The following is a 144,179-nucleotide window of genomic DNA, read 5'->3' as shown; positions in this document are numbered from 1 at the left end:
ACAAGATGCATGCCTTGACAAGTTTTGAAGGAGTTCAAAATAGATCAGCAAAGAAGGAGTTCTTGGTTGCGTTGTAAGGTGTGAATTTGAGTAAGACTCAAAACCCGACCACGGCAGAATAAAGAGAATAGACGAAGGTCGTCTTCTATGCCTTAGCCGTAGACTCTAGAGTATGCCATGCTGAGTACCGCACCTGATGTGTGTCTTGCAGCAAGTCTATTGAGAGGTACAAAGAGTGACCCATGACTGAATCACTAGCAGCGGTCAAAATTTATCCTTAGTAACTGATGGACTAAGGAATTTTTTCTCAATTATGGAGGTGTTTAAAGAGTTCGTCGTAAAGGGTTACGTCGATGTAAGCTTTGACACTAATCCGAATAACTATGAGTAGTGAAACGGATTCGTATAGTATAGTAGATATTTGGAGTATTTCCGAATAGCACATAGTAGCAGCATCTATAAGATGACATAAAGATTTGTAAAGATCACATGGATCTAAAAATTTCAGAACCGTTGACTAAAACCTCTCTCATGAGCAAGACGTGATCAGACCCCATAACTATATGGGTGTTGGATTCGTTGGAATCACATGGTGATGTGAACTAGATTATTGACTCTAGTGCAAGTGGGAGACTATTGGAAATATGCCCTAGTGGCAATAATAAATTAGTTATTATTATATTTCTTTGTTCATGACAATCGTTTATTATCCATGCTATAATTGTATTGATTGGAAACACAATACTTGTGTGGATACATAGACAAAACACTGTCCCTAGTAAGCCTCTAGTTGACTAGCTCGTTGATCAAAGATGGCCAAGGTTTCCTGGCCATAGGCAAGTGTTGTTACTTGATAACGTGATCACATTATTAGGAGAATCATGTGATGGACTAGAACCAAACTAATAGACGTAGCATGTTGATCGTGTCATTTTGTTGCTACTGTTTTCCGCGTGTCAAGTATTTGTTCCTATGACCATGAGATCATATAACTCACTGACACCGGAAGAATGCTTTGTGTGTATCAAACGTCGCAACGTAACTGGGTGACTATAAAGATGCTCTACAGGTATCTCCGAAGGTGTTAGTTGAGTTAGTATGGATCGAGACTGGGATTTGTCACTCCGTGTGACGGAGAGGTATCTCGGGGCCCACTCGGTAATACAACATCACACACAAGCCTTGCAAGCAATGTGACTTAGTGTAAGTTGCAGGATCTTGTATTACGGAACGAGTAAAGAGACTTGCCGGTAAACGAGATTGAAATAGGTATGCGGATACTAACGATCGAATCTCGGGCAAGTAACATACCGAAGGACAAAGGGAATGACATACGGGATTATATGAATCCTTGGCACTGAGGTTCAAACGATAAGATATTCATAGAATATGTAGGATCCAATATGGGCATCCAGGTCCCGCTATTGGATATTGACCGAGGAGTCTCTCGGGTCATGTCTACATAGTTCTCGAACCCGCAGGGTCTGCACACTTAAGGTTCGACGTTGTTTTGTGCGTATTTGAGTTATATGGTTGGTTACCGAATGTTGTTCGGAGTCCCGGATGACATCACGGATGTCACAAGGGTTTCCGGAATGGTCCGTAAACGAAGATTGATATATAGGATGACCTCATTTGATTACCGGAATGTTTTCGGAGTTACCGGGAATGTACCGGGAATGACGAATGGGTTCCGGGAGTTCGCCGGGGGGGTGTGGCAACCCACCCCGGGGAAGCCCATAGGCCTTGGGGGTGGCACACCAGCCCTTAGTGGGCTGGTGGGACAGCCCAAGAAGGTCCTATGCGCCATAGGAAGAAAATCAAAGAGAAAAAAAAGGAGGAGGTGGGAAAGGAAAGAAGGACTCCACCCACCAAACCAAGTAGGACTCGGTTTGGGGGGGGAGACCTTCCCCCCTTGGCTCGGCCGACCCCCTTGGGGCTCCTTGAGCCCCAAGGCAAGGCTCCCCCTCTCCCACCTATATATACAGAGGTTTTAGGGCTGATTTGAGACAACTTTTGCCACGGCAGCCCGACCACATACCTCCACGGTTTTTCCTCTAGATCGCGTTTCTGCGGAGCTCGGGCGAAGCCCTGTTGAGATAAGATCACCACCAGCCTCCGGAGCGCCGTCACGCTGCCGGAGAACTCATCTACCTCTCCGTCCGTGTGCTGAACGCGGAGGTGCCGTCCGTTCGGCACTAGATCGTGAGACTGATCGTGGGACGGTTCGCGGGGCGGATCGAGGGACGTGAGGACGTTCCACTACATCAACCGCGTTCACTAACGCTTCTGCTGTACAGTCTACAAGGGTACGTAGATCACACATTCCCTCTCGTAGATGGACAGCACCATGATAGGTCTTCGTGTGCGTAGGAAAATTTTTGTTTCCCATGCGACGTTCCCCAACAGTTCTCCGGGTACACATCCTCTCTCCTTATTGCCGAGACGTGTATCAGGAGAACAGCGGGGAGGTGCTGCCGAAATTCTGCGTCGCATTTGGAGCAGAGCATGGGAAAACGAACCCAATCTACACATACTCGGGTGGTATTAGGACATATCTTTACCTATTAGCGTATAGGTTGCATGGACGTAATAAAACTAACAAACTTGATTAGCGTATGAATATAGATGATAAATTATATATTTATTCTTGTGCTCCCATAGGTATCTAGGCAACATGAGTGATCGTGCTTGGATGTACACTGGTCACCCTAGTTAGAAAGACATGACCCATGAATGGTTAACAAAAACCAGGGGGTTTGTGAGAGCCGCATTTGCAAATGGCCAGCAAAAAACATGGTGCCCCTGTCCCAACTGTGACAACTGGAAAAAGCAGACAGAGTTTGAAATGGGTAAACACCTGCAGAAGTGGGGTTTTACGCCTAATTATAGGGTGTGGACTTTTCATGGTGAGTCTGACCAACGTGCCAGAGCTGAGGTGATTCATCGTCGCACCGACGAGCATGGTACCGGGATTGAAGACATGGTGCAAGACTTTGATGATGCTCGGGATTCGGACGATGAGATGGAGGAATCTGCAAAGGCCTTCTATGAAATGTTGGAGTCTTCAAAACATCCCCTCCACAAGCAGACTGAGCTTTGTCAGCTGGATGCCATCGCGCAAGTAATGGCTCTGAAGGATCAATTCAACCTAGGCAGAGAATGCAACGATGTGATGATGACGATATTTGGACGATTTCTACCCAAAGGCCATGTACTGCCTGCAAACCTGTACCAGTCAGAGAAAATCCTCTGTGTACTTAAGATGCCCTATGAGAAGATACATGCCTGTGAGAATGGATGTGCCTTATTTAGGCTTGAATATGCGGCCTTGAAGTATTGCCCCATTTGCAATTCTTCCACGTATATTGTGGTAGACAACGGTATGGGTGAGAAGAATCAGTCCAAAATCCCCATTAGTGTTCTTCGGTATTTGCCAATCGTACCAAGACTTCAACGTCTTTTCATGGTCGAAGAGACGGCCAGACAGATGACATGGCACAGATTGGGCAAAAGAACCGAACTAGATGCAGATAGGAACAAGATGCTGGTACACACTTCATATGGTTTTGCGTGGAGGCACTTCGATGCATTACATATGGGTAAATCGGAAGATCCAAGGCAACCTAGAGTTGCCATCAGCACGGATGGGTTCAATGTGTATGGTATGACGGCAGCACAATACAGTTGTTGGCCTGTATTTTTCATTCCACTCAATTTGCCACCCGGAGAGATTATGAAAAGAAAGAATATTTTCCTGACATTGATAATTCCAGGGCCCAACTATCCGGGGAATAATATGAATGTGTACATGCAGCCGCTTAAGGATGAGTTGCAAGAAGCCTGGGATAATGGGATCAAGACCTACGACGCGGCTACCAAAACAAATTTCAAAATGCATGTGTGGTACATGTACTCGATGCATGATTATCCGGCGTTTGCGCTATTCGTTGGCTGGTGTGTGCATGGAAGGTTCCCGTGCACCACATGCAAGGCAGCTCTTCAGTTCCGTTGGCTGCAGGGTGGTCGCAAGTATTCTTGCTTCGACATGCATAGACAATTCCTGGATCCTGACCATAAGTTCAGAAAAGACAAGAAGAATTTCATCAAAGGTAGAGTTGTCAAAAACACTGCACCAGCTGCGTTGACAGGCCAACAGACCCTCGATCAGTTAAACGTTCTCGAGCCTGATCCTTTGCATCCAGGATACTTCAAAGGGTATAATATGGAACACGCCTGGACTCACTAGTCATGCTTATGGGATCTGCCTTACTTCAAAGACCTCCTTTGCCCACACAACATCAACGTGATGCACACTGAAAAGAATATCGCAGAGGCCATTTTTAGTACATAGTTCGGCATAGAGGGGAAGTCAAAAGATAATCCTAAGGCTAGAATCGACCTGGAGGCTCTATGTGATAGACCGTTGCAAAACTTGCGACAACGGAAAGGAAAGAAAAGCATAGCGAAGCCAAAGGCATGGTTCAATCTTGAAAGGCCAGCTATGAGGGAATTGCTATTGTGGGTGAAAATGCGGTTGATGTTCCCCGATGGGTATGCTGCGAATCTAAAGAGGGGAGCGAGTCTTGAGAAATTGAAAATATTTGGTCTCAAGAGTAATGATTGGCACATCTGGATTGAGCGGGTAATGTCAGTGATGTTGCGTGGCTTTATCCCTGAGGATGAATGGCTAGTACTGGCAGAGCTGAGCTATTCCTTTCGTTCTCTTTGTGTGAAAGAACTATCGCCTGGTGTGCTAGATGAAATGGAAGAGTTGGCGGCGGAGTTGATCTACAAATTAGAAAAGATCTTTCCACCGGGCTTCTTTAATCCAATGCAACATTTGATTTTGCATCTCCCGACCGAGGCAAGAATGGGGGGGGGCGTTCAAAATCAATGGTGCTACTCAACTGATAGGATGCAGAAGATGCTTTGAGCTAAGTGTAAAAATAAACGTAGAATTGAAGCATCGATGGCCGAGGCATTCATTACTGAGGAGGCGACAAACTTCGTGACAGCACACTATGAAGCCAAAAATCATCATTTGCATAACCCGAAGCCTCGGTACAATGATGGCGATCCAAAAAAAGTTCGATCCAACCTTAGCCTATTCAAAGGTAAGCTCGCACCATCCGGTGCTTAGAAAGGGAAATCGTTGGATGTCGAAGAATGGCGGACCATTTCATTGTATATCTTCACCAACCTAACAGAACTGCGGCCATACATCAAGTAAGTTCTCTGTAAATTATTGTTCCGCAACTTATAATTGCTTTGAACTACTGTTATTCCCGGATATTTGATATAGTTGATACGTCGCTGAATTTTCGGATGGAGCGGTCATCGAAAACGATTCCGTCGAAGAGTATGAGCTTCAGGCAAAGCATGGAGGCGACTATCCCGGTTTCATCTCTTGGTTCAAACAAAGGGTAATTAATTACCATTAAGGGCCCATTTGATTTCTTCGTCTAATTTGCGGCTAATGCATCCATTCTTTCATATTAAACTTGTAGGCTGATGCAGAGTCTATGGACGCCCAGTTGAGACAAGTCGCTAATGGTTTTGACTATAAGGTCCGTTCATTTGACAAATACAACATCAACGGTATCACTTTCGTGCCTTTGGCAAAGAGCTATCTATGCCCGACCTAAATACTACAAATTGTTCTGTCTCTGCTATCGGCGAAGGAGGCACCGAGTATTATGGAAGAGTTGAAGCAATTTATGAACTTCTATTCTATGGTGAAAACCCACCGACCGTCGTAGTCGTCAAATGTTATTGGTTTGAGTCGAGGGAGACTAGAAGGACCCATGAACATATAGGACTAGTCGAAATCAACCAAAACACCCACTTAGATGTTTCCGATGTCTATATTACGGCTCAACAGGCGACACAAGTTTTCTATCTACCGTGGGCCTGCCAAACAAATCCAAATCTCAAAGGTTGGGATGTCGTTTATGAAGTGCCACCACATTTTAGACCACCTACCCTCAATGAAGAGGATTAGGAACCTCACATTAACCCAGACACATATGAAGGAGAATTCTTCCAAGAAACACGTATGTCCAAGAAACGTTTCAAGAACCACTCTACTTCACCCCAGAACATTGAAGTAGACAGCGATAGTGAATCCGTCATAACCCCTAAGCCCGAACAGGAAGAGCTGGAAGAAGAAGAGGTTACTGCTGCGGATGACCTGTCACTTCTTGACCGATTACATAATGATGGCCTTCCCCATGTTCTTCCTGATAGTGATGATGATGATGCATTTATTGATGATAGTGATGATCATGATGCATTTATTGACCCCGAAGCATATATAGACGAGCACGATTGTTATTAGTTCATGTCAGGTATTCAACTATTATACTATATATAAATTTTGAGTTCATGTTAGGTATTCAATTTTTATTAGTCATGTTGGTATTTATGACGATGATACACTTAAATTATATACATTTTATTACTCATGTTGGTATTTACGTTGTACTAATTTCATGTACTCTTTGTCATGACAGGTGTTGAAAGATGGTGGGAAAGGGTCGAAAGCACTCCGCGGCTCCTTCTTCGTCGGCGGGTGATGGGATGGGTACTTCCATTCCTGCCTCGCCTCTTCGGAGAGCGTTGCTCTCTACTCTGCAAGGAGCGCCCCCCGTGAGAGGAGGTCGACCCCCCGCGAATCCGAGAGGTACTAAAGGTACACTTGTATTCATGTTGGTATTTATGTTGTACTCATGTTGTATGCATATTGGTATTTATATACATTTTATTACTCGTGTTGGTATTTATGTTGTACTAAAGGTACACGTGGCCGCGGGAGAGGTAGGGCAGTGGCTGCCACGCCTTTTGAGGTGGAGGCTACACGGTCTCCGCCACCACCCCAAGCTGATTCACCTGAGCACATGACTTCTAGGGTGGATTCGTCTGAGGTGGAGGCTACACGGTCTCCGGTTTACGAGCCTCGGGTCAACGAGCCTCAGGTCGACAAGCCTTCGACCCACGAGACTCATGTCCGAAAGGCTTCATTCTAGGCGACTCCGGAGCAAAGCAGGGATGAGGGTACGTCCCTAGAGAACAAGTGGGATACCCGGGCTGAGCCAAGTGGCCATGCTGGTAGCGATGAGGAGCTGGGTGAGGGGGCTACCGTCTACCAGCGTGGTAGTTCGGGGCTCCCGCTCGTGCCGGCGACCCCCGAGTAGAGGTGGTCGATTAGGCCAAATGGGGACAAGTAAGTTAATTTACTCTTATTTAACCTTTTGCCTTCATGTTTTCTCAAATATCTAATGTTTTGGCTTTAATTTGTCATACCGTAGGGGTTGGATTGTTGCCAAGGGTGTCCGCAAGCCCAACAACGTCCTTGGTGTGCTTTGCCGTAAAAACTTCCCAGGGTTTGTTACGTTGCCCGGTCGGGAGCGAGAGGTAGGAATGACCTGGGAGCACTAATTGGGTGCCCTGGCCCCACCGTAGGTGAAGATCGATGGTGTTTTGTGCCACACGAGGGCCGACATGGTGATCCGACAGTTCTGGGTAATTTCTCCTTCACACAATTATAAATCAACCATAGCTAGTTATTGTACTAATCGGTGTTGTCTCGTTTTCAGACCTACTACAGGTGTGAGGAGGGATACGAGGAGGACGCGACAAAGTTTATCGAAACCGAATGTCGCTGCCTACTTCAAAACCTTAGGCACGAGGCTCGGGTGCAGGCTGTTCGAGACTACCATGCCACGCGGCGTATTAGGAAGGACAAGGCGAAGTGACGAGATTCTAAGATGGAGAAGGAGCATTACATGAAGGTAATTACATATTATTAAGGCTTTGTAGTTAGTTTCCTTGATTTGGTTCTTACGCGCTCAAATTTCTCTTTATTAACTTAGGTGCCCCCGAGATGGTGTGTGGATAAGAAGGATTGTTGGGAGGCCTTGGTGGATCAGTGGTGCTCCGAAATGTGGGAGGCCAGCCACAACAACGCCAAGGAGAGGTGTGGCAAAATGGTTGGTGTGCCACAACATCAAGGGAGCGTCAACTTAATCCAATTTGGCGAGAACTGGGTATGTGGTTTCCTTCATGCCTCATGCAATTCATTCTTAATGCTATCTTGAGCCCTTTACTAATACAATTTTCCTCTCTCTCTCTCTTTTAGGCGCGTCAAAATAAGACGGAGGTGCCACAGATGTACGACCTGTATGCGATGGCCCATACTGCCTCGTACAAGAAGGTCAAGGCATTCTCTGAGTCTGACCTCAAGCATCCAGAAAACTTCACCAACATCTCCTCCCACCACAAGCTCGTGAAGTACAGAGATCACGGGAAGGCGAGGAAAGGGGAGGACTTTAACCCGAGTGAGGGGCCTATTGATCCAGAGCTGGTGATGATAGCTGGCAACGGGAGGCCCCATGGCTCGATCGCCATTGGAGACGGCCTTATACGTTGTCCTAGCACTCTCCGGCAGATAAAGGCACGCCAAATGAGCTCCTGTCCAGAGATAACACCTCTTCCACGGCCAGTCGAGCTCGCCATCGAGGTTAGTTTAATGGACTCAACTATCTTTCCGCATTATGTTGTGCGTTGGGACCAATATGATTACAATGCTAACAATGAGTTGTGATGCAGGCTGCTATTCTGAAAGAGAGAGAGGCAATGCAGGCGGCTATGGCGGAGAAGGCTAAGGAGATGAGGGAGCTGGAGGAGAGGACGACTGCATTGGTGGAGTCGGAGAGGGCACGGAATGATGCGTCTAACACGGCCATATACGAGCTCTTCGTGGTAAGTTTCTTCTTCATATTATTTCAAATCTTGTATTTTAATGTCCGTTTCATTAATAAATAAAAAGTTTGACTTGTCGAAACCAAATGTACAGTCTATGTGCGAGATGACCGACCAAGTCCCTCCGCTGATGCCAGTCATTAACATGGCGGGGACGGTGAGTTTCATTTCAGTGCAGTGATCTTAAGAGTGTCCTCATGCTAACGACACATTGCAAACGATGTTTGGTGCAGAATATCTCCCGAAACGCATCGCACGACCCTTCTACAGTGGAGCCTTCTCGAGGTGAAACAAGCCAGAGCCACCGTGCTTCAGTGCTGTGATGACGATAATGGTATGTTATTTCTAGTGTTTTAATAAAAATTACATATACTTAGCTAAGTTCTCTCCTAAATGACACAATAAGGCTTAGGTGCCTCGAAGATGACCTATTCCACCTAACTTAGGTATTAAATGGTCTATAATTAGCTTAGCTAGATCCAAAATGGCTTAATAAGCATAATTTGCTCCAGAATGACCTATTTTACCCAAGTTAGCTCCGAAATGACCTATAGTTAGCTAGGCTTCCACCTAAATGACATAATTAGCTTAGTTAGCTCCAAAATGGTCTATTTAATCAAAATGACATATACTTAGCTAATTATCCTCGAAATGACATAATTAGCTCCAAAATGACATATACTTAGCTAAATATCCTCCAACATGACATATTTAACCCAGGTTAGCTCCAAAACGACATATAGTTAGCTACGCTTCCACCTAAATGACATAATTAGCTTAGTTAGCTCCAAAATGACCTATTTAATAAAAAATGACCTATAGTTAGCTAAGTTCTCTCCTAAATGACATAATAAGGCTAACTTAGCTCCAAGATGACCTATTCCCCCTAACGTAGGTATTAAATGGCCTATAATTAGCTTAGCTAGATCCAAAATGGCTTAATAAGCATAGTTTGCTCCGGAATGACACATTTTACCCAAGTTAGGTCCGAAATGACCTATAATTAGCTAGGCTTCCACCTAAATGACATAATTAGCTTAGTTTGCTCCAAAATGGTCTATTTAATAAAACATGACCTATACTTTGCTAATTATTCTCGAAATGACATAATTAGCTCCAAAAAGGCATTCTTAGCTAATTTAGCCCGAAGAAGGGGACAAGAGGAGAAGAAAGAGGAAAAATGAAAAGAAGGAAGAAGAAGAAGAAGAAGAGAAGAAGAAGAAGAGAAGAAGAAGGACAAGAAGAAGGAGAAGAAGGACAAGGAGCTCCTTGTTCTCCTTCTTCTTCCTCCTTCTCCTTCTCCTTCTTCTTTTCTTCTTCTTCTCCTCTTCCTTCTCCTTCTCTTCCTCCTCCTCCTCCTCCTCCTCCTTCTTCTTTTACTTCTTCTTCTCTTCTTGCTTCTTCTCTTTCTCTTCTTCTACGTAGCTTAGACTCATCCAACAAAGACTAAATTGGCTAATTATCCTACAAAATGACATAATTAGCTTAGTTAGGTGAAAACACCATAAGAACCTTTGTTAGCTCATTAAAATGACCAATTTAGCTAAAAATGAAATAATAAGCTCAAAATGGCGTAAGAACCTTGGTTAGCTAATTAATATTATATACTTAGCTTGACTTCCACCTAAATGATATAATTAGCCAATTTAGCTACAATATGGCTTAATAAGCGTAGTTAGCTCCAAAATGACATATTTAACCCAAGTGAGCTCCGAAACGACCTATAGTTAGCTAGGCTCCCACCTAAATGACATAATTAGCTTAGTTAGCTCCAAAATGACCTATTTAATAAAAACTGACCCATAGTTAGCTAAGTTCTCTCCTAAATGACATAATAAGGCTTACGTAGCTCCAAGATGATCTATTCCCCCTAACTTAGGTATTAAATGGCCCATAATTAGCTTAACTAGATCCAAAATGGCTTAATAAGCATAGTTTGCTATGGAATGACATATTTTACCCAAGTAGCTCCGAAATGACCTATAGTTAGCTAGGCTTCCACCTAAATGACATAATTAGCTTAGTTAGCTCCAAAATGGTCTATTTAATAAAAGATGACCTATACTTAGCTAATTATCCTAGAAGTGACATAATTAGCTCCAAAAAGGCATTGTTAGCTAATTTAGCCCGAAGAAGGGGAAAAGAGGAGAAGAAAGAGGAAAAATGAAAAGAAGGAAGAAGAAGAAGAAGAGAAGAATAAGAAGAGAAGAAGAAGGACAAGAAGAAGGAGAAGAAGGAGGAGAAGAAGGACAAGGAGCTCCTCGTTCTCCTTCTTCTTCCTCCTTCTCCTTCTCCTTCTTCTTTTCTTCTTCTTCTCCTCTTCCTTCTCCTCCTCCTCTTCCTCCTCCTCCTTCTTCTTTTACTTCTTCTTCTCTTCTTGCTTCTTCTCTTTCTCTTCTTCTACGTAGCTTAGGCTCATCCAACAAAGACTAAATTGGCTAATTATCCTAAAAAATGACATAATTAGCTTAGTTAGGTGAAAACATCATAAGAACCTTGGTTAGCTCATTAAAATGACCAATTTAGCCAAAATGAAATAATAAATCAACATGGCATAAGAACCTTGGTTACCTCATGAATATTATATACTTAGCTTGGCTTCCACCTAAATGATATAATTAGCCAATTTAGCTCCAATATGGCTTAATAAGCGTAGTTAGCTCCAAAATGACATATTTAACCCAAGTGAGCTCCGAAATGACCTATAGTTAGCTAGGCTTCCACCTAAATGACATAATTAGCTTAGTTAGCTCCAAGATGACCTATTTAATAAAAATGACCTATAGTTAGCTATGTTCTCTCCTAAATGACATAATAAGGCTTACGTAGCTCCAAGATGACCTATTCCCCCTAACTTAGGTATTAAATGGCCTATAATTAGCTTAGTTAGATCCAAAATGGCTTAATAAGCATAGTTTTCTCCGGAATGACATATTTTAGCCAAGTAGGTCCGAAATGACCTATAGTTAGCTAGGATTCCACCTAAATGACATAATTAGCTTAGTTAGCTCCAAAATTGTCTATTTAATAAAACATGAACTATACTTAGCTAATTATCCTCGGAATGACATAATTAGCTCCAAAAAGGCATTGTTTGCTAATTTAGCCCGGAGAAGGGGACAAGAGGAGAAGAAAGAGGAAATATGAAAAGGAGGAAGAAGAAGAAGAAGAGAAGAAGAAGAAGAGAAGAAGAAGGATAAGAAGAAGGAGAAGAAAGAGGAGAAGAAGGACAAGGAGCTCCTCGTTCTCGTTCTTCTTCCTACTTCTCCTTCTCCTTCGTCTTTTCTTCTTCTCCTCCTCTTCCTTCTCCTTCTCCTCCTCCTTTTACTTCTTCTTCTCTTCTTGCTTCTTCTCTTTCTCTTCTTCTACGTAGCTTAGACTCATCCAACAAAGACTAAATTAGCTAATTATCCGACAAAATGACATAATTAGCTTAGTTAGGTGAAAACATCATAAGAACCTTGGTTTGCTCATTAAAATGACCAATTTAGCTAAAAATGATATAATAAGCTCAAAATGGCATAAGAACCTTGGTTAGCTCATGAATATTATATACTTAGCTTGGCTTCCACCTAAATGATATAATTAGCCAATTTAGCTCCAATATGGCTTAATAAGCGTAGTTAGCTCCAAAATGACATATTTAACCCAAGTGAGCTCCGAAATGACCTATAGTTAGCTAGGCTTCCACCTAAATGACATAATTAGCTTAGTTAGCTCCAAAATGACCTATTTAATAAAAATGACCTATAGTTAGCTAAGTTCTCTCCTAAATGACATAATAAGGCTTACGTAGCTCCAAGATGACCTATTCCCCCTAACTTAGGTATTAAATGGCCTATAATTTTCTTAGCTAGATCCAAAATGGCTTAATAAGCATAGTTTGCTCCGGAATGACATATTTTACCCAAGTTAGGTCCGAAATGACCTATAGTTAGCTAGGCTTCCACCTAAATGACATAATTAGCTTAGTTTGCTCCAAAATGGTCTATTTAATAAAACATGACCTATACTTAGCTAATTATCCTAGAAATGACACAATTATCTCCAAAAAGGCATTCTTATCTAATTTAGCCCGAAGAAGGGGACAAGAGGAGAAGAAAGAGGAAAAATGAAAAGAAGGAAGAAGAAGAAGAAGAAGAGAAGAAGAAGAAGAGAAGAAGAAGAAGAGAAGAAGAAGAAGAGAAGAAGTAAGAAGGAGGAGAAGAAGGACAAGGAGCTCCTCCTTCTCCTTCTTCTTCCTCCTTCTCCTTCTCCTTCTTCTTTTCTTCTTCTTCTCCTCTTCCTTCTCCTTCTACTCCTCCTCCTCCTCCTCCTCCTTCTTCTTCTACTTCTTCTTCTCTTCTTGCTTCTTCTCTTTCTCTTCTTCTACGTAGCTTAGACGCATCCAACAAAGACTAAATTGGCTAATTATCCTACAAAATGACATAAATAGCTTAGTTAGGTGAAAACAACATAAGAACTTTGGTTAGCTCATTAAAATGACCAATTTAGCTAAAAATGAAATAATAAGCTCAAAATGGCATAAGAACCTTGGTTAGCTCATGAATATTATATACTTAGCTTGGCTTCCACCTAAATGATATAATTATCCAATTTAGCTCCAATATGGCTTAATAAGCGTAGTTAGCTCCAAAATGACATATTTAACCCAAGTGAGCTCCGAAATGACCTATAGTTAGCTAGGCTTCCACCTAAATGACTTAATTAGCTTAGTTAGCTCCAAAATGACCTATTTAATAAAAATGAACTATAGTTAGCTAAGTTCTCTCCTAGATGACATAATAAGGCTTACGTAGCTCCAAGATGGCCTATTCCCCCTAACTTAGGTATTAAATGGCCTATAATTAGCTTAGCTAGATCCAAAATGGCTTAATAAGCATAGTTCGCTCCGGAATGAGATATTTTACCCAAGTATCTCCGAAATGACCTATAGTTAGCTAGGCTTCCACCTAAATGACATAATTAGCTTAGTTAGCTCCAAAATGGTCTATTTAATAAAACATGACCTATACTTAGCGAATTATCGTAGAAATGACATAATTACCTCCAAAAAGGCATTCTTAGCTAATTTAGCCTGAAGAAGGGGACAAGAGGAGAAGAAAGAGGAAAAATGAAAAGAAGGAAGAACAAGAAGAAGAGAAGAACAAGAAGAGAAGAAGAAGGAGAAGGAGCTCCTCCTTCTCCTTCCTCCTTCTCCTTCTCCTTTTTTCTGTTCTTCTTCTTCTCCTCTTCCTTCTCCTTCTCCTCCTCTTTCTTCTTTTTTGTTTTCTTCTTCTTCTCCTCTTCCTTCTCCTTCTCCTCCTCCTCCTCCTTCTCCTTCTCCTTTTTTCTTTTCTTCTTCTTCTCCTCTTCCTTCTCCTTCTCCTCCTCCTCCTCCTCCTCCTCGTTCTTCTTCTTCTTCTTCTCTTCTTGCTTCTTTTCTTTCTCTTCTTCTACGTAGCTTAGACTCATCCAACAAAGACTAAATTGGCTAATTATTCTACAAAGTGACATAATTAGCTTAGTTAGGTGAAAACATCATAAGAATGTTGGTTAGCTCATTAAAATGACAAATTTAGCTAAAAATGAAATAATAAGCTCAAAATGGCATAACAACCTTGGTTAGCTCATGAATATTATATACTTAGCTTGGCTTCCACCTAAATGATATAATTAGCCAATTTAGCTCCAATATGGCTTAATAAGCATAGTTAGCTCCAAAATGACATATTTAACCCAAGTGACCTCCGAAACGACCTATAGTTAGCTAGGCTTCCACCTAAATGACATAATTAGCTTAGTTAGCTCCAAAATGACCTATTTAATAAAATATGACCCATAGTTAGCTAAGTTCTCTCCTAAATAACATAATAAGGCTTACGTAGCTCCAAGATGACCTATTCCCCCTAACTTAGGTATTAAATGGCCTATAATTAGCTTAGCTAGATCCAAAATGGCTTAATAAGCATATTTTGCTCTCGAATGACATATTTTACCCAAGTAGCTCCGAAATGACATATAGTTAGCTAGGCTTCCACCAAAATGACATAATTAGCTTAGTTAGCGCCAAAATGGTCTATTTAATAAAACATGACCTATACTTAGCTAATTATCCTCGAAATGACATAATTAGCTCCAAAAAGGCATTGTTAGCTAATTTAGCCCGAAGAAGGGGACAAGAGGAGAAGAAAGAGGAAAAATGAAAAGAAGGAAGAAGAAGAAGAAGAGAAGAAGAAGAAGAGAAGAAGAAGGACAAGAAGAAGGAGAAGAAGGAGGAGAAGAAGGACAAGGAGCTCCTCGTTCTCCTTTTTCTTCCTCCTTCTCCTTCTCCTTCTTCTTTTCTTCTTCTTCTCCTCTTCCTTCTCCTTCTCCTCCTCCTCCTCCTCCTTCTTCTTTTACTTCTTCTTCTCTTCTTGCTTCTTCTCTTTCTCTTCTTCTACATAGCTTAGACTCATCCAACAAAGACTAAATTGGCTAATTATCCTACAAAATGACATAATTAGCTTAGTTCGGTGAAAACATCATAAGAACCTTGGTTAGCTCATTAAAATGACCAATTTAGCTAAAAATGAAATAATAAGCTCAAAATGGCATAATAACCTTGGTTAGCTCATTAAAATGACCAATTTAGCTAAAAATGAAATAATAAGCTCAAAATGGCATAAGAACCTTGGTTAGCTCATGAATATTATATACTTAGCTTGGCTTCAACCTAAATGATATATTTAGCCAATTTAGCTCCAATATGTCTTAATAAGCGTAATCAGCTCCAAAATGACATATTTAACCCAAGTGAGCTCCAAAATGACCTATAGTTAGCTAGGCTTCCACCTAAATAACATAATTAGCTTAGTTAGCTCCAAAATGACCTATTTAATAAAAATGACCTATAGTTAGCTAAGTTCTCTCCTAAATGACATAATAAGGCTTACGTAGCTACAAGATGACCTATTCCCCCTAACTTAGGTATTAAATGGCCTATAATTAGCTTAGCTAGATCCAAAATGGCTTAATAAGCATAGTTTGCTCTGGAATGACATATTTTACCCAAGTAGCTCCGAAATGACCTATAGTTAGCTAGGCTTCCACCTAAATGACATAATTAGCTTAGTTAGCTCCAAAATGGTCTATTTAATAAAACATGACCTATACTTAGCTAATTATCCTAGAAATGACATAATTAGCTCCAAAAAGGCATTCTTAGCTAATTTAGCCCGAAGAAGGGGACAAGAGGAGAAGAAAGAGGAAAAATGAAAAGAAGGAAGAAGAAGAAGAAGAGAAGAACAGGAAGAGAAGAAGAAGGAGAAGAAGGAGGAGGCTCCTCCTTCTCCTTCTTCTTCCTCCTTCTCCTCCTCCTTTTTTCTTTTCTTCTTTTTCTCCTCTTCCTTCTCCTTGTCCTCCTCCTCCTCCTCCTCCTCCTTCTTTTACTTCTTCTTCTCTTCTTGCTTCTTCTCTTTCTCTTCTTCTACGTAGCTTAGACTCATCCGACAAAGACTAAATTGGCTAATTATCCTACCAAGTGACATAATTAGCTTATTTAGGTAAAAACATCATAAGAACGTTGGTTAGCTCATTAAAATGACAAATTTAGCTAAAAACTGAAATAATAAGCTCAAAATGGCATAACAACCTTGGTTAGCTCACGAATATTATATACTTACCTTGGCTTCCACCTAAATGATATAATTAGCCAATCTAGCTCCAATATGGCTTAATAAGCATAGTTAGCTCCAAAATGACATATTTAACCCAAGTGACCTCCGAAACGACCTATAGTTAGCTAGGCTTCCACCTAAATGACATAATTAGCTTAGTTAGCTCCAAAATGACCTATTTAATAAAAAATGACCCATAGTTAGATAAGTTCTTTCCTAAATGACATAATAAGGCTTACGTAGCTCCAAGATGACCTATTCCTCCTAACTTAGGTATTAAATGGCCTATAATTAGCTTAGCTAGATCCAAAATGGCATAATAAGCATATTTTGCTCCGGAATGACATATTTTACCCAAGTAGCTCCGAAATGACCTATAGTTAGCTAGGCTTCCACCTAAATGACATAATTACCTTAGTTAGCTCCAAAATGGTCTATTTAATAAAACATGACCTATACTTAGCTAATTATCCTCGAAATGACATAATTAGCTCCAAAAAGGCAATCTTAGCTAATTTAGCCCGAAGAAGGGGACAAGAGGAGAAGAAAGAGGAAAAATGAGAAGAAGGAAGAAGAAGAAGAAGAGAAGAAAAAGAAGAGAAGAAGAAGGACAAGAAGGAGAAGGAGCTCCTCCTTCTCCTTCTTCTTCCTCCTTCTCCTTCTATTCTTCTTCGCCTCTTCCTTCTCCTTCTCCTCCTCCTCCTCCTCCACGTTCTTCTTTTACTTCTTCTTCTCTTCTTGCTTCTTCTCTTTCTCTTCTTCTGCATAGCTTAGACTCATCCAACAAAGGCTAAATTGGCTAATTATCCTACAAAATGACATAATTAGCTTAGTTAGGTGAAAACAACATAAGAACCTTGCTTAGCTCATTAAAATGACCAATTTAGCTAAAAAATGAAATAATAAGCTCAAAATGGCATAAGAACCCTGGTTAGCTCATGAATATTCTATACTTAGCTTGGCTTCCACCTAAATGATATAATTAGCCAATTTAGCTCCAATATGGCTTAATAAGCATAGTTAGCTTGAAAATGACATATTTAACCCAAGTGAGCTCCGAAAAGACCAATAGTTAGCTAGGCTTCCACCTAAATGACATAATTAGCTTAGTTAGCTCCAAAATGACCTATTTAATGAAAAATGACCTATAGTTAGCTAAGTTCTCTCCTAAGTGACATAATAAGGCTTACGTAGCTCCAAGATGACCTATTCCCCCTAACTTAGATATTAAATGGCATATAATTAGCTTAGCTAGAGCCAAAATGGCTTAATAAGCATAGTTTGCTCCGGAATGACATATTTTACCCAAGTAGCTCCGAAATGACCTATAGTTAGCTAGGCTTCCACCTAAATGACATAATTACCTTAGTTAGCTCCAAAATGGTCTATTTTATAAAACATGACCTATACTTAGCTAATTATCCTCGAAATGACATAATTAGCTCCGAAAAGGCATTCTTAGCTAATTTAGCTCGAAGAATAGGACAAGAGGAGAAGAAAGAGGAAAAAATGAAAAGAAGGAAGAAGAAGAAGAAGAGAAGAACAAGGAGAAGGAGGAATAAGAAGGAGAAGAAGAAGGAGGAGCTCCTTCTTCTCCTTCTTCTTGTCCTTCTTCTTTTCTTCTTCTTCTCCTCTTCCTTCTCCTTCTCCTCCTCCTTCTCCTCCTCCTCCTTCTTCTTCTTTTTATTCTCCTTCTTCTTCTCTTCTTGCTTCTTCTCTTTCTTCTTCTACGTAGGTTATTTTCTGCAACGAAGACATACTTAGCTAATTATCCTCCAAAATGACATAATTAGCATAGTTAGGTAAAAACATCATAAGAACCTTGGTTAGCTGATTAAAATGACTAATTTAGCTCCAAAATGACATAATAAGGTCAAAATGTATTAATAATCATAGTTGGCTACAAAATGACATATTTTATCCAAGTTAGCTCTAGAATGACCTATACTTAGCTAAGTCCTCTCCTAATTGACATAATAAGGCTATGTAGCTCCAAGATGACCTATTCCACCTAACTTAGCTATTAAATGGCCTATACTTAGCTATGTTCTCTCCGAAATAACCTATATACTTCTTCATCTAGTATTATTCTTCTGACTTTCTTATTTGTCATTTTGCAGATTACATTCACTTCACGGGAAGCTTGGATTATATTGATAGAATGCTTGAAGATGATTTCTTGTACCATGGCTTCACGGAAGGTTGTATTGAAACTATTGTAGTATATGGATATATATGAAACTTTATATGCATGTGGATGAATCTGGTGTAATATATGGTTTGGTACGGATGGAACTTGCATAATATGTATGTACTATGGATGAAAGTTATTTTAATATGGTTATGAGTATGGAAACAAATTTATTTTTGTCAAATATATATATATATCCTGATTATTGTGAAAAATGCTGGATATAATAAGAAATAAAATAAAAAGGGGTTGGTTCCCCCCTTTGCCGTCTGCCCCCACATGGCAAAGGGGGATGGCATACGGCAAAGAGGGGAGAGAGAGGGGCTTGGTTCCCCCCTTTGCCGTCTACCCCAACATGACAAAGGGGGGATGGCAGACGGCAAAGAGAGGAGAGAGAGGGGCTTGGTTCCCCCTTTTGCCGTCTGCCCCCACATAGCAAAGGGGGATGGTAGACGACAAAGAGGGGAGAGAGCGGGGCTTGATTCCCCCCCTTTCCGTCTACCCCCACATGGCAAAGGGGGGATGGCAAACGGCAAAGAGGGGAGAGAGAGGGGCTTAGTTCCCCCCTTTTCCGTCAGCCCCCACATGGCAAAGGGGGGAGGGAAGACGGTAAAGAGAGGAGGCCTGCCGTTAAAACTTAACGGGACCGTTGGTGTATCTGCCATCCCATTTAATATGCCGTCTGCCCCCTCATGGCAAAGATTCATTGCCGTCCGCTTTAAAAAAGCAGACATCAAAGAACCTCTTCACTGGATTTTTTTTGCCGTCTACATTGTCGTCTGCTGACCGACGGCAAAGCCTTTGCCGTTCGTGGTTCCCCCCTTTGCCGTCAGCCATGGCAAACGGCAAAATTATAAATTCCAGTAGTGATAGGCATAACGTCCGAGACAAGTAGACCGATACTTTCTGCATCTACTACTATTACTCCACACATCGACCGCTATCCAGCATGCATCTAGTGTATTCAGTTCATGACGAACAGAGTAACGCATTAAGCAAGATGACATGATGTAGAGGGATAAACTCAAACCAATGATGTAAACCCCATCTTTTTACCCTTGATGGCAACAACACGATGCGTGCCTCGCTACCCCTTCTATCACTGGGTGAGGTCACCGCACAGTATGAACCCAAAACCAAGCACTTCTCCCATTGCAAGAATCATAGATCAAGTTGGCCAAACAAAACCAACAACTCGAAGAGAATTACAAGGATATGAAATCATGCATATAAGAGACACGAAGAAACTCAAATAAGATTCATAGATAATCTGATCATAAATCCACAATTCATCAGATCTCGACAAACACACTGCAAAATAAGATTACGTCGGATAGATCTCCATGAAGATCATGGAGAACTTTATATTGAAGATCCAAGAGAGAGAAGAAGCCATCTAGCTACTAGTTATGGACCTGAAGGTCTATGGTGAACTACTCACGCATCATCGGAGAGGTCATGGTGTTGATGAAGAAGCCCTCCGTATACGAATCCCCCCTCCGGCAGGGCACCAAAACGTGCCCGAGATGGGATCTTGCGGAGATAGAAGCTTGCAGCGGCTAAAAAGTATTTTCGTGGATCTCTTCCGCAATTTTGGATTTTTCCTGAATTTATAGGCAGAAGAGGTAGGGTAGACGAGCCACAAGGGGCCCACAAGCCTGCTAGGCGCCCCTTGGCCACGCCTAGGGGGCTTGTGGCGTCCCCTGGTGGCTTCTGCCTTGGTTCTCACGTCCCATGCGTATCTTCTGTTTCGGAAAAAAATCTTTTCGTAAGTTTTATTCCGTTTGGACACCGTTTAAAATCCTCCTATGAAAAGGGTCAAAAACACGGAAAAAACAGGAACTGGCACTTGGGATTGAATTAATAAGTTAGTCCCAAAAAAGATATAAAATGCATACAATACATCCAAAGTTTGACAAGATAATAGCATGGAACCATCAAAAATTATAGATACGTTGGAGACGTATCAAGCATCCCCAAGCTTAACTCCTGCTCGTCCTCGAGTAGGGAAGTGATAAAGACTGAATTTTTGATGTGGAATGCTACCTAGCATAGTTGTCCTTTGTAACTTCTTTCGTGTGACATGAATGTTCAGATCCGTAAGATTCAAAACAATAGTTTGCTATTGACATGTAAACAATAATACTTTAAGCAAACTAGCAAGGTAGTCATGAACTTTCGAAATAGCAAGGCCAAAGAAAGTTATCCCTACAAAATCATATAGTCTGGCTATGCTCCATCATCCCCACACAACTAATTTAAATCATGCACAACCCCAGTATTGGCCAAGTAATTATTTTCGCACTCTTACTTTCTCAAAGCTTTTTCGACTCTCACGCAATACATGAGCGTGAGCCATGGATATAACACTATGGTGGAATAGAGTGTGGTGGAGGTTGTGAGACAAAAAGGAGGAGATGGTCACATTGACTCGGCGTATCAAAGGGCTATGGAGATGCCCATTAATAGATATCAATGTGAAAGAGTAGGGATTGCCATACAACGGATGCACTAGAGCTATAAGTATGTGAAACCTCAAAAGGAGAACTAGTGGGTGTGCATCCAATTTGCTTGCTCACGAAGACCTAGGGCAATTTTGAGGAAGCCCGTCATTGGAATACACAAGCCAAGTTATATAATGAAAATTCCCACTAGCATATGGTGGTGACAAAACAAGATACTCTCAATCATGAAGAACATGGTGCTATTATGAAGCACAAGTGTGGAAAGATAGTAGCATTGCCCCTTCTCTTTTGTTGTCTTTTTTTTTGTTTGGGCTCTTTGGCCTCTTTTTTTTCTTTTCTCTTTTTTTGTGGGCAACTTTGGCCTCTTTTTTTATTTCCTCACATGGGACAATTCTCTAATAATGATGATCATCACACTTTTACTTACTCACGACTCAAAGCTTAGAACGATGATGACGTCGAAACATCTCGCTAGCTATCTTACGATCATGCAATGGCAATATGAGAGTGACGACACAAGTCATGAGACGGAATGGTGGGAGTTGCATGGCAATATATGTCGGAATGGCTATGAAAATGCCATATTAGGTAGGTATGGTGGCTGTTTTGAGGAAGGCATATGGTGTGTTTGTGCACCGGCGAAAATTGCGCTGTACTAGAGACGTTAGCAATGGTGGAAGGTGAAAGTGCATCTATACCATGGACTCACATTAGTCATGGAGAACTCACATACTTCTTGCGAAAGTTTTTATTAGTAATCGAAACAAAGTGCTAAACGCATACTCCTAGGGGAAGGGTTGGTAGGTGTAAACCATCACGCGATCCCGACCGCAACACAAAGGATGGCAATCAATAGATCAATTATGCTCCGACTTCCTAACATAGCGGTTCACCATACGTCCATGTTACGGGAATCACTAACTTCAACACAAGTATTTCTAGATTCAGAACACCCTACTAACATAACTCTTAATATTACCAAATCTACATCTCAAAACTAATTGAGAGGAATCAAACTTCTCTTTCTACTCAATGCACATGAAGGTGGAAGTTTTATTGTATCCTCTTTTGGTACCTATCACCTTTGGGACTAGTTTCATAGCACAAGCCAACTACCAAGTTACGCACCGCCGTGCTCTAAAAGATCTAAGTGAAGCACATAGAGCAACATTGCCTAGCTCAAAAGATATAAGTGAAGCACAAAGAGTATTCTAACAAATTCACGATGAGTGCGTGTCTCTCTCAAAAGGTGTGAAGCAAGGATGATTGTGACACAACAAAAAGAAAAGACTCCTACGATACAAGACTCTCCAAGCAAAACACATATCATGTGGTGAATAAAAATATAGCTCCAAGTAATGTTACCGATGGTTGAAGACGAAAGAGGGGATGCCTTCCCGGGGCATCCCCAAGCATAGGCTTTTTGGTGTCGTTGAATTTGGCTTGGGATGCCTTGGGCATACCCAATCTTGAGATATTTCCATTCTTTATCCCTTTATCCATGAGAACATCACCCAAAACTTGAAAACTTCACAACACAAAGCTTAAACAGAAACTCGTGATATCATTAGCACAGGAAAACAAACTACCACCTCTTTAGGTACTGGAGCAATCTTGATTTCTATTAATATTGGTGTTAGGTTACTGTATTCTCACTTTTCCATGGCTAGTACCCCCCCCCCCCTGATACTATCCATAGTTTCGTCAAAACAAGCAACCAACACAACAAAAACAGAATCTGTCAAAAACAGACTAGTCTATAGCAATCTGTATACATCGTGTACTTCTGGTACCTCAAAAATTCTGAAAAGTTACGACAGGTTGGGGAAAAGGCATATCAGCTAGAAGCAAAAAGAATCAACTCAAATCCTCTTTCTGAATAAACATTAAACATAATTTCGTGAGCGAAAAGTTTCTGTCTTTTTCCAGGAGGATCAAACAACCATCACCAAAACTAGTCATAAAGGTTTTGCTTGGCTCAAACACAAAAAGAAACACAAAAATCACAATCATAACAGAATTATGATGGTGTGGACGCAACAAAACAGAAAGAAAAAGATCAATTCATTGGGTTGCCTCCCAACAAGCGCTATTGTTTAACGCCCTTAGCTAGGCATAAGATGATAGAATCACGTATCGTCGTCTTTGGTGCTCAAACCTTAAGTATCCCTCATCATGGACTCATAAGGCAATCTTATTTTCTTTCTAGAAAATGCTCCATGCTCTTCTTTAAAGGAAATTGAAATGTAATATTCCCTTCCTTCATATCGATGATAGCACCAATAGTCCTTAGGAAAGGTCTACCAAGAATGATAGGGCATGTAGGATTGCAATCAATATCAAGCACAATGAAATCCACGGGTACATAGTTCCTATTTGCAATAATAAGTACATCATTGATCCTTCCCATGGGTTTTGTGACAGTAGAATCCGCAAGATGCAAATTAAGAGAACACTCCTCAATCTCATTAAAGCCTAGAACATCACATAAAGACTTTGGAATTGCGGAAACACTAGCACCCAAATCACACAAAGCATTGCATTCATAGTTTTTTTATTTTGATTTTGATAGTAGGTTCCCACTCATCATGAAGCTTTCTAAGGATAGAAACTTCTAACTCAAGTTTCTCTTCAATATATTGTATCATAGCATCGACGATATGACCGGTAAAGACCTTGTTTTGGCTATAAGCGTGTGGAGAGTTTAGCATGGATTGCATCAAGGAAATGCATTCAATCAAGGAGCAACTATCATAATTGAATTCCTTGAAATCCAAAGTAGTAGTTTCATCACTACTCAAAGTTCTGATTTCTTCTACTCCACTTTCAATGCTTTTAGCATCAAGATAGATGGACATTGGTGCGTTTTTCAACCAAAGTGGATTCATATCCAGCCCCATCATCATTAGATTTGGCGCTAGAAAACAAGCACTCAATGTGAGTCACACCAAGCACTTTAAGATCTTCGTGATTCTTATCACGAGAACACGCCTTTTTAGGCCATTCATGTCTGGCACGAATTTGGGCGGTTCTTTCTATGCTCTCATTCATGAAAACACGCATAGCTTTCAAAGTTTCATCCATATTGATCTTGGGAGGAGCACATCTAACTTTCAAAGCATGAATATCAATAGACATTCTATCAACGCTCCTAGCCAAATCATCAATTTTGAGTAGTTTTTCCTCTATGGACACATTCAAAATCTTTTGCGAGTTGATAAACTCTTTGATATTACTCTCTAGATCAGAGGGTAATTTATTGTAATTTCCACGAGTATTGTTGTAGGTGTTGCCAAAGTTATTAGAGGGGTTACTAGGAAAAGGCCTAGGAACATAGTTTCCTCTAAAAGCATTGTTGTTGCCAAAATTATTCCTACCAACAAAATTAACGTCCAAGCTCGCATTACTAATCTCAATCAAGGAAGACAAGGGCATATCATTTGGATCTAAAGGAGCACTTCTACTAGCAACCAAATTCATTAACTCATCCATCTTAGCACTCAACGAGTTAATTTCTTCTATAGCGTGTACCTTTTTACTAGTAGGTGACCTTTCAGTGTGCCACTGAGAGTAGTTTGTCATGATATTGTCTAGGAGTTTCGTGGCTTCTCCTAATGTGATTTCCATGCGCGTCCCAACTAAGGCGGAGTCCAAGATATTTCTAGAAGCGAAATTCAAACCAGCGTAGAAGAATTGTATAATCATCCAAAGATTCAAGCCATGAGCGGGACAATTTCTAATCATCAATTTCATTCTCTCCCAAGATTGTGCAACATGTTCATGATCAAGTTGCTTAAAATTCATGATATCATTACAGAGAGAGATAATCTTAGCCGACGAAAAATACTTGGATATATAAGCATCTTTGCACTTGTTCCAAGAATCAATACTATTTTTGGGCAAAGATGAAAATCAATTTTTTGCTCGATCTCGCAACGAGAAAGGAAAAAGCTTCAATTTAATCACATCATTATCCACATCTTTCTTCTTTTGCATATCGCAAAGCTCAATGAAGGTATTAAGATGGGATGTGACATCTTCACTAGGAAGGCCGGAGAATTTCTCTTTCATAACAAGATTCAGCAAAGCAGCATTGATTTCGTATGATTCCGCACTAGTGGCGGGAGCAATCGTAGTACTAATAAAATCATTATTATTAGTATTCGAGAAGTCATAAAGTTTGGTGTTTTCACTCATGGTGACTTCAGCAAGCAAACAAGCACAGAAGCGAACAGAAAGCAAGCGAGAGAAAAGGGCGAACGAAAAAGGCAAATGAAAAAGGCAAATATTTTTGTAGATTTTTGTTTTTCAGAAGTGGGGGAGAGGAAAACAAGAGGCAAAAAAGTAAATGCAAGAGATGAGTTTGCGATACTTCCTTGGATGAGCTACACTTAGAACTTGATCCTCCCCGGCAACGGCGCCAGAAATCCTTCTGCTACGGCGCGAGAAATCCCTGGCGGCCTCTTGAGCTTGCGTTGGTTTTTCCCTTGAAGAGGAAAGGATGATGCAGCACAGGAGCAGTAAGTATTTCCCTCAGTTTGAGAACCAAGGTATCAATCTAGTAGGAGAACCAAGCAAAGTGTCCAGAGTACCTGCGCAAACACAAACGAGCTTGCACCCAACCCTATAAATGGGTTGTCAATCCCTTCAAGATTGATTGCAAAGTGAGATCTGAAGGCGGAAAGTGCAACGATGTAAAAGTGTAAGGCTGAAAATATGAAGTGAAGTAGACCCGGGGGCCATAGTGCACACTAGAGGCTTTTCTCAAAATAGCAAATATTACGGTGGGTGAACAAATTATTGTTGAGCAATTGATAGAACCGCGCAAAGTCATGACGATATCTAAGGCAATGACCATACATATAGGCATCACGTCCGAGACAAGTAGACTGATACTTTCTGCATCTACTACTATTACTCCACACATCGACCGCTATCCAGCATGCATCTAGTGTATTCAGTTCATGACGAACAGAGTAACTCCTTAAGCAAGATGACATGATGTAGAGGGATAAACTCAAACCAATGATGTAAACCCCATCTTTTTACCCTTGATGGCAACAACACGATGCGTGCCTCTCTACCACTTCTGTCACTGGGTGAGGTCACCGCACGGTATGAACCCAAAACCAAGCACTTCTCCCATTGCAAGAATCATAGATCAAGTTGGCCAAACAAAACCCACAACTCGAAGAGAATTACAAGGATATGAAATCATGCATATAAGAGATCAGAAGAAACTCAAATAAGATTCATAGATAATCTGATCATAAATACACAATTCATCGGATCTCGACAAACACACCGCAAAAGAAGATTACATCGGATAGATCTCCATGAAGATCATAGAGAACTTTGTATTGAAGATCCAAGAGAGAGAAGAAGCCATCTAGCTACTAGCTATGGACCCGAAGGTCTATGGTGAACTACTCACGCATCATCGAAGAGGTCATGGTGTTGATGAAGAAGCCATCTGTATCCGAATCCCCCTCCGGCAAGGCACCAGAACGTGCCCCAGATGGTATCTTGCGGAGACAGAAGCTTGCGGCGGCGGAAAAGTATTTTCGTGGATCTCTTCTGCAGTTTTGGATTTTTCCTGAATTTATAGGCGGAAGAGGTAGGGCAGACGAGCCACAGGGGGCCCACAAGCCTGCTAGGCGCGCACCCGTGGCTGCGCCTAGGGGGCTTGTGGCGTCCCCTGGTGGCTTCTTCCTTGGTTCTCACATCCCGTGCGTATCTTCTGTTCCGGAAAAAATCTTTTCGGAAGTTTTATTCTGTTTGGACACCGTTTAAAATCCTCCTCTCAAAAGGGTCAAAAACACGGGAAAAAAAGGAACTGGCAGTTGGCACTGAGTTAATAAGTTAGTCCCAAAAAAGATATAAAAGGCATACAAAACATTCAAAGTTTGACAAGATAATAGCATGGAACCATAAAAAATTATAGATACGTTGGAGACGTATCAGTCACCCTTTGAGCTGAAGCCTTATGTGCCATGGATAATGAAATTCATCGGGGCCACATCCTCAATTCCTTACAAAGCTGATTTTCAGAATCACTTCAGCTATTTTCCCCCAGTTGAAGTCATCAAGAAATCTTTCGAGCTGATTGAAGGCAAGGGCAAAACAAATATTGATGAGGGATCTCGTCCCCTTGATGGACAAATTGGCAAGGCTACATCCTACTCAATCAATGATTACACTGCACTGCAAGACTCTACTGCAAAAGCCTCATCTGAAGTTCCTTGTGAGTCTTCCCCGCACATGATGACTCACCGTGAGCTCCTGCTAAGTCTTCATCAAAAGGTCAATCACAACAAGTGGGTAAAGCGTCAGTTTGGTGCCATTGTCCGTGATATGAATGTGACGCATAACGCCGTGAAGAAGAATCACTACTATCTTCACAAAATCTTCGATCGTACATGGGCCATCCCGTCTCACCTCAAGACTCATGAAGAACTCACTGAAACGACATTTTATCAAGACTTTGATTGGTCCTGGCTTCCCAAGAAGAAATTCACGAAACTTCAAGTTCCTCACCTAGTGTCTAGTTCATTTTCTTCATCACACAAAACTGATGAAGCTGAGGATCTTGACGACACTGTTGTCGGCCCAATCATGACACACGACACCGACATTGCTGGCGCTCCTCCTCCACCAACAACTTGAAATTCTTGACGGGCGTTAGTCCTCAGTTTCATCCCTTTTCATACTTGATGACAAAGGGGGAGAAATATGAGTTAGTCTTCAAGTGGGTCTACCTTATGGGATTCTGAACTATTTTTTTAAGTTGCAACTCTCGTTCTTCTGAAGTGTTTTGGTTGTGTGAGTTGTAAAGTTATGCTCAATGGTGGTCTGACACTATTGAATCGTTTTCTTCGCATGCTTATTCCTCATGTTGATTAATGGATGCATGCTGAAATTCGTTAGACACCACTTTCCATCATGCATTTCAATTTCCTCATGACATATGTTAAATGCTTGCATGGATTACAAGATATAGGGAGAGATCTCCATGGTATAAACCTACAATGTGCATTTGCAGCCCAAAGAAAATTCCTCAAATATGCACATCTTCAAGGGGAGTTTCTCTATATCTTGTAATCAAATTCCTCAAACACTATACTTACACTTCACATTATTACACCCGTTGAAAACTTGACCTATTTGTCATCAATCACCAAAAAGGGGAAGATTGTCAGTGCATCTAGGTGCCCCTTAGTGATTTTGGTGTATTGAAGACTTACAACTTAAGGGAATAATGTGTTTGTGAGTGTACACAGGCTCAATAAGTTCCTGAGGAGTTTGACTTATTTGAAGCATATCGACCCCTAAAAATAAATGTCTTCAACTGAAGACTTTGGTAATTCCGAAGACTTTGAAAACGAGGAAATTGGTTTGTCCTTGAAGAAATTGATGCGAGGACTTTGAAGCGTGAAGACTTTTGTTTTAGTTTTATTTCCTTTCTTTTGATTCATCGGAACAATATACTGTTAAAGGGGATCGAGGAAAAACTAAGGAAAAGGTTACATGTGATGCTCATCTCAAAGCCTACACATACCCAATCCTTCGAGTGAAGCCTTTGGAAATCTTTTACAGTTCAACAAATTTTTAGTGACAGAGACGAAGATCTTCTGGTCTCTGAGGAAATTTCTCTAACTCAGGAGTTAGGCTTTCTCGAGTGAGAATTATCTACAAGTGAGGAATATGAGAGACAAGAGGACGTTCACACCTTGAAAGTTCCAACTGTTGATGCGGTGCGCGCGAGCTGTCCCTAACCTTATCCACATAACGATCATATCATTGGGGCATTTCTGTCAAATCATGCCAGGATTGCTCCCAGGCCATAAATACCCCCCCCCAATAACCATTAGTTGGTTGTCTTCTTTGCAAGAGAAACTAACACCTGTCATTTGAGAGAAACCCATTCCTCAAAGACTTTGAGAGAAAATCATCAGTGAGGTAAAACCCCAAACACCCAAACCAAAACCCAAAACCCAAAGTAATTGAGCATCTCTAAAGATATTGTTCCTGTGTGGAACCTACGCTTGTTACCTTTGAGGATTGTGCATCCTCAAGACGGTTAAGTGTCATGGTCTAGAGCATTCTAGAAGTCAATTGTGGATCGTTGGGTGACCAAGTTTCTGAGCGTTTGGAAGTCTGCCCTAAAGACTTACCATGAGTGTTGGGTGAGGACTGTGTGTCCTTAGCTCAAGGAGAATACGGTAAGGACTATGTGTCCTTTTGTTTAAATACCAATACGCTCCAAACCAGACGTACGACTGTGACAATAGTTGGAACTGGGTCATCAAATCATTGTCTTCACTGAGTACCTAGTTCTGTTTCCTCAACCCTTCTATTTCGTCATTTATATGTTGATGAAATTGATCATTACTGTTTGAAGAATTTTACTAAATACTTTCACAATTTCCTCACCCCAAAGTCTTCAATTCACATGTTCTTCATCTGCGCATCCTTAACATGCTACTTGTGTGAATCATATGTTTCATTTCATCATGAAGACTATGTTGTTGTTGTGTTGCATGTTCACCTAAGTACTTAATCCATTGCTCGTTGTTCATGACTGAGCAATTTCCTCACAAGGAAATTCCTCAGTGATGAATTCATAAAAATCGCCTATTCACCCCTTCTAGTCGATATAAAACACTTTCAATACACTTATAGCTCTAGTGTATCTGTTCAATGGCAGTCCCTACTCCTCGCATTGATATCGATTGAAAGGCATATCCATAGCCCGTCGGTCTTCCTAGTTTATTCGAGACTTTATTCTCCACTTTTACTCCTTTTATACCTACCACCATATTCCATTCCACCTATATGCTATTTTCATGGTTCACGCTCATGTATTGAGCGAGGTATCAAATGCCGATGCGCATTAAAAAGTACGATCCAATTGCTTGGCTTAACATTGTGGTGCTTGACATTTGTATTTATGTGGTGAAGACGGAGCCATGTCATGCTAATATGATAAAATGGATGGGGAGTAAACATTCTTTAGGGATCATATATGTTGAAAGTTAATGATTATGTTACTTATGTTTATGGGTATTACGATGTTGCTGTTTATTAATTCATCATTCCTCAATGATCATACCTGAAAGGGATTACATGTTAGGTAGCATGTCACATAAAAATTCTGTTTTATCATTTGCCTACTCGAGGACGAGCAGGAATTAAGCTTGGGGATGATGATACGTCTCGAACATACCTACAATTTTTGATAGTTTCATGCTATTGTATAATCAATCATGGATGCTTTATATGCATTTATTTGTTGTTTTATATCATTTTTGTGCACTAACCTATTAACCCATTGCCGAGTACCAGTTATTGTTTTCTGCATGCTTTTGGCTTTTCAGAAAATCGGTACCAAATGGAGTCCAAACGCAATGAAACTTTTTGATGTTTTTGAAAAAAAAATAAGACCTGGAAGCTATGGAGGAAGATTGGTGGGCACGCAAGGCGCCCCCAAGCTAACAAGGCGCACCCAAGGGGTGGCTGCGCCTTGATGGCTTAGGGCCACCTCCCAGCTCCGCGTGACCTAACTTCGCCTCTATAAATCATATATCATGGGGAAAACACCAGAGAGACACCCGAAATACTTTTGGTGAAAAATGAAATGAAATGGAACAAATTTAGGAACTTTTGGTGAAAAATGAAATGGGACAAATTTCAAAACTATTTGAGGCACTTGCTTCACAAAAAAGTCATTTGTAGGACTTGGAAAATGGATAATTTGCTTTTCATTACTAAATAATTATAGATTCCTATGGAAACATTGTCCACAATGGTAACACAAGTAGTTGTGCTAAATTTGGACAAGTAATCCTGGATTATGCCATGTATTTGTCCATTTCCATGACCATAATGGGGTCAAAGTTGAAGTGTTGGCACTAATTTTGTTTGAAACTTGGTACTTTATTACTCCCAAGTTCATCCACCAAACCATTATATTGAAGACTAAACTAATTTGGTTCACTCAAGTGCTTCCACCAAACCAATATATTCAGGACCAACTGGTTTTAACAAAAGGGAAACAATTCGCACCGTAGATGGTGTAATACATAAAGTGGCTGAACAGTGGGTCCATCCTTCGCTTCCTTTTGTAAATAAAAACGCGAGCAATGTTCCAAAAGACACATACATAGATTTAGCCGGTTGGATCTTGTGCCTATCTTTGAGTTTCTGGTCTCCGTTCTGAGTACTTATCCTTGCTTAATAAGCTCCCTCTTGTTTTTACCAAATCTACCACAAACCACCACACACACGCTGGCAGATGGGCCCACCTTTGGTGTAGGTGCCCTACGCATCACACCAAACCGCCAACCATCTACTAGTGCGCCCCACTGACACAGGTGTCCCTCCACTACTGTACGAAGGTCCTAAGACGACACATGCATTTTAGACCCTTCGGCCAAACTATGTGTGATCCATCAATCACAAATGGGATAATTCAAGCTCCATCGCCAATACAACAAATTGTGTGCAATGCTTGGTCCATCAGGCATGATTCAGATGTGACTTGTGTGGGTGATTCTTCTGAACTATTTGCGATTAGGCAAGATAACACAACCAGTTAACAAACTACATATGTGTGCGAAGTACGACATACGGTTCACTCAGATAAACTATTTGCATTGATCCAACAGAACACAAACGAGTTAGCATAAGAATGTGTGTGTGATACTAGACAAACATTTCATTCATCAGAATTGTGTGGGGAGACCAATAATGCCCCAAATGATGCATCCTGACAAGCTGTGTGTGTTGTGGGCAGACGGTTGCTACTAAAAAATTGTCAACGATTCATGAAATCATTACCAATGCTACGTAGGGAAGCATCGTTTGCTTGTATAAACGGAGACATTTTATTATTTTTACTCGACTGCCTGCACATCACACCGTCCTCCTCTCTCACGTCTTGTCACCATGTTTCCGCCCGAGGATTCTAGTACACACTTCGGCACCACACATGCATTTCTTTTGTACACACGTCAGCTTGATGATCAGGTTCCCATGTACAACCATGCAGATCCCCGCACACAAAACTACGATATAGCTCTAGCTTCTCACCTGGCTCGGTGAAATCCCCCAAAAACCCAATGCTTGTCGGCCGACTATGTAAACCATCACGTCCGACGACTCCACATTCCCTTCATTCCCTCCGTCCGTGTAGCTTATCTAGTTTTGTTCTCCCCAAATCGCCAATGGAATCGGCCCGTCGTCATCGCCTAGCCCGTCCACCAGAGGACAACTCCAGTTGGGAGGATTCATTGCGTCGGTGCGGTAGTCCTCTGAAGCGTGTACTACACGTGGCTTCCCTGGTGGGTGTGTGCACAACACCCACTACACACTTTGCCACCGCTTGCCCGAAGGCAGCTGCTGCTGGTGGCTGTCGTGGCCGCCACCCCACCGGCAGCCGCCGGGGCTGCCACCCTAGCGGCGGTCGCCTTGGCGGCCACCAAACCATCATCCGCCTTCGCCACAACCCTGCTGATATGTCCCAAATGTATCTACTTTTCCAAACACATTGGTCTTGTTTTGGACTCTAATTTGCATGATTTGTATGAAACTAACGAGGACTGACATTCTTTTCAGCACAAGCACCTTGGTGTTATTTTTGCGCACAAATAAAAGTTCTCGTAATTGTATGAAACTTTTTGTGGATTTTTTAGAATATATGAAGAATTATGGAGTGAAGACCTGCCGGAGGGGGCTTTTTGTGGGTCACAAGCCAACAGGGCGCACCCACCCCCCATGGACGTGCCATGTTAGCTTGTGGGTCCCACCTGGCTCCCCCGATGATAATTCTAGTCCTATAAATTCACAACTATAGAGAGAAAAATCAGAGAGAAGTTTTCATCGTGTTTTACGATACAGAGCTGCCGCCACGTCCTGTTCTTCCCGAGGAGGGCTAATCTAAAGTCCATTTGTGGCTCCGGGGAGGGGGTTTCGTCGCCGTCGTCATCACAAACCCTTCTTCATCAACAATTCCATGATGCTCACCATCGAGATTGAGTAATTCCTTTGTAGTCTTGGTGGACGGCGATGGGATTGGATGATATTGATCAGGTAATCGACTTATTTTGATAGGGCTTGATCCCTCGTATCCACTATGTTATGAATTTTCTATGCTTAAGCTTGTCACTAGGCCCGAGTGCCAAGATTCCATATCTCAACCTATTATGTTTTCTCTGAATATGAAAATGTTTAGATCCTATCTTGCAAGTTGTATGCACTTATTACGTGTTATGATCCTCATCCACCAAGGTGACAAAAATTGGGGATTTTTCGGTGATTGGAGTAGTTTGAGGAGTTCATGTATTCACCATGTGTTAATGCTTTGTTTCGGTTCTCTATTAAAAGGAGCCCTTAATGAAAGAACATATGCTCCCTTGGTGATTTTGATAATTCATGACAACATACATTGTCTCTTGGACTAACACTTTTACCTAGATATTTCAGGAATAGTCCATGGAGAGCTATGGCTAAAGTTTATGTGGAGATGCCCCTTGATGCAAGAAAGGAATAGGATTGGCTCAAGCTTCAAGCTAGAAGACTCTTCATTTTATATTTGTGAGAAATCACTTTTGAGTCCACAGGAAAGCCAATACTATTAAAAGGGTGTGAGGTAGTAAAATGAACTGATTGCTCAAAATGCTCAAAGTTAGCCACCAAAATACTGACTCATTTGTCCCACATATCCACTCTGTCAATTCCACATACACAAGTTTGGTGCCACCAATGTTTCCATATTGGACCCATTGAGTTTGACCACAGATAGAAACCCTAGCCATTCCCACCAAATCGGTGCAACCGAAACCAAATCGGTGCTACCGAGTTTGGGTGACAAACTTTCGGGTGCCTCGGTACCCAAAATTGGAATTTTCGAGTTTGAGTATCGATGCCACTGAGTTTAGCCATCTGAACGTTAGTCACCTTTTCGGTGCCACTTGGTTTCATATATCGGTCTCACCGAGATTCAAAAGTTGCTACCTTGGTGCTAATCAGTACCACCGAGTTTTTCACTTCGGTGTCACCGAGTTTGTCACTTTGTGTGTAACGGTTGGATTTTGTGTGTTGCCTATATATACCCCTTCACCCACCTCTCATTCGTGGGAGAAGCACTCAGAACACACACTTCATTGCCAGATCCATTTTCCGAGAGAGAACCACGTACTCATGTGTTGAGACCAAGATATTCCAATCAATCATTTGAAACTTGATCTCTAGCCTCCCAAAACAACTTCCCACCAAATCAATCTCTCCTACCCATGCATATTATGTGAGAGAGTGATTTTGTGTTGAGGAGACTTTCTTTAGAAGCATAAGAGCAAGGAGTTCATTGATTTGCCACATCTATTACCTTTTGGAGGGTGGTGCCACCTAGATTGGTTAGGTGTCGCTTGGGAGCCTCCTACGTCGTCTTGTGGTGTTGAATCAAGATGTTTGTAAGGGTATGGGTAGCAGCTACTTCGTGAAGATCTACCATGAGTAAGGCTAGTCCTCCGTGGATGGAATCCGTGGTGGAATAGACAAGGCCGCTTCTTTGTGGACCCTCCATGGGTGGAGCCCTCCGTGGACTCTCACAGTCGTTACCCTCCGTGGGTTGAACTTTTCACTAACATGGACGCGCGATTGCGCAACCTATCGGAACCATGCCAAAAATCACTGTGTCAACCTCATGCCTTTGATCTCCCTACCTTACTCCTCTACACTGCACTTCCATGTTTTACTTTCACAAATGCATTGCTTTCACAAAATGAAGTCAACCGATCCTAATTTTTAAAAATGCCTATTTGAGCTTCGTGACCTCATGTGTGCAAAAGGAGACATCATTACTATTAACAATATCATTGTTGAAGCCATTCGAATGCATAAACATGAACATTGTCATAGTCAAAATTCTGATGAAACTCTTGTTTTTTATGAGGGAACTTCATCCAATGATGATTATGTGGAGCATGGCTACTACTATGAAGATGATGACTTTGACATCGAGTATGAGAAGACCATGAGGAATCTTAGTCTTATGGCGAACCATAGAGACTACATGGCCGGTGGAAAGGAGTGGGTTCTCGACATTGGATGCACCGATCACATGACCGGAGATAAAGACATGTTCCATGAGATTATACTAAACCGTGGACTTGAAGGTATGTGACTTTTGGAGATAACTCCAAGGGTAAGGTACTTGGTCTTGGTAAGGTGGCCGTATCTCATCATAGTTCCATTCAAAATGCCATGCTTGTTGAATCCCTTGGCTACAATCTTCTTTCTGTATCTAGACTAGCAGACTTTGGTTTTGATGTGCTATTTATGAAAGTTAAATGCCGAGTGTTTCATAGCGACAATCATAACATTGTCTTTACTGGTTTCTGTAGAGGTGATCTATACATTGTTGATTTCTCTAAAATGTCCAAACCCCATACATGTCTTATTGCAAAATCTTCTAAAGGTTGGTTATGGCATAGAAGGCTTGGACATGTTGGTATGTGTAATCTTGACAAACTTATCAAAGGTGATCATATTCTTGGTGTTAAATATGTCATCTTTCACAAAGATAGACTTTGTAGTGCTTGTCAACTAGGAAAGCAAGTTGGTTGAAGTCATCCCGTGAAGAACATCATGACTACCAGAAGACCCCTCGAGCTTCTTCACATGGATCTCTTTGGTCCCAATGCTTACAAGATCCTCGGTGGAAATTCTTATGGTTTTGTCACTGTTGATGATTTTTCAAGATCTATGGGTGTTCTTTATTAATGATAATTCACAGGTACAAATGATCTTCAAGAAGTTTGCTCGGAAAGGTCAAAATCAGTTTGAAGTGATGATCAAGAAGGTTCAGAGTGACAAACGAATGGAGTTCAAGAAGACTAGTGTGGATACTTTTCTTGACGAAGAAGGTATCTCACATGAGTTCTCGGCGACGTACACACCTCAACAAAATGGAGTTGTTGAGAGGAAGAACCAGACTCTTGTAGAGATGGCGAGAACGATGCTTGATGAATACAAGACTCCAAGACACTTTTGGGCAGAAACCGTGGAAACAGCTTGCCATGCCATAAACCGACTCTACGTGCACAAACTTTACGGTAAAATGGCATACGAGCTACTCACCGGTAACAAACCCCAAGTTTGATACTTTCGGGTATTCGGCTCAAAGTGCTATATTCTTGATAAGCATCATCGATCTAAATTTTCACCTAAATCTTATGAAGGTTTCCTACTTGGTTACGGATCAAACTCTCACACTTATCGTGTCTAGAACAACTTCAGTTGAAAAGTTGAAGAGACGGTAGATGTGAAGTTCGATGAGACTAACGGTTCGCAAGTCGAACAATTTCCAATTGATGTAGGAGATAAGGAACCTTCGGAATCCATCAAAGAATTATCCATTGGCAAGATTCGTCCCATGGAGGTGAAGGAGAGCACTTTATCAACTCAAGTAGAAGCTCCCACTCTGCATCAAGGCAAACCACACAACAACATGGAAGCATCCACAAGAGATACACGACATGATGAAGAAGAGGAAGAAAAACATTATGATGATCCACCTCAACCTTCCTCACCACCACCTCAAGGAGACGATGACGGAAACAACAACGCTCAAGATGATGATGACGAAGAAGAAGCTCCACCATCCAACAAGAAGAAGATGTCAAGAGTTAGAGCAAGAGTAGACATAGATCATTCGTTGAATCATATCTAAGGTGACATAAAAACCAGGAGAATCACTCGCTCTAAATCTCGCTTAGCTAACGTTTGTGAGCATATTTCTTTCATCTCTAGTATTGAACACTTGAAGGTAGAAGAAGCTCTTCAAGATTCGGATTGGGTGAATGCCATGCATGAAGAGCTACACAACTTCGAGAGGAACCAAGTATGGACACTTGTTGAAAAACCTGAAGGAGAGCAGAATATCATTGGTACAAGATGGGTGTTTCGGAACAAGCAAGATGAAGACAGACAAGTTGTACGCAACAAAGCATGTCTTGTAGCCCAAGGATACACACAAGTCGAAGGTATGGACTATGGTGAGACTTATGCTCCTGTTGCTAGACTTGAAGCCATTTGTATTCTTCTATCTTATGCCAATCACCATGACATAACTCTTTACTAAATGGACATCGAAAGTGCCTTTCTCAATGGAGAAATTGAGGAGGAAGTTTATGTTAAACAACATTCCAGTTTTGTGAACCCTAAAAAACCTGATCATGTCTACAAAGTTCGTAAAGATTTATATGGTCTTAAACAAGCTCCTAGAGCTTGGTACAAATTTCTAACGAAGTTTCTCATTGAAAAGGGTTTCGAGATTGGTAAAATTGATGCAACCTTATTCACTAAAAGAGTTAATGGAGAACTATTTGTTTGTCAAATTTATGTGGATGATATTATCTTTGGTTCTACTAATCCATATTTTAGTGAAAAGTTTGAAAATTTGATGTCTGAGAAGTATGAGATGTCCATGATGAGTGAAGTAAAGTTCTTCCTTGTATTGAAAATCTAACAATCAAGAGAAGGTACATTTATGGCTCAAACCAAGTACACCAAGGACTTAATCAAGAAGTTCAACATGCAAGAATGCAAAGGTATGAGAACCCCCATGCCTACTAGTGGACATCTTGACCTCACTAAGGAGGACAAACGAGTTGATCAAAAGGTTTATAGATAAATGATTGGTTCATTGCTATATTTATGTGCCTCCCATCCTGACATTATGTTGAGTGTTTGAATGTGTACCCGCCATCAAGTAGCACCTAAAGAGTGTCATCTATTGGCTATGAAAAGGATAGTGAGATACCTAATACACACACCCAACTTTAGCATATGTTATCCCAAGGGATCTTCTTTTAATCATGTTGGCTATTCCGACTTGGACTATGTCGAAGATAAGGTTGACAAAAAATACACCTCGGGTACATGTCAATTTCTCGGCAGATCTCTTGTCTCTTGGACATCCAAGAAACAAAACTCGGTATCCTTATGTAGTGCCGAAGCTGAATACATTCCTGCTGGATCATGTTGTGCCCAATTACTTTGGATGACTCAAACTCTTAAGGATTATGGCATCCATGTTAGAGAAGTTCCATTATTATGTGACAATGAAAGTGCTATTAAGATTGCCTATAATCATGTGCAACATTCTAGAACAAAACATATCTAAGTGTGGCATAATTTGATTCATGATCATGTTGCTAAAGGAGATATACACTACTAGAAAAACGGCCATGGCTAATATGGACATTAATCACGCACCATGTATGTGGTACGCCACTGCTATATAGCAGTGGCGCACCAGATATAGGTGCACCATTACTATGGCCATATTACTAATGGCACACCTGGTATTTGGTGCGCCATTACTAGTTTTGTCCTGGCCCCACACCCTTCCCAGACTTAGCAGTGGCGCACCACGGGAAAGTGTGCCATTACTAGTTTTAAATAGTAATGGCGTGTTGGGGAATGTCGCATGGGAAACAAAAAATTTCCTACGCGCACAAAGACCTATCATGGTGATGTCCATCTACGAGATGGGATGTTTGATCTACGTACCCTTGTAGACCGTACAGCAGAAGCGTTAGTGAACGTGGTTGATGTAGTGGAACGTCCTCACGTCCCTCGATCCGCCCACGAACCGTCCCGCGATCAGTCCCACGATCTAGTGCCGAACGGACGGCACCTCCGCGTTCAGCACACGTACAACTCGACGATGATCTTGGCCTTCTTGATCCAGCAAGAGAGACGGAGAGGTAGAAGAGTTCTCCGGCAGCGTGACTGCGCTCCGGATGTTGGTGATGATCTTATCTCGGCAGGGCTCCGCCCGAGCTCCGCAGAAACGCGATCTAGATGTAAAACCGTGGAGATATGTGGTCGGGCTGCCGTGGCAAAGTTATCTCAAATCAGCCCTACAACCTCTGTATATGTAGGGGGAGGAGGGGGAGCCTTGCCTGGGGGTCCAAGGACTCCCAAGGGGGTCGGCCGAGCCAAGGGGGGAAACCCTCCCCTTCCAAACCGAGTCCAACTAGGTTTGGAAGGAGGAGTCCTTCCCCCTTTTCCCACCTCCTCTTTTTTTTATTTTCTCTTTGATTTTCTTCCTATAGCGCATAGGGCCTTCTTGGGCTGTCCCACCAGCCCGCTAAGTGCTGGTGCGCCATCCCCAAGGCCTATGGGCTTCCCCGGGGTGGGTTGCCCCCCCCCCCGGTACATTCCCGGTACCCATTCGTCATTCCCAGTACATTCCCGGTAACTCCGAAAACCTTACGGTAATCAAATGAGGTCATCCTATATATCAATCTTCGTTTCCGGACCATTCCGGACACCCTCGTGACGTCCGTGATCTCATTCGGGACTCCAAACAACATTCGGTAACCAACCATATAACTCAAATACGCATAAAACAACGTCGAACCTTAAGTGTGCAGACCCTGCGGGTTCGAGAACTATGTAGACATGACCCGAGAGACTCCTCGGTCAATATCCAATAGCAGGACCTGGATGCCCATATTGGATCCTACATATTCTACGAAGATATTATCGTTTGAACCTCAGTGCCAAGGATTCATATAATCCCGTATGTCATTCCCTTTGTCCTTCGGTATGTTACTTGTCCGAGATTCGATCGTCAGTATCCGCATACCTATTTCAATCTCGTTTACCGGCAAGTCTCTTTACTCGTTCCGTAATACAAGATCCCGTGACTTACAATAAGTCACATTGCTTGCAAGGCTTGTGTGTGATGTTGTATTACCGAGTGGGCCCCGAGATACCTCTCCGTCACATGGAGTGACAAGTCCCAGTCTCGATCCATACTAACTCAACGAACACCTTTGGAGATACCTGTAGAGCATCTTTATAGTCACCCAGTTACGTTGCAACGTTTGATACACACAAAGCATTCCTCCGGTGTCAATGAGTTATATGATCTCATGGTCATAGGAACAAATACTTGACACGTAGAAAACAGTAGCAACAAAATGACACGATCAACATGCTACGTCTATTAGTTTGGGTCTAGTCCATCACGTGATTCTCCTAATGACGTGATCCAGTTATCAAGCAATAACACCTTGTTCATAATCAGAAGACCCTGACTATCTTTGATCAACTGGCTAGCCAACTAGAGGCTTGCTTGGGACAGTGTTTTGTCTATGTATCCACACATGTATATAAGTCTTCATTCAATACAATTATAGCATGGATAATAAACGATTATCACGAACTAAGAAATATAATAATAACTAATTTATTATTGCCTCTAGGGCATATTCCCAACAGTCTCCCACTTGCACTAGAGTCAATAATCTAGCTCACATCACCATGTGATTCCATCGAATCCAACACCCATATATTTATGGGGTCTGATCACGTCTTGCTCGTGAGAGAGGTTTTAGTCAACGGTTCTGAAACTTTCAGGTCCGTGTGTTCTTTACAAATCTTTATGTCATCTTATAGATGCTGCTACTATGTGCTATTCGGAAATACTCCAAATATCTACTCTACTATACGAATCCGTTTCACTACTCATAGTTATTCGGATTAGTGTCAAAGCTTGCATCGACGTAACCCTTTACGATGAACTTTTTAACCACCTCCATAATCGAGAAAAATTCCTTAGTCTATCAGTTACTAATGATAAATTTTGACCGCTGCTAGTGATTCAATCATGGATCACTCTCTATACCTCTCAACAGAGTGCAAGGCACACATCAGGTGCGGTACTCAGCATGGCATAATTTAGAGTCTACGGCTAAGGCATAGAAGACGACCTTCGTCTATTCTCTTTATTCTTCCGTGGTCGGGTTTTGAGTCTTACTCAAATTCACACCTCATAACGCAACCAAGAACTCCTTCTTTGCTGATCTATTTTGAACTCCTTCAAAACTTGTCAAGGCATGCATTTTGTTGAAACTTCTATTAAGCATTTTGATCTATCTCCATAGATCTTGATGCTCAACGTTCAAGTAGCTCCATCCAGGTATTCCTTTGAAAACTCCTTTCAAACAACCTTGTATGCTTTACAGAAATTCTACATTACTTCTGATCCACAATATGTCAACCACATATACTTATCAGAAATTCTATAGTGCTCCCACTCACTTCTTTGGAAATACAAGTTTCTCATAAACCTTGTACAAACCCAAAATCTTTGATCACCTCATCAAAGTGTATATTCCAACTCCGAGATGCTTGCACCAGTCCATTGAAGGATCACTGGAGCTTGCATACTTGCTAGTATCTTTAGGATCGACAAAACCTCATGGTTGTATCTCATACAATGTTTGCTCAAGGAAACCATCGAGGAAACAATGTTTTGACATCCTACATGCAATATTTCAAAAATAATGCAGCAACTACTAACATAATTCTAACAGACTTTTAGCATCGCTACGAGTGAGAAAGTCTCATCATAGTCAACTGTTTGATCTTGTCGGAAACATCTTTGTGACAAGTCGAGCATTTCTTAATAGTGACTTATCACCATCATCGTCTGTCTTCCTTTTAAAGATCCATCTTTACTCAATAGTCCTATGACCATCAAGTAGTTCTTCCAAAGTCTACACTTTGTTTTCATACATGGATCCTCTCTCGGATTTCATGGCTTCCACCCATTTGTTGGAATCCGGGCCCACCATTGCTTTCTCCATAACTAGTAGGTTCACTTTTGCTCAACAACATGACCTCCAAGACAGGGTTACCGTACCACTCTGCAGTAGTACGTGACCTTGTGAACCTACGAGGCTTGTAGTAACTTGATCCGATGCTCGATGATCACCATCATCAGCTTTCACTTCAATTGGTGTATGTGCCACAGGAATAACTTCCTGCGCCCTGCTACACACTGGTCGAAGTGATGGTTCAATAACCTCATCAAGTTCTACCACCCTCCCACTCAATTATTTCGAGAGAAACCTTTCCTCGAGAAAGGATCCGTTTCTAGAAACAAACACTTTGCTTTCGGATCTGAGATAGGAGATGTACCCAACTGTTTTGGATATCCTATGAAGATGCATTTATCCGCTTTTGGGTTCGAGCTTATTAGACTGAAACTTTTTCACATAAGTGTCGAAACCCCAAATTTCAAGAAACGACAGTTTAGATTTCTCTAAACCTCAGTCTATACTGTGTCATCTCAACGGAAATACGTGGTGCCCTATTTAAAGTGAATGCGGTTGTCTCTAGTGCTTAACCCATAAACGATAGTGGTAATTCGATAAGAAACATCATAGCATGCACCATACCAAATAGTGTGTGGCTATGACGTTTAGACACATCATCACACTATGATGTTCTAGGTTGCATGAACTGCGAAACAATTTCCACATTGTCTTAACTCCGTACCAAAACTCTTAACTCACATATTCATTTCTATGATCATATCGTAGACAGTTTATCCTCTTGTTACGACGAACTTCACTCCGAAACAGAATTGATCTTTTCAATATTTCAGACTTGTGATTCATTAAGCAAATACTCTAGTATCTACTCAAATCGTCATTGAAGTAAGAACATAATGATATCCACTGCATGCCTCAGCACCCATTGGACTGCATACATCAAAATGTATCACTTCCAACAAGTTACTATCTTATTTCATCTCAATGAAAACAAGGCCTTGCTCATGTGGTATGATTTGCATGTCACTAGTGATTCAAAATCAAGTGAGTATAAAGATCCATCAGCATGGAGCCTCTTCATGCAATTTATACCAACATGACTCAAGTGGCAGTGCCACAAGTAAGTGGTACTATCATCATTACCTCGTATCTTTTGGCACCAATATCATGAACATGTGTAACACTACGATCGAGATTCAATAAACCATTGAAGGTGATTATTCAAGAAAATGGAGTAACCATTATTCTCTTTAAATGAATAATCGTATTGCAATAAACACGATCCAATCATGTTCATGCTTAACACAAGCACCAAATACCAATTATTTAGGTTTAACACCAATCCGATGGTAGAGGGAGCGTGCGACGTTTGATCATATCAACCTTGGAAACACTTCCAACACGTATCGTCACCTCGCCTTTAGCCAGTCTCCGTTTATGCCGTAGCTTTCATTTCGTGTTACTAATCACTTAGCAACCGAAAGGGTATCCAATACCCTCATGCTACTAGGAGTACTAGTAAAGTACACATCAACAACATGTATATCAAATATACTTCTTTCGACTTTAGCCAGCCTTCTTATCTAACAAGTATCTAGAGTTGTTGCGCCTCAGTGACTGTTCCCCTCATTACAGAAGCACTTAGTCTCGGGTTTGGGTTTAATCTTGGGTCTCTTCATTAGTGCAACAACTGTTTTGCCGTTTCACGAAGTATCCCTTCTAGACCTTGCCTTTCTTGAAACTTAGTGGTTTTACAAACCATCAACTATTGATGCTCCTTCTTGATTTCTACTTCCGCAGTGTCAAACATCGCGAATCGCTCAAGGATCATTGTATCTATCCTTGATATGTTATAGTTCATCACGAAGCTCCCACAGCTTGGTGGCAGTGACTTTGGAGAACCATCACTATCTCATCTGGAAGATTAACTCCCACTTGATTCAAGCGATTGTCGTACTCAGACAATCTGAGCACATGCTCAACGATTGAGCTTTTCTCCTTTACTTTGTGGACAAAGAATCTTGTCGGAGGTCTCGTACCTCTTAACAAGGGCACGAGCATGAAATTACAATTTCATCTCTTCATAACATCACTTATGTTCTATGACATTTCAAAACGTCTTCGGTGCCTTGCTTCTAAGCCATTAAGTATTTTGCACTGAACTATCGTGTAGTCATCAGAAACGTGTATGTCGGATGTTCACAGCATCCACATACGACGCTCGAGGTGCAGCACACCGAGTGGTGCATTAAGGACATAAGCCTTCTGCGCAGCAACGAGGACAATCCTCTTCAAAGTTTGCTACTATCAACTTTCAACTAAATTTTCTCTAGGAACATATAATTCGCAAAGCTACAGTAGAGCTATAGCGCAAGCTACATCGTAATTCGCAAAGACCATTAGACTATGTTCATGACAATTAGTTCAATTAATCATATTACTTAAGAACTCCCACTCAAAAAGTACATCTCTCTAGTCATTTGAGTGGTACATGATCCAAATCCACTATCTCAAGTCCGATCATCACGTGAGTCGAGAATAGTTTCAGTGGTAAGCATCTCTATGCTAATCATATCGACTATACGATTCATGCTCGACCTTTTGGTCTCATGTGTTCCGAGGCCATGTCTGCACATGCTAGGCTCGTCAAGCTTAACCCGAGTGTTCCGCGTGTGCAACTGTTTTGCACCCGTCGTATGTGAATGTTGAGTCTATCACACCCGATCATCACGTGGTGTCTCGAAACGACGAACTGTAGCAATGGTACACAGTCGGGGAGAACACAATTTCGTCTTGAAATTTTAGTGAGAGATCACCTCATAATGCTACCGTCGTTCTAAGCAAAATAAGGTGCATAAAAGGATTAATATCACATGCAATTCATAAGTGACATGATATGGCCATCATCATGCGCTTCTTGATCACCATCACCAAAGCACCGGCGCGATCTTCTTGTCACCGGCGCCACATCATGATCTCCATCAACGTGTCGCCATCGGGGTTGTCGTGCTACTCATGCTATTACTACTAAACCTACATCCTAGCAAAATAGTAAACGCATCTGCAAGCACAAACGTTAGTTTAAAGACAACCCTATGGCTCCTGCCGGTTGCCGTACCATCGACGTGCAAGTCGATATTAACTATTACAACATGATCATCTCATACATCCAATATATCACATCACATCGTTGGCCATATCACATCACAAGCATACCCTGCAAAAACAAGTTAGACGTCCTTCAATTTTGTTGTTGCATGTTTTACGTGGTGACCATGGGTATCTAGTAGGATCGCATCTTACTTACGCAAACACCACAACGGAGATATATGAATTGCTATTTAACCTCATCCAAGGACCTCCTCGGTCAATTCCGATTCAACTAAAGTTGGAGAAACTGACACCCGCCAGTCATCTTTGAGCAACGGAGTTACTCGTAGCGATGAAACCAGTCTCTCGTAAGCGTCCGAGTAATGTTGGTCCGAGCCGCTTCGATCCAACAATACCGCGGAATCAAGAAAAGACTAAGGGGGCAGCAAAACGCACATCACCGCTCACAAAATTTTTTGTGTTCTACTCGAGAAGACATCTGCGCATGAACCTAGCTCATGATGCCACTGTTGGGGAACGTCGCATGGGAAACAAAAATTTTCCTACGCGCACGAAGACCTATCATGGTGATGTCCATCTACGAAAGGGGATGTTTGATCTACGTACCCTTGTAGACCATACAGCAGAAGCGTTAGTGAACGTGGTTGATGTAGTGGAACGTCCTCACGTCCCTCGATCCGCCCCGCGAACCGTCCCACGATCAGTCCCACGATCTAGTGCCGAACGGACGGCACCTCCGCGTTCAGCACACGTACAGCTCGACGATGATCTCGGCCTTCTTGATCCAGCAAGAGAGACAGAGAGGTAGAAGAGTTCTCCGGCAGCGTGACGTCGCTCCGGAGGTTGGTGATGATCTTATCTCGGCAGGGCTCCGCCCGAGCTCCGCTGAAACGCGATCTAGAGGTAAAACCGTGGAGATATGTGGTCGGGCTGCCGTGGCAAAGTTATCTCAAATCAGCCCTAAAACCTCCGTATATATAGGGGGAGGAGGGGGAGCCTTGCCTTGGGGTACAAGGACTCCCAAGGGGGTCGGCCGAGCCAAGGGGGGCAACCCTCCCCTTCCAAACCGAGTCCAACTAAGTTTGGAAGGAGGAGTCCTTCCCCCTTTTCCCACCTCCTCTTTTTTTCTTTTCTCTTTGATTTTCTTCCTATGGCTTATAGGGCCTTCTTGGGATGTCCCACCAGCCCACTAAGGGCTGGTGTGCCACCCCCAAGGCCTATGGGCTTCCCTGGGGTGGGTTGCCCCCCCGGTGAACACCCGGAACCCATTCGTCATTCCCGGTACATTCCCGATAACTCCGAAAACCTTCCGGTAATCAAATGAGGTCATCCTATATATCAATCTTCATTTCTGGACCATTCCGGAAACCCTCGTGATGTCCGTGATCTCATCCGGGACTCCGAACAACATTCGGTAACCAACCATATAACTCAAATACGCATAAAACAACGTCGAACCTTAAGTGTGCAGACCCTGCGGGTTCGAGAACTATGTAGACATGACCCGAGAGACTCCTCGGTCAATATCCAATAGCGGGACCTGGATGCCCATATTGGATCCTACATATTCTACGAAGATATTATCGTTTGAACCTCAGTGCCAAGGATTCATATAATCCCGTATGTCATTCCCTTTGTCCTTCGGTATGTTACTTGTCCGAGATTCGATCGTCAGTATCCGCATACCTATTTCAATCTCGTTTACCGGCAAGTATCTTTACTCGTTCCGTAATACAAGATCCCATGACTTACACTAAGTCACATTGCTTGCAAGGCTTGTGTGTGATGTTGTATTACCGAGTGGGCCCCAAGATACCTCTCCGTCACACGGAGTGACAAATCCCAGTCTCGATCCATACTAACTCAACGAACACCTTTGGAGATACCTGTAGAGCATCTTTATAGTCACCCAGTTACGTTGCAACGTTTGATACACACAAAGCATTCCTCCGGTGTTAGTGAGCTATATGATCTCATGGTCATAGGAACAAATACTTGACACGCAGAAAATAGTAGCAACAAAATGACACGATCAACATGCTACGTCTATTAGTTTGGGTCTAGTCCATCACGTGATTCTCCTAATGACGTGATCCAGTTATCAAGCAACAACACCTTGTTCATAATCAGAAGACCCTGACTATCTTTGATCAACTGGCTAGCCAACTAGAGGCTTGCTAGGGACAGTGTTTTGTCTATGTATCCACACATGTATATAAGTCTTCATTCAATACAATTATAGCATGGATAATAAACGATTATCATGAACTAAGAAATATAATAATAACTAATTTATTATTGCCTCTAGGGCATATTTCCAACATGGCGCACCACACACACGGTGCGCCACTACTAACATTTTTTTTCTATTTTTTTCAAAACTAGTAATGGCGCACCACACACCAAGTGCGCCATTAGTAACCCTGGTTACCAATGGCGCATTCTTAGGAGGTGCGGCATTGGTAACCTGAGATCCCATCTTCCTCCCCTTCCTTCTTTCTCCCCCGCCACTTCTCCGGGGAGACAAAAGAGACCTCGCTCGATCTCCTGTGCCCCCAACCCCGCCTCCACGTGGCGCCGAGAAGCTTCCTTAGCCTGTCGGACTCTTCCGCCCCGCCCCCGCCCCCGCCCCCACCGCCTCACCCGCCGCACCCCCTCGTCCCGGCCAGCGCGGCGCCGCGGCTAGGCCGAGGTGGAGGGTGGCGAGATGTGGGTCTTCTACCTGATATCGCTGCCCCTGACGCTGGGCATGGTCGTCGTCACGCTGCGCTACTTCGTCGGCCCGAGCGTGCCGCGCTACGTCCAGGCCATCGTTGGCTACACTTGGTTCTCCTCCCTCTCCGTCATCATCCTCGTCCCCGCCGACATCTGGACGGTCAGATCTCGTATCCCTCTGCATCGTCTAATCCCTCGATTGTTATCCTCGTCGTGCTCGTGATCCCACCCTGTTTCGGTGTCGATGCCTCGGCGCACCGAGATCCGCCCCGGGCTGAGCTAATTACCTGCTTTGGTTTTGCGCCAATTAGGATGTATTTGGGGGATTAGGACATAAATTTGTACTGGGAAGCTGTTAGTGCATGGAGTTTCGGGTGCTTGAGGGGTGAATGCTTGGCGAATCGTACATTCGAGTTGCTGCTTTTGGTCCCCGGAATGAGGTCTAGGTGACAGGGTATTAGGGTCGCCCCTGCATCAATTAGAGGGGACATTTATTTATTTCTTGTCGGTGAATACTCACAACATATGCCATAGGTAGGCTAAAGTCAGTGAGAACCGAAGGGACAACGGAGGGCGCTGGGGACGAGGTTGGTACAAGCATGGAACGCACGATGTACCCAGGTTCAGGGCTCTCTGTAGAGATAAGACCCCTAGTCCTGCCGGAGTGTATGATGTATATGGATGGATTACAAGGTTGCTCCTAGAGTTGTGTTGGGGAGGAGGAAGAGGGGAGCAGTCGGGTCGTCTCTGCCTCTCTCTATGTGGTTGGTGGGTGTGGTATGTTGTTCGACTGACCATTTGCATGGAGGGTCACCGGGGGGTTTTATAGACGAACCCACCGGCCTACAATATGGATAAAGGGTACAAGAGTGGGACCCGGCTGGCAGCCTCGCCGGCTGGCCAGGGGCCCACGAGGGTCTTGTCTTGTCGCTTGAGGGGCCCGCCGGCTGCAAGGTCTCGTCTCACTATGGGACCCGCCGGCTAGCCAATGAAGCTCTCGCGTAAGGTTGATGCCGAGCACGCGTTGTACGTCAATCATCGTCGAGCGAGATTCGTCATGGGCAGATAGTATGGCCGCCTCCACTGTTCCCCACGCCGAGTGCAGTAATGGAGTGGGAGTTTGACGGTCCGACACTACGCTGGGTGATGGATCAGAGCTGGGGTAGGTCAGCGGCGTAGCCGCAGACGCTCGTACCTACCGGACACTCCGATCCAGTACCTTTGCTGACGCGTAGCCACTTTTAATTGTATCGTCTCGTCATGACCTACAATCTGATGTGACTTGAGATCCCCGGTCGGCTAGCCTGCTTGGCTAGCCGGCTTGGGCACGGCCGCCTCTTCCTAGTCGGCTGGCTTGGCCAAGTGATACGTCTCGAACGTATCTATATTTTTTGATGGTTTCACGCTGTTATCTTGTCTTCTTTGGATGTTTTATGTACCTTTTATATATTTTTTGGGACTAACTTACTAATTCAGTGCCAAGTGCCAGTTCCTGTTTTTCTGTGTTTTTGACTCTTTTCATATCTGATTTTGGAACGGAGTCCAAACGGAAGAAAAACCCCAAAATGATTTTTTCCTGAACGGAAGAAGATCAAGGGGCCTTTGGGCCAAGACAAGTGGGATCCAGGGAGCCCACAAGCCCCCACTCCGCCAACAGGGGGTAGGCGGCGGTGTCAGGGTTTGTGGCCTGCCTGGCCGCCCCATGACCTAGATCTTTGGCCTATATATTCCCAAATATTCAGCAAAAAATTAGGGGAGCCCTGAAAATACTTTAACGCCGCCGCAAGCTTCTGTTTCCGCGAGATCTCATCTGGAGACCCTTCCTGACGCCCTGCCGGAGGGGACTTTGGAGTTGGAGGGCTTCTTCATCATCATCATCGCCCCTCCAATGACTCGTGAGTAGTTCACTTCAGACCTACGGGTCCGTAGTTAGTAGCTAGATGGCTTCTTCTCTCTCTTGGATCTTCAATACAAAGTTCTCCATGATCTTCATGGAGATCTATCCGATGTAATCTTCTTTGGCGGTGTGTTTGTCGAGATCCGATGAATTGTGGATTTGTGATCAGATTATCTATGATATATATTTGAGTCTTTGCTGATTTCTTATATGCATGATTTGATATCCTTGTAAGTCTCTCCGAGTCGTGGATTTTGTTTGGCCAACTAGATCTATGATTCTTGCAATGGGAGAAGTGCTTTGTTTTGGTTCTACCATGTGGTGACCTTTCCTAGTGACAGTAGGGGCAGCAAGGCACACATCAAGTAGTTGCCATCAAGGGTAAAAAGATGAGGTTTTTATCATTGGTTTGAGATTATCCCTCTACATCATGTCATCTTGCTTAAGGCGTTACTCTGTTCTTATGGACTTAATACACTAGATGCATGATGGATAGCGGTCGACGTGTGGAGTAATAGTAGTAGATGCAGACAGTATCGGTCTACTTGTTTTGGACGTGATGCCTATAGATATAATCATTGCATAGATATCGTCACGACTTTGCACAGTTCTATCAATTGCTATATAGTAATTTGTTCACCCACCATCTACTTGCTTTTATCAGAGAAGCCACTAGTAAACACTACGGCCCCCGGGTCTATTCACATCCATCGTTTACACCTCCGCTTTTACTTTGCTTTGTTACTATGTTGCTTTCAGTTCTCACTTGGCAAACAATCTATACGGGATTGACAAACCCTTCATAGCGTTGGGAGCAAGTTTTTGTGTTTGTGCAGGATCTTGAGATACTCCTCCATCGGATTGATACCTTGGTTCTCAAACTGAGGGAAATACTTATCACCGCTACGCTACATCACCCTTTCCGCTTCGAGGGAACAACAATGCAAGGCTCCAAGGCCACGGTGGAAATCCTTTGCATACTTGCCTAGGAAGTCCCTTAAGGCGTAGCCGCAGCTGAAGGATTCCTGGCGCCGTTGCCGGGGAGGAGCACGCCAAGATAATTTCCCGACAACGTGCCTATTTCTGGCGCCATTGGAAGGTCTTTTGTTGCAGTAGCTGAAGTATTTCTGGCACCGTTGCCGGAGAAGAGAAATCAAGATCTATCCAAGTAGGTCTCACAAACTCTTCTCTTGCATTTACTTTTGTTGCCAGTTGCCTCTCGTTTTCCTCTCCCCCACTTCGCATTTGTCGTTTTCATTTGCCTTTCTCCTTCGCCGTTTTCTTTTGCCCATTTCACTCTCTCTTCCTGCTCATTTGTGCGTGAGATAGTCCATCAATGGCTAGACCCACCACTCCAAACGACACCCTTGAAAATGAAGTTCTCAATTTCAGGCAGAATGAGGAAGAAAATTTGAAGGACGCTTGGTACAGGATTTGCAATGCTCAAAGTAGATCTACTCGTAAGCAATCCACTACCGTCCTCCTTCGTAGTTTCTATGTTGGAATTTCTCCTTGGAATAGGTATATCCTTGATAGCATTGTAGGCGGGAACTTTTTGGGGAGCCATACGGTTGACTCCTATAGAGCTATCATGAATTTAGTAGGCTCACCCCCGCTTATGGTTAATGGAACTATCTGACCTTGGAACATGTGATGCAAAGGCTTGACGCTATTGAAAACAAAATTGCCAGAGTTGAACTTATTGAGAGTTTGGATGGAAAGATCCACAATCAAATTTCTCAGTACGGATCCAAAGTGGGAAACTTTCAGAAAAATTTAAAGGATAAGGAACTTATAGTTAATGATTCTTCTAGAATTGGCAAATTAGAAGATGTCATAACCAACTTGGGTTCCGCTTTTGTCGCTGTGCAAAATACTCCAAATCTTACTCTCAAAAAGACCGTCAAGCCTGTTTTTGTTCCTAAAGCTAGTGGTGAGTCATCTAATAAAGATGAAAATCCTAAGATGATAAATGATCACACTACCTATGGTTTGAGCACCAAAGATGACTATACGTGATTCCATCACTTTTTGCCTAGCTAAGGGCGTTAAACAAAAGCGCTTCTTGGGAGGCAACCCAACGAATCTATCCTTTTTATTTATGTTTTGTGTTTTCCACACTTTCATAATTCTGTTATGATTGTGTTTTTTGTGTTTCTTTTTGCGTTTGTGATAGCTCTATTATGATCGTTTGGTCATGCTGGAAAAGACAGAAACTTTCTGCTCACGAAAATAATTTTCATTTTTTTTCTGTAAGAGCTTTTGAGTTGATTCTTCTTTCTTCTGATTGCTACGCAACTTCCTCAGACTGTCGTAAGTGTTCAGAATTTTTGAAGTACCAGAGGTATACGAAATATACATATTGCTACAGACGGGTCTGCTGTTAACAAATTCTGTTTTTGTTGTGTTGGTTGCTTATTTTGATGAAACTATGGAAAGTATTGGGGGGTACTAGCCATGGAAAATTGAAAGTACAGTAACCCAAGATCAGCATAAGTAGAATTTAAGTTTTCTACAGTACCTAAGGAAGTGGTGGTTTGCTTTCTCATACTAATGTTATCACGAGTTTTTGTTTAAGTTTCGTGTTGTGAAGTTTTCAAGTTTTGGGTGAAGTTCTTATGGACAAAGAGATAAAGAGTGGCAAGAGCTCAAGCTTGGGGATGCCCAAGGCACCCCAAGAGATTCAAGGATGCCGTAAAAGCCTAAGCTTGGGGATGCCCCGGGAAGGCATCCCCTCTCTCGTCTTCAATCCATCGGTAACGTTACTTGGGGCTATATTTTTATTCACCACATGTTATGTGTTTTTGCTTGGAGCGTCCTGTATCGTAGGAGTCTTTTATTTTTGTTGTGTCACAATCATCCTTGCTGCACACCTAGAGAGAGAGACAATGACACGCCGTGATTTTGTCGAGCTTCACTTATATCTTTTGGTAGACAATTCAGCTCACATGTCCTTCACTTATATCTTTTGAGCTAGATACTTTTGCTCTATGTGCTTCACTTTTATGTTTTAGAGTGCAGCGGTGCGTGCCTTGGTAGTTGATCTATGCTTTGAAAGTACTCTCAAAAGGGGTAGTTATCCAAAGGGATATGAAAACTTCCACCTTCATGTGCATTGAATAGTTAGAGAAGTTTGATTCATCTCAATTAGTTTTGACTTGTGGTTTTGGTAATATTGAAGTCATGCTAGTAAGGTGTTGTGGACCTAGAAATACTTGTGTTGAAGTTAGTGATTCCCGTAGCATGCACGTATGGTGAACCGCTATGTGATGAAATCTGAGCATGATTAGTATATTGATTGTCATCCTTTGCGTGGCGGTCGGGATCTCGCGATGGTTTATACCTACCAACCATTCCCCTAGGGTTATGCGTTGAATGCTTTGTTTCGATTACTAATAAAACTTTTGCAACAAGTATATGAGGTCTTCATGACTAATGTTGAGTCCATGGTTTAGATGCACGTTCACCTTCCACCATCACTATCTTCTTAGTGCCGTGCAACTTTCGTCGGTGCACAAAACCCACCATTAGCCTCCCTCAAAACAGCCACCATACCTACCTACTATGGCTTTTTCAAAGTCATTCCGAGATATATTGCCATGCAACTACCACCATGACATGTGCCACCACGTCTACATTGCCATTGCATGATCGTAAGATAGCAAGTGTCGGGATCCCGATCCTAGGTCATAAGAACCTAGCCTGTAACACATCACATCACTTTGCGGCCTCACGCACGGTAAACTCCACGGCCGCCACCTTACCTTGGCCAGGACCGTTTGCGTCTTTTGGTTCACATATATGAATGTGTCGCTAGCGTTCAAACGACAAGAACCCGGGTCGACATGACTAGTTATAAACCCAAGCGGTACATCCGTACTGGGATAGGCATACATAACCCAGCAAAGCAGGTGTCGGTCATCAGCGTGTGTAGACGAGTCATAGCAAGCTACAAGGACTCCATTACACCGCGTGACATTTCCCCGAGGGGACAGACACAACAGCAAAGAAGGATACATGCCGGTCAATCAATGTGTCTAGAGCAGTAGCAAGCTACCAAGGCTCGATAGAAGCACAAAGAGGCATTTCCCTGTAAAGAGTACTACTAAAGGCACACAACTAGGTGTCGAATCCCACACATATAATGCATTTCATAACATACACACAATATGCACGATATGTGTAGATACAACATGGCATCACAACATAACTCTATGACTCAAGCTTTTATTAAGGACTCATAAGAGTCAACATAGTATGATATTACAAACAGGGGTCTCGTGACCCGACACTCAAGTCATACAAACAACAAGCGGAAGCAAATCATTTCTGGGTACAGACATCTACTAAAAGTGGCTGGAAGAGCCTGAAAAGCTACTACGACCCTACCAAAGGAGCCAGACCTCTGTCTGGGATTCCCAAGCTATTCCGGTCAACATCGAACACATCACGTAGAACCTTTTAATGAGTCTAAGTCTACCCTGCAAAAACATAAATAAAGCAACCGTGAGTACAAAGGTACTCAGCAAGTCTTACATCAGAACTATCTACATATGCATCATGTTTCAATGAAAGGATTGTGGGGTTTGATTGCAGCAAGCCAGCTTTGACTCTTGGCTAACATGTACTACGACTACAAGTTCTTTCTTTGAGGTGGGATAGCGCACACGAGTCCACATATTCACCAATTCAATACACCACTATGGATCCACTCTCGTCTCCGTACGAGAAGGTCTTCCATAGCACTCACACTTATCTTGCATGTTTTAGAGTATCCATTTAAATTGTCTATGTACCACGTAATGTTTCCAAGTAGTCCATATCCGAGGACGCGGCTATTCGAACAGATTAAATCACCCTGCAGGGGTATACTTCTTCACACACGCTCCCACCACTTATCACCATGTGCACGTCATGCATCTTGGCAACCTTCAAGCGGAAGCACTGGCGTGGATGTCGGCTACGACCGTTAACCACACAAGACCCTAGTCCAGGTTTATCGCCTATTTGAGACTGAACCCGCAAGGAAGTCCGTCCGAGGTTTCCTCTACGACTCCAAACGATGTGTGCAGGGTTCCCAAGCCCACCATCCGGGTGCCACTTGGTACACCGTGCCACTGTGTATCTACCGTAGTGAAGCCTACCCCGTCGGGCAGAGCTAAACACGGCCGCCAACACTTTTCCTACAAACACCCGAAACTAATTGCAACTCCTGGACAGAGATCTAGGCGATTAATAAGACGAGAGGGTCAATTAAGTATCCCAATGTGTGGTAGTATCTTGTCTTGGATAACACACACAGAACTCAGTTCTTAAGGACGGTCCCAATGAGACAACCCGCCATGTACTCCTGCATGGCCTGTCATCGCTACCTTTACCAAATCAGATTCACACCTTTACTCTCGCACTATAGCACATGAACACAACCATTCCGATACATCATTCAGATGGATCACACCAGACACGACTCTAAGCATAGCAGGCATTGTAAACAAGCATGGATGAGTAAGCACAACAAAGCTCAAGCAGTTGCTACTCATGCTAAGTGGTTTCAACTATTTACTGTGACAAAATCAGGTCATGCAGAGGAATGGGTTCAACTACCGATAACATGTACAGTTGAATCATGTCTGTCCTGATGCAGTAAAAGAGAGCAGGAGCGAGAGAGTGGGTTTATATCAATATGCTCAAGGGGGTTTGCTTGCCTGACACGTCTGAAGATAATAATGAGTCTTCATCAATGTCAACGATCACATCGTGGGAAACATCGTTTATCGAGAGGGAACAACACCGGCAAACAAGAAAGAACAACAATTACTTCACGGAAATGCAACACTATGATGCATGCTCAAGACATGAAATGAAAGGTGGCAGGGCTAATGTGGCTATCATTTCTTAAGTTGAAGTTGGTTTGAATTAGGATTCAAACATTACTTCAAGACGGGTATCTTTCCAAGTACCCTTATAACTGATGCGACCTGATGCTCATAACAAATTGTTCCAACATGCATGTGGTTAGTATTTTGAGGTACTGATTTGCATTGACCAATGTTTGGTCATAACAATTGAAGTGGAATTCAAATAAGCATCAAATTCCATCTCCAAACTAAATATGAAATTTATCCTATACACCATTTTTCCTATTTGGTGATGTTAACTCTTTCAAATATGCATGCAAATGCCATAATCAGATTCTTTGGATTTTTCTGATCGTTTTTCATATATAAATTATTTTCATTGGACTTACAGATTATTTTATATGATCAACATTTTCTAGAATTAATTAAAATCAGAAAAGCTTTATTGTGTCACTACGACGTCAGACTGGCGTCATCAGTCAACAGCAGCCGTCCCAGGTCAAACCTGACCAGTGGGATCCACTGGTCAGTGACCCATGGCTTAATCCCGCGTTGACCCGCACTAAGTGGGGTTTGACCCACGCGTGGGGCCCTCTGTCAGTGGCTCTAGGGGGGGTTAGTACTGGCTAATGACTGGCCACGTCAGGGGCTACCGGAGCCTGGCCGGCGGCGACCACGGGCGTGGCGGAGGCTCGCCGCAGATGCTCTAAAACGGCCTACGGGGCTCGGTTAGATGCGCTGAAGGCACTGGGGTGAAGCCCAGGCTCGACCGCATCGTGCAGGGGGCTCAAAGGGGGGGCTAGGTCGCCGGAGTAGCCCCGACGACGAGCCACGGCAGCTGCCGAAGCTCGGCCACAGCGAGGCTAGTGCTAGGAGGCACGGGAGGAAGAGATTGGGGCGGCTTCGGCTTCAGAAGAGCTCACTGAGCACGCCGGGGTACTCGGCAGTGGCTCTCGGGGTTGCTAACCACGACGACACCATGGCCGGCGGCAGGGGCTTCGGCTCCGACGGCTAGCAAGGTTAGAGGAAGGGGAGCTCGACAAGGAGAGGGGGAACGAGTCCGGTGGCTCACCGGGGTTCAGATTGCGCACACGTAGAAGCCGGGGAAGCTCCGGTTGCGGCGAATCAACGCCGGGGAGGTTCGGCGGCCGACGATGAAGTTGATGCGGATGGCAGCGTGGCAGGGCGTCTGAGCTTGATTCTTTGCGCGTAGAGATGGGGAGGGAGCGGCGGAGCTATGGGACACATCAGCTGGGCTAGAGAGGGCCGGTGGCCACGGCTACGACGATCGGTGGCGTCGAGCAGTGCCCGGCCATGGTGGGAGAGGGCGAGAGAGAGATGGAGGGGAGCCAGAGAGGGGTGGAGAAGGGAGAGACGTGCACGGGGTACTCATTCCCGCCGTCTGCATGGCTCGGGCAAGCAGGAGGTGGCTAGGGGACGTGGCCGCGCTCGCCGGCGTGTCGGCACGCAGCTGCTTCTCCTCCTGGCAGGAGGAAGAAGACAGCCGTGCCCCTGGTGGGCTGGGCTGGACCAGGTAGGCGCCAGGTCGCTCTCTCTCTCTCTCTCTTCTTTTCTATTTTCTTTTTATTTCTTCCTGGCATTTATATTTAGGTTTTAAAATAAATTGTTTGACCAAAAATAAAACCCTAAAATGTTATTATGTGACAGAGATAATAATATCCAATGCCACATAAAAGTTTCAACATTTTTGAAACTTTAAAATAGAAGGAATCAAAATAATTCCATTCCAAATAGCTATTTGTTCAAATCAAAATTCCATTTCAAAATGTTTCTGTGACTTAAAATTTTGGTTTGTCAAATTTATTTTATGTCACTATTTTGCCAAGTATTTGGAACATTTTCTTAGTCCCTTTTAAGGTATTAATTTTTATTGCCTTGTTGTCAATTTTTCAAATCATTGGGGTTTTGATCACTTCCCAATTGTAGATCATCCCCATTGTATTAAGTTGATTTGAATGCATGCATGAATGCTCATTGATGCAACTAACTACAAGCAATAATCTAGGGCTATGACAGCTAGCATGATGTTTCCATTGATGTCTATGCCATGCTAGATCATTGCCACGGTGCACTACCGAAGGCATTCCATATAGAGTCATAGTTGCTCTAAGTTTTGAGTTGAAAGTATGATGATCATCATTAATGGAGCATTGTACCATGTGAGGAAATAAAAGAGGCCAAAGAAGCCCACCAAAAAAAGAGGCCAAAGAGCCCACCAAAAAAATAAAAAAAATGAGAGAAGTAGAGAGAAGGGACAATGCTACCACCTTTTCCACACTTGTGCATATTAAGCACCATGATCTTCATGATTGAGAGTCTCTCGTTTTGTCACCACCATATAGCTAGTGGGAAATTTTCATTATATAACTTGGCTTGTATATTCCAATGATAGGCTTCCTCAAAATTGCCTTAGGTCTTCGTGAGCAAGCAAGTTGGATGCACACCCACTAGTTTTCTTTAAGAGCTTTCACATACTCGTAGCTCTAGTGCATCATTTGTATGGCAATCCCTACTCATTCACATTGATATCTATTGATGAGCATCTCCACAGCTCATTGATATGCCTAGTTAATGTGACTATCTTCTCCTTTTTTGTCTTGCAACCTCCACCACATTCCACACCATCTATAGTGCTATAACCATGGCTCACGCTCATGTATTGCTTGAGAGTTGAAAAGGTTTGAGAAAGTAAAGGTGTGAAACAATTACTTGGCCAATACCGGGGTTGTGCATTATTTAAATTCGTTGTGCAATGATGATAGAGCATCGCCATACTATATGCTTTTGTAGGAATAACTTTCTTTTGGCCTTGTCATTTTGAAAGTTCATGATTACCTTGCTAGTTTGCTTGAATTATTATTGTTTCCACGTCAATAGCAAACTATTGTTTTGAATCTAATGGATCTGAACATTCACGTCACCTAAGAGGAATTACAAAGGACACCTATGCTAGGTAGCATGAAAGCATCAAAAATTTATACTTTATCACTTCTGCACTCGAGGTCGAGCAGGAGTTAAGCTTGGGGATGCTTGATACGTCTCAAACGTATCTATAAGTTTTGATGGTTTCACGCTGTTATCTTGTCTTCTTTGGATGTTTTATGTACCTTTTATATCTTTTTTGGGACTAACTTATTAATTCAGTGCCAATTGCCAGTTCATGTTTTGCCGTGTTTTTGACTCTTTTCAGATCTGATTTTGGAACGGAGTCCAAATGGAAGAAAAACCCTGAAATGATTTCGTCCCGAACGGAAGAAGATTAGGGGGTTTTGTGCCAAGCCAGGTGGTCTCCAGGGAGCCCACAAGCCCCCACTCCGCCACCAGGGGGGAGGCGGCGGTGGCAGGGCTTGTGGCCTCCCTGGCCGCCCCCTGACCTAGATCTTTGGCCTATACATTCCCAAATATTCAACAAAAAATCAGGGGAGCCTCAAAAATACTTTTCCGCTGCCGCAAGCTTCCGTTTCCGCGAGATCTCATCTGGAGACCCTTCCCGGCGCCCTGCCGGAGGGGACTGGAGTTGGAGGGCTTCTTCATCATCATCATCACCCCTCCAATGACTCGTGAGTAGTTCACTTCAGACGTACGGGTCCGTAGTCAGTAGCTAGATGGCTTCTTTTCTCTCGTGGATCTTCAATATAAAGTTCTCCATGATCTTCATGGAGATCTATCTGATGTAATCTTCTTTGGCGGTGTGTTTGTCGAGATCTGATGAATTGTGGATTTGTGATCAGATTATCTACGATATATATTTGAGTCTTTGCTGATTTCTTATATGCATGATTTTATATCCTTGGAAGTCTCTCCGAGTCTTGGGTTTTGTTTGGCCAACTAGATCTATGATTCTTGCAATGGGAGAAGTGCTTGGTTTTGGGTTCTACCATGTGGTGACCTTTCCCAGTGACAGTAGGGGCAGCAAGGCACACATCAAGTAGTTGCCATCAAGGGTAAAAAGATGGGGGTTTTATCATTTTTTTGAGATTATCCCTCTACATCATGTCATCTTGCTTAAGGCGTTACTCTGTTCTTATGGACTTAATACACTAGATGCCTGCTGGATAGTGGTCGACGTGTGGAGCAATAGTAGTGGATGCAGACAGTATCGGTCTGCTTGTTTTGGACGTGATGCCTATAGATATAATCATTGCATAGATATCGTGACAACTTTGCGTGGTTCTATCAATTGCTCGACAGTAATTTTTTCACCCACCGTCTACTTGCTTTTATGAGAGAAGCCACTAGTAAACACTACGGCCCCCGGGTCTATTCACATCCATCATTTACACCTCCGCTTTTACTTTCCTTTGTTACTTTGTTGTTTTCAGTTCTCACTTGGCAAACAATCTATAAGGGATTGACAACTCCATAGCGTCGGGAGCAACTTTTTGTGTTTGTGCAGGATCTCGAGATACTCCTCCATCGGATTGATACCTTGGTTCTCAAACTGAGGGAAATACTTACCACCGTTACACTACATCACCCTTTCCGCTTCAAGGGAACACAAACGCAGGGCTCCAAGGCCACGGGGGAAATCCTTTGCGTACTTGCCTAGGAAGTCCCTTAAGGCATAGCCACAGCTGAAGGATTCCTAGCGCCGTTGCCGGAGAGGAGCACGTCAAGATAATTTCCCGACAATGTGCCTATTTCTGGCGCCATTGGAAGGTCTTTAGTTGCAGTAGCACCAAGCCGGTCAAGAAGAGGTAGTCGTCTCGCCTCTAGCCAGCAGGGGTTGCCTCGCCGGCCAGAGAGTTGGCCACCTTGTCCTCTAGCCGGCAGGTGTAGCCTAGCCGGGAAGAGGACTTGGGCCTTGAGAAACTACAGTTGGTCATTCCCTTTGGGCAGGAAATGAAGCAGCAGGCTCGATGAGCCTACCCCGGGGTTATCCCCCCGGCAGTAGTCCCCGAAGCTGGACATGCCCGCCGTCTGCGGATGGGCGGCCTCACCGGCTTGATATTTTGTCTTGGAATCCTTGCCGCCATCTGTGGTAGGGGACGCCGGCTCCGAAGCCGGTTAGCTTCGGAGCGACGCCTCGGCTTCGTCGTAGGTCGCTCAGATCGCGCCACGTGCCAGTTCCAGCCTGTCGTAATGATGGTGATTACTGGTGACGGGACCGGACTTGGGCCCTGGGTCCCGCCACGACGCCCCCTCGGCCTCCGCGCCGAAGATCCTCTGCGGACTTACTCCGCGATGGTTGGTCTTAGGGAAGCGCTACCTCCCGTAATACACAGGGTTAGCGGGGTGCCGCACGCACCGGATCCCCTCCCCACGACGCTTCGTGGGGTTTAAATGGGATGCGGGGGTTCCGAGGAGGCCATTCGCCCCCCTTCACGCCCCGCATCAACGCCCTCTTTCGAGCTTCGTGGGGTTTAAATGGTCGCCGTCGAGCCACCAGCCCTTTCGAGCTCCAACCGCCCGCAGCCATGGCCAGCGGCTCCTCCTCGAAGAAGACCTCGTCGCAGGGGGCTTGGCTGGGCAACGAGATATGCGAAGGCCATATCGAGGCGCTCCGCCATCACCGACTGTTGCTCCCGACCTCCGAGGTGCTGGTGCGAATCCCTGGCACCGAGACCGCCCCGGCACCTGCCGCGGGAGAGGTCATCGTTTTCAACGAGCAGTTCTACGGTGGCTTCAGGCTCCCGGTGAGCTCCTTCTTCTCCGAGTGGCTCCTCTTCTTTGGCTTGCATCCGCATCACCTGGCGCCGAACGCCATCTTGCAGCTGTCGGCCTTCGTGGTCTTCTGCGAGGGCTTCCTGGGGATCAAGCCCCACCTCGATCTCTGGCGAAGCTTGTTCTTCTTCAAGCAGCAGTCCATTGCGATGGAGAAGGCCGAGCTGGAGAAGCTCGCCGGACCGCGCCCGATGACGTCGTGCGGAGCCGCGCTGGTGCATCATCGTTCGAAGTCCGGCTTCCCCCAGCTGCCGCTGCAGGAGTCCATCAAGAAGTGGCAGAAGGGCTTCTTCTACGTGAAGAACGCTGACCCTGCCAGACGCCCTCAACATGCCCCCGTTCAACGTCAATCCTCCGACGAAGTTGAACTGGGCGGCAAAGTTCCGGAAGCAGATTCCCGATGTGGCGCAGATCGGCGCCCACCTCGAGATCTTGGAGAAAGGCGGCCTTCTTGGCCGCGACCTGCTCACCACCATGGTGACTCGCAGGATCCTGCCGCTGCAGAGGCGGCCCCATCTGGTCTGCCAAATGAGCGGCCATCATGACCCCTGCAGGACATCCACCAAGAGATTCACCCACGGTGCGGTGGCGCGAGGGGTGAACCTGATTTCCACCGCCCGCATGGATGAGAGTGGGAACTGGTCATGGGGGATGATCCCCTACAACAGGTCCCGCCCGCCTCCAATGGTAAGTGTTCTTTTTTGTTCTTTGTTGTTTGTCTCGCGACTGGCCGTCTCACTGAGCCGGCTGTCGAATCCTTTGCGCAGATGTTCGAGAAGCTGCAGACAGCACTCCGCCCGCCTGCCCCTGATCACTACAGGAATCACCTTCTTTGCCGTCTGCCATCACAGACGGCAAAGACAAATACCCGGACGGCAAAGACAGTACCACAGACGGCAAAGATTGTCACGGCCGGCAAATTTTCTGCATCAGCCTACGACGGCATAGGACCTTCTTTGCCGTCTGCCCCCATAAAGCGGACGACAAAGCTCTTTGCCGTCAGCTTTCCTGAGGAGCAGTCGGCAAAGAGTTTGGGACGGCAGCCGAGAGGCGTTGCCTCCGTTAGGGGTTAACGGAGCCGTTGCCGTCTGCCTCCTCGGCAACCTTTGCCGTCTGCCTCCTCGGCAACCTTTGTCGTCCGCCTCCTCGGCAACCTTTGCCGTCTGCTTCCTCGGCAATCTTTGCCGTCTGCTTTCTCGGCAACCTTTGCCGTCTGTCGTGTCCTCCCCTCCCCCCTCTCTCCACTTTTGTATTCTGCCCCCTCCTCTGTGCCCTCTTCTTTGTCGTCTGCCTACCCAGCAGGCAGACGGCAAAGAGACTATATGGCCAGCTGCTACTGCCCAGGTTGCACAGCTGGGCGCCACGTGGCATCTTTGCCGTCCGCTGGCAGACGGCAAAGGCCTTTGCCATCAGCTGGCAGACGGAAAAGAGCCTATATTGTCCCTTTTTTATTTATTTTTTCTATTTCACATGACATATACATATAATTCAGAGCACATATATCATAAATAGATCACAACACATATATGATATACATATAAAGCTCATCAATGCCATTTGTTCATCAACGTACATCCCATATATCAAAAGAACTAACACATACGAAGTTTCATCCATATATACATACATATAGTTGCACATATATTGTTCATCAACACATTGTTCATCAACACATACAAAGAACCAACACATTGTTCATCAACTCAAATAAAAACGGAAACTAAAGCACTCCAACGCCAGCTTCCATGCATGTAGTACATCCAATCTGCAAAATGGGAGTAAGAAAGTAAGTAGAAGAAGAACAACAACATATATATGACAAATAAGCTAAATTGAAGAAGAAAGAGAAGAAGCAATAAGAGAACAAGGAGAAGAAAAACAAGGAGGAGGAGGAGGGGAAGGGGAAGGAGAAGGAGAAGGAGAAGAAGAAAAAAGAAGAGAAGAAGAAGGAGAAGAAGGAGGAGAAGAAGGAGAGAAGAAGAAGGAGAAGAAGGAGGGCTCCTTCTCCTTCTCCTTCTTCTTCTCCTCCTTCTTCTCTTCTTCTCCTCCTCCTTCTTCTTCTTCTCCTCCTCCTCCTTATTCTTCTCCTTCTCCTTCTATTCTTCTTCTCTTCTTCTTCTTCTTCTTCTTCCTTCTCCTTCTTTTTGAGCTAAATATTCCAATTATGTCATTTTAGAGGAAAACAAGCTAAGTATATAATATTCATGAGCTAACCAAGGTTCTTATGCCATTTTGAGCTTATTATGGTATTTTGGAGCTAAATGGGCTAATTATGTCATTGTTGGGTTAATTAAAGCAAGGATAATATGAAAGAGGAGAAGAAAGAGGAGGAGGACGAGAAGAAGAAGAAATCAAGAAGAAGGAGGAGGAGGAGGAGAAGGATAGCAGGTCCTTGGCCTTCTCGTCCTCCTCCTCCTCCTCCTCCTCCTTCTCTTCTTCTTCATCTCTTCTTCTTCTTCTCCTCTTGTTGGAGCTAAATTACCTAATTATGTCTTTTTTGAGCTAAATGGGCTAATTATGTCATTTTAGTGGAAAACAAGCTAAGTATATAATATTCATGAGCTAACCAAGGTTCTTATGCCATTTTGAGCTTATTATGGTATTTTGGAGCTAAATGGGCTAATTATGTCATTGTTGGGTTAATTAAAGCAAGGATAATATGATAGAGGAGAAGAAAGAGGAGGAGAAGGAGGAGGAGGAGAAGGATAGAAGGAGGAGGAGGAGAAGGATATTATCTTCTGTTGCCCGGCTCTCCAAGGAGCCGGAACCCTAGCCTCCGCCGCACCTAACCCTAGCCGCGACGGCGCCATCTCGCCGGTGCATCCGCTCCAGCCCTCGCTCCCCTCCTCCCTGCCCTTACAACCTACGCCGGAGGCCCGGTAGGAACCCTAGTCCTACCAATTTGGTATCCAGAGATTCCAGGCTGATCATGTCGCTCCCTCCACCACCGCCGCCGCTCAACACCACCACCGCCCCACTGCCGCAAACCACCACCACCGCCCCGCTGCCGCTGCCGCTCATGTCCGGGACCGCTCCCTCGCCAGTGCCGATCATCACCGCGGAGGAGCCACTCCCCATACTCTTGCCCGAGGCGATATCGGGCACCCTGCGGGAGCTTGTCCAAGCGGTCCGAGGCATCAGCCTCTACCTCGCTGGGACCCAACCCCCACCGCCGAGCGTCGCCCACACTACCTACGGGCCGCCATCGCTGCCGTGGGCCACCCCGGCCTTCCAGCCACTCCACGGAGGGGCGCCGCCGCCGCCGCAGCTGCTGCTGCAGCACTACCACGCCGCGGGCACTCCCTGGCCGGTGTGGCCGGCCACCACCGCGCCGCTAGGGGGGCTGCCCCAACAGTCGCTACCGGCCACCACGGTGCAGGCTCCGGCGCCGCACCAGCAGCCGCCGCCGCCATCGACAGCAGCACCTCCAGCGCCCCGAACCACCGGTCGGCCCCTGCACCAGGTGCAGTTCCCGTCATCGCCATCGCCAATTCCCGCGTGGGCAGCCGGATCATCTTCGGGTCCGATCTATACCCCGGCACCGGAACACCCGGCACCCTCTTTGCCGTTCGAGCGGTCCTCCAGCTCGGCGCCCTACGACCCGGAGTTTCCCGACCCGGCATACGCGAGGCCACCGACATCCGCGGCTCCCGGACACGGCGGGCCGACATCTCCTCGGTTCGCTAAGCTGAACTTCACCACTTATGACAGCGCGGAAGACCCCCTCAACTGGCTCAACCAGTGCGAGCAGTTCTTTCGGGGGCAGCGGACGCTCGCGTCGGATCGCACCTGGCTCGCGTCCTATCATCTCCGTGGTACTGCCCAGACTTGGTACTACGCCCTCGAGCAGGACGAGGGCGGCATGCCACCGTGGGACCGCTTTCGCGAGCTCTGCCTTCTCCGGTTTGGCCCCCCCATCCGTGGCAGCCGACTGGCAGCCCTCGGCCGCTTACCGTTTACCTCAATGGTCCAGGACTACGCCGACCGATTCCAAGCCCTGGCATGCCACGCGCCAGGCATATCCGGGACTTCGACGCCCTCACGATGACATTCTGGCGGCTGGGACGCCAAATTGGCCTTGGCCTCCTCCTCCTCCTCCTCTTTATGTCTTTTTGAGCTAAATTACCTAATTATGTCTTTTTTTAGCTAAATTACCTAATTATGTCTTCTTGGAGCTAAATTGGCTAATTATCTCATTTTAGAGCAAAACAAGCTAAGTTTGGAGGAGAAACTTACCGTAGTGGTCATCAAGGAGGAGAAACACCACGGTTGCTCGCGCCGGCTTCGTTTGGAGACGGTTGCCCTGGAGAAGGGTCGTGCGATGCCGCTCGGGAGTTATTCTGCAGAAAAGATATTTTGCAATGTCTCAGTTAGCATGATGACACTCAATTATTAATACTAGTTTATAATGAAACTCACCGTGCGAATCGAAGAGAAGACGGGCATCGGCGAAGGGACTTGACCGCTCTTCTCGCACAGACCCTGAAGAGTGGGTCGTATTAGTTAGTATTGAAACAGACATTACACACATGATTTGGCTAATGTGATAAAAAACATACCACAAAAAGCTCGTACAGGGCCCGTTGACCCGCCTCATTCCGGGCCCTCTCCTCCTCAAGCAATCGTGTCGTGCTCTGGTCCCTCTCATCAAGAGCAGCCTGAAGAGCAGCCTGGCTTGCCAATCTCTCTTTCTCAAGAGCAGCCTGGTTTGCCGCTCTCACTTTCTGAAGAGCAGCCTGAAAAACCATTCCTCGTTACCACAGTAATGATCTATGGTGACACACATAATGAAATGGATGAAAGTGTTCTTAGTCCGTACAACTAACCTCGATGGCAAGTTCGACTGGCCGTGGACGACGCGTTATCTCAGGACAGTTGCTCGACTGGCGCGCCTTGATCTCCGGAAGAGTGAGTGGACAACGTATTATCCCATATCCAATGGCTATTGAGCCATGGTGCCTCCCGCCACCAGATATCATCACCAGCTCTGGATCCAAAGGTTCCTGGCTAGGGTTAAAGTCATCCCCTTTCATAGCCTTCCCAGCGTCCCTGTATGCCACGAGCTTCTGGTGGGATGATATGTTGGTGAAGTTACTAGGATCATCCAGGTCAGACTCAGAGAATGCCTTCGCCTTCTTGTACGAGGCAGTATGGGCCATGCCATAAACATCGTACAAGTGTGGCATCTCAGTCTTATTGTGATGCGCCTAAAAGAGAGGAACAAAATATTAGCATAAGAATGAATTGCATGAATCATGAAGCAAATCACATACCCAGTTTCGTCCAAACTGAAGTAAGTTGGCGCTGCCTTGATGGTGTGGCACACCAACCATTTGGCTACGCCGATCCTTTGCATTATCGTGGACGGCTCGCCAGCTGCCTGTGCACCACTCATCAACCAACGCCTCCCAACAATCCATCTTATCCGCACACCATCTCGGGGGCACCTGTAAGTTATTAGAAAGAATTTTCAGCGCTACGCCTATGAATGAAATCAAGAAAACTACGTAGAAGGACTTAAGAATAGGTAATTACCTTCATGTATTGCTCCTTCTTCAGAAACTTTCCGCGGCAATCCTTCTTCTCCTTCTTAATACCACGCGTGGCGTAGTAATCTCGAATAGCCTGCGGCTGAGCCTTGTGGCGCAAGTTCTGTAGTAACCGCCTACACTTGACCTCGAGAACCCTGGCCGCCGCCTCCTCATATCCATCCTCACACCTATAGAAGGTCTGCAATCAAACGTGAAAACACCGATTAGTACAATAATTAGGTATATGCTTAATTTTACATTCTGTAAAAGGATAATTTACCCAAAAGCTCCTGATCACCATCTCGGCCCTCGTGTGGCACAAGACACCATCTATAATCTCCTCCGGCGGGGCCTGCGCAGCCTGGTAGTGCTCCCAGGTAAATCCTAGTGTAGGAACCTGACCCTCACCAGGCAACGTGACAAACCCCGGGAAATTTGTCCGGCAAAGCACACCAAGGACGGAGTTCGGCCTGCGGACTCCAAGAGGGTGTACCCATCCCCTGCAGTATGATAAGGTCAGCGCATTAGATATTTGAACAAACTTGAAGGCAAAAGCTAAAAAAAGGGTAAATGTACTTACCTATCTCCTTCAGGTTTTATCACCGGCCTCTGTTCACGGGTAGCCGGGGCGACCGGGAGACGTGTACTACCACGCTTGTACACGGTAGCCGGGGCCCCGTCCACCTGCACATCGCCCTCGCTATCTGTAAGCTCATCCCCGCCATCCCCGCCCCCTGAGCCACCCGGACCCTCGGTCCAATCCGGCAACTCGGTACGATCCGGCCAAGGCTCCCATCCGGACCTCTCCACGTCGGGTGAAGCCTCCGGAACCGTAGTCTCCTCCGGCTGCTCCTGGGCCGAATGCACCTCGACCCGAGGCTGCTCCTGGACCGGAGTCTCATGGGACGAATGCCCGTGAACACCAGGCTCCTGGACCGGAGTCCCCGTAGCCTCCTCCGCAAACGGGTCGACCATACTAGTCCTATGCTCGGGTGAATGAGCTGGTGGTGGTGGCGAGGACGGCTCAACAGTCCTCCTGGATCTTCCGCGGCCACCACCTCTCCCTGTACCCTTCCCCTTCTTCCCTACCCGACCAGCACCTCTACCAGCGGGCAATGCCGCCCACGAAGAAGAACCCCCGGCTGGTGTCGAAAGACTGTCTGCCAAGGCTCTATGGAGAGATAGGGGTGGAAGGGAAGTACCACCCCTCGTGCGGGGCGCCTGGGAAGAACCCGTCGAGCGCTCTGGACCCGCGCCCACCATCTTTCAACACCTGCCATGATAAAGATTAAAAGAAATTAGTACAACATAAAAAAATTGAATGACTGACATGAATAATCATATGTAAATGAATAATAAATATTAAAATATATATAATTTAAGTTGTGAATCTTACAAACTAATAATCATCATCAATAAACGCATCATCATCATCACTATCACGCATGCCTTCATGAATGACGTGCTCATCGGGTTCAACGGCGTGAAGTTGTGAAAGGCCTTCCTTTAATCGTTGAAGCATTGACAGGTCATCCGCATCAGTAACCTCTACGAGTTCTAGGTCTTCTGGTTCCGGCTCAGGGCTGGCGTCGGATTCATTGTCGCTGTCTACTTCCATGTTCTTGGATGAAGCACGGCGGTTCTTGAAACGTTTCTTGGAAAGACGTGCTTCTTGGAAGAATTCTCCATCATATGTGTCTGTGTTAATGTGAGGTTCATAATCCTGTTCATTTGGGAGAGGTGGTCTGACATGTGGCGGCACTTCATAAACAACATACCAACCTTCCAGATTCTTATCCGTTTGGCATGCCCACGGTAGGTAGAAAACTTGGGTCGCCTGTTGAGCCGTAATATAGACATCGGGAACATCTAAATGGGTGTTTGGATTGATTTCGACTAGTCCTATATGTTCATGAGTCCTTCTAGTCTCCTTCGGCTGGAACCAATAACATTTGAAGACTACGACGTTCGGTGGGTTTTCACCATAGAATTGAAGTTCATAAATTGCTTCAACTCTTCCATAATACTCGATAACACCTTCGCCGATAGCAGAGACACCACAATTTGTAGATTTCCGGTCGGGCATAGATAGCTCTTTTCCAAAGGTACGAAAGAGATACCCGTTGATGTTGTATTTCTCAAATGAACGGACCTTATAGTCAAAACCATTAGCGACTTGTCTCAATTCGGCGTCCATAGACTCTGAATTAGCCTACAAGTTTAATACGAAACGGTTGTTGCATTAGCCGCAAGTTAGACCAAGAATGAAATGGTCCATTATTGATAATTACCGTTTGTTTGAACCAAGAGATGAAACCAGGATAGCCGCCTCCTGTCTTTGACAGAAGCTCATACTCTTCGACGAAATCATTTTCGATCACCGCTCCAGCCGAGAATTTGACGACGTAACGGCTGTTTGAAATATCCGGGAATAAGAGCAGTTCAAATAAATTAGAAGTTACGGGAAAATGTGCCGAGAACTCACTCGATGTACGGCCGCACTTCTGTTAGGTTGTTGAAGATATACAAAGAAATGTTCCGCCATTCTTCGATATCCAACGTTATTGGTTACGAAGCACCGACTGGTGCGAGCTTCCCTTTGAATAGGATGAGGTTGGACCCACCTTTTTTAGGGTCTCCATCATTGTGCCGAGGCTTCGGATTATGCAAATGATGATTTTTGGCTTTGTAGTGTGTTGTCACAAAGTTTGCCACCTCCTCAGTAATGAATGCCTCAGCCATCGATGCTTCAATTCTACGCTTATTTTTACATTTAGCTCGAAGGGTCTTCTGCATCCTCTCAGTTTCATAGCACCAAATGATCTTTTTATTCTTCTTCTTCTCCTCCTCCTCCACTAGCTCTTCTTCTTCTTCTTCTCCTTTTTTCTTCTTCTACTTATTCTTCTTCTTCTACTTTTTCTTATTTTCTTCTACTAAACAGGAAACTACCTACTAAATCTACTAATTAACTAACAGAAACTACCTACTAAATCTACAAATTTATTCTTCTTGTTCTTCTTCTTATTTTCTTTTTTCTTTTTTCCTCTTATTCTTCTTCTCCTTCTTCTTGTTTTCTTCTTCTCTTCTTCTTCTTCTTCTTCTTCTTCTTATTTTCTATTTTCCTCTTATTCTTCTCTTCCTTTCCTATTTTTCTTCTTCTTCTTCTTCTTGGTTCTTCTCCTTCCCTTCCTTTTCCTTCTTCTTCTTTTCCTTCTTCTTCTTATTTTTTTCTTCTCCTTTCTCCTTCTTCTTCATCTCCTTTCTCCTTCTTCTTCTTCTTCTAAACCTAAACTAACTAAACCTAAACTAAAACTGAAACTAAAACTAAAACTAAACTAAAACTGAAACTAACCTAACTAAAACGGAAACTAACCTAACTAAATCTGAAACTAACCTAACTAAAACTAAAACTAACTAAACTAAAACTGAAACTAACCTAACTAAACCTAAACTAAAACTGAAACTAAAACTAAACTAAAAGTAAGAACTAATTAAACAAAAACTATTAAATTAAAGAAGAAACTTACCAGGGGGAGGAGGGCCGCAGGGGGAGGAGGCCGGCGGTGGAGGAGGGTGCAGGGCGGCGGTGGGGTGGGGTGGGGAGGTGGGGTGGGGGTGGCGGCGGCGGGGGCGCAGGGAGGAGGAGGAGGGCCGCAGGGGGGGGGGGCGCAGGTCGGCGGTGGGGTGGGGAGGTGGGGTGGGGGTGGCGTCGGCGGCGGCGGTGGTGGGGCGTCGGCGGCGCTGGGGGCGCAGGGAGGAGGAGGAGGGCCGCAGGGGGGGCGCACGGCGGCGGTGGGGTGGGAGAGAGAGAGTGCGTGGGAGAGAGGAGAGAGGTGGGGCGCGCGGCGACCGTTAACTTTTGGGGGGTCCATCCCCTTTGTCGTCTGCCACTGATCCCCTTTGCCGTCTGCCACATACGGCAAAGCTACTCAGACAGACGGCAAAGGGGTGGGTGGGGCCGGGGTGGGATGGGGAGAGAGGGGGGGTGGGGTGGGATAGCTTTGCCGTCTGCCATCCCTACCTTTGCCGTCTGTTGACAGATGGCAAAGAGGTGGCTGATGGCAAATGTATATTTTGCCATCAGCCTCCTCTTTACCGTCTGTTTTTTGCCAACACACGGTAAAGAGGTTCTTCGCCGTCCGCTGGCTGATGGCAAAGATTTGGCAGACGGCAAATAAAGGAATTCCAGTAGTGGATGTGGCAACGTCCGACGCCTCAGAGATCGAGGACGATGGCGCGATCGAGTCCCGCTCGGCCTCCTCCGAAGGATCCGAGGACGCGCCGGAGTCGGAGGGAACGGAGCCGTCTGGTGAGCATCTGCGGCCCTCCATCGTAGATTGGATGGTTGATGACGAGACCCCCTCATTCCTATCTGATGCAGCCTGCGAGGAAGACTCCGACGGGGTGGAGGAGGTCACCAGCCCGCCTCTGACGCGCAGATGGCGTCAATGGGCCGAGACGGACGGTACTAACGAGGCGGCCAGGAAGAAGGGCAAGGGTGCCACAGCTTCCAGGCCGGCTCCGAAGCGCCCGGCGACGGGTCCTCCAGCCGGAGCAGGTGCCCATCGTCGCAGGGTAAGGGTTCCTCCCCCTTTTGTTCATTTGTCTTGTGGGAAGCTTTGTTCCTTAAGAATGTCGCCCGACAGAGAGGTGGAGGACGTGGAGGAAGACACCGCCTCCGAAGCCGAGCGGGCCGGCTGGGCAGCGGCTGATGCCGCCCAGAGGGAGCTTGAGGAGCAGTCCAACCTCCGGTGGGACGCGGCCGCAGGGAAGACGGCCGAGGGCCCGTCTCGCCCCAGCCGGGCCAAGAAGCCGGTGGAGAAGCGTATGAAGGCTAGACATGACCCCTCCGTGCACGATTGTGTGGAGGAGCCAGCTAGTGAGGCCGCCCCGAGGCGCGCCCCGAGGGCTGAGGAGGCCCAGCCCTCCGAGCCGGACGCCTCTGCACCGGTGGACCTAGAGGTGATCCCTAACTCCCCTAGGGCCGAGGCGGCGCCCGACGCGCCGGATCTGATCCTGGATGCACCAGACGTGGCCCCTGATGCGCCAGGGGTGACTATGGATGTGCCGGACGCGGCCCATCCACCTCCTCTCGAAGAGGCGGCGCCGGCCGGGACATCGGCGGAGCCGGCCGCCGCGCCGGCACCTGGAGACGGCGCCATCGCCGTCCCCCACCACGGTCCGGCTGCACCGGGGGCTGGTGCCCGGACCGGGAGCCGGTCGATGAAGTCTTGGCGAGCAGCCAACCTGGCGTGCGTGAGGCTGCCCGTGGGCACCGCGCTCCACGGTGTCCCGGAGTTGGTGTCGCTGTTTGCCAACAACCGGTTCAAGGTGGACCAGGCAGCCCGTGTGGTGGGTGGCGATTTGGAGCGCCTGGACGAGCGCACCAGGGTAGTGCCTCATCTTGGTCATCGATTTTTTCCTTTTCTTCTTCTTGCATCAGTGGGGGTGCGCCAGCGCACCCACTGTGTGTAGCCCCCGAGAATCGGGCCGGGTCGAATCTCTTTGAGCTTCTTTTCTTGCTTTGCTTCTTTAGTGGGGTCGCGCTAGCGTACCCAATGGGTGTAGCCCCCGAGAATCGGGCTGGTTATGACTTAACCAGGCCGAATCTTACTTCTGCCTTTTCCATTTTTTTGCAGGATCTTTATGATGCCCAGGTGCACGCCTATAACGAGTTGCGGGCTCAGCACCAGGCAGCCGATGGCCAGATCGCCGACCTCCAAGCCCGGCTGGGCGAAGTTGCCGTGGAGCAAGACGCCTTGCGTGACGCGGACGGCCGGCTCCAGGAGCAGCTGGCTCTTCTCTAGTTGGAGAAGAAGGAGCTCGAGGCGGCCAGCCGGGCCGAGCTGGAACAGTTGTGCGCCTCTGTGCAAGGACGCCTCCCATTCTGCCGACGTGGAACGTCTCGCGTCGGTTCATCTCGGGGAGATGAAGCTCAAGGATGCCGCCTTGAGGGAGAAGGAGAAGGCCCTTGTCCAGAAGCAGACGCAGCTGGCCAAGGCCCTGGACTCGGCGGCGACCCTCCAGGAAGAAGTTGCCCGCCTTACTCAAGCGAGCAAGGTGTGGGAGCTCGAGGTCCTGGAGAGCGCCCATGAGACCGACGACGACTTCAATCGTGATTCTTCTTTTATTTCGTCTTGAACTTTCTTGGCCGTCTCCTCTTGTTAGTTGTTTTTGCACCCCGTTCCCTGTCTCAGGCCTCTTCCCTGAGACGCAGGGCGCAGCCAACACGACCGTCGAGGTGAGCCGTGAGGAGCTCGCGCGGCTAGGCAGGAAGTAGATGCTACCTCCGGCTGGAGCGTGGAGGAGATCGGAGTGGGCCTCAGGGCCCGCCTGCGCGTCTTGGGCGAGTATGTGGCTCTGCTCTAGACCGCAGGCTCATCGATGGTGGTGGCCCTGTGGCCTGATGGCGTGGAGCCGGCGTCGATGAGCCAGCTCGCCCACTGGCTTGCGGCTGGTGAGGATCGCCTTGACGCCTGGCGTGCCTCGGCCGCGCGTGCTGGAGCCTACATGGCCCTACGCTTGGCCAAGTCCTGGTACCGAAACCTGGACTTGGGCAAGCTCGTCGCTTAGCGCGACGGCTCGGAGGCGGAGCTGCGGGCTGCGGTGGAGGCGCTGCGCGCGAGGGCCAGCGACATCGCCACATACGCTGCTTGGGACGAGCTCAACTTGGAGCGGGGTGAAGGCGGGAATGTGATCCCTCAAGATCTACATGGCCTTCAGCCCTATGACGCTGATGGCAGCTCCGACGAGACGACCCATGAGGTGGATAATGCTGCCGCGTCCAGCGGTGCGGCGTACGCCGACTCCGGTGCGGACGGAGCTAGGAGCCCTCATGGAGGAGACAACGCCACCGTCTCGGGAGCAGCCGGCGATGGTGAAGCAACCACTTCAGGAGCAGCAGCCGGGACGACCAATGAGGCCGTAGCCCCGTAGCCGGTGTCCTATTTTTGTTGTCTGAAATTATTTTGCCAGTCCAACAGCTCCACCCAGTGGGGGTGTAGTGAACCTCGGCCGTGGGCCAATGCATTTTGAATGTATGGATTCAACATTTTATTCGTATTGCCATGCGTGTTGTTTTGTATCTTTATCTTTTGATTCCTGCTTGACTTCTTTTTCTCCAATCCCTGTATCCCCAAGTTTCCACCTGCCAGCCCGACAGCCGGGAGCCGGTCTGTGACTGGGTCGAGGTTTCAAGCCTTGAGAATACAAGACTTAGATTTTTCGAAGCCATCAAGACTTAAAGGTTCAGACATAAACCAACAGAGGCCGGCATGAATGAGATCGTAAAATAGATCAAGCCAACCCGAGCCGGTGATACGTCTCAAACGTATCTATAATTTTTGATGGTTTCACGCTGTTATCTTGTCTTCTTTGGTTGTTTTATGTACCTTTTATATCTTTTTTGGGACTAACTTATTAATTCAGTGCCAAGTGCCAGTTCCTGTTTTTTTCGTGTTTTTGACTCTTTTCTGATCTGATTTTGGAACAGAGTCCAAACAGAAGAAAAACTCTGAAATGATTTTTTTCCCGAATGGCAGAAGACCAGGGGCTTTTGGGCCAATCCAGGTGGGCTCCAGGGAGCCCACAAGCCCCATTCCGCCATGAGGGGGGAGGCGGCGGTGGGCAGGATTGTGGCCTCCCTGGCCGCCCGTGACCTAGGTTTTTGGCCTATAAATTCCCAAATATTCCGCAAAAAATCAGGAGAGCCTCGAAAATACTTTTCCGCCGCCGCAACCTTCCATTTCCGTGAGATCTCATCTGGAGACCCTTCCCGGCACCCTGCTGGAGGGGACTTTGGAGTTGGAGGGCTTCTTCATCGTCATCATCACCCCTCCAATGACTCGTGAGTAGTTCACTTCAGACCTACGGGTCCGTAGTCAGTAGCTAGATGGCTTCTTCTCTCTCTTGGATCTTCAATACAAAGTTCACCATGATCTTCATGGAGATTTATCCGATGTAATCTTCTTTGGCGGTGTGTTTGTCGAGATCCGATGTATTGTGGATTTGTGATCAGATTATCTATGATATATATTTGAGTCTTTGCTGATTTCTTATATGCATGATTTGGTATCCTTGTAAGTCTCTCCGAGTTTTGGGTTTTGTTTGGCCAACTAGATCTATGATTCTTGCAATGGGAGAAGTGCTTGGTTTTGGGTTCTGCCATGTGGTGACCTTTCCCAGTGACAGTAGGGGCAGCAAGGCACACATCAAGTAGTTGCCATCAAGGGTAAAAAGATGGGGTTTTTATCATTGGTTTGAGATTATCCCTCTACATCATGTCATCTTGCTTAAGGCGTTACTCTGTTCTTATGGACTCAATACACTAGATGCATGCTGGATAGTGGTCGACATGTGGAGTAATAGTAGTGGATGCAGACAGTATCGATCTACTTGTTTTGGACGTGATGACTATAGAAATAATCATTGCATAGATATCGTCACGACTTTGCGCGGTTCTATCAATTGCTTGACAGTAATTTGTTCACCCACCGCCTACTCGACAGTAATTTGTTCACCCACCGTATACTTGCTTTCATGAGAGAAGCCACTAGTAAACACTACGGCCCCCGGGTCTATTCACATCCATCGTTTACACCTCCGCTTTTACTTTGCTTTGTTACTTTGTTGCTTTCAGTTCTCACTTGGCAAACAATCTATAAGGGATTGACAACCCCTTCATAGCGTTGGGAGCAAGCTTTTGTGTTTGTGCAGGATCTTGAGATACTCCTCCATCGATTGATACCTTGGTACTCAAACTGAGGGAAATACTTACCACCGCTGTGCTACATCACCCTTTCCGCTTTGAGGGAACACCTACGCAAGGGTCCAAGGCCACGGGGGAAATCCTTGGCATATTTGCCTAGGAAGTCCCTTAAGGCGTAGCCGCAGCTGAAGGATTCCTGGTGTCGTCGACAAGCCTATTTCTGGTGCCGTTGCCGGAGATTTTTTTGAGATAGCAAAAGTATTTCTGGCGCCGTTGCAAGGGAAGCACAGCTGACATCAGCCGGCAACCTTTTTGTAGTCAAACTTTGCATGTATCCGGCCTTACCTGGCGTCGCCTCGCTAGCCGGACGGCCGGGGCCCGGTCTGCAGCTGTTACGAGGTGACAAGGGATCGGTCCGGCATACACTATTTGTTCTTCTACAATGTAAGGAAGGCGTCCGGGCGGCTAGCGAGCCCCTGAGCTTACTGGAGACACCAAGGGGTATTGCAGAGTGAGCACTCTAGATATGAATTTAAAAAGAAGCATAAGATATGCTCTTTTCATTGCACTCATTGGAAATCCCTAAAGAGGGAGAAAGATACATTTGTGCATGCTCTTTCCAGGTTTGATACTTGCCTTCTAGCGGTAGAATGGGCGAAGCAACGCCGCGTTCCATGGACATTCCGTCTCCTGGCCAGAGTCGTCCCTCTTGCGCTTCCTTGGCTTTTGGGCATCGATCAAGTAGTATGCGTTGTTGTGCATTTCCCTACTAATGATGAAGGGTCCGTCCCATGGGGATGAGAGCTTGTGCTGGCCGGCGGTGCGCTGCATTCTTCCGAGCACCAAGTCTCCTTCTCTGAAGGAGAGAGGCTTGATCTTCTTGTTGTGATAGTATCTCAGCTTCTGTTGATAGATGGCCGTCCGGCTCAAGGCCAAGTCCCTTGCTTCCTCGAGGAGGTCGACACCGTCTTCTCTTGCCTCCTTCGCCTCCGTTTCTGTGTACAGGGTGACCCGAGGCGAGTCGAACTCGATATCCATAGGGATAATGGCCTCGGACCCGTATATAAGGAAGAACGGAGTGAAACCGGTCGATCGTTTGGGCGTGGTGCGGAGGCTCCATAGTACAGCTGACAGTTCTTCGATCCAGCAGCCGACTGACCTGACCAGTGGTGCCACCAGTCTTGGCTTCATGCCAGCCAAGATCAGGCCGTTGGCTCTCTTTGCTTGTCCATTGGACTGGGATGTGCCACTGACGCCAAGTGGAGCCGGATGCCTACCTGGGAGCAGTAGAGCGCCAGAGTGCCTTTGGCGAAGTTGGTGCCGTTGTCGGTGATGATGCTATGGGGGACGCCATATCAAACAGAGATGTCCGTAATGAACTTGACAGCCGTGGGATCATCAAGCTTCTTGATAGGTCTGGCCTTGATCCACTTGGTGAATTTTTCAACGGCTACCAAGAGGTGGGTCATGCCACCACGAGCCGTCTTGAAAGGCCCCACCATGTCGAGCCCCCAGACGACGAATGGCCATGACAGGGGGATGGTTTTGAGGGCGGAAGGCGGCATGTGGCTTTGCATGCTGACGAACTAGCAGCCCTCGCATTTGTCGACCAGATCCACAACCTCCTTGATGACCCACAAGTATAGGGGATCAATCGCAATCCTTTCGATAAGTAAGATTGTCGAACCCAACGAGGAGCAGAAGGATCTGACAAGTGGTTTTCAGCAAGGTAATATGTGCAAGCACTGAAATTATCGGTAACAAGTGATTGTATGGTGAGATGATTCGTAGCAAGCAACAAGTAAAAAAGTAGCAACGGTGCAGCAAAGTGGCCCAATCCCTTTTTGTAGCAAGGGACAAGCCTGGACAAAGTCTTATAGGAGGAAAAACGCTACCGAGGACACACGAGAATTTCTGTGATGCTAGTTTTCATCATGTTCATATGATTCACGTTCATTACTTTGATAGTTTGATATGTGGGCGGACCAGCACTTGGGTACTGCCCTTACATGGACAAGCATCCCACTTATGATTAACCCCTCCCACACGCATCCGCAACTACGAAAGAAGAATTAAGACAAAGTCTAACCATATCATTAAACTAGTGGATCCAAATCAGCCCCTTACGAAGCAACGCATAAACTACACTTCCCAATGCCTTCCTCTAGGCCCAAATAATGGTGAAGTGTTATGTAGCCGACGTTCACATAACACAACTAGAGGAGAAACAACATACAACACATCAAAATATCGAACGAATACCAAATTCACATGACTACTATTAGCATGACTTACCGCATGTCCTCAGGAACAAAATAACTACTCACAAAGCATAATCATGTTCATGACCAGAGAGTTAACGAGTAGCATCAAGGATCTGAACATAAACTCTTCCAACAAATAATCCAACTAGCATCAACTACAAGGAGTAATTAACACTACTAGCAACCTTACAAGTACCAATCGGAGTCGTGAGACAGAGATTGGTTACAAGTAATGAACTAGGGTTTGGAGATGACATGGTGCTGATGAAGATGTTGATGGTGACGAGTACCCTCCGATGAGAGGAGTGTTGGTGATGACGATGGCGACGATTTCCCCCTCCGAGAGGGAAGTTTCCTCGGCACGATCGTCGTGTCGGAGATCTAGATTGGTTCTGCTCAAGTTCCGCCTCGTGGCGGTGGCGAATCCTCCGAAAAGCTCCCTTCTGATTTTTTTTCGGACGAAACCCTTCATATAGCAAAAAATGAGCGCAGGAAGGGCAACTGGGGGCCCACAAGCCCTCCAGCCCCGACCAGGGGGGTAGGCGGGGCCTGGCAGGCTTGTGGCCTCCAGGTGGAGCCCCTTTGGTACCTCTTTTGCCCATTATTTTTTATATATTCCCAAAAAATTCCACGTTGATTTTCACGGGTTTTGGAGTTGCGCAGAATAGGCATCTCAAACTTGCTCCTTTTTCAGGCCAGTATTCCAGCTGCCGACATTCTCCCTCTTCATGTAAACCTTGCAAAATAAGAGAGAAAAGGCATAAGTATTGTACCTCGAAGTGTAATAACAGCCCAAAAAGCAATAAATATCAACATGAAAACATGATGCAAAATGGACGTATTAACTCCCCCAAGCTTAGACCTCGCTTGTCGTCAAGCGAAAGCCTAGCTCAATAAATATGTCCACATGTTTAGGGAGAGAGGTGTCGACAAAACAAGATACGAACATGCATGCATTATGATCATGATCAGAACAGCAATACAATCATATAATCTCTCATGCTAAAGTGACAAATTCTTCACAAAGTAAAGCATGAATCAAGAACCTTACCGAGAATCAACAACCGATAGCCTTTAGTCATTGAAGCAATTGCAATTTATCAGAACATCAGAGAGAGTCAAATAAGAACTTGTAAAGCAAATCCACATACTCAATCATCTTTTCGTTCTCTACAATTGCTACTACTCACGTGATACTCATGAGATCAAAGTTTCAGCTGGACACAGAGAAAGATAGGGGCTTATAGTTTTGCCTCCCAACTGCTTACCTCAAGGATAATGTCAACAATAATAATTCATGAATACTTACCTCCAAGTTGACATAAAAATATAGATCTTTCCCTAGCATGTGACGTTAGCCAAGATGAAGGAGAAACAAGAAATTGGTGAAGATCACCATGACTCTTTCAAGGGCAAAAAATAACGGTACAAGATAAGCCCTTCGCAGAGGGAAGCAGAGGTTGTCATGCACTTTTGAGGTTGGGATGCGTGTCCTCTTAGTGCGGAGGAACGTCACTTTATATTGCCTCCTGTGATAAAGAACTTCATTATGCCATTTTTCACTTTTATGTCTTCCTCATCACAGGTTCGTACAAAGCTTATTTTCCACACACTAATAGATCATACATATTAGGGAGAAATTTTTATTGCTTGCACCGATGACAACTTACTTGAGGGATCTTATTCAATCCATAGGTAGGTATGGTGAACTCTCATGGCAAAACTAGGTTGAAGGTTTATGGATGCACAAGTAGTATCTCTACTTGGTGCGGGACATTTGGCTAATATGAGGTGGAAGCAATCGCCACATCCTACGGGATCTCTAATCATATAACATTGTTCAGAACCAAGCAAACACAATTCATTATGTTGTCGTCCTTGTCCAACCTCTACTTCTAGGCATGTAATAGGTTAGTGAGTGTTCACAATCATAGATATATTTATATGTGAACCTCTCCTTCTTTATCACTTCCTATTAATTGCATCAATGACGAAGTTCTACGTTTGTCTACCCTCAACAAGTTTAAATCATCATCCTTTTTATATGTGAAGCCATCACTTCACATAAGATCACTATATGATCTCTCATGGTTTTGTTCATTTCTCATTCTCTTGATCATGGAATGAGGCAAGGCCCTTCAACTAAGATACTCTTTATTATATGGCTCACGAGCTCGAATACATCGGGGGTGACACAAAGAAAAACTCAAGCCTAAAACACTAAGATTTTATTCTACTAGAGAAAGAGAAAACTGAAAAGAAACAAACTAAAACAACGGTAAAGGCAAAAGATATGATGGTGATACGATACCGGGGCAACTCCCCCAAGCCTGGCACAAGCCAAGGGGATTGCCCATACCCATGCTCAGTAGTCTTCCTTTGGAGGTGATGGTGGTGGAGTTGTTGTAATCTTTGATTCCAAGAGAGCCATTAATCTTTGATTTATACCTTGGAGATCTGTGATATGTTTCTCCAGCAAAACAACTTCACGAGTGAGATAAGTATTGCGAGCACGAGTTGTTTCACAAAACCTCAAGAGTTCAATCAAGGATGGAGACAGTAGGTGGAGGTAGGGTTGGAGGAAATCCACTTCTTCAACTTCTTCCTTGTTGAGCACAGATTGCACTTCGTCCCATGCCTGACTGTTCTCCTTAGTTTTGCCCTTGGTTTCTTTAGGTAGCCTTTCCTTCGCCTCCATGACTTCTATCCTTTTCAGATCATTATATACTACTCCATAGACTTGAGGGAGATTGTTCTCCCCCGCAGATTCCTGAGATGACATCTTGCTCTAAATCTGCGACAGAAAACAAGCTCGAAGCAAAATATAGGAAATTTGCGTGATACAGAAGTCAGACCTTTCGGGAGAATATATAATGATTTTTTCTAGACCACAAGGAGTACTCCGCACGAAAATGGAGTCCGGGAGGCGCACAAGGTGGCCACAAGCCCTCCAGCCCCGACCAGGGGGTAGGCCGGGCCTAGGAGGCTTGTCGCTTCCTCGGGCACTTTCCGAACTACTTTAATATTTTCTATTTTTTAAAAAATTCCAAACGGAGGAAAATTGCTACGGGAAAAGTTTTGGAGTCGGTTTACTTACCGAATCACATACCTCCTCGTTTTCGGAGTCTGAAACAGGCTGATAAATATCCCTTATGTATTCCTCCGGAGTTATGGTATTGATAATGTTGCTCTCAACATTTATGGGAGTACGTGAGATGTAATGCTTGATTCTCTGCCCGTTTACCACTCTCGGACAATTACCTTCCGTGTTGTTGATTTTGATAGCACCGAAACGATATACTTCCTCAACAATATAGGGACCTTCCCATTTAGAGAGAATCTTGGCTGCAAAAAATCTTAAACAAGAATTGTATAGGAAGACATAATCACCTACATTGAACTCACGCTTTTGTATCCTCTTATCATGCCACCTCTTAACCTTTTCTTTGAACAACTTGGCATTTTCATATGCCTGAGTTCTCCATTCATCAAGCGAGCTAATGTCAAATAACCTCTTCTCACCAGCAAGTTTGAAATCAAAGTTGAGCTCTTTGATTGCCCAATAAGCTTTATGCTCTAGCTCAAGAGGTAGATGACATTCTTTACCGTACACCATTTTGTACGGAGACATGCCCATGGGATTCTTATAGGCAGTTCAATAAGCCCATAGTGCATCATCGAGCTTCTTGGACCAGTTCTTTCGATACCTGTTGATAGTCTTTTGCAGAATCAGTTTAATCTCTCTATTACTTAGCTCTACTTGACCACTGGACTGAGGGTGATAAGGAGATGCAATTCTATGGTTGACATCGTACTTAGATAGCATTTTACGGAAAGCACCATGAATGAAATGTGAACCACCGTCGGTCATTAGATATCTAGGGACTCCAAATCTAGGGAAGATAACTTCCTTAAGCATCCCGATAGAGGTGTTGTGATCAGCACTACTAGCGGGGATAGCTTCTACCCACTTAGTGACATAATCGAGAACAACTAGGATATGAGTATACCCGTTGGATTTTCGAAAAGGTCCCATATAATCAAAGCCCCAAACATCAAATGGTTCAATGACAAGTGAATAGTTCATAGGCATTTCCAGACGTTTACTAATATTACCTATTCTTTGACATTCGTCACAAGACAAGACAAACTTACGGGCATCCTTGAAGAGAGTGGGCCAATAGAAACCTGATTGCAATACCTTGTGTGCAGTTCTATCTCCCGCATGGTGTCCTCCGTAGGCCTTGGAGTGACACTCCTATAGGATCTGTCCCTGTTCATGTTCAGGTACACAACATCTAATAACACCATCTATTCCTTCCTTATAAAGGTGAGGATCATCCCAAAAGTAATGCCTCAAGTCAAAGAAGAATTTCTTCTTTTGCTGATATGTGAAACTGGGTGGTATATATTTGGCAACGATATAGTTTGCATAATCAGCATACCACGGTGCACTATGTGAAGCATTGATGACATTCAGTTGCTCATCAGGAAAGCTATCATCAATAGGTTGTGGGTCATCAAGAACGTTCTCCAACCTAGACAAGTTATCTGCTACCGGGTTATCAGCACCCTTCCTGTCGACAACGTGCAAATCAAATTCTTGTAGCAAGAGAACCCATCTGATAAGTCTAGGTTTAGCGTCCTTCTTCTCCATGAGGTACTTAATAGCAGTGTGCTAAGTGTGAATAGTGACTTTGGAATCTACTATGTAAGACCTGAACTTTTCACATGCAAACACGACTGCTAAAAATTACTTTTCCGTAGTAGCATAGTTTCTTTGGGCACTGTCTAGAGTTTTACTAGCATAGTGAATAACATTCAACTTCTTATCAACTCTTTGCCCTAGGACAGAACCAACAACGTAATCTCTAGCATCACACATGATTTCAAAAGGTAAGTTCCAATCAGGTGGTTGAACAATAGGTGCAGTTATCAAAGCCCTCTTAAGTATTTTGAAGGCTTCCTCACAATCATCGTCAAAACAAAAGGGATATCCTTTTGCAAGAGATTGGTAAGAGGCCTAGAAATCTTAGAGAAGTCTTTAGTAAACCTTCTATAGAAACCAGTATGACCAAGGAAACTTATTATACCTTTGATATCTGTGGGGTATGGAATTTTCTCATTGGATCAACCTTAGCCTTATCGACTTCAATACCTCTTTCAGAAATTTTATGTCCTAAGACGATGCCTTCATTGACCATAAAGTGGCACTTCTCCCAATTCAAGACAATATTGGTGTCTTTACATCTCTGCAAGACTCGATCAAGGTTGCTGAGGCAATCGTCAAAGGAAGACCTGCAAAAGGAGAAGTCATCCATGAAAACCTCAACAATCTTTTCACAAAAGTCAGAGAATATAGCCATCATACATCTTTGAAAGGTGGCCGGTGCATTACATAAGCCAAAATCATACGTCTATAAGCAAAGGTACCGAAAGGGCAGGTGAAAGTGGTTTTCTTCTGATCAGATTGTGCAACTGGTATTTGGGAGAAACCAGAATAACCGTCTAGAAAGCAGAAGTGTGTGTGTTTAGACAGTCTTTCAAGCATTTGGTCGATAAAAGGAAAGGGGTAATGATCTTTCCTAGTGGATTTATTCAATTTCCTAAAATCGATCACCATCCTATAACCAGTAATAATCCTCTGTGGGATTAATTCATCCTTATCATTAAGGACAACGGTAATGCCTCCCTTCTTAGGGACGCAATGCACCGGACTCACCCAATCGCTATGAGCAACAGGATAAATAATACCTGCCTCCAGGAGCTTTAGTATTTCTTTTCTTACTACTTCTTTCATCTTAGGATTTAATCTCCTTTGATGATCAGCAACTGGTTTGAAATCAAGATCAATTTTAATCTTGTGTTGGCATAGAGTGGGACTAATGCCCTTAAGTTCATCAAGAGTATATCCAATAGCAGCACGGTGCTTCCTCAGAGTTTTTAGTAATTTATTTTCTTCATGCTCTGAGAGGCTAGCACTAATTATGATAGGATATATCTCTTTTTCGTCAAGATCAGCATACTTAAGAGTATCAGGCAACCATTTAAGCTCGAAAACAGGATCACCATTTGGCGGGGGTGGATTGTGATAGCCTGGCTTATTAGGGTTGATAGACTAGTCCTATCAATAAGGAATTCCTTCTTTTCCGAGAGCCCATTAGAACAAAACTCCCAGGTTAAGTGTGCTCAGCTACATGTACTGGACTCGATGCACAGACGTTTGTGCCAAGAGGGAACGCTCCTGTGGCCCGACGAGGACGTCGGTTCCTTTGAGTGGTGGTGTATGTGATATCCTGGCTTATTAGGGATGATAGATTACTCAAATCAATAAGGAATTCCTTCTTTTTCGGGAGCCAATTCGAACAGAACTCCCAGGTTAAGCGTGCTCAGCTTGGAGTAGTTCTAGGATGGGTTACCGACCGGGAAGTTGATCCCGGGTGCGCATGAGTGAGGACAAAGTGGGAAGAAAAGACTAGTATTGATATGTGGGGCGAGTCTAGATCCCGTCAGGAGTAACGACCCCCGGCGGGTGTGTCCGGGGCCTTACATGGATCCCCAAGCAGTTCAACAGGCAGATTATTCTTAAGGATAGGATATTGTTCTAAGACAACTCTATCTATCTCATCGCTTTCATCCATATGCATATCATTTTCATGCTCAAGCAAGTACTGCTCTAAGGGATCAGTAGGAGGCACGACAATAGAAGCTAAAGCAATAGTTTCATCCTTACTAGGCAACTCCTTTTCATGATCCCCAAGCAGTTCAACAGGCAGATTATTCTTAAGGATAGGATATTGTTCTAAGACAACTCTATCTATCTCATCGCTTTCATCCATATGCATATCATTTTCATGCTCAAGAAAGTACTACTCTAAGGGATCAGTAGGAGGCACGACAATAGAAGCTAAAGCAATAGTTTCATCCTTACTAGGCAACTCCTTTTCATGACGCTGTCTACCAAACTTGGAGAAATCGAACTCAAGTGACACACCTTCAAAACCAACAGTGACAGTTTGCTTCTCACAATCAATATGAGCATTGACAGTATTGACAAAAGGTCTGCCAAATATGATGGGACAAAAGCTATCTTGGGTGGTAGCAAGAACGATGAAATCAGCAGGATACTTCGTTTTACCACACAAGACTTCAACATCCCTAACAATTCCCTTGGCAAGCTGAATAGTGACATCAATAGGCTCTATCTCAATAGGTGCAATCTCATCTTTGATTTCATCATATAAGGATTGAGGTATTGCACTAACACTAGCACCCACGTCACATGAACCATGATAGCAATGATCTCCTATCTTAACAGAAACAACAGGCGTGCCAACAACAGGCCTATGTTTGTCTCTAGCATGAGGTTTAGCAATTCTAGCAGCATCTTCACAGAACTGAATATTATGTCCCTCAACATCGTCGGAAAAAAGATCTTTGATAATAGCAATGCTAGGTTCAACTCTAATTTTCTCAGGGGGTGTAGGTGTTCTAATGTAGCCTCTACGTATCATAGTTGAAGCTTTAGAATGATCCTTTATCCTAACAGGGAAAGGTGGTTTCTCAATGTAAGTACTGGGAACAACACGCTCATTATAGGCAATGACTCTCTCTTCAACTGGATTGGGTTTAACTACATTGACTTCTAAAGGAGGATGATATTTAAACCACTTCTCTTTGGGGAGATCAACATGAGCAGCAAATGATTCACACAGTGAAGCTACTATCTCAGAGTCAAGTCCATACTTAGCGCTAAAGTCACCAAAAGTATTTGTTTCAACAAAGGATTTAACGCAATCAAACTGGAAATTCATACCTGACTCCTTACCTTCTTCAAGCTCCCAATCTTCAGAGTTGCGTTTAATTCTCTCCAATAAATTCCATTTGAAGTCAATATCTCTCTTCATAAAAGAACCGGTACAAGAAGTATCAAGCATGGTGCGATCATCATGAGAAAGCCGAGCATAAAAGTTCCGAATGATAATTTCTCTCGAGAGTTCATGATTGGGGCATGAATATAACATTGATTTAAGCCTCCCCCAAGCTTGAGTGATGCTTTATCTATCACGAGGACAAAAATTATAAATATTCGATCACGATGTACTAAATGCATAGGATAAAACGTTTGATGAAATTCCAATTTCAACCGATTGTAGTTCCATGATCCAGTATCATCACATAGCCTATACCATGTCAACGCCTTATCCTTCAAAGATAAAGGAAAGACCTTCTTCTTGACCTCATCCTCGGGAAAACTTGCAATCTTAAATAAACCACAAACTTCATCTACATAGATTAGATGCAAGTCTGGATGTGATGTTCCATCCCTGTAAAAGGATTAGCCAACAGTTTTTCTAGCATACCCGAAGGAAATTCAAAGAAAATATTTTCAGTAGGTGCAGAAGGTTGAGGAGCAACTATTTGTGCTTCCGTTCGAGGTGAAGATACCCCGAACAAGCCCCTCAAAGGATTAGTATCCATAGTGACAAGTGACAATGAACTTCAGCACACTATATGAATGTTACCTTACCAAGTTCCACTTACCAAAGGCGCTTCACTCCCCGGCAATGGCGCCAAAAAAGAGTCTTGATGACCCACAAGTATAGGGGATTAATCGTAGTCCTTTTGATAAGTAAGAGTGTCGAACCCAACGAGGAGCAGAAGGATCTGACAAGTGGTTTTCAGCAAGGTAATATCTGCAAGCACTGAAATTATCGGTAACAAGTGATTGTATGGTGAGACGATTCGTAGCAAGGAACAAGTAACAAAAGTAACAACGGTGCCGCAAAGAGGCCCAATCCCTTTTGTAGCAAGGGACAAGCCTGGACAAAGTCTTATAGGAGGAAAAGCGCTCCCGAGGACACACGGGAATTTCTATCATGCTAGTTTTCATCATGTTCATATGATTCACGTTCATTACTTTGATAATTTGATATGTGGGTGGACCAGCGCTTGGGTACTGCCCTTACTTGGATAAGCATCCCACTTATGATTAAACCCTCTCGCAAGCATCCGCAACTACGAAAGAAGAATTAAGTCAAAGTCTAACCATAGCATTAAACTAGTGGATCCAAATAAACCCCTTACGAGGCAACGCATAAACTAGGGTTTAAGCTTCGGTCACTCTAGCAACCCATCATCTACTTACTACTTCCCAATGCCTTCCTCTAGGCCCAAATAATGGTGAAGTGTTATGTAGTCGACGTTCACATAATACCACTAGAGGAGAAACCACATACAACACATCAAAATATCGAACGAATACCAAATTCACATGACTACTATTAGCATGACTTATCCCATGTCCTCAGGAACATAAGTAACTACTCAGAAAGCATAATCATGTTCATGACCAGAGAGGTAATGAGTAGCATCAAGGATCTGAACATAAACTCTTCCACCAAATAATCCAACTAGCATCAACTACAAGGAGTAATTAACACTACTAGCAACCTTACAAGTACCAATCGGAGTCGTGAGACGGAGATTGGTTACAAGTGGTGAACTAGGGTTTGGAGATGAGATGGTGTTGATGAAGATGTTGATGGTGACTAGTCCCCTCTGATGAGAGGAGTGTTGGTGATGACGATGGTGACGATTTCCCCCTCCGGGAGGGAAGTTTCCCCGGCAGGATCGTCCTGCCGGAGCTCAATATTGGTTCTGCTCAAGTTCTGCCTCGTGGCGGCGGCGAATCCTCCTAAAAGCTCCCTTCTGATTTTTTTCCGGACGAAACCCTTCATATGGCAAAAGATGAGCGCCGGAGGGGCAACAGGGACCCAGAAGCCCTCCAGCCCCTGCCAAGGGGGTAGGTCGGGCTTGGCAGGCTTGTGGCCTCCAGGTGGCGCCCCTCTAGTACCTCTTCCGCCCAGTATTTTTTATATATTCCCAAAAAATTCCACGTTGATTTTCACGGCTTTCGGAGTTGCGCAGAATAGGCATCTCAAACTTGCTCCTTTTTCAGGCCAGAATTCCAGCTGCCGGCATTCTCCCTCTTCATGTAAACCTTGCAAAATAAGAGAGAAAAGGCATAAGTATTGTACCTCGAAGTGTAATAACAGCCCAAAAAGCAATAAATATCAACATGAAAACATGATGCAAAATGGACGTATCACTCCTCGAGGGCCGCGGGCCAGTAGAATCCGTGGCGGAACGCCTTGGCCACCAGGGTTCTAGAGGCGGCATGATGCCCCCACTCCCCCTGGTGAATGTCTCTGAGGATCTCCTGTCCCTTTTCTGATTCGACGCAGCGCTGGAACATGCCAGTCACACTACGGCGAACCAGCTCGCGATTAATGATTGCGTAGGCTGCAGATCTGCGTTGGATCTACCTCGCCTCCGCCTCTTCTTGAGGAAGCTCGCCGCGGAGGAGGAAGGCCAGGATGGATTGAGCCCATGACAGAGCCGACACAAGGGCTGGCTCCGCCTCGACCTGATTGTTAGGGGCTTCTGCAGCGCCCGTGCTTGATGAAGCAGTAGTCGTGGGCTCGAGACGAGGTGTCTCTGATGCCATCGTGGCAGCCGGCTAACCGTCTACCTCCATGACGTCCACCCATTGGGTGTCGAGACGAAAGGATTCGAGGCAGGGCGGAGTCGGAGTTGTTGTTGTAGCCAGTGTCGCAATTGGAGTCGGCATAGTTAGCGTAGCCGGCGCATGAGCTGTAGCCGGCGTAGTTGGTGCAGCCGATAGCGCTTGCACCGAAGATTCAGCCGGTGCCGCAATTGGAGTCGGCATAGCCAGAGTAGCCGGTACAAGAGCTGTAGCTCGCGTAGCTGGTGGAGCCGACGACGCTTGGACCGAAGAATCAGCCGGCACGAAGATCGATGCCTACTCTGGAGACGGCCTGATAGACGGCTTGAGGAGCTGCTCGAGGGAGACACCGACTGGGATAGCCTGTCTCATGGAGCCAATATTGGCTAGTGTATCAGCCGCCTCATTGTCTGCTCTAGGAATATGATGGAACTCGCAGCCCTCGAAGGGGCCGCTGAGCTGCTGGATGAGGAAGCGGTAGCTTGCCATGTTGGCATCCCTGGCATCCCATTCGCCAGAAAATTGCTCCACCACCAAGTCTGAGTCGCCGAAGCATATGAGCCACCGGATGCCAATCTCCTTGGCGAGCCGGAGGCCATGAGCGAGTGCTTCGTACTCGGCGACGTTGTTGGAGGCGGCGAAGTGGATCTGGAGAGCATACTTGAGATGGTCTCCTTTCGGAGACGTCAAGACGATGCCGGCTCCCAAACCAGTCCGCATCTTTGAGCCGTCGAAGTGCATCCGCCAATGCGTGGAGTCTGCAGGTGGTGGTTCGAACTGGGTTTCGGCCCAGTCGACTAAGAAGTCGGCCGCCACCTGAGATTTGATGGCGGTGCGAGGCTCGTAGTGGATATCATGGTCCGCCATGGCGATGGACCACTTGGCGATCCTCCCAATTACATCATGGTTTCCCATGATTTCTGAAAGTGGAGCAGTGCTCACCACGGTGATAGCATGCTCTTGGAAGTATTGCTTCAACTTCTTTGCGGCAAGGTAAATGCCATAACACATTTTTTGGTAGTGGGGATAGTTCTGCTTGGAGGCGGACAAGACCTCGCTGAGGTAGTAGACAGGGCGCTGCACTAATACTACCTTGCCCTCCTCCTTGAGTTGAACTACTAACACTACACTAACCACGCGAGTGGTCGCTGCAATGTATATGAGTATGGGTTCCCTTTCAGCCGGCGCTGCCAAGATTGGAAGGCACGAGATGACCCGCTTGAGGTCGTGGAAGGCTTCGTCCACCTGGTCGTTCCACTCAAATTTCGTCGTCTTCTTCATGAGCTGGTAGAGTGGAAGGGCCTTCTCGCCAAGCCGGCTGACAAACCGGCTAAGGGACGCCAGGCAGCCGGCGAACTTCTGGACGTCTAGGATCCGAGCCGGCCGCACCGTCTGCTCGATGGTGCCGATCTTCTCGGGGTTCGCCTCGATGCCACGAGCGGACACGAAGAACCCCAAGAGTTTGCCGCCTGGAACCCCAAAGACGCACTTCTCTGGGTTGAGCCGGATCCTGTATTTGCGCAGGTTGGCGAACATCTCCCGCAGGTCGTCGAGGAGGCTGAAGTGCTGCTTCGTCTTGACGATGATGTCATCCACATAGACGTGGATGTTTCTGCCGATCTGTGGCAGTAGGCACTGCTGCATGCAGCCTTGGAACGTCGCATGGTGGTGTAGCAGTAGGCCCCGAAGGGCGTGATGAAGGAGGTCTTCAGGCGATCAACTAGATCCAGGTTGATTTGATGGTATCCTGAATAAGCATCCAGAAACGACAGCAGCTTGCAACCTGCAGTGGAGTCAATCACTTGATCTATTCTAGGAAACGCGAAAGGGTCTTTCAGACATGCCTTATTCAAGCTAGTGTAGTCGATACACATTCGCCAGGTGTTATTCTTTTTCACAACCAGGACTGGATTAGCTAACCAGTCCGGGTGGAAAACCTCCATGATGAAGCTCGCTGCAAGGAGCCGGGTAATCTCTTCTCCAATTGTGCGCTGCTTCCCCTCGGCGAAGCGGCGCAAGGGTTGTTTCACCAGCTTGGCATCCGGTCACACGTGAAGTTTGTGCTCGGCGTACTTCCTCGAAACGCCCGGCATGTCTTTGGGGGACCCTGCAAAGATGTATCGATTCTCACGGAGGAATTCGGCGAGCTCGCCTTCCTATTTGGGGCTGAGGCCAGCCCCGATGGTGACGCATTACTTGGGGTTTGCAGGGTCGAGTGGCACCTGCTTGGTCTCTTTGGCCGGCTTGAAGGAGCCCTCGCCGGCCCACTGGGACGGATGAGAAGGAATCGCCGGTTGCTCGGTAGCCTGGGCCATGAGCCGGTCGATCTGCCGCTTCTCCTCAGCAATCGCCAGGGCGTCGGCGAGGCGACTTCTATCTTGGGTGCACTCGAGCGACTTCTTGTAGTCGCCAGGAATGGTGATGATGCCCTTTGGACCCGGCATCTTCATCTTCAGGTAAGCGTAATGCGGGATAGCCATGAAGTTGGCTAGAGCCGGTCTGCCTAGCAGCGCGTGATACGGGCTGCTGAGGTCCACTACCTCGAACCATATGGACTCTCGGCGGAAGTGAGCCTTGTTGCCGAAGAGGACGTCCAGCTGGATTTTGCCGATAGGCAACCAGGACTGTCCAGGCACGATGCCGTGGAAAACAGTGCTGGTCGGCAGGACGTCCGCCTCCTTGAGCCCGAGCTTGCGGAGAGTGTTGAGGTAGAGGATGTTGATGCCTCTACCGTCGTCGACTAGCAACTGGGATAACCGGCAGGTGAGCCTCTTGGAGGCAAAGGTGTCGTCAAGGACGAGCGCGTATGAGCCCGGGTTGGGCATCATCGCAGGATGGTCCACCCGGCTCCCATGTGATTGGTCTGTCACACCAATGCATGTATTGGGGAACCGGGGGAACCATGGCATTCACCTCGTGCCGTCTCTGTCGCAGGCTATGCTTATCATCGCCTTCACTGGTGAAGACGACAAATGCTCCGTCGTGATGGGAGTAGTCGTCGTGGAGGCGGTCGTCGTCACGAGGCGGCGGTGGTTGAGCCGGTGCAGGACCAGGAGCCTGGGCATGAGGCGCAGCCTGCGCTCCTGGGGCAGCCGGCAGGCCCTCCCTTTGCGACAACCGGCGTGCGAAGCTGCACTCTCAAAGGGTGTGGGTAGACGGTTGTGCCCCAGAATGTATCTTGCAGGGGGCGTCAAGCAGCTGCTCGAAGGTCTGCGTGGGAAACCAGTTTGCATTGCCCCTGTTGGGGCGCTTCCACGGAGGGCTGGCTTGGGGAGCCGACGTCTTGCCCTCCATCCTGGCTACCAACTTGTTGTTGGAGCGTGAATCCATATGATCCGCCTTGCGCTAGTTGTTGTTCTGGCCGCCTCGACGTCTCCAGCCGGCTTGGGAGTAGCCGGCATGGGGACAACCTTGTCTGAGGCGGTCACCTTGACTCCCATCGCCGAGTCGGCCGTAGCGTACTTGTCCGCCTTGGCCATGAGCACCACTAGAGAGGTGGGCTCGGAGCACATGAGCTTGTGCTTGAGGTGGGTGCCGTCTCGGCAACCGTCGATGAAGTACTAGATGGCCTGTACCTCATGCACCCTCTCGCAGGAGTTGCGGAGCTCCGTCCACCGAGTGACGTAGTCGCGAAGGGGTTCGTCGGGCCTCTGGACGCACATGGCTAGCTCGCGAGGCCGGCCAGGGCGTTTGTAGGTGCCAGTGAAGTTGCAGACGAACACCTCCTTGAAGTCCACCCAGGAGTTGACGCTGCTGGCTGGAAGGTTGTTAAGCCAAGTCCGAGCCGAGCCGGCCAACATGAGTGGCACGTAGCGGACGGCTACGCGCTTGTTGCCCGTGGCAATGCCGACGGTTGTGGTGTAGTCGATCAGCCAGTCCTCTGGCTTGGCAGTGCCATTGTACTTGGCACTGTCCCGAGGCAAGGTGAAGCCTCAGGGGAAGGGCTCCCCTCAGATCCAGGGACCGAAGTAGGCCGGACCGATGGGACTGTCCTCCTCTAGGAGGGCTAACTGGGCCAGGGTGATGAGACGCCTGCGGGCGTCCCGGTCACCCTGGGGAATGCGAGCGCCGATCCGAGCTGTGAGCGGAGAAGCACCTCTCGAACCGGAGACATGGGTCCTCCCCGGAAGAGGAACCTCACACGCCGAGTTGCTCTCGTCGCCTCCGCAACGCCTCCTCGAATTATGAGCTCTGGCGCTGGGAGCGCCGGTCTTGACTTCCCTCGCCCCTCCGGCCGGAGGTGCTATGCGAGGAAGATCCCTCCGCGTGGTGGTGATCGCTAGGGTTGCATCGCGCTCCAGGGTTGGGTCCCGGAGACTCTGACTAGGCTTGACCGGGGTCAAGCCGCGTCTGCTGTTCGTGGGCGGCGTCAAGGAGATCCTTGACCCGCTTCTCCTTGAAAGCGCGCTCCTCGCCCTCCAGGCTTGGCATTTCTTCCATGGCCGCCTGCGCCGCCCGCAAGTTGGCCGCAGGGGTCTTGTAGACGGGCTGGTTGCCGCCTAGGATCTCAGCAATGAACCGGCCACGGCCGCGGACCGATCCAAGCCGACTAGGGGCCTCCAAAATCGCAGTGAGGCCGTATGCGGAGTTATACTCGCGCTGCGTGGCCTCCATCCGACGCTTTGCCGAGGCGACGACAATGCCCTCCTCCAAGATATGCTTGCGAGCCTCCTCCAGTGAGGCTCGGGCGTCGTTAGGGTTTCCGGAAGCGGTGATGGGTGTCTTCAGGCTGGCGAGAGCGTCCTGAAGAGTATCAACGGTGACGACAGCAGGCTCACCAGCGTCTGCTGACGCATTACCATGAGCCGTGCTGGTGCTAGCGCCGATAACCATCACCTCCACGACGTTGGAGACGGTGGCGACATGGTACGGGGTGAAGAACCCCACCGAAGGCGGAGGGCCATCGAAGACAAGTACGTTGCTGGGGTACACGTCATGTGCAGGCATCTCAGCGATAGAGAGCCTGCTGAAGCTGGCGCATAGCGCCTCAACGTCGAAGTCCTAGCCGAAGTAGCGAGGACCGTCGTTGAGACGCAGGTCGCTAAAGAGAACGTTGAGGTTCTCCATAGCAGCGACGACGACGCTAGGAAGCGCCTCGTCATCGGAATCTTCGTCTGAATCCGCATGGCGGACGGGGACGTCGATCATCATCGGTGTTGCCTCATCGACAGCGGGATCCACGGGCATGCAGATCGATCCGGACGTGATGCATCCGGTAGTTTAGGTGCGGGGCCCCGCCCAGCACGTAAACCTAGCCGATGCCGCGATCGGCCCCATGATGGGCGCCAAATGTCGGTGAATACTCACAACATATGGCATAGGTAGGATAAAGTCGATGAGAACCGAAGGGACAACGGAGGGCGCTGGGGATGAGGTTGGTATAGGCATGGGATGCACGATGTACCCAGGTTTAGGGCTCTCCGTAGAGATAAGACCCCTAGTCCTGCCGGAGTGTATGATGTATATGGATGGATTACAAGGTTGCTCCTAGAGCTGTGTTGGGGAGGAGGAAGAGGGGAGCAGCTGGCTCATCTCTGCCTCTCTCTATGTGGTTGGTGGGTGTGGTATGTTGTTCGACCGACCCTTTGCATGGAGGGTGACCGGGGGGTTTTATAGACGAACCCACCGGCCTACAATATGGATAAAAGGTACGAGAGTGGGACCCGGCTGGCAGCCTCGCCGGCTGGCCAGAGGCCCACGAGGGTCTTGTCTTGTTGCTTGAGGGGCCCGCCGACTGCGAGGTCTCGTTTGGCTGTGGGACCCGTCGACTAGCCAATGAAGCTCTCGCGTAAGGTTGACGCCGAGCACGCGCTGTACGTCAAGCGTCGTCCAGCGAGATTCGTCATGGGCGGATAGTACGGCCGCCTCCACTGTTCCCCACGCCGAGTGCAGTAATGGAGTGGGAGTTTGACGGTCTGACACTAGGCTGGGTGATGGATCAGAGCCGGGGTAGGTCAGCGGCGTGGCCGCCGACGCTCGTACCTGCCGGACACTCCGATCCAGTACCTTTGCTGACGCGTCGCCACCTTTAATCGTAGGGTCTCGTCATGACCTATGATCTGATGTGACTTGAGATTCCCGGCCGGCTAGCCTGCTTGGCTAGCCGGCTTGGGCACGGCCGCCTCTTCCTAGCCGGCTGGCTTGGCCAAGCCGGTCAGGAAGAGGTAGCCATCTCGCCTCTAGCTGGCAGGGGTTGCCTCACCGGCCAGAGAGTTGGCCGCCTCGTCCTCCAGCCGGCAGGTGCTGCCTAGCCGGCCAGAGAACTTGGGCCTTTGGAAACTACACTTGGTCATTCCCTTTGGGCAGGAAATGAAGGAGGAGGCTCGATGAGCCTACCCTAGGGTTATCCACCTGACATTACTACTACTAATTAGTTAGTTCATAGTTCTAAGAAATTCAGCATAAGCAACATGGCCGAACTAAATTGGCATCATATGTTGTTTGTATATGGTCTACTTCACTCCAATTAACTTCTGAGAAGTCACTATTTTACCCTTTGTGGCTAATAGCCATAGCAACGTTCCATTGTCTAGCCTTGCCCCCCTTCGATAAACTTTTTGTACTGCTTGTTTTCATACTTTCCAAGCAAGTCATCAGTTCACACAGGACATTCGTGGATTCACCATTATGTTAGATTCATAGGAATATAGGACATACGTTGGAAAAGCCTTACACGACTTTAACAACGGAGCACAAATTAGTTTTCCAAAAATGGCTGCCATTTAAACTTGTGTAATGTGCAGTCTTGGCTCTTGACCTGAAATAAATATTTTTAACAGGGATGGAGGTCTTGTGGGGTTTTTAATGGCTTGCTCAAATACCTTTGGACTGGTGACTGGTGCTTTGGATTGAGTGAAATTCCAAGAAACATCTGGAAAAACGCAGACTGGACTCACTGCCAAAAAGTACTTTCTGATAGAGTTGCCAAGATGGATATAAAGCTTGATAATGCTCATCAAGAGTATTCAAATTCAATTGTTGTAAGTACATTTGTAAATCCTTAATAATATCCGTACTCATTGCCAACTTGTCGTTTGCTGAAGTGTTGTTCCATTTCTAGGTTGCTCAAGCCACTTCAAATCAAATGTCAAAGTGTGATCTCTTAAGCCCTTATATGGATATTATTGACCGAATGGTTGCTCAGATGGTACCAAAGCAATTATTAGTACTACTTGTAGTTGAATTTCAAACTCGGCGATTAAATACGGTAACTTGTGATTGTGTGTTATTTCAGCTGTAGGATGATCCATCATTCAAGCCTTCTGGTGGCAGATTAGGTGAAATGATATGGACTATGATACAAATGATAAAACAATGGCCAATCTACGACGTCAACTTAGGATGGCTCATGAGGAGTACTATTGGTGTAAAAGGTATTGTGGAATACTTCATCGTGATCAGTTTTATCGCGATGACGCTCATCGTGACCGCAACCCTCTTCTATGTGATGGTAGTTTAGATATCGACTTGTAATGTGAAGAAAAACTCGCTACTCGCGGTCTCGAGACTTGTAATGTTCTAACTTTGTTCGCTATTTTGAATTCGGAGACTAATATGATGAATTGTATTCAGAGACTAATCTTCTTTTGTATTCGATAAATCTGCTGTTTATATGTTGTGCTGTTTATATTCCGTGTTGTAATGTATTTTGTAACCTGTGCAAATATCAGAAAAGAAAAAAAATAATTCCTAATATTCATAGTAGTGGCGCACCATATTGCACTTTAGTGGCGCACATAAATAAACACCCAAGTGGCGCATTATCTAAAAGTGCGCCATTAGTAACCCAAACCACAAGGTACACATCGCCCCTTGGAGTAACAGCAGTGACGCACTTCTGGGCCTAGTAATGGCGCACTTTAGCTACGCCATTAGTGTTTGGGATAGTAATGGCACAGCAGGTGGTGCGCCACTGTTATGTAGATTAACAGCGGCGCACCAGGCGTGCGCCATTACTATTTATTAGTAGTGGCGTGATAATAGTGGCGCACCTATAGTGCGCCATTAATAGCCAAAATAGGTGCGCCACTAACAACATTTTTTCTAGTAGTGATAGATCTCAAGCATGTTCGTACTGACAAACAACTAGTTGATATCTTTACCAAACAACTTGATGACAAAGTGTTATGTCATTTGAGGAGTGAGTTGAACATCATTGATGCTTCAAACCTGAGCTAGACTCACTCATATGCATGCAAGGGCATGAGCTTGATTGTCCATTCCATGATACCATTGATTTTACTATCTTATATCTTAGAAACTATGCTCCCTTGTATTGCATCTAACCTTTTGTAGGTAATTGGAAGAAATACACTCCACAAGATTGCCATCAATTCACATCAAAAGCAGTCTTGACATCGCCAAGTATCAACAACCTTTTCTTTCGAGATAGAGGAAGAAGACGACAAAATCATATCCTTGACAATTCTATGATATTTAATTTCACTCATGTCAATTGGATGTATTATGTTCTTCCTTGCGTGACTAACCATTGTAGTTGAAAAGTAAACCAAAAAGACATGGAATGCTCCCAACTCAAGATGAACTTCATCAACATTGAGCATCCAGAACAAGTTCACCTACATGCTACGTCATCAACATAATTCGAAGGTATATACTCATGTCTTTGACAAGGCTTTACACCAATTCATGGGGTAAAGCAACTCAAGTGGCATGAAAACATTGAAATGCTTAATCAAAAAATGGTAATCCTATTTCGAGCATAACGATAAGTATGACCTATGATCAAGCATCCTTGCTTGACTCCACAAGTCAAATACTCTAATATAGGTGACCTAGTCACCGCCCCACATGTAGATGGAGATCATTGTATGGTTCACATTTGACCTTACACATTCTTAGAACCATTCAACTCTCATCTACATGCATGTATATATTTCAAAAAAAGTCTACTTTTTGTTTTTATCTTACTTTTGGAATCTTGAAACAACTGTTTTGATTTGCCTATTTTCTATTAAGGAGTTGAATTTCATTGCAACTCGGTCTCACCGATCTGGGACACTCGCTCCAACTGATTTCTCCCAGAGGCCTGAATTTCATTCTCAGTTCTACCGAACCATTTTGCCTCGGTGACTCCGATATTATAACAACGTTAGTTGCCCTGATATTCTTTGTTGTACTACCGTCTTAGTGGGGGATTTTCAATGATCCCATATTTCATTGCCTCCTAACATTGTATTGAATTTTTTTGAGACAAAATACATTTCCAGCTTGTGTTTTTCTAGGAGAAGAAAATTTCTCTTGGGTGAGAAAAATCTCAGTGATCCCATACAATATCAGAGGGAGATTTATCTAGGATCCCTAACATAGGGGGAGATAGTTCAAGGAACTCCTATCCATAACAAAGGGGAAGAACATTGGATGAACCCTACAGACTATCTAAGTGGGAGAAAAGACTAATTCAAGGAGCCCTTATCAAAGAGAGAAGTATCCAGGATCCCCTTCTCTCAATGAGCCCTTACCTTATAACCTATTCTTTTTGATAATTTATGCCAAAGGGGGACAAATATTATCAAAGCTGCCATTCAATGAAGAGATACTTGTTCCTACAAGGTGAAGTATCTGATTTACTCCTTCTGTCTGGCTCCACATGGCTCCACATGCCAAGAGACAAACACGGAGCATGTCCTCGAGTATCTGATTTACTCGTTCCATCTGCCCGCCGGTCTGAGGGCGAAAAGGGATGTTGAAGGATAGCTTGGTTCCCATAGCTTCGTGAAACTTCTTCCAGAACCTCGAGGTGAACTGGGTGCCACAATATGACGTGATCTCCTTAGGAACTCCATGAAGGCTAATGATGCGATTGATGTAGAGGTTGTCTAGTTGGGTCCCATCATAGGTGGTATTGATGGGAACGAAGTGGGCTACCTTGGTTAGGTGATCGACAATGACTGTCCATCCCAACTATGTCCCAGTTCCATTCAAGCACTTGGAGAGGTTGTAGCAGTCCAACGGGTTGCTGATGCTCATCCTTGACCCTCTGGCATACGTCACATTTAGCAATATAAGAGGCTATCTCTCTCTTCATGCCATGCCACGATAATCTTGCCTTGAGGTGTTGCTACATCTTGGTTCCTCTAGGGTGGATAGAATATTGAGTGTCATGTGCTTCTTGCAAGATCAGGTTCTTGAGTTGAGCTTTCTTGAGTACACAAATGCGGTCCCCAAACCATACAATTCCTTGTTCATCCATTGAGAATCCTGGGGCCATTCCATCCTTGATCTTGTTCTTGATACCTTCTATGCTCTCGTGTCCCTTCTGTGATTCCTTGATATCGTCCATCAATGTATTGTTCGCTTCAAGGTTGGCCAGATATCCTGGTGCGTTTAGCTCCGACCCTACGCTCTCAAGTTCTTTATACAAAGCGGGTAGCCTTTCCTTGATCACAGCATTCAAGGGACATGCATTCCTACTCAAGGCATGTGCTACCATATTGGCCTTTCCGGGGTGGTATTGAATACTGAGGTCGTAATTTTTGATCAACTCCAACCATCTTCGTTGGCTCATGTTCAATTCCTTATGACTGGAAATGTACTTCAATCTCTTGTAGTTTGCGTATATCTCACATCGCTTTCCTAGAAGGTAATGTCGCCATGTCTTGAGGGCATGAACCACTGCTGCCAGCTCAAGATCGTGAGTGGCGTAGTTCTCTTCGTGGGGGTGTAGCTGCCGGGATAGATGTGCCACGACTCCGCCTTCTTGCATCAGGACACCACCAAGCCCGATCCTTGATGCATCACAATATATCACAAACTCCTTGTGAATATCGTGGGTGGCCAAAACTGGGGTCATTGTCAACCTCTTCTTGATCTCTTGGAAGCTTTCCTCGCACTTCGGCGTCCATTCGAACTTCTTGTCCTTGTTAAAGAGTTGAGTTATAGGTCGGGCGATGCTTGAGAATCCTTTGACAAACTTGTGGTAGTATCCCGTGATTCCGAGCAAGCTTCTTACTTCCTTCACATTGATCGTTGATTTCCACTTCGCCACGGCTTCAATATTGGCAGGTTCAACGGACAATTCATCTGCTGTCAACACATGGCCCCAAAACCCAACTTCATGTAGCTAGAATTCACACTGGTTGAACTTGGCATAAAGCTGGTGCTCTCGAAGCTTTTCCAGCACCATCCTCAAGTGTTTCTCATGTTCTTCTCCGGATTTGGAGAATACGAGTATGTCATCGATGAAGACAATGACAAACTTGTCTAGATACTCCATGAAGACTTTGTTCATGAGGTACATGAAGTAGGCAGGGGCATTTCTTAACCCAAATGACATGACCGTGTACTCATACATGCCACATCTCGTCACAAACGCCGTCTTTGGGATATCCCCGGGTCTGATCTTCAACTGGTAATGCCCAAACCTGAGATCGATCTTGGAGAACACCTTGGCACCATTCAGTTGATCGAACAGGTCTTCAATCGTGGGGAGCGAATACTTGTTCTTCATTGTGACTTTATTAAGAGAACGGTAATCAACACAGAGCGTGATTGTTCCATCCTTCTTTAACACAAATATGACATGCGATCCCCAAGGAGAGGTGCTAGGACGAATGGATCCTTTTCTGAGCTGCTCAGCTAGTTGCTTCCTTAGTTCAACCAACTCTTCGGACCCCATTCTGTAGGGATTCTTATAGATGGGTCCTGATCCGGGCATTAGCTCAATAATGAACTCAATGTCACGATCAGGTGGAATTTCGGGCAGTTTGTGAGGAAAGACATCTGCGTATTCACATACCACTGGTACTTGATCCATCTTAACTCCTGAAAGGCAATTAACCCGAGGGGCTTCATTGGAGGTAGGTTTGGGAACATACTTGACCTCGACTCCTTGGATATTGGTCATCGAAAAAGTCCTCTTGGCATAGTACAAGAAGCCTTGGTGCTTGGTTAACCAATCTAGGTCAAGGATCACGTCCAAGCCTTGCGACTTAAGGACGATGAGATCCACAAAGAAGTCTACCCCGTTGATGTTGATCCCAACTCCTCTACACGTTATCTTGGTCCTCATTACTGCACCTGGGGTTTGTACCATCATGTGACTACCCAAAGGCATAGGCTCCATGCCACTCTCTAGCGCAAACTTTTGGGTAACAAAAGAATACGAAGCACCATAATCAAACAGAACTATTACTCGGGTTGAGTTGATAATCTACATACCTAGTATGGCATTCGGGTCCTCCTGGGCTTCCTCTACGGAGATGTGATTTACATGGCATTTGCCATTGTTGGGCAGGTTGCGAGGAGTTTGGTTCATGTGTGGTGCTCCACGGTCTTGTCCCTAGTTTGGCACATTGCGGTTTGATGCATCTGGCTTCTTGTTGTGGAACTGCCTCGAGATGTGTCTAGACTGACCACACCCAAAACATGTGGCATGCCTGAAGTTGTTGGCCTTGCCACCATTGTTGTTGGTGGGAGGGTTGTATGCCGGCTTGGGGTTGGCATACGGCTGAGGCTGGTAGCTCGACCGAGGTACATGACTCCTGGATTGCTGAGGCTGGTAGTTTGGCTTTGGTGGGGCTAATTCCGAGGGGCGAGTCTTCTGGTTGCTAGAACCACCATTGTTGATCATATTCCGTTTGCGTGTGTATTCCATGGCACAACGCTTATCTTCAAGCATGCGGGTTTGGTTCACCAGGTCGAAGAAGGTTTGTTAGTCACACATAACAAGTTGATACTGCAGTGATTGCTGAAGCCCTTCCATCAAGCGTTCTATCTTGGTTGCCTCGGTGCTGACATCATCAGCTGCATATCTCTATAAGAGGTTGAACCTCTGCATGCACTCCTTAACAGAGCCACTTCCTGGCTTCAGCGCTCGAAACTCCCACTTCTTGATGGCCATAATCCCAGAAGGGGTATGGGCAGTATGAAATCCTTGCTTGAAATCATCCCAGGTGATTACACACTCGCCTTGCATGACTTTGAATCCATCCCACCAAGCTCTCACAGTACCTCTGAGGTAGTGAGAGGCATAGAAAACCTTCTCACGGTCCTCATTGTAGTTGACCAATGCAAGGAGGTCCTCGATGGTGCGGATCAAGTCACCACCATCCAAAGGTTCAGTTGTCTCAATGAAGGTCGGGGGCGAAGAACTCATGAACTCTGACAGAGTGGAACGACCATTGCCGTTCCAACCCCACTGTTGGTTGTTGATGAGAACCTGAGCCATCTGGTCGATAGCTGTAGTGTTGGCTTGGCGTTCCTCCCGAAGAGCTTGGATAAATTAAGCCATAGTTAGGTTATTCAACAAAGGCGATGGTGGGGGAATACCGCTCGTGGCTGCTCCTGGTGACCTCCACCTTGAACAGACCGACTGGCTTCTCGCTACTGACAAGATTCGCTGGTGCCGGGGTTGCCACAAGTACTGGTGTGAGTAGTAGTCACCATCCTGTTTGGAGCAGCCAAGTTAAACAACTGTAATAGATGAAAGGAATAGCAATAAGGGGCTTGGTACAGTGCAAGTGTGTCAAACGAAGGGTCGAAAAACTCATCACATAACCTTAAGATAAGATAAGCGATGTAGTCGCTTACATGTTGCCTATGGAAAAAGCGTGACTTGCATCGAAACACAAACAAAAAACAAACAACAAGCACACATGGTTTCATATGAACCATTACACAGACTCGACTTCGCATGAGGGTTCAAAGCTTGTCCTACCCTAGGGGTTCTCAGACTCAAGTAGTGGAGTGCTCGGTCTCGTACTCACGCTCCTCTAGGTCTTCCTCCTGGTCATCATCTATATGGGCATCGTCTCTCGTCGAGGAATTCGGGGAACGGGGAGGTCCATCCTGACGATGGTTCACCGGTGGAGCGGTGAAGAGCTCAGGATACTCCTTCACGCTCATGTGATGACGTTGTATGGGTGTATCTCTAGCTGGGGGTACTCCTCCTCTGTAAGCTACATCGGATTGACCCTCATGGGATTCATCCTTCTTGATCTTGCCTGGGTTCATCTTAGCTTGACAGAGTAGCTCACGGGTGTGATGAAGTTATCGTCGGAGCTTCACGGACTCCTTGATCAGGTTGTGAGCGAGACTATCGGCGGAGATGCTGAAGTAGGTCTGGAATCTGAGCGGTGTTCCATCATTCGGGGATGGGGTGAATGTCCAATTCCCGCCAACATCATCCTTCACGACAGGAAAGTGGTGATTAGCCGGTTCCCCGGCCATCTTAGGAATGATATCATGAAGGTGGATGAGCGCCATCCGCACTGCTGTCTCGACTCCTAACTCTAGAGACTCTATTTGTGGTCCTTCAAAGAACAAGCTTGTCAAGGAGTCGTTTTCCTTCCCTACCACGTCAACGTGGTACTCCTTTGTGCTGGCATTGACCCAGTTCTTGTGGTAGAGAAAAAGGGTGATCAGCATACTTGACACTTCTCCGGGCTGTCCTCAAGGAGTTGGGGAAAGCCGGATGCTAGGAGGTTTTCGGGTACGACGACCATCTTCAAGGTTTAAGGAGAGGTGTGAGTAAAGGGTTTTGAAATTAGAGTGGAAGAGGCAAGAAATGCAGGAACTCCAAAGTATAGAGGCTAGGTATAGTTTTTGGAAGGGGGTTTGTCTTATCTGACGTCCATGCTAGCTAAGGCTTCCTACAGTCAGGATGTCTCTCATACCAGCTCGATGGGGACTCCACACTACTAGGGAAAACCCTAGTAGTAGCGTTGGAAATATGCGTAGCAGTATCGCTGGTCCAAGCGCTACTGCTATCGTGCTACAGCTAAACCCTAGTAGTAGCGCCGGTATGGGCAGTGCTACTCGTAAGTAGTATTAGCAGTAGCGCTTCCGTGCCCATGCGCTACTGCTAACTATAGTAGTAGCGCTTTACCATAGTAAGCGCCGCTGCTAAGCAGCGCTACTAGTAAGTATTTACCAGCGCTACTGCTAACTTCTACTGCTTTCACAGATTTGCACAATCTCCATATTTGTGATGTATTTATACAGATTCTATATAGATTTGCATCGTATTAAACATACACCATTCTCACATATCATAGACATACAATAGTCTCATCATACCATCATCATCATCATCATTCAACACAAAATATCATCACATAATCTCAAAAATAGCGATACATAGGTGCGATCATGTCATGTCTCGGATAAGTGCAACTGCATGGTCATGGCACACCCACAAGTTTCATCATCTCTATCTACAACATGATGTAGAAGAGAAGAGCGATCAGCACGAGGAAGAGCGCGACTATGTAGTACCGGCGGTCCCGCCCCTCCTCATGCTAGAGTGTACACCTCAAGTAACTACTTTCCGCTTCGGCTCTGGTTTCGAACCCTCTGTGGCTAGCACCCGGGTACCTGTGCACCTGGGCCTGAGCGGCTGGCCAGTGGTCGTAGACTCCTAGAACCCTCCCAACGTACACGGTGTAGTAGTCCTTCGCCATCTCTGATCTAGGTACCTGCATCGTGAGTTGTTGATTTGAACGATAATATGCAACATAATGTACTTAAGAAAACAAAGAGGCATGATTAGCAACATAAAAGCAACCAATAGTAAACATAAATGACGATGTTCTTCATACCCAAACTAATTCACTAAAGCGATCTACACTTGTTCAGGACCATGGTTTAGTTACATCACATAGTTTCGTCATGCATAATTTCAAAATTTTGCCATAAAAAGACAGTACTGATAAGGCACGCTAGTTCAGGACCACGATTTAGATACATCACATTGTCATTGACAACCAGTCGTCCAGGTCGGCGTTCCAATCTTCATAGTCAGGGAGGATGCACCCGAGCCTCATGAAAGGCTTCAGGTCCAGACGTTGAGCGACTAGTAGTGCTTGGACATCAACCCGCATGATTGGCCCATTGTATAACATCCCCGTTGGTTCGAGGACTTGCTTCATGATCACTTGGGCTAGGTCACACTGTACGTGATAAAACTCAGCTCAAATTCGATGATCCGGTGTCTTTCCTATGCTTCTGGCCCAGCTGACAATCTCGACATCTTCGGTAGTAGCTGACATGCGAAGGCGTTGATTATCCCTTCTGAACTCCATCACATGATGCATGAGGTAGAATCCATCAGCCGTACTGTTGTGCGGTTGCTGGATGCAGCAGAAGTCGGTCTTATGGCCGAAAGCTGCTGCTTTATTCCTGGTCTTTTGCACCTTGATATATCCACCAGTCAGGCTAAAGGTCCACAGGGCGGAGTTGAGAACACTCTTTACGTGCGTGTAATCTTTTTTCTTGAGGTTCTTCGACGAGTCCAAGTACATAGCATGGGAGTATTCCGAGTACAGAACGATGAGGACGGCGCCGCCCCCGCTGCGCAAATTAAGTACACCTCAAATTAGCCTCTATGCTTGCAAAGGAATGATTAACATGTACGAAAGGATATGAACGGATGACTTTTGAGGGATGATAAGGAAGGAGAATCGCTTCCTTGTCCTTATTAGCGATCATGAATTCGCTGAGGTACGTGATCGCATAGTCATGGTGCTCTTTGCAAATTGCCAAGAAGCTCTCGTGCATATAGTATGGGTCCGTGACGCAGATATATTTGATGCTCTCCATATTGATGATGGAGTTGAGATACAACGCATACATGCGGATGAACTGGAAATCCAGCTTGGTCATGTGGAACATGTTGTAGATGTACTCAAATCGCAGGAGGAACTGATTTGCGGGCTAGGTATCGACGTACAACTTCCCACCCGTCACATGAGCCGCGTAAAGCCGGTATCCTGGATGTTTCGTGACGAGAAGGCTTTTCTCTCTGTCTAGCACATCGTCATGGAGTCTCTTTAGATCATTGTTCAATATGTGATCTAGCGCTTTGGCAGGTAGGATCAGCTCGCCGGCGATGTGGAAACGCTCCTTACCTTCGACGGGTATTTTGTCTACCACCTGGGGTTTCAGAGGCGGCTTGCTGCTTGAAGCACCTGTGGCGCCTTTAGGGCCTTTCTTGGCCGGTCTCTTCCTTTGCTTCTTGGCGGGTGGCGGTAGTGAGCCCACCATACGTTCCCTAACCACCACCCCAAGTGTCCTCGGGCTAAACAGGGGACGGGCTTCGGGGGGTTGCTGGTAGAGGCGGCATCTGGAGGCGTCTCCTAAGAGGATGGCTTGAAGAGAGACTTTTTGCATTCCGCCTTAGGACGTTCCGACTCCGGCAAATCAGGCAGCATCAAGTCATCATCTCCACGGTCATAGCCTGAGTCTTCGGCGTCCTGAGCCATCAATCCATCATAGGCGGTATTGAAATACTGGTTCGGGTTCTCATCATCATCCTTCATGTCATCATCAACATTTGCTTCTTCGACAGAGGGGGCGACATGATCTAGCACTAATGGAGGCTCTCCCTCGCGTCGTACGCTACCATCATCCGCCACGACAGGTGCAGGTAATTTGGTAGGTGGGGTGGTGTTCATACCTTCTTGAGAAGTTGGCGTTGGTGTGATACAGGGATCCTCGAGACGAGAAGAGACTTCGGCCAAGTCAAGAACCAGTTCTTGCATGCGCCAATCGTCTTAGGGGTCTCGTCGTCACTTCTACTACGACAACAGACCTTCCCTGGCAACGACGCCAGGAATCCTGCTGCTACGGCTACGCCTATAGGGACTTCCTTGGCAAATATGCAAAGGATTTCCCCGTGGCCTTGGAGCCTTGCGTTGGTGGTCCCTTGAATAGGAAAGGGTGATGTAGCATAGTGGCAGTAAGTATTTCCCTCAGTTTGAGAACCAAGGTATCTATCCAGTAGGAGGAGCGTTCAACTCACAAGTACCTGCACAAACACAAAGAGCTTGCACCCAACGCTATGAAGGGGTTGTCAATCCCTTATAGATTGTTTGCAAAGTGAGAACTGAAAGCAAAGAGTAAACAAAGCAAAGTAAAAGTGAAAGTGGAGACGATAGTTGTGAATAGACCCGGGGGCCGTAGTGTTCACTAGTGGCTTCTCTCATGAAAGCAAGTAGACGGTGGGTGAACGAATTACTGTCGAGCAATTGATAGAACCGCGCAAAGTCGTGACGTTATCTATGGCAATGATTATATCTATAGGCATCACGTCCAAAACAAGTAGACCGATACTTTCTGCATCTACTACTATTACTCCACACATCGACCGCTATACAGCATGCATCTAGTGTATTAAGTTCAAAAGAACAGAGTAACACCTTAAGAAAGATGACATCATGTATATGAACAATCTCAAATCTATGATGAAAGCCCATCTTGTTACCCTTGATGGCAACAACACGATGTGTGCCTTGCTGCCCCTTCTGTCACTGGGAAAGGTCACCACACGATATGAACCCAAAACCAAGCACTTCTCCCATTGCAAGAATCATAGATCTAGTTGGCCAAACAAAACCCAAGACTCGGAGAGACTTACAAGGATATCAAATCATGCATATAAGAAATCAGCAAATACTCAAATATAATTCATACATAATCTGATCACAAATCCACAATTCATCGGATCTCGACAAACACACCGCCAAAGAGGATTACATCGGATAGATTTCCATGAAGATCATGGAGAACTTTGTATTGAAGATCCAAGAGAGCGAAGAAGCCATCTAGCTACTAACTACGGACCCGTAGGTCTGAAGTGGACTAGTCAGGAGTCATTGGAGAGGCGATGATGTTGATGTAGAAGCCCTCCAACTCCAAAGTCCCCTCCGACAGGGCACAGGGAAGGGTCTCCAGATGAGATCTCGCGGAAACGGAAGCTTGCGGCGGCGGAAAAGTGTTTTCGTGGATGCCCTGATTTTTTCTGGATTTTTAGGGAATTTATAGGCCAAAGAGCTAGGGCAGGGGAGCGCGAAGGAGGCCACAAGCCTGGTTGCCGCGGGCCCCCCTGGCCGCGGCAACACGGCTTGTGGGCTCCATGTGGCCCCCCTGCCTGGGCCCTCAAGCCTCCCAGTCTTCTTCTGTTCTGGAAAATTTTAGTTCGGGGATTTTATTCCATTTGGACTCCGTTCCAAAATCAGACCTGAAAAGATTCAAAAACACAGGAAAAACAGGAACTATCACTTGGCACTGAATTAATAAGTTAGTACTGGAAAAGATATAAAAGGTAAACAAAACATCCAAAGTTGACAAGATAACAGCGTGAAACCATCAAAAATTATACATACGTTTGAGACGTATCAAGCATCCCCAAGCTTAACTCCTGCTTGTCCTCGAGTAGGGAAGTGATAAAGAATGAATTTTTTATGCTTTCATGCTACCTAGCGTAGATGTCCTTTGTAACTCCTCTTATGTGATGTGAATGTTCAGATCCATTAGATTCAAAACAATAGTTTGCTATTGACGTGGAGACAGTAATAATTCAAGCAAACTAGCAAGGTAATCATGAATTTTCAAAATAACTAGGCCAAAAGAAAGTTATCCCTACAAAATCATATAGTCTGGCTATGCTCTATCATCCTTGCACAACGAATTTAAATCATACACAACCCCGGTATTGGCCAAGTAATTGTTTTCACACCTTTACTTTCTCAAACTTTTTCAACTCTCACACAATACATGAGCGTGAGCCATGGTTTAAGCACTATAAGTGGTCTGGAGTCTGGTGGAGGTTGCAAGACAAACAAGGAGAAGATGGTCACATTGACTAGGCATATCAATGAGCTATGGAGATGCTCATTGACTCCGTGACAGCAGACATTCCCCTGCAACGGCACCAGAAGAATGCTGCTAGCACTCTCCGGCAATCGAAACTAGAAGAATGTTGTTGACGGCCCACCCGCGCGTGGGATCGCAGCAGTTTTTGAGGGTAGAGTATTCGACCCAAATTTGTTGATCGCCAAACAGGAGGTGAGAGAATACTCTCGAGTATTAGCAGCTGAATGTGTCAGATTCAACCACACCTGAAAGATTAGTATCTGCAAGCAAAGTAGTAACAACAAAGTAGTATGATAACAACGGTGTCAGAAACGATCTATTGACACGGCAGACTATTTCTAACGATTGTATCAATGGAGCCAAGTTGCCCCATTGACGGAAATTGTCCGCTCCCGTCAACGACCAGCGAATCAAGATTGTAGCAGGTAGCAGCAGTGTAACGAGTAATAGCAGCGGCAAGGAACAGCAGTAGTGACAGCAGTAGCAAGTAGCAACAGTAGCAAGCGATAGTAGTAGCAAAAGTAGCAGCAGAGCAAGACAAGTAACAGCAGCAGAGCAAGACAAGTAACAGCAGCAGTAGGACAAACTCGTAGGCAATGGGTCGGTGATTTGTTTGGATGATATTCATCATGCAACAATTATAACACGGAGAGATATGTGGCTAGCTCCCGTTCGTGAATGTGATGCAGGCATGTATTCCGTGTGTCGTCATACGTGCCTAGGGAAAAGAACTTGCATGACATCTATTGTCCATCCCTCCCGTGGAAGCAGGGTCCAAAAGGAAACTACGGGATATTAAGGTTCTCCTTTTAATAAAGAACCGGACAAACGCATTAGCACTTGGTGAACACATGAACTACTCAAACTATGGTCATCACCGGGAGTGGTTCTCGTTATTATCACTCCGGGGTTGCCGGATGATAACACATAGTAGGTAACTACAACTTGCAAGATCGGATCTAAAACACACATATCTCTTGATTGAGCATACATGCATCATTTTAGTTAGTGTTTCCTGTTGTGCATGTCTCTTGATTGTAGCTCCGTTCTTTATTCCACGTGTTAACCGACTAGGATGACATGTAGAATCACCGCTTCACCCCTTGCCATGTTAACAACATTTAATATTGTCGTGATAATTAACGGGAGTTAATTAAATATTTAAACGTGGAGTTTCGTCGATATGCAACCCGTTGCATATCGAGCTTCATTTAATGTGGAGTGTATGTGTCAGGTGTTTTGCCGTGCCATCCCGTGCATCGATGACCTGTTCATGCATCATATTAGGGTTTGCATCATGTCTTGCTTTGTGGTGGTGAATACTTGTGTTGATGTTTGTTTCTGGTTTCCTCCGTCTCGATAGAGTTCCGCAAGCGTGTCGGAATGTGAGGACCGTTCGACTACGTCGGTTCGCTGACTTCACCGAGTTGTTCTTCTTCCAAGCGGGATCTCAGGCAAGATGATCATTTCCCCAGATACCATTACTATCATTGCCATGCTAGTTTTATCGCTGCTATCGATTATGTCTCGTTGCCTACCACATGTTTTCATATCAGCCTCTCAACAATGCCATGATTACCTTCAACCTGTTCGACCTAGCAAACCACTGATTGGCTACGTTACTGCTTGCTTAACCCTGTTGTTAGCATTGCTAGTTGCAGGTGCAGATGCTTCCATGTGAAAACATGGGTTCCTTGTCATATCACCCTATAAATGCTATTTAATTTAACGCACCTATATACTTGGTAAAAGGTGGAAGGCTCGGCCTTTCTAGCCTGGTGTTTTGTTCCACCTTTGCCCCCTTAGTTTCGGCTACCGGTGTTATGTTCCATAATTGAGCGCTCCTAACACGATCGGGGTTGTTATGGGGACCCCCTTGATAATTCGTTTTAGATTAAAGCTGGTCTGGCAGGGCCCAACTTTGGTACTACATTTGCCTAATAACTAATGAACTGCATAGGGAGTAATTAACCCGAGGAAATTTAATCAACCCCCGGGCCAGTGCTCCTCATGAGTGTTGGCCCCACCTGAGCGATGTCCGGCGCCCCTCTGGTCACCCGGAGGTTTAGCGATCCCGACGTCTAGCTCATCCGCCGTGTCCTGAGAACGAGGTACGCGACTCCTATCGGGATCGTCGACACGTCGAGCGGCCTTGCTGGATTAGTTTTACCTTTGACGAAATATCTTGTGCATCGGGATTCCGGTGATGCTTTGGGTAATCTCAGAGTTGAGGTTTTCCACTAGGGAATCCAACGAGATCGCGAGCTTCGTGATTGAGGATTTCTATGCGGCTTGTGGTAATTTGTGATGGACTAGTTGGAGCACCCCTGCAGGGTTAAATCTTTCGGAAAGCCGTGCCCGCGGTTATGTGGCAACGTGGATACTTTGTTTAACACTGGTTCTAGATAACTTGAAGTAACTTAATTAAAACATGCCAACTGTGTGCGTAACCGTGACTGTCTCTTTCGTGAGTTCCTTCTCCGATCGAGGACACGGTGGGGTTATGTCTGACGTAGGTAGGTGTTCAGGATCATTCATTTGATCACCAGTAGTTCACGTCCGTTATGCGTAGATCTTCCCCCCTCTTATTTCTTGTACTCGTAAGTTAGCTACCAAACATATGCTTAGCCGCTGCTGCAACCTCACCACTTAACCTTGCCTCACCCATGAAGCTTTGCTAGTCTTGATACCTTTGGAAATGAGATTGCTGAGTCCCCTGTGGCTCACAGATTACTACAACACCAGTTGCAGGTACAGGTAAAAGGTTACTCGATGTGAGCGCGTTGATTGTTCATTTGGAGTTGCTTCTTCTTCTTCTTCTTCTTCTTCTTCATCGATCTAGGATGGGTTCCAGGCCGGCAGCCTGGGATAGCAAGGATGGACATCGTTCTTCTTTTGTTGTTGTTTTCGTCCGTAGTCGGACTCTGCTCTTACTCTTGATGATTATGTAATGTACTGATGTGACTCTGATGTAGCTTGTGGCGAGTGTAAGCCAACTCTGAATATATATATCTTCTTTTCAGTACATGTACTTGTAACGATATCCATTCTTGCGACACGACGAGATGCGCTTCTATCCCTGACGAGGCCTTCGTGCCAAATTGAGGATAGGGTCGCATCTTGGGCGTGACAAGTTGGTATCAGAGCAAGGACCGACCTAGGAGCCCCCTTGATTGATCGAACATGGCCGAGTCGAGTCTAGTGAAAACTATTTGAGTCTTAGTTATATATCGGAGAGTAGGATTCTTTTTTCTCCTCTTCTATGCTCTGGTGAGGAATCTTGACGTAATAATTTATTCTACTCCTCTTCCCACTCAAAATATTTTTTTGGATCACGCGGATTTTTTTGAGATCTATATGATGCCGATGTGACGGAGTTCTGTCTTGGTGCCTCCTGTCTGACTTGATCTTCTTCCGGGGAGTTGAGCTCCAGGGGATTCTCGAGCACATCGTTATCACTCAGATTTCTTAATGTCTCAGAACGAAGGATGTTCGTAATTGCTTCAATACAAGTAGTGGCGAGATAACCCCGATGTCCCCAGTACTGGTGCAGATTGTTCGGGAGTACTGCCATACTTTGTATCGTTGTGATCACGAGGGTCTGTTGTAGATGAAGGTCCGAGATTCTGGTCGTGTGTTGACGGATGTGATACAAGTGACGCGTTAGTATAGGAGTTGTGTGATTATTACTCCTTGTATCCGTGTACCAGATTGCATGACCAGATATTTCGGAAATTCATAGGTGGGAATTCAAGTAGTTGCTTATAGGACAATCTTCCAACAAATACATGATGTTAGGTTGGGGTTCGACATCTAGTGGATTCGTTTGTTCACGGTCGACTTACAGCAGTACACGTTGTGTCTTAAAGAGTCCTTGTAGCTCGCTACGACTCGGGGACGCTTCGTATGTCAGGTGCACTGCCTTGCACTTGATGACTACCGTAAATCGTGCCCGTGCGATCCTGTCCACGAAAATATCGAACGGAAATCTTTCTCATGAGTTTGTTCTGGCTTGTTTCGTAAGCCTCATCCCTTTGTTTTGTTGAATATGGTAATTCGTGTTGCTTCGATGTCAAGTGGTGATTTCAGATCTTTCCTAATCTGCGTTCTCATATTTTTTATGTGAGAATGTAAATCCTTTTGCTTAATCAATTCTCTTGTTAATTCTTGTCAACCGGAGTCGTCATGTTAATTCTTTTCCAACCGGTGTGTTTCTCTCCAAGTGTAATCAACCCTCTCCAATTTGCAAGATCTTTCTCTCGTTTATTCCGGAGTTCATCTCATCTAGACCAGGTGTCTTTGTTTTTCCCCGCCCTCCCACCCTTTTTCTCAGTGATTCAATTTTCATCCAGGAGTTTCTTTTCATTGTGCTTCCGCTATCTCGTCTTCCTTTCGTATCCGGTGATTCGTTGTGAAGATTCTCAGGAGCTTCGTGTTCATCTTTGTTCATTCTTGTCATCTTTACCGGTGAATTTAATTCGGCTATCCGTGTTCACCATATCCTAATTATCCTTGTAATTCTTTTTCATGATGGAGATTCTTTCAGGCTATCTTGGTTATTCATTCCCCTCTTTTCATCCGGAGTGTTGAAGGTATCTCGGAAGTTTTGTGTTTTCAATTCTTTTAATTCTTTCGAGGTGCTTAACCTCATCTAGTTTTTTTATACCGGTGCAATATCTCTCGTTCTATCAATTGTTTCAACGGTCATTTCTTTGAGTGGGCCCATAACCCACAGGTTCTTTCCCAGGATCTTTCCTGGCTCTTTTAATTTCTTTCCGGAGATCATTAATTATTTTCAACTATGACGTAAGTATGAATTTCATCAGTCATATCCCTTCTCCAAGATCTATTGGAATTTAATTCTCATGTTGGCTCAACCTTTCATTCGTCATTATTCCGGGAATGTCTCAGTGTTCTTGGTGGTGTTCTTCTCATCATTCTCTTCTTTCAAGACCGAAGGAGTGTTTCTCTCGAATCTTGGTTCATTCTCTTGGATATTCTTCATTTCAGCTTGGTGTCGTCATCTTATTTGTTCCAATCATGAGTATCCCTTTCTTGCTATCCGGTGCATTTCTGAGTTGTTTTTATTTCTCGTTCCTCCGAAGGCCATCATGTCAGAAGACTTTTTCGTTCTCAGCTTTCAGCTTTCATCCTCAAATCTTCTCAATTGTTGTCTCTTCGTTCGTCTCTCATTTATTCTGGTGTCTTGTTTAAATTTCTCTCTCAGGTGGATCAAGATCTCTTCATTCTCATGTTTATCCATGTTTTCTTGGTATTCCCATTCAATTGGAATTCTTACCCGTGCTTCTTTCATTTTTGGCTTCAAGTGGTGCTTATCTCTCTGCCTCTTCTAGATTCATTTTTAGAGGTATAAGTTGTATGCTAGATCCATTGCTTGTCATCAATTATACTTGACGAAGGATGAGCATAACATAATTCTTATTGTTCTTCCTTCTTCCAAGAAATTTCAATTCTTCTTCCGGAGTGGCTCTTGATATCAATTGTTTTCTCAAGTGCTTATCTTTCTTTTCCGAAGTTCCAAGTCTATCAGTATCTCTTTGTAAAGCTTCATCTATATCATTGCAAGGCCTTTAATCTTATTCATTTCTACCTTGATATCTTTGCATCATTCTTTTGTATACGGAGGTCCTTCATGGTGGTTCATCAAGGTTTCAATTCATTCTCATGTGTTCTTCAAGATTCTTGTTGGAGTACCTCTAGTATCCTTTCTCTTGCATTCATATGTGCAATTGTTCTTCCTTTATCCTTTGGGGTGGTATTATAGCCTTCTTGTTAGTGTAGGAGCCTCGAAGAGATTTCCTTTCAAGAATGAGATAATTAAACCCACCAATTCTATGTTCATGAGATATTTTCAACCCATGACTTGTTCATTGAGCTATCTTGGTTTGGATTTCACCTAAAGCTTTTCCTATGGATTGTTGCTATCATGGTGCTTGTCATTAATCCAAGTTCTCAATGCATCCTTTTGGTGTAAGAATTGTTCTTATCTTGTTGCTCCCAATACGTCCTTGTTTCTTTTAGTGGTTGTTTGTCACCTCATATTTGTTGAGATGATTTTCATAAGCCCACTACTATCTTGTTCTTTTCGTTGTTGGTTTTCCAACTACTCTGTCTATTCTTCTATCTGGAGGCTCTTAAATTCTATTGTGATGATAGTTGGCATTCTTTTCTTCATTCTCTTCTTCTGCTTGAGCTAGTTCATATTCTCTTGTTCTGGAGGCATTGTGTTGTTGCTCTTATGGGTCTATTTTGTTGTTCTATCAAGATCATGGTGTCCCTTGCTCTTTTGTACTTGTTTGTTGTGAATATTGTCTAATTCTTCCATCTTATCGAAATTTTTTTGTCCCATTTTCCTACCGAAGTGCTGCCGAAATTTTTCGTGAATTCTGGCTTCTTTCTCATATCATTCCTCATCTCTCTGCAACCTTCAAGGATCGTTGGTTTCACTCGTTTGTCAAAGAAGCGACTAAGTTTTACCTTTTACTTTTCTCTTCCTCTCCCCCTTTCATTCTTGGATCTCGGGACGAGATCTTCTTGTAGTGTAGGAGAGTTGTGACAGCCCGAGACCGACGTTCCAGAAGATTTCCCCCTTTATTCCGTTTTCGTCGTGTGTTTAGTTTTTATTCGTTGCATCGTCATGTAGTTGCATCATGCGCATCATCTGCATTGCATCGGCATCTCCGTTGCCGCCCGTTTTCAAAACTTGCATCCGTTGTTGGTTGCCGGTTCACGTCATTGTCTGTTCTGAGTCCGACCGCACTCGCACGCGCCCGCGACATCGTCAAACCCTGTTTTAAAAATGTGCGTAAAACTTTCTCTGATCAGGTTGAGATTTTATGTGCGGTCTTATTTTAATATATGTAGGCCGCCTGTCAAATTTCATCGCGGTCGGAGTCCGTCTGGTACCCGAACGATCGACCGTAGCGGCACCGTATTCGGTCTACCGTCGAACGTCTTTCGGTGTGTTATAACTCGTTTCCGCGCTGCCTGTTTTCCCTCTCATCTCCGCCTAGCCTCTCTGCACAGTACACCGACCTGCGCGCGACCTAGCCCGAAAACCTCCCGGGACCCGAACCTGGCGGTCGTGACTGTTGGATCCGGATCAACCCCGTTTTACTGCAAATCGTCATCGGTTTGTTTATTGGACTCTGCTAACCTATTTAACCGCGATCGTCTGATTATGATCGGAGGGTCCGAACCTAACCCATTTTTTCCTATTTATAGACCACCTAGACCTAAATCTAGCCTAACCCTAAAAACTAGGAGGCTTGTCCCAACCCGTCGCCGCTAGCCTCGCCTACCTCGGAATCATCCCTGATCCAATCCTCCTGGCAGTCTGTGCTTGACCAACCGCAGCCACCATCTCCCCAACGCTGATCTGAGCCGCCGGATCCCTAATCCAACGACCCATCGACCTCCTAGCGCCTCGGCCTTGCCTCCCGCAGCGCTCGATCCAATCTGGATCGAGGCAACCGCCTCCACCCGAGGACCCGACCGCCGCCGGTGACTGAGTCAGCAGCAGGCATGCCGTCGGCCTCCTCCTTCTCTTCCTTCCTTCCCTTCTTCTCCCTCTCTCCCTAACCTCCCCTTCCCTCTGTTCTTCCCGCAGGCAGCATGGTAGCCCGAGGGAAGCTTCGCCCGCGTCGGCCCGGGAGTCCTTCGTCGCGCCGCCGGCGAGATCCGGCATGGTTCAAGTTCGAGCCCCTCCTGTCGTTGCCATCTAGGAGCACCTCAACCTCCTCCCGCCTCGTTCTTCACCACGACCAGGCAGCCCCATCTACCGCGTGCCTCGCCTCCGACCATCCCCATAGCCCGCACCCCTGCAGCTTCGGGACCAGCAGTTGGGCACCAGCTCGCCGGGAAATGTGTCGTTGACCGAGCCCAGGCCAGTGCCCCGCCGTTCCATTCTCTCCTCCTTCCTCCTTTTCCTTTGCTCTGAAACTCCTCTCTGTTTTTCCCTGTTTTTGCAGCATCCCCATGTCTTGGTGCCCAAGCTCGTGGCTGCCGGAGCTTCGTCGGACGCCTCCAGCACTCGGAACGGGACCCCCCTCAACCGGTTATACCCAACCCGCTGGCAAAGAGCCCCGTCGGAGCCGCCTCCTCATCGCCCATGCCGCCAGTCGTTCGTTCCTGACGAACTGTACCCGTGCATCCCCGACATGGCAACAGAGATATCTCTGTTTCACATTTCAGTTTCGTCAGGTTCGGCTCAGATATGTTCATCTCGCGGAAACCCCTTTTTGCATCACAGATTCGCTTTTATCCCGGTGGTCAGCGCGCTTGGTAGTAAACCTGAGGTCCAGGGATCAAATCCCGCCGGCGCCTCCTTTTGTTTATTTTGTTTTTTTTTCCTGTTGCACCAGTAGTAGAGTTAGTTTAGCTATGCTAAGTCCTCATCTATGGTCAGCTGTGCTGCAGTAGCATAGTGGTGTGGAGTTGTGCTTATGGCACCCTAGGTTCAGGGTTCGAATCCCATTGCACCCCATTTTATTTTTTTAGGTGTGTCGTGCAGTAGTTGGGGTGTGTGTATTGTAGGGGTATGGCCCACTTGTTTGCACCCATTAGGGGCCCTGGTGAGTATGACCAGTGGGACCCCCTGATGTTTATATGTTTTTTTTTGTTTTTTTTTGTTGTTGTTGCTTTGTTTTGTTTAGTTTTGTGATGTATTTCCAAATCTGGAATATTCCATAAGAGGAATATGCCAAATCTGGCATATCAAGAACAACCCCTGTTCTTGTTATTAGCGGAGTTTGATCTTGTGTAGTTTTTCCTTTGTTGTTTCTGGTGTTTTCTGCATGCATGTATAGCAGTGTAATATATGAATTTGGGGTAGAAGAACCCAATGAATCCAATGGTGGCACTGGATTCCAGTTGTGAGCAGTTTTGCAGAAGTCGCACTTTGTGATGAGGTGGCACTTGTTGACCTCGTAGGTTGGTGTAAGTGCATAGTTAGGGATTGAGCATACATGCATCATTTTAGTTAGTGTTTCCTGTTGTGCATGTCTCTTGATTGTAGCTCCGTTCTTTATTCCACGTGTTAACCGACTAGGATGACATGTAGAATCACCGCTTCACCCCTTGCCATGTTAACAACATTTAATATTGTCGTGATAATTAACGGGAGTTAATTAAATATTTAAACGTGGAGTTTCGTCGATATGCAACCCGTTGCATATCGAGCTTCATTTAATGTGTAGTGTATGTGTGAGGTGTTTTTCCGTGCCATCCCGTGCATCGATGACCTGTTCATGCATCATATTAGGGTTTGCATCATGTCTTGCTTTGTGGTGGTGAATACTTGTGTTGATGTTTGTTTCCGGTTTCCTCCGTCTCGATAGAGTTCCGCAAGCGTGTCGGAATGTGAGGACCGTTCGACTACGTCGGTTCGCTGACTTCACCGAGTTGTTCTTCTTCCAAGCGGGATCTCAGGCAAGATGATCATTTCCCCAGATACCATTACTATCATTGCCATGCTAGTTTTATCGCTGCTATCGATTATGTCTCGTTGCCTACCACATGTTTTCATATCAGCCTCTCAACAATGCCATGATTACCTTCAACCTGTTCGACCTAGCAAACCACTGATTGGCTATGTTACTGCTTGCTTAACCCTGTTGTTAGCATTGCTAGTTGCAGGTGCAGATGCTTCCATGTGAAAACATGGGTTCCTTGTCATATCACCCTATAAATGCTATTTAATTTAACACACCTATATACTTGGTAAAAGGTGGAAGGCTCGGCCTTTCTAGCCTGGTGTTTTGTTCCACCTTTGCCCCCTTAGTTTCGGCTACCGGTGTTATGTTCCATAATTGAGCGCTCCTAACACGATCGGGGTTGTTATGGGGACCCCCTTGATAATTCGTTTTAGATTAAAGCTGGTCTGGCAGGGCCCAACTTTGGTACTACATTTGCCTAATAACTAATGAACTGCATAGGGAGTAATTAACCCGAGGAAATTTAATCAACCCCCGGGCCAGTGCTCCTCATGAGTGTTGGCCCCACCTGAGCGATGTCCGGCGCCCCTCCGGTCACCCGGAGGTTTAGCGATCCCGACGTCTAGCTCATCCGCCGTGTCCTGAGAACGAGGTACGCGACTCCTATCGGGATCGTCGACACGTCGGGCGGCCTTGCTGGATTAGTTTTACCTTTGACGAAATATCTTGTGCATCGGGATTCCGGTGATGCTTTGGGTAATCTCAGAGTTGAGGTTTTCCACTAGGGAATCCGACGAGATCGCGAGCTTCGTGATTGAGGATTTCTATGCGGCTTGTGGTAATTTGTGATGGACTAGTTGGAGCACCCCTGCAGGGTTAAATCTTTCGGAAAGCCGTGCCCGCGGTTATGTGGCAACGTGGATACTTTGTTTAACACTGGTTCTAGATAACTTGAAGTAACTTAATTAAAACATGCCAACTGTGTGCGTAACCGTGACTGTCTCTTTCGTGAGTTCCTTCTCCGATCGAGGACACGGTGGGGTTATGTCTGACGTAGGTAGGTGTTCAGGATCATTCATTTGATCACCAGTAGTTCACGTCCGTTATGCGTAGATCTTCCCCCCTCTTATTTCTTGTACTCGTAAGTTAGCTACCAAACATATGCTTAGCCGCTGCTGCAACCTCACCACTTAACCTTGCCTCACCCATGAAGCTTTGCTAGTCTTGATACCTTTGGAAATGAGATTGCTGAGTCCCCTGTGGCTCACAGATTACTACAACACCAGTTGCAGGTACAGGTAAAAGGTTACTCGACGTGAGCGCGTTGATTGTTCATTTGGAGTTGCTTCTTCTTCTTCTTCTTCTTCTTCTTCATCGATCTAGGATGGGTTCCAGGCCGGCAGCCTGGGATAGCAAGGATGGACGTCGTTCTTCTTTTGTTGTTGTTTTCGTCCGTAGTCGGACTCTGCTCTTACTCTTGATGATTATATAATGTACTGATGTGACTCTGATGTAGCTTGTGGCGAGTGTAAGCCAACTCTGAATATATATCTCTTCTTTTCAGTACATGTACTTGTAACAATATCCATTCTTGCGACACGACGAGATGCGCTTCTATCCCTGACGAGGCCTTCGTGCCAAATTGAGCATAGGGTCGCATCTTGGGCGTGACAAGTTGGTATCAGAGCAAGGACCGACCTAGGAGCCCCCTTGATTGATCGAACATGGCCGAGTCGAGTCTAGTGAAAACTATTTGAGTCTTAGTTATATATCGGAGAGTAGGATTCTTTTTTCTCCTCTTCTATGCTCTGGTGAGGAATCTTGACGTAATAATTTATTCTACTCCTCTTCCCACTCAAAATATTATTTTGGATCACGCGGATTTTTTTGAGATCTATATGATGCCGATGTGACGGAGTTCTATCTTGGTGACAATATCTCACCCTACTCATCACCGCCCAGCGAGCCTACGAATAGATTACTCACGAACCATGAAGAGCTTCATGGAATTGGAGAGGGAAGAAGGTTGATGATGACGATGGCGACGATTTCCCCTCTCCGGAGCCCAAAACGGACTGCAGATCTGCCCTCCAGATGAAGAACAGGCTGGGCGGCGCCTCTGTATCACAAACGCGACGAAATCTTCTCTTTTTATTTTTTCTGGGACGAAAGTGAACTTATAGAGCTGAGATTGGGGGCGGCAGAGCCACGTGGGCCCCACAAGCTTGCCCACCGCCACCAGGGGGTGGCTAGAGGGCTTGTGGACCACTGGCCCACCCCCTCAGCTGGATCTTTGCACAGGTATTTTTCATATTTTCCAAAAATAATCTCCGTAAATTTTCAGGACGTTTGGAGAACTTTGATTTCTGCACAAAAACAACACCAAGGCAATTCTGCTGAAAACACCGTCAGTCGAGGTTAGTTCCATTCAAATCATGCAAATTAGAGTCCAAAACAAGGGCAAAAGAGTTTGGAAAAGTAGAAACGATGGAGACATATCAACTCCCCCAAGATTAAAACCTTGCTTGTCCTCAAGCAACTCAGTTGACAAACTGAGAGAGAAAGAAAAACTTTGACAAACTCTGTTTGATCTTGTTGTTGCAACTATGTCTAACTCATAACCAGAATTTCAGCAAGATCACAAGTTAACCACATAAGCAAGTGATACAAAGGTCTCACGGTAAACTAATATCAATGGCATAATCAACTAACGAGCAAATAATAATGAGTTTCAAATACCAACACTTCAATCAAAACAAGCATGAAGCAATATGAATAGGTGGTATATCGCTAGCTCTTTCGGAGACCGCAAAACATAAATGCAGAGCACTTTCAAAGATCAAGGGCTGACTAAACATTGTAATTCATAGCAACAAAGATCCAGTCATAGTCATACTCAATATCAATCAAAAGCAAAGCATAAAAATGACAGAGGTGCTCTCTAATTGGTGCTTATATAAGAAGAGGATGACTCAACAGGAAAAAAAATAAATAGACAGACCCTTCGCAGAGGGAAGCATTGATTTGCAGAGGTGCCAGAGCTCAAGCTTTGAAAACAGAGATAATAATTTTGGGTGGCATGCTTTCATTGTCAACGCAATGACCAAGAGTTCTCAATATCTTCCATGCTACTCATGCTATAGGCGGTTCCCAAACAGAAAAGTAAAGTTTTAACTCCCCCACAACCAATCAATCACACTCCACGGCTAGCCGAATCCCCGGGTATCGTCCATACTAACATCAATCCGGGGGGAGTCTTGTTTTACAGTTATGTTTTCGAGTTAAACGTGGAACTGGGCATTCCAATTACCAGCCCCTTTCTCATGAATCACAGTGAATAAACACATGTCGAGGATAACGCTCCTAGCATGGAAGATACCAATAGCCCCCTGTCACCACATGAGCGGTTCGGGCATGCAAAACAGATTATTTTTTGAAGGTTTAGAGAGTGGCACATGCAAATTTACTTTGAATGGCATGTAGATACCGCAAATAGGTAGGTATGGTGGACTCTCATGGAAAAACTGTTGGGTTTATGGAAGTGGATGCACAAGCACTATTCCGCTTAGTACAAGTGAAGGCTAGCAAAAGACTGGGAAGCGACCAACTAGAGAGCGACAACGGTCATCAAGAGGCAATGAGTTTGACTAACATTAAATGCAAGCATGAACAGGATATAAATCACCATGAACACGAACATCATAGACGCTATGTTGATTTTGTTTCAACTACATGCATGAACATGTGCCAAGTCAAGCCACTTGAAACATTCAAAGTAGAATACCATCCTATCATACTACATCATAGTCATCTCAAAATCTATGTTGGCATTCAAGACAAACCATTATAAGCTCTCAGCTAAATAAGCATGGCATCAGAAACTATGATCTCTAAGTTGTCATTGCACACAACGTTCTCTCACAACAAAGCTGAATCTGGGTCGACAAGCTAGTCATATTTATTAAATCAAAATAGATAGAGTTCATACCAGCTTTTCAGTCTCAGTCACTTCATCATATATCATCATTATTGCCTTTCACTTGCACGATCGAACGATGTGAACAATAATAAGAGCATTGGACTAAGCTGAATCTGCAGGCAAACACAAAGGAGAAGACAAAGCGATATGGCTCTTTGAAAGCTAAACAGGTATGCATGCAAGAACCATTAAACATTGTAACCAATATCTTCTACCTTGACCCAAAGAAAAAAGAAAACTATATACACGGGAAAACTCCCAACAAGCAAAAGAAGAAAGAAAAATCTTTTTGGGTTTTCTCAAAAGGACACAAAAGAAGAAAACAAAAATAAACTAGCATGGATAATACAATGGCAAAGTGTGATCATCGGCTAACAAAGTGAAAGCATAAGCATGAATGTAAATTTAGTGAGAACACGTACTCCCCCAAGATTAGGCTTTTGGCCCATCTTGGTCTACTCCTATGGTGGGAAATCACCAGCTCCAGGATACACCGGAGAAGACTGTGGATGCCACTGTTGTGTGAGCTCCTCTGGCTCCCACTGATAAACTGGCGTCTGGTACTCGACTGGCGGCTCGGGCACGGGCGTCTGTGGTTGGGCCAAGCCCCAATATGCTTAGATGTCCGAGGGCATAATAGTGTACCTGCCTGCATGAAGATCGAACAAATAAGGAGCAGGCAAAGTAATAGTCTCTCGAGTACCCTGACTAAATACTAGGTTATAAATCATCCGTCTACTAGCATCTCTATCCACAAAATCATGGCGAACCATGCTGTCATAATCCAGATAATTCTCAGGGAGAAGCATCTCTCCTTCCTCTCCCAGTCTAATGGGTATCTCAAAGTGTCTGGCAAGACGGGTAGCATAGATACCTCCATAGACGACACCTTGGAACTGTTGGTGTTCAACCGCTGGGCCACTATAGCACCTAGGCTATAAGTCTTATCGTTGTAAAGGCCTTCGCGCAAAACCGCAAGGTCTGGAGAACTAAGTGATCCAGCCTCCCCACGGCCAATCCAACATTTTCCCACAAATAGTGAGAAGTACCGAAGCACAAGAAAATGTATGCTAGCAATTCTAGCGGGAGACACTCCTCTCTCCTCTCCAACAACAATAGTACTAATGAAATCCTCCAAGTCCCGTGGACGAGGGTCACGGATATCGCCAACATAAGGTAATTTGCATACATTGCAAAAATCCTGTAGTGTCATGCACTGGGGAACATCGTATATCATGAACTCAACCATGGGAGGATTCTTCCTCGGATAAAAGTTGAAGCTTTGAACGAAAATATTGGTGAGGAGGAGGTATTGTGAGAACTTATCTGCAACGAACGCAGTAAGACCTGCGTTCCCCACCAAGTAATAAAAGTCCTCATAAAGCCCAGCGGCGCGCAAAAATTCATCACTTGGCCACTCGCACGCTCGAACTTCTGTTTCTCGAGGGACTATGTACTTGGGGTGGTTCTTCTCATCCTCCTTGGGGTTATGGCTTGAAGAGCCTCTCAAGAACCACCTCATCTTTTCCTTTTTTTCGCTCTGAAAAATTCTGAAATTTTTAGAGACTTCGAAAGAAAAGTGAATAAAGATTAACCCAACTTGTAGCAACTACTCCTACTAATGCCTAGAGACTGCATCACACGCTAAGACTACTTGGACAAGCTAAAATCAACATTTCTAGCTCAAGAACAGGGTCACCAAGGTAGCAAGAATTCGCGAAGGATAAAGCACTAGAGCAAAAACTAATTGGACCAATGGAGGAGTCACTTACCAAGGAGTAATTTCCCCAAAACGGTTCGGAGAATGGTCCTTTGAGCAAGGAGATCGAAAATCACAGCCAAATGAGCAAGAACACGGGTTTGAGCTGTGAAACAATTTTTTCTCGAGGTGGAAGAAGAGGCTAGGAGCTGGAATGAGTGGAGGGGTACCCTGTGGGCCCCACAATCTTGCTAGCCGCCACTAGGGGGGTGGCGGTGGCAGGGCTTGTGGCCCACTAGTCTGGCCCCCAGGCCAGCTCTCAGGCCCAGTAATTTTCAAATATTCCAAAAAAATCATACTAAATTGTCAGGACCATCGGAGAACTTCTATTTTCGGGGTATTTTTCTCTGGGAAGCTAAAACAGAAAACAGGAAAAGCTAAACTAAATCTATCATTTTTCTTCTAAGCAACATAAAATGAAAGCTCAAAACAGAGGTATGTGACTCTTTGATTCATCCATTTGATGGTCATCGAAAGAAATCCGTCAATGGGGTTGATCAAGTCCTCATGACAAAACCTTTTCGAATCGCAAGAGAGAACGGAGAATTTTCGAATAGCCACTAAGTCACCTCAATGGGGATATGTATCTCCCCAACAAGCAAATCATACTTCATCTTGACACGAGGAATAGGGCATTCAAGGCTCCCAATAAGAATCAATGAAGTCTTTTCGATAGCATTGATGCAATGTACTTGATATCGTTTCTTCAGAAAGTGCACCGTGTGCTCATTACCGTTGACATGGAAAGTGACGTTGCCTTTGTTGCAATCTATAACAGCCCCTGCAGTGTTTAAAAAGGGTCTTCCGAGGATGACAGCCATGGCATCGTCCTCGGGAATATCCAAGAAACAAAGTCTGTTAAGATAGTGGTGTTAGCAACCACAACAGGCACATCCTCGCAAATGCCGATAGGGAAAGCAGTTTATTTGTCGGCCATTTGCAGAGAAATTTCAGTGAGTGTCAACTTATGCAATTCAAGTCTACGATAAAGAGACAGCAACATAACACTAACACCGGCTCAAAGGTCACATAAGGCAGTTCTTACGTAGTTTCCTTTAATGGAACAAGGTATAGTGGGCACTCCGGGATCACCAAGTTTCTTAGGAGTTCCAACTTTGAAATTGAAATTGGCAACCATGGTGGAGATCTCAAGATCTGGTATCTTCCGTTTATTAGTCACGATATCTTTCATGTACTTGGCATACAGAGACATCTTGAGCATATCAGTTAACCGCATCTGCAGAAAGACGGGTCTTATCATCTCAACGAAGCGCTCAAAATCATCATCATCCTTTTTCTTGGATGGCTTAGGAGGAAAGGCCATAGATCTCTGAACCCATGGCTCCCTTTATTTACCATGCTTCCTAGAAGTGAAGTCATTCTTATCGTATCTCTTAGGTTGTGGGTTATCAGGATTAACCGTAGGTTCAATCTCCACATCCTCATCATTGCTAGGTTGAGAATTATTATGAACATCACTGTCCATATTGTCACCAGGTTGTGTTTCTACATCAGACGCAGAAATATCATTTGGTTCTTCAGGTGTGACAATATTTGGTGAACTGGCATGTAGGTTTCTATCATCCTTCTTCTTCTCCTTAGGATGACTCGGTGTATCTGCATTGATTCCTTGAGAATCTTGATCAATTCTCTTAGGATGACCTTCAGGATACAAAGGTTCCTGAGTCATTTTGCCTCCTCTAGTAATGAATCTGACAGAGTTGTCATTTAATTCATTGAGCAAGTCATTCTGAGCTTTAAGTACTTGTTCTACCTGAGTAGTAATCATAGAGGCATGTTGACTTAGAAGCTTCAGATCATTGACATTTCTGTCTACGCAAGCATTTAAAAGGCTAAGCATACGATTACTTTGTTGCAAATGTCTGCTAACATAATCATTGAAACTCTGTTGTTTGGCAACAAAGTTGTCAAATTCATCAAGGCATAGGCTAGCAGGTTTACCAAAGGGAATATCACTCTCATCAAATCTATGCAGATAATTTACTTCCACTACCTGTCTCGGGTTATCGAGACCATGGATCTCTTCGATAGGTGGTAGATTTTTGACATCTTCAGATCTAATGCCTTTCTCTTGCATAGATTTCGTGGCTTCTTGCATATCTTCGGGACTGAGGAATAGAATACCTCTTTTCTTCGGAGTTGGCTTAGGAGGTGGTTCGGGAATAGTCCAAGCATTATCGTTGATCAAGATGTTATTCAGTAGGGTCTCAGCTTGTTCTACAGTTCGTTCCCTAAAAACACAACCGGCACAACTATCTAGGTGGTCTCTAGAGGCATCGGTAAGTCCGTTATAGAGGATATCAAGTATCTCGTTCTTCTTAAGAGGGTGATCAGGCAAAGCATTCTGTAGCTGGGCGAGCCTCCCCCAAGCTTGTCGGAGACTCTCTTCTTGGAGTTGAGCAAAGTTGTATATTTCCTACAAGGCAGCTTGCTTCTTATGGGCCGGGAAATATTTCTCACAGAAGTAATAGACCATATCCTGGGGACTACTCACACATCCAGGCGCAAGAGAGGTGAACCAGGCTTTAGCGTCATCCTTTAGAGAGAAAGGAAACAACTTAAGGATATAGTAGTGGCGGATCTTCTCCTCATTAGTGAAAAGGGTGGCTATATCGTGTAGTTTGGCAAGATGGTCTACGACCGTCTCAGACTCATAACCGTGAAAAGGATCAGATTCGACTAGAGAGATTATTTCAGGATCGACAGAGAATTCATAATCCTTATCGATGATAAAGATAAGTGAAGTGGCAAACTTCGGGTCGTATTTCATCCTAGCTTTCAGAGATTTTTCCTTCCACTTGAGAAGTAATTTCTCACCATCATAGGCATCCTTACACGCAAGAAAATCCTCAGCTATCTATCCCTCCATAACGTAACCCTCAGGTATATCAGGCAATTCATATCTAGGAGAGCTAGATGTAGCAGGAGCAAAAGCAGGTTCTATCTCAATAGTATCTGCAGTATCAGAAGCATCACGAGCATTGGTAGTAACTCTAGCAATATGAGCATCAAGGAACACCCCTAGTGGAACATCAGGCAAAGTAGCATCTCTAGCAGTATCAAGCATAGCATCATCACGCAAAATAGCATCTCTAGCATCATCAGGCGAAGCAGTACCAAGCATAGCATCTCTAGCAGTATCAAGCATAGCATCATCAGGCAAAATAGCATCTCTAGCATCATCAGGCAAAGCAGTATCAAGCATAGCATCTCTGGGAGTATCAGGCAAAGCAGTATCAGGCATAGTATCAAGCATAACATCTCTAACAGTAGCATCATAAGCATCATCAAGCGTAGGCGACATATCAAGATTTCTAGCACGAGGTGATGTAGCAAACTAACTCATAACTGAAGGTGAATCAAGTGCAGAGCTAGATGGCAATTCCTTACCTCCCCTCGTAGTTGAGGGCAAGACTTTGGTTTTTGAATCCTTTAGATTCTTCATAGTGATCAGCAGATATAAATCCCAAGTGACTGAGAGAATATAGCAATACCTCCCCGGCAATGGCGCCTGAAAAATGCTTACTCCGTGACAGCAAACCTACCCCTGCAACGGCACCAGAAGAACGCTGCTAGCACTCTCTGGCAACCGAAACTAGAAGAATGTTGTTGACGGCCCACCAGCGCGTGGGATCGCAGCAGTTTTCGAGGGTAGAGTATTCGACCCAAATTTTTTGATCGCCAAACAGGAGGTGAGAGAATACTCTCGAGTATTAGCAGCGGAATGTGTCAGATTCAACCACACCTGAAAGATTAGTATCTGAAAGCAAAGTAGTAACAGCAAAGTAGTATGATAACAACGGTGTCAGAAACGATCTGTTGACACGGCAGACTATTTCTAACGATTGTATCAATGGCGCCAAGTTGCCCGGTTGACGGAAATTGTCTGTTCCCGTCAACGACCAGCGAATCAAGATTGTAGCAGGTGGCAATAGTGTAATGAGTAATAGCAGCGACAAGGAACAACAGTAGTGATAGCAGTACCAAGTAGCAACAGTAGCAAGCAACAGTAGTAGCAAAAGTAGCAGCAGAGCAAGACAAGTAACAGCAGAAGTAGGACAAACTCGTAGGAAATGGGTCGGTGATTTGTTTGGATGATATTCATCATGCAACAGTTATAACACGGAGACATATGTGGCTAGCTCCCGTTCGTCAATGTGATGTAGGCATGCATTCCGTGTGTCGTCATACATGCTTAGGGAAAAGAACTTGCATGACATCTATTTTCCATGCCTCCCGTGGCAGCGGTCCAAAAGGAAACTACGGGATATTAAGGTTCTCCTTTTAATAAAGAACCGGACAAACGCATTAGCACTTGGTGAACACATGAACTCCTCAAACTATGGTCATCACCGGGAGTGGTTCCGGTTATTGTCACTCCGGGGTTGCCGGATCAAAACACATAGTAGGTAACTACAACTTGCAAGATCGGATCTAAAACACACATATATTGGTGACAACATAATAATTTCAGATCTGAAATCATGGCACTCGGTCCCTAGTGACAACCATTAAGCATGGCAAAGTAGTAGCAACATGAATCTCAGAACATAGTGGATACTAGGGATCAATCCCCGTCAAAACTAACTCGATTACATGATAGATCTCATCCTACTCATCACCGCCCAACGAGCCTACGAATAGATTACTCACGAACAATGAAGAGATTCATGGAATTGGAGAGGGAAGAAGGTTGATGATGACGATGGCGACGATTTCCCCTCTTCGGAGCCCAAAACGGACTCCAGATCTGCCCTCCAAATGAAGAACGAGTTGTGGCGGCGCCTCCGTATCGCAAACGCGACGAAATCTTCTCTGGGACGAAAGTGAACTTATAGAGCTAAGATTGGGAGTGGCAGAGCCACGTGGGCCCCACAAGCTTCCCCACCGCCACCAGGGGGTGGCGGCTAGAGGGCTTGTGGCCCACTGGCCCACCCCCTCAGGTGGATCTTTGCGCAGGTATTTTTCATATTTTTCAAAAATAATCTCTGTAAATTTTCAGGACGTTTGGAGAACTTTGATTTGTGCACAAAAACAACACCAAGGCAATTCTGCTGAAAACAGCGCCAGTCCAGGTTAGTTCCATTCAAATCATGCAAATTAGAGTCCAAAACAAGGGCGAAAGAGTTTGGAAAAGTAGATACGATGGAGACGTATCACTCATCAATAGATATCAACGTGAATGAGTAGGGATTGCCATACAAATGATGCACTAGAGCTAAGAGTATGTGAAAGCTCTTAAAGAAAACTAGTGGGTGTGCATCCAACTTGCTTGCTCACGAAGACCTAAGGCAATTTTGAGGAAGCCTATCATTGGAATATACAAGCCAAGTTATATAATGAAAATTTCCCACTAGCTATATGGTGGTGACAAAACGAGAGACTCTCAATCATGAAGATCATGGTGCTTAATATGCACAAGTGTGGAAAGGTGGTAGCATTATCCCTTCTCTCTTTTTCTCTCATTTTTTTGGTGGGCTCTTTGGCCTCTTTTATATATTTATATATATATATATATATATATATATATATTTTGGTGGGAATCTTTGGCCTCTTTTATTTCCTCACATGGGAAAATGCTCCATCAATGATGATCATCACACTTACAACTCAAAACTTAGAGCAATGATGACTCTATATGGAATGCCTTCGGTAGTGTACCGTGACAATGATCTAGCATGGCATAGACATCAGTGGAAACATCATGCTAGCTATCTTACGATCATGCAATGGAAATGTAGAAGTGGTGGCACATGTCATGGTGGTAGTCGTATGGCAATATATCTCAGAATAGCTTTGAAAAAGCCATAGTACGTAGGTATGGTGGCTGTTTTGAGGGAGGCTATATGGGTGGTTTTGTGCATCGGCGAAAGTTGCACGTCACTAAAGAAGATAGTGATGGTGGAAGGTGAAAGTGCATCTAAACCATTGACTCAACATTAGTCATGAAGAACTCATATACTTATTGCAAAAGTTTGAGTAGTAATCGAAATAAAGCATTCAACGCATACTCCTAGGGGAAGGGTTGGTAGGTATAAACTATCGCGCGATCTCGACCGCCACACAAAGGATGACAATCAATAGACTAATCATGCTCAGACTTCATCACATAGCGGTTCACCATACATGCATGCTACGGGAATCACTAACTTCAACACAAGTATCTCTAGATCCACAACACCATACTAACATAACTTCAATATTACCACAACCACAACTAAAAACTAATTGAGATGAATCAAACTTCTCTAACTATTCAATTCACATGAGGGTGGAAGTTTTCATATCCCTTTGGATAACTACCCCTTTCGAGACTACTTTCATAGCATAGATCAACTACCAAGCCACGCACCGCTGTGCTCTAAAAGATATAAGTGAAGCACATAGAGCAAAATCAACTAGCTCAAAAGATATAAGTGAAGCACATGTGAGCTGATATAAGTGAAGCTCGACAAAATCATGGTGAGTGCATGTCTCTCTCTCTAGGTGTGCAGAAAGGATGATTGTGACACAACAAAAATAAAAGACTCCTACAATACAAGACGCTCCAAGCAAAACACATAACATGTGGTGAATAAAAATATAGCCCCAAGTAACATTACCGATGGATTGAAGACGAAAGAGGGGATGCCTTCCCGGGGCATTCCCAAACTTAGGCTTTTACGACATCCTTGAATCAACTTGTGGTGCCTTGGGCATCCCCAAGCTTGAGCTCTTTCCACTCTTTATCTTTTTTTCCATAAGAACTTCACCCAAAACTTGAAAACTTCACAACACGAAACTTAAACAGAAACTCGTGATAACATTAGTATAAGAAAGCAAACCACCACTTCCTTAGGTACTCTAGAACACTTAAATTCTACTTATGTTGATGTTGGGTTACTGTATTTTCGATCTTCCATGGCTAATACCCCCCCCCCCGATACTATCCATAGTTTCATCAAAATAAGCAACCAACTCAACAAAAACAGAATCTGTTAACAGTAGACCAGTCTGTAGCAATCTGTATAGTTCTCATACATCTGGTACTCCAATAATTCTGCAAAACTTACGAAAGCCTGAAGAATTTGTGTAGCAATCAGCAGCAAAAAGAATCAACTCAAAAGCTCTTACAGAAAAAATATGAAAATTCTTTTTGTGAGAAGAAAGTTTCTGTCTTTTCCAGCATGACCAAACGATCATCTCCAAGACTAATCATAACGGTTTTTCTTGGCACAAACGCAAAAAGAAACACAAAAAATACAATAATAACAGAATTATGAAAGTGTGGAAAACACAAAACAGAAATAAAATGGATAGATTCGTTGGGTTGCCTCCCAAAAAGCGCTATTGTTTAACGCCCTTAGCTAGGCAAAAGGTGATGAAATCACGTATAGCCATCTTTGGTGCTCAAACCATAAGTAGCCCTCATCATAGATTCATAAGGCAATCTTATTTTCTTTCTAGGAAAATGCTCCATGCCCTTCTTTAGGAGAAATTGAAATATAATATGCCCGTCCTTCATATCGATGATAGCACCAATAGTCCTTAGGAAAGGTCTACGAAGAATAATGGGACATGAAGGATTGCAATCATTGTCAACTACAATGAAATCCAGGGGTACATAGTTCTTATTTGCAACAATAAGAACATCATCGATCCTTCCCATGGGTTTCTTGACAGTAGAATCCGCAAGATGCAAATTAAGAGAACACCCTTCAATCTCATGAAAACCAAGAATATCACATAAAGACTTTGGAATCGCGGAAACACTAGCACCCAAATCACACAAAGCATTGCATTCATAGTTTTTGATTTTGATTTTGATAGTAGGTTCCCACTCATCATGAAGTTTTCTAGGTATAGAGACTTTTAATTCGAGCTTCTCTTCAAGAGATTTCATCATAGCATCTAAGATATGTGCGGTAAAGGCTTTGCTTTGGATATAAGCATGTGGAGAGTTTGCAATGGATTGCATCAAGGAAATTCATTCAAACAAGGAGCAACTATCATAATTGAATTCCTTGAAATCCAAACTGGGAGTTTCATTACTACCCAAAATTTTGATTTCTTCTACTCCACTCTCCACACCTTTATCATCAAGATAGGTGGGCTCCGAATCATTGGGGCGTTTTTCAACCAAAGTGGATTCATATACAGCCCCTTCATCAATAGGTTTGACACGCGAAAACAAAGATTCAAGAGGAGTCACACCAAGCACTTTAAGATCTTCGTGATTTGCATCACTAGAACGCACCCTTTTAAACCATTCATGCCTAGTGCGAATTTGTGTGGTTCTTTCTTTGCTCTCATTCATGGAGACACGCATAGCTTTTAAAGTTTCATCCAAGTTGACCTTGGGAGGAGCACATCTATCTTTCAAAGCATCAATATCACAAGACATCCTATCAACGCTCTTAGCCAAATCGTCTATTTTGAGTAGTTTTTCCTCTCTGGATGCATTGAAAATCTTTTGAGAGTTGATGAACTCTTTGATATTACTCTCTAAATCAGAGGGTAATTTGTTGTGATTTCCATAAGTGTTGTTGTAGGAATTGCCATAATTGTTAGAGGAGTTACTAGGAAAGGGCCTAGGAACATAGTTTCCTCTAAAAGCATTGTTGTTGCCAAAATTATTCCTACCAACAAAATTAACGTCCAAACTAGCATTGCTACTCTCAATCAAGGAATATAGTGGAATGTCATTTGGATATAAAGGAGCATTTCTACTAGCAACCAAATTCATCAACTCGTCCATCTTAGCACTAAGCGAGTTAATTTCTTCTATAGCGTGTACCTTTTTGCTAGCAGGTGACCTTTCAGTGTGCCACTGAGAGTAGTTGGTCATGATATTGTCTAGGAGTTCTGTAGCATCTCCTAACGTGATTTCCATGAACGTTCCACCTGAGGCAGAGTCCAAGATATTGCGAGAAGCAAAATTCAAACCAGCGTAAAAGATATGTATAATCATCCACAAACTCAAGCCATGAGCAGGACAATTTCTAATCATTAACTTCATCCTCTCCCAAGATTGTGCAACGTGTTCATGATCAAGTTGCTTGAAATTCATGATATCGTTACGTAGAGAGATAATCTTAGCTGGCGGAAAATACTTGGATATGTAAGAATCTTTGCACTTATCCCAAGAATCGATACTATTTTTAGGCAAATAAGAAAACCAAGTTTTTGCGCGATCTCGCAACGAGAAAGGAAAAAGCTTCAACTTAATCACGTCATTATCCACATCTCTTTTATTTTGCATATATTGAGATGGGATGCGGCATCTTCACTAGGAAGGCCAGAGAATTCCTCTTTCATAACAAGATTCAACAAGGCAGTGTTGATTTCATACGATTCCGCACTAGTGGCGGGAGCAATCGGAGTACTAATAAAATCATTATTATTGGTACTCGAGAAGTCGCAAAGCTTGGTGTTTTCAGCCATGATGACTTCAACAAACCAAAAAGAGAACAAGCAAGCAAGAAAACCGCGAAAGGAAAACGGAAAAGGGTAAAAGAAAATGGCAAAGGAACACGGCAAAAAGGCAAAAGAAAATGGCACGGGAGAAAGGCAAATGAAAATGGCAAATGTGAAGTGGGGGAGAAGAAAACGAGAGGCAACTGGCAAAAAAGGTAAATGCAAGAGATGAGTTTGTGACACCTACTTGGATAGATCTCGACTTGATCTCTCCTCCCCGGCAACGGCGCCAGAAATCCTTCTTCTACTATGACAACAGACCTTCCCTGGCAACGCCGCCAGGAATCCTGCTGCTACGGCTACGCCTATAGGGACTTCCTTGGCAAATATGCAAAGGATTTCCCCGCGGCCTTGGAGTCTTGCATTGGTGTTCCCTTGAAGAGGAAAGGGTGATGTAGCACAACGGCGGTAAGTATTTGCCTCAGTTTGAGAACCAAGGTATCAATCCAGTAGGAGGAGCGTTCAAGTCACAAGTACCTGCACAAACACAAATAGCTTGCACCCAACGCTATGAAGGGGTTGTCAATCCCTTATAGATTGTTTGCAAAGTGAGAACTGAAAGCAAAGAGTAAACAGAGCAAAGTAAAAGTGAAAGTGGAGACGGTAGTTGTGAATAGACCCGGGGTCGTAGTGGTCACTAGTGGCTTCTCTCATGAAAGCAAGTAGACGGTGGCTGAACGAATTACTGTCGAGCAATTGATAGAACCGCGCAAAGTCGTGACGTTATCTATGGCAATGATTATATCTATAGGCATCACTTCCAAAACAAGTAGACCGATACTTTCTGCATCTACTACTATTACTCCACACGTCGACCGCTATCCAGCATGCATCTACTGTATTAAGTTCAAAAGAACAGAGTAACGCCTTAAGCAAGATGACATGATGTAGATGAACAATCTCAAATCTATGATGAAAGCCCATCTTGTTACCCTTGATGGCAACAACACGATGCGTGCCTTGCTGCCCCTTCTGTCACTCGGAAAGGTCACCACACGGTATGAACCCAAAACCAAGCACTTCTCCCATTGCAAGAATCATATATCTAGTTGGCCAAACAAAACCCAAGACTCGGAGAGACTTACAAGGATATCAAATCATGCATATAAGAAATCAGCAAAGACTCAAATATAATATATAGATAATCTGATCACAAATCCACAATTCATCGGATCTCGACAAACACACCGCCAAAGAGGATTACATTGGATAGTTCTCCATGAAGATCATGGAGAACTTTGTATGGAAGATCCAAGAGAGTGAAGAAGCCATCTAGCTACTAACTACGGACCCGTAGGTCTGAAGTGGACTACTCACGAGTCATTGGAGAGGCGATGATGTTGATGTAGAAGCCCTCCAACTCAAAAGTCCCCTTCGGCAGGGCACCGGGAAGGGTCTCCCGATGAGATCTCGCGGAAACGGAAGCTTGCAGCGGTGGAAAAGTGTTTTCGTGGATGCCCTAATTTTTTCAGGATTTTTAGGGAATTTATAGGCCAAAGAGCTAAGGCAGGGGAGAACCAGGGAGGTCACTAGCCTGGTTGCCCGCGGCCTCCCCTGGCCGCGGTAACAGGGCTTGTGGGCTCCCTATGGGCCCCTACCTTGGCCCTCAAGTCTCCCGATCTTCTTCTGTTCTGGAAAAAAAATATTTCGGGGATTTTATTCTGTTTGGACTCCGTTCCAAAATCAGATCTGAAAAGATTCAAAAACACACAAAAAACAGGAACTCGCACTTGGCACTGAATTAATAAGTTAATCCCAAAAAGATATAGAAGTTAAACAAAACATCCAAAGTTGACTAGATAACAGTGTGAAACCATAAAAAATTATAGATACGTTTGAGACGTATCAGTCACCGACTGGTATCGGAGGAGGCAAATGCTCGAAGCCCGCTAAGACAATAACCACGTTTACCTTGAAGACGCCATCGAGCATCTGTTGGTTGTGGAACATGTGGTCCTTCGGCTTCATGATGGTTTCCTTTCCCACAACCACCTTCTGGCCCTTGATGTCGTAGAGTAGGGTGCACGGGGTGTCGTCGGCCTATGAACGAGACATGTCTGCGACATCAAACATCTAAAAGGCAACTAAAACAGAAGACTATAGACATGCTAGTGAAAAGGGCATGACGCGTAATTACCATGAGGGCGTCGAGCTCAGCCAACGAGGAAGGCCCGCCGAGCATGCCAGAGACGGAGGTTAGGCTGCTATGAATAGGAACGGGACCTTTTGCGGTTGCTTGGGCAAGTGTTGGTGTCGTGGTGTTCGCCGAGTTGCTCCCGACAAAGCTGGGAATTGGAAAGTCCTCCGGCCGTGCATTTGTATTGCTCTTCGGCCAATTGAAAATTGCCGGAATCAAGTTGGCCACTGCGCCAGTGACCAACCCACTTACTACGTCGACCAACTCTTCTTTGGTCTCAGCTTTGGTCTTATTGACCGCAATCGTGACCTTCTCGTTGATGCTCTCGTGAGTGACGACCAACCGTCTCTTCCTTCTTTGCTCTGGCTCCTCGTGGTAGCACGTCTTCCACGAGGCACCATCTCCGACGCCGTGCACACGTCCATAGGATGGCGGCTTGTCCACCGGGACCTTTTTCAGTATGTTCAGGGCCCGGTTGAATGGGGTTTACCACTTCGGCCTCGCTGACGACTATGACGACTCGTCGCTTTCGGCTGCCTTTTGGTGCTGCTCTTTCTGCAAAAGGAACGTGGATGGTTTACTAATGTGACAAAACTTGCAGTCAAATTGATTGGAAGCTAATATGATAATGTGCTAATATAACAATTACGAGAAGTCTCATGAACTCCCTAGTGTTCGGGTCCGTGTAAAAGATCTTTTTGACTTTGTCCAACTTGTACCGGTCCCTGATCCAGTCATGCTCCAGCGGGTCGGTGAACTCCGCCAAAGGGTCTGGGATCCCGAGACTTTCACGTTCGGCGTCCTCCTTGGCCCATATGTGCCTCTTCCCCTCGTAACCACGGCTTCCGAGGTGGTGGGGAGGCGTGTTCCTAGCCTGGAGCTCCTTCATTTTCTCCGACTTTGCCTTGACTTCTTCTTTATCGCAATTCTCTAGGAATTTTGCAAAGTCCTCTTCCGTTATTGTCGGATTATCAACATGAATCTTGGACCATGGTTCATTCTTCCCAATCGCTTTTTTCACCCGAACTTTCCAGGAGGATAAGTCATTGGTGAACGTCACCATCGCCTTCTCGTTTATCTTTGTCATGGAGGGGTCGTCCCACGGCTCTTTATTTTCCTTTTCATCCCGGTCGGGGAACATGAACCTATTGTGCAACTTCTTTAGGAGCATGTGCTCCATATGTGGTATATGCTTCAACCTCACGTCGTTGATGTTGGCGGTTTCCCTGAGGATTCATCCAAGTTGATTGCCCCAGCACTTGCGCGCTTCCTCTGGCGTCGTTAGCTCTAACTTCAAGGGGTGAATCTCCGTGACCACAATTTGTCCGATGCCAAGCTCGTTTGGTTTTCGTGTACTCTTCTTCTTCGGTGCTTTACCGGCTAAGACATCATCGTTGCCGGTCTCGGGGGCGGTGTCGGTGCCGGTGCCAGTGTCGGCGCTAGGGTTGGGATTGGGACCACTGCTGCCACCATGTAACCCCAACTGGTGTTCGTCCAGGTAATTGGAATAGTGATTTGCTGCCTCACGGGGTCTGCGGAGCGAGCAGAACCACCCACGACTTCGGCGTTGGTAGACATGTTTCCTATGCAACAATTGTAAATAAAAGATATAATGAAGAGAAAAAAAGGGGCCTATATTTGGTCGGAATGTTGATTCATTCCCCTTCCGGCAAATCTCGGGTACTCCATATGTCCTAGTTTTTAGCACAAGTCATGCCGAAAATTTCGGCATGACCTTTGCTAAAAAGTGGACATATGGAGCGCCTGAAATTTGCCAGAACGGAAATGAATCAACATTCCGGCAAAACATAGGCCACTCGGACATTCCGGCAAAACATCAATGACAATAAGTACTATGGACATCATGAGGATATAACAGAAAATAATAAGTACTATAAACAGAAAATTATACAAATTTTCGAATATTTATCCTAAATATTTAAATTCTTGAATATTTATCCTAAATATTTAAATTCATGAATACTTATCCTAAAGAATTAAAATTATTCGAATTTGCTAACATTTTTTTAATTCATGACCATTTTTTACAATTTCTCGAACATTCTCTGAACCCGAATTAGGGGAATTTTAGAACCTTTTGATTTTTTGAGGGAATTTAGAACCTTTTGAGGGAGAACATTCTCTACACACTTGTCCATTGGCCAGACAAGGGGGGTGGGATGGGGAGGAAGCGGCAGCGGCGTTACCTAGAGGAGGGAGGGTCGGGGTCGGGAATAGCGGCGGATCTGGCGGTGGGGGTGGTTGGGTGGAGGTTTGGGGGGTGTGGCGGCGCCTGGAGGAGTGCGGTGGTGCCTGGAGGTCCCCTCTGGGCGGCGGCGGCGAAACTGCAGGAGCGTTCGAGAGGGCGGGGGTCGAGGGGAGTGGAGGGAGAGGGGGAGTTAGGAAAAATTTGAGCCGGGTTAACTGAACATAGTAGTAGCGCTAGATTAGTACCAACACTACTGCTAACTTAGCAGTAGCGCTAGTACTAATCCAGCGCTACTGATAACTTTCTTTACTTTATTTTCTTTTTACTAATTTTCTTTTCTTTTCATTAATTTTATTTCCTTTTCTGTTTACTTTTCTTTTCTTTCTATTATTTGTTTTTCTCCCGACGACGACGGCGTTTCCCTCTCCCCAATGCGCGAATATCACCGGAACCATGCATGTGGTCACATATCAATTGACTGATAATGATTACTTAAGTGCGTACACAAAATAGATACAAATATATAAATGTATGTTTTTGATCAGCTGCATCGATAATGTTTCACATTGAGCTTCTTCCCTTTCTTGTTCGTTGCCGAGTAATTGAGCCCCTCCTTGTGACTTTTCCGGAGCCATGGAATACGATATTTCCGCCGCCATGTAGTCTTGATTCTTCTTTTCATGTATGCTTCATCGTCATCGTCATATTCCCTCATCGAGTTGCCGTATTGGTCGTAGTCTTTCTCGTTGGCGACTCCATCCAGTCCGACGATGCTCCTTTTGGATCTCCTCACGACAACACGGCTGGGATTGGTCGGGTCGGTTATGAAGAAGCATTGTGTCACGTGCTTAGCGTGTACCCATGGCTCATTTTTGGCGATGATGTTACTGTTCACGGGAGTGCTCTTCGCGTCGGGTATAGACATGGTGGTGAAATACTTGTTTTCTCTTACGATGTCCTTGGCCCATCTGACACGGAACATCGTCGCATCGTGCATTCCAGTATAGTCAATCCCCGAGATCTCTTCGACCCTTTCGTATAATCTTTCAGTTGTGGCGTTGGCGTCGGTCACACATTGAATTGTCACCCCGGAGTTCTGGTAATCACTGTCCATGTCTTTGGCATCCGTGTAGAACGTGTACCCATTGATATTGTAGGACTATTGGTCGCGAGCTTGGGCGCAGGGCCATGTGCTAAGGCGTGTATGAGCAATCCGTCCGAACTGCCCTCTTCCGGGGGATTTTCAAGAACTTTCTCTTTGAACCAACGCAAGAAAGTAGCGTTGTGCTCTACAGTAACTTCGTCGTCCGTCTTGAGAATCCCCTTATCACGGTACTTCTTTGTGATGCTTTCTTTGTGTCGTGCCACATAATGATCTACCACATATAGGTGTTGTAGCACTACTAAGTTAGCCATGTCAAAGTCGTTTCGTCGATCCGAGTAGTTCATGTGCAATTCCCTCTGGCCGTTGTTGTGAACATCTCCTTCGATCTTCCCATCGTGCTTCTTGACGGGCAAACCAACAACAGGGTCTCCGATGCTTATATAATTCTCGCAAAAGGAGACGTACTCATGCGTCAGATACCCCTGGACGATGCTCCCTTCGGGACGGGACTTGTTATGAACGATTCCTTTGATGACCCCATTCATCCTCTCGAATGGCATCATGCTGTGAAGGAATGTCGGCCCGAGGTCGATGAAGTCGTCCACGATGTGGACACACAGATGCACCATGACGTCAAAGAACGCGGGCGGGAAGTACATCTCAAGCTCACATAGTATGACAACGATCTCTTCCTATAGCCTTCGAAGCTGCTTCACACTTATGGACTTTCGAGAGATAACGTCGAAGAAGTTGCAGAGACCAATAAACGTGTCACGGACGTGCTTGTCCATTATCCCTCTAATGGAAACCGGGAGTATCTGCGTCATCATCACGTGACAGTCACGAGACTTCATCCCGTTGAACCTTTTCTTCTTGGGGTCTAGAAATCTACCTATCTTCCCAGAGTAATCGGAACTGACTTTGATTCCCAGAAGGCACTTGATGAATTGATCGATCTCCTTCGGACTTTAGGTGAAGCAAGAAGGGGGGTAATAATTCTCCTCCTTCTTGTTGACTTTTCTGCCCCTTTCCCCCTCCTCTGTCTCGGTCTCCGTCTCCTCCATCAACTTTTTACGATGGATGTCCTTCCCGATCTTCAAATCTTCCAAGTCTTTCCTTGCCTTCGGCCCATCCTTGGTCTTCTCCGACATGTTCATTAGTGTGCCAAGCAAGCTCTCGAGGACATTCTTCGTGATATGCATTTGATCAAGGCAATGAGGTGTGTCGTGATTGGGCCAGTACTCCAAGTCCCAGAAAAGAGACCTCGTTTTCCATACCTTCAGCAGCGGCTCTGACGCCTTTTTGATCTTTCCCGGCACGGGACATTGTTCCCAGTTTCTCAACAACTCATCGATTTGGGTGCCTCTCCTCTTATGTGGAGGTCCTCGAAGCTCAGCCAACCCATTGAATAGATCTCCATGCTTTCTCCACGGGTCATCCTTCTCGAGCCATCTACGATGCACCATGTACATGATTTTCCTAGACCCGCCATCTTTCATTGACGTCAGCTACTGAGACGTTGTATCATCCATGCACCTTGTGCATCCGTAGTATCCGTGGCATACCTGGCCAGAGGTGTACCCGTAACCGAGATAGTCGTGCACCGTCGTCATCAGCGCGGCTCTCATATGGAAATACTCTCCTTTGCTAGCGTCCCATGTCCATGCTGGTGATTTCCATAACGTGTCTAGCTCCTCTTGCAGAAGCCCCATATACATGTTAATACTATTTCCCGGTTGTTTCGGCCCTTGAATCAGCATGCACATGTATATGTACTTTGTCTTCATGCACTTCCATGAGGGGAGGTTGTACATCCATACAAACACGGGCCATGTGCTCTCGTTGGTGTTCTGGTTTCCAAACGGATTCATTCCATTGGTACTCGCACCAAGCACAATGTTGCTTGGATCTTCTTTAGCAAATCCATATACGGTGTTGAATGCTCTCCACTGGCTACCATCTACAAGGTGTCTCAGCCTCGGATCATCTCCATCGTCGGGCTTCTTCCTCTCCGTGTGCCAGCGCATGAGCTTTGCTTCCTTAGGATCTATGAAATACCGCTGCAGACGGGGAGTACCATACAACTTTTTGAGGATCTTTCTTTCCTGCCTTCTTGTATCGAGAAGCATTGCACACTGGACAGTTGGTTTTTTCCGCGTGCTCCCCCCGATATATGATGCAATCATTGATGCATGCGTGGTACCTAATGTGCAGCAAATCAAAAGGGCAAACAATTTTCTTCATGACCGACTGCACGGTATAACAAGCAAAAGGGTTATAAAATAAATAATGCATGCATGCTTCAAAGTCATATAAAATTTTGGCATGACCTTACCTAAAAATAGGACATATTGAGTTTGCTCGAAATTCACCGAAACGGAAATAAATCGACATTTCGGCAAAACATAAGCAACTCGATCGGAGGGATGTCACACTCGCACAAATCTCTCCATATATATATATATATATATATATATATATATATATATATATATATCCCGAACACACATATTCCCATTCTTTAAGTGAACAACTTTTTACTCACCTATATATCTCCTGAGAGAGACCGATCGAGATAGATGATGAGAGAGACCGATCGAAAGAGCACGTGTGGATGGCTAAATAGCTAGCTAGATCTAGTTGTTTTTTTGACAAGCTATTGTAGGGAAACACCCCACAGCTTTTCTTTTATTCCATTAACAAATTATATGTACATGAGAGGGGGTTGGGATGTACAAACGAGGAGGGGTGGGAAGGGTACAAACCTCAAGGAGGTAAGAAATATATCCACTTAAGTAGGTCATCCCTAAAGCTGGCCTTAATCCTGTGAGCTAAGATGGATATATCATGAATGAAACCAGATTTCCATTTACTGAAGCGTGGTCTCTCATGGTTGAAGATCCCCGCATTTCGAACTGTCCAAATATTCCAGCACGCAGTAAACACAACTTCAGTGAAAAAAGGATGATGAAACTCCTTTCTGGCTGACAGTGAAGTGGTCCACATAGAAGTACCCTACCATGAGATCTGGAGATAAGTCCAAACCTTGCTACTGAAGAGGCAGTTAAAAAAGAGATGATCTCTATCTTCTTTATTTCTAGCATGACAAAGAATACAAAGATTTGACTCAGACACCTTCCAGTGCCTTCTTTCCAGCATGTCCTGTGTGTTGAGTCTGTCCATGATGATCATCCAGGCAAAAATCTTGATTTTCATTGTGCAACAACTTTTCCATATCCATCCAAGAAGTGGGTTCGGAATAATGGGCAGGTGCACATGAACATAATATTTTTTGGCAGTATAAGATTTACCATCACTATTCCACAGCCAGATATCTTTGCAGGTTGGATCATTATCAAGATGCTGAATTAAAGAGGTGACTGAATCCAACTCTTGATGGGCCCTGTCAGATAGAGGCAGGTGAAACAAATTGATCAAAGTGCCAGCTTGGTGAGTCTGGAACACTTCCTCAGCAGTGCAGAAAGTGTCAATGACAAAGGAGAACAATCTTTGGAACCGAATAGCTAGAGGCATTGTAGACTCTCCTACTGCCCAGGAGTCAGACCAAAAGAAAAAAGTGTCTCTCCTGTTGGGCTATACATATGTGACAGCTCTGTAGTTATCCAGTTTTTTGCAAACATCCTTCCACCAAAAGGAGCCACAGAGTGTGGTTCCCTGGGGAACTGTGGTGTCATAATATGTGTTCCAGATTAGGTGCACCCAGGGTATATCAACCTTGTTTAAGAACTTATCTGCATGTTTACGTAACATGGCTTCATTCTGGATAGATAGATTCATGATGCCCAAACCCCCTTCATATTTGGTCTGTATACTAAATTCCAAGCAGCAAGGGAAGGGGCATGGTCTTGTCCATTTTTCCTCCACAAACACTGTCTCTGTATCCTTTCCAACTATTTAAGAATCCCTGGTGGTATATCCAAACAGCAGAGGAAAAATATGGGAACACAGGACAAGGCAGAATTTTGGTATTGCAATCTCCCCCCCTAAGCCAGGAAGGAGGAGCTAGCACAAATTCTCCTTTCCAAATTGTCAACCAAGGGCATTAGATCAATATTCTTGGTCTTGTTGTCCCAACGGGCAAACCAAGATAGGTGAAAGGTAAAGATCCAACCTTACAACCAATAGAGTCAGCAAGTGTCTGAAGCTGTGCCTGGTCAATGTTAATGGGCAGCAAAGCAGACTTGTGATAGTTTACTTGAAGACCTGTGGATTGGGAAAAAAAGCAGGAGCATCTTTTTGAACTCTATTAGCTGAGACTCAACATCAGGAAAAATGATGAGTGTCTCATCTGCATATTGAACAATTGGAAAGTCTTTGTCATGGCAGGGTATTGGCAGCTGGATGAGGCCATCATGCAACAACTGATTGACCAATGTTTGGAGAAAATCAGCAGCAATGGCAAAAAGGAGAGGGGACATGGGATCTCCCTGCCTGACCCCTTTTTTGCACATATTTTTTTTTACCAGGGACTCCATTGAGAAGGACAGAGGAGGAACCAAAACTTACCAGCTGTTGCGTCCATAAAATCCACTTATCATTGAAACATTTGTGCTTGAGGATCTGAAATATGAATTCATGTTCCACAGAGTCAAAAGCCTTTTCAAAATCAAGCTTGAGGATAACAATTGGTAGTTCGGATTGGTGACATTGATGCAAATATTCCAGGGTCCATCCAACACAATCTTGTATGGATCTGGACTTGATGAAACCATACTGGTTTTTATGGATACATTTCATGTTTGTAACTGCAGCCTGTTGGCAATCATCTTGGAGAGGAATTTATAACCCATACCTATCAGGGAGATAGGTCTGAAATCACAAACTTGTTCCGGGGATCTCTTTTTGGGTATCAAAGTGATATAGGAGGAGTTCATATTTTCCAATTTGGCAATCCATGCATGAAAGTCAGCTACAAGCTGATAGAAATCAGAACGAATGATATGCGAGCATTTCTTGAAAAAAGACCATTGAAACCATCTGGACCAGGTGCCTTATCAATGGGCATTTCTTTGACAGTCTTATCCATTTCTTCATTGGTGAAAGGCAGTGTTAAAACATCAAGCCCATCCGCTCTTGGAATGAGAGATTGTAGATCAAATGCCAAGTTGATTCCTTGCGAAGAACCCATTCTATTTTTAAAGGAAGACCAAAAGCATCTAGCAATCTTCTCATGATCAGTGATAACAGAGCCATCTTCCAACCGAAGAGATGATATGGAGTTTCTTTTGTATCTTTCAGTAGCTATGGCATGAAATAATTTAGTATTTTACTCTCCCACCTTGATGAACCTGATGGTAGCTCTCTTTTTCTAGTACAAGAATTGCAAATGCAGCAGATGCTCTAGATGAAGCTTGACAATCAGCCTGAAATTAGCTTCAGGTCTAAAAAGTGGTATGAGCTCCTCAAGGTCATCCAAACATAGCACCACTTGATTGCACTTATTAATAAGTGTTTTTAGTTTGGAAAGACTAGTCTGCGATCTCTTCAGGGCCTGCCTCACGTGTTTAAATTTATCCATGATGATGGCTGAGATGTGACCTTTCCTGGAAGGGGTCTGCCAAGACTACTGTACACATTCCAGAAAACCATCCATCTCAACCCATACATTTAGGGATGGAGGTGTTGACTGTCACCACACAGGGAACATGATAAGATGCAGACTTTGCTAAAGACAGGACTTGAGTCAGGGGATAGGAAGATATCTAATTAGGAAAAGTGAAGAACCAATCCAGTTGCTCCGGGAGGGGTGAATCTTGCATGTTGGACCAAGTGAAAGACCTACCTTTGAGGGGCAATTCCAGAAGACCCGGGTGGCCGATGATCTCATTATAAATGAACATGTCATTCACATCAGCACCAGGGAGATTTCTATTGGAAGGGGATCGAATAAAATTGAAATCTCCAAGCAACATCCAATCATCATTCGCAGAAATATTAAGATGGTATAACGAGCTGACAAATTGATCTCGAGCTTCTCCTTGACAAGGGCCATATACATTTACTAGAGTCCAGGCCTCAGATGTGTGATTGGAGGTGAATGACACAATTAAGCCAAAATTCTGCATTTCAACCAGAGTGCCAGTTAAAACTGAGGAGTTCCAAAGGGTAATCAATCCACCAGAGGCGCCACGCGAGGGAATGTAAGCAAATTGATAAAATCTTTTGGGGCAAAACCTCCTAACAAGCTGAAAGTCAATATGTTGCATTTTGGTTTCTTGAAGACAAACCACCGTAGCCATGCTTTCATCAATTTTGTTTCTAACCACTCTTTGTCGTAAATTAGAATTTAAACCACGCACATTCCAGCAAAGAACACGCCAGCTTCTCGTAGGTCGACTATCCATAGCAAGTATGTAAAGAAGTAAAAGCAGAGTTACATAATAACCGACGCATCCAAAGTTCCGACGGCCGTGAAACACAGCCAGCGGTAGAAAA

This window comes from Hordeum vulgare, chromosome 1H (assembly GCF_904849725.1).
Source record: "Hordeum vulgare subsp. vulgare chromosome 1H, MorexV3_pseudomolecules_assembly, whole genome shotgun sequence".
Classification (NCBI taxonomy): Eukaryota; Viridiplantae; Streptophyta; class Magnoliopsida; order Poales; family Poaceae; genus Hordeum; species Hordeum vulgare.
This window is presented reverse-complemented; position numbering follows the sequence as displayed.